Source organism: Scyliorhinus torazame, chromosome 17 (genome assembly GCF_047496885.1).
Source record: "Scyliorhinus torazame isolate Kashiwa2021f chromosome 17, sScyTor2.1, whole genome shotgun sequence".
NCBI classification, from domain to species: Eukaryota; Metazoa; Chordata; class Chondrichthyes; order Carcharhiniformes; family Scyliorhinidae; genus Scyliorhinus; species Scyliorhinus torazame.
In genome coordinates this window covers 21976602-22120780 of record NC_092723.1, presented here as the reverse complement: position 1 = coordinate 22120780, position 144179 = coordinate 21976602, and the positions used below count along the sequence as shown (strand labels likewise).

Here is a 144179-nt window from a genome sequence, read left to right as displayed (position 1 = left end):
AGGCATTGTAAAGGCAGTGCAGCGATCTAAAAGCAGAGTTAAGAGCACTTCATGCTGCTACCACGGAGCACAGACAAAACTCAGTGGATCATGCGAAATGCCGGAACTGCAGTCTTTGCTTTCAGTGCAAAATGGGTTTCAAAGTACCTTTGGATCCCAATTAGATGAAGAAGACGGCCCTGATTGGCAAGAACTAAACAAAACCGCGCATAGATATGTACAGGGAACATGTGCGCAAGGAAAGCCCCAAAGGAGAAAAGCACCCCAACCCCCCACAGAGCAGATAGATCAGGCACCCATGAATCCAGTAACTACACACCGCACAGTCACATCGGAAGGAGACGCGGAATTCCTTTACACTACACCCTTAACCGTGACCCAATTACGGGACGCGTGCAAAAAGATCACACCGTTCCTCCCCACCTCAGACCCCCACCACTTCTTTGCTAGAGTGAAGCAGCAGGCGACCATGTACGGCCTGGATGAGCGTGAGCAAGTGAAGCTCACAGTTTTAAGCTTAGACCCTTCGGTTGTAGCAGCCCTTCCCGACCCACAGAATGTAGGAGGAGGCACCCTTGCAGAGATGCACACGGCGATCCTAGACGCGATCAGTTATAACAGAGGTGACCCAGTAGAAGGCCTGAATAAGTGTAGGCAGAAGAAATCCGAACACCCCACAGCGTTTGCTGGACGCCTGTGGATTTTACAGCCATTTGACAACATGGCCAAATGGACCCGCACCCTTATCTCCCATGCCACAGAGGCAGGACAAAAAGCTTGTACCAATTATGACCCCTCGGAAGAAGCGCACAACGAAAAGTGGGTTTTCATACAAGAACCGCTCATGTCAAAAAGGTTTTTCTCACCTCTGTTATGGGCCAGGGTTTAGAGAACCCCAAAGTGTGTCATGGAGTTCACCTGACCCACAACTTTTAATAGATTGTGGTAAGGGTGCACACGGCTCACTCTACAGGTATGGTACAGCAGAAAATGGACCAGTGGTTTTTAAAACAAACAATGTTTATTCTATGAACTCAAGTTAACCTTTTTAAAACAAACAGTGAATATCTTAGCAACCAGTAAACCAAATACACCTCCAAAGAATACAACACTAAGTAACCTGTATGCTGTCCTTTTAACATCCAAAAGACTTAACAAACCTTCAAACAGGAGTACATTAGGTTTACACTTAATACTGAGACCTTTTTACAATTCTGAGTTCACCAAATGATCCATAGATAGTCTTTGGATGACAGAGATCAAAAGCAGTGCAGGTCACTGAAAAACACAGACACACCCAAGCTTTTTCTCAAACTGAAGCTAAAAAGCAGAAGTAGAGCTCAGCTCCACCCACATTCTGACATCACTCAAGTAACATGAGCAGCCAAACATTTCTTAAAGGTACACTTCTTAAACACCCATTTCTTAAAGGGTACCCTCACATGACACCTCCCCCCCAAGAAAAAAAAAGCCATCAACTTCAAGATGGTTTCATTTTTCACCTTTTCACCATCCTTTAAGAAATGCACACAGTAAATGTACTTTATCGTTTCAAAAGACAACACGCAAACAGGTGTAATAATATAGTCCATTTTATTTCCTTCTTTTTCCTCCAACTGAAATTGCTTTCGTTCATTACATTCGTGACAAAGAATCAGCTATCACATTTCATGTCCTGCCACATGTACTATTTTAAAATGAAATGGCTGTAACAATAAACTCCAGTGAAACAGCCTTGCATTGTAATTCTGGAATCGCTCCAAAAATGTCAATGGATTATGATCCGTATATATAATGGTGTCAGACGGATTGCTGGTTACATAAATGTGAAAATGTTGCAAAGCCAGCACCAAACTCAAAGTCTCCTTCTCAATCGTCGAATACTTTTTCCGGTGAGAATTCAATTTCTTTGAAAAATAACCAAAAGGCCGCACTAGCCCTTCGTCGTCGTCTTGTAGAAGCACCGCACCTACGCCCACATCACTCGCATCAACCGCCACTTTGAATGGTTTGGTATAATTTGGGATGGCTAACACAGGAGCAGTGGTTAACACAGCCTTCAGGCCGTCAAATGCCTGTTGACACTTCGCTGTCCACTGGAATTTGTTACGCGTCTTGAGCAAGTCCGTCAGTGGAGCGACCACACTGCTAAAATTGAGTACAGATTTCCGGTAAAATCCACTCATTCCAAGAAATCGCATTATTCCCCGTTGGGTCAAGGGTATCGGAAACTCCCCAATAACTTTTGTTTTCACATCCCGTGGGACCATTCGACCCTGTCCGATTGTATGGCCAAGGAAAGTGACTTGGGCCTTTCCAAATTCACTTTTGGCTAGGTTTATCACCAAACCCGCCTCCTGAAGTCGATCAAATAACGCCATCAGATGTTTTAAATGGTTTTTCCATGTCTGGCTGAAAATTACCAGATCGTCGATGTATACAATTGGGTAATCCTGAAACGACTTTGTTAGTTAACGGTTGAAATGTGGCTGGGGCGTTTTTCATGGCAAATGGCATAACTTTGAATTGGTATTTACCATCTGGAGTCACAAAAGCTGAAATCTCCCTCGCCCTTTCGGATAAAGGTGCCTGCCAGTAACCTTTAAGTAAATCCAATTTGGAAATAAAAACTGATTGTCCCACTTTCTCAATGCAATCGTCCAAACGTGGGATAGGATAAGAGTCCGTTCTTGTAACTGCATTAACCTTTCTATAGACCACACACATCCGTTAGGTACCGTCTGGATTTGGTACCATCACTATGGGTGAGCTCCATTGGCTGCAACCCACTTCAATTATGCCATTTTAAAGCATACTCTGAATCTCTTTGTTAACCTGTGCCAATTTTAAAGGGTTAAGTCTGTATGGACGTTGTTTGATTGGAACAGCATTTCCCACATCTACATCATGTATAGCCATTTTAGTACTTCCCAATTTATCTCCACAAACTTGTCCATGTGATATCAATAACTCTTTCAGGTCAGTTTGTTTTTCTTCTGGAAGGTAACTCACCAATTTATCCCAATTTTTAAGAACATCCTCATTTTCCAATTTAATTTGAGGTATGTCGAAATCACAGTCATCTGGATTTAGTTCGTCACTTTGAGTTAGGATCATTAAAACCCCCTCCTTTTTCTCTCCTTCCCTTTCAAAGTACCTTTTAAGCATATTCACATGACACACTCGGTGATTCTTCCTTCTATCTGGTGTTTTTACCACATAATTCACCTCAATTAATTTCCTTTCAATCTGATAAGGTCCACAAAACCTAGCTTTTAAAGGTTCACCTACCACTGGTAACAACACTAAAACTTTATCTCCACTGGCAAAACTACGAACTTTGGATTTCTTGTCCGCTACCCGTTTCATCACATTTTGTGCAACTTTTAAATGTTGTCTAGCCAATTCACCTGCTCTGTTTAATCGTTCCCTAAAATTTGACACGTAATTAAATGATGTAATTTCTGATTTCTCACTCACCAATTTTTCCTTAATCAATTTAAGTGGTCCTCTTGCCTCATGACCAAAAATTAGTTCAAAAGGACTAAATTTGGTTGACTCATTAGGAGCATCCCAAATTGCAAATAGTACGAATGGAATTCCTTTATCCCAATCCTCTGGATAATCTTGACAATACGCCCTCAACATTGTTTTTAATGTCTGCTGCCACCTTTCTAACGCTCCCTGCGATTCTGGATGGTACGCAGTTGATTTAAATTGTTTTATTCCTAAACTATCCATTACTTCTTTGAATAACCTTGAGGCAAAATTTGATCCTTGATCTGATTGTATTTCTGTGGGTAGTCCATATCTCGGAAAGAATTTAAGTAACTCCTCCACAATCTTTTTAGCTGTAATATTATGTACTGGAATGGCCTCTGGAAACCTACTGGACACATCCATTATAGTCAAAAGATATTGATTCCCACTTTTTGTTTTATGAAGCGGTCCTACGCAATCAATTAGGACCCTTGTAAAAGGTTCCTCAAATGATGGAATGGGTATTAAAGGCGCTGGATTTAACACTGCCTGAGGTTTCCCTATCACTTGACATGTGTGACATGATTGACAAAATTTAACTACATCTTTATGTAGTCCAGGCCAATAAAAATGTTTTTGGACTTTAGCTTGAGTTTTCCTTATTCCCAAATGACCTCCCACTGGTACCTCATGTGCAACTCGCAACCCCTCCTTTCTATACCCTACTGGCAATACTACTTGATGAACTTCTGCCCACTTTTCATCCGCCTGCATATGTAAAAGTCTCCATTTTCTCATCAAGACATTACTTTTACGGTAATAACACTCTGGTATACACTCAGATTCCTCTTCCGTGCATGCTTTCTGATACATCCATTTTATTTCTAGATCTTTTTGTTGTAACTCCGCCAATTTTCCTGAACTAAAAATATCCGCCTCATCATCCACCTGTTCTTGTTCTTTTTCAACCATCTGATCAAAAATCGTTTCTGATAATTGCACTTCAACTTCATCTTCACTCTTTGATTTCTCCTCTTGTCTTAACCTGTGACTTTGCGACCTTGTTACTACACAATCTGGAAAAATCCCAGGATACTCGTCCTTCAACACTTCAGTTGTCTGATTTTCCACTGGCTTATCAACCACAGTAGGCATCACTCCCACTTGCGATCCAGCTATATCATTACCCAAGATAAACTGTATTCCTGGACAAGATAGTTTCTCTATTACTCCTACTACCACTTCACCAGTCTTCACTGGACTTAGCAACCTTACCTTATATAATGGAACACTACTCCTCTCACCCTGAATTCCACATAATACCACCTTTTCTGGCAACATTCTTCCCAAACTACATAACTCCTCATCTCTTACCATTAAAGATTGACTAGCTCCCATATCTCTTAAAATTGTGACTTCTTTACTTACTCCTCCTGATACACATGAGTAAACTTTACCCACACAAGTAAATTCTTTAAAGACATCTGGCACCTTCTTATCAATCACCTCTTGATCAGGCTGTACAATCTTTTGCACGTCCTTCGCTTCACTTGGGCTTTCCTTTTCCACTTTAACAAACACTACTGTCTTATCTTGTTTTACCACATCAGCCTTCCCAGTGCTTTTCTTCAACCACCAACACTGTGACTTTACATGGCCTAGTTATTACAGTGAAAACATTTGAAACTTTTCATTTCTTTTTCACCCTCCTGGATCTCCTTTTTAATCTGAGGTACACTCTCTGTATTATCTCCCATCAGATCACCTTTACTTTTACCACTTGAGTATTTCTCATATCCCCAGTTTCTATCCCTCACAGGCTGAAACTGATGTCGGAAACCAAGCTTTGATTTATGAACTAATTCATAATCATCTGCCATTTCTGCTGTTAATCTCACAGTTTTAACCCTCTGCTCTTCCACATGAGTTCTCACTACATCAGGAATTGAATTTTTAAACTCCTCCAAAAGTATAATTTCTCTGAGAGCTTCATACATTTGGTCTATTTTCAAAGCCCTTATCCACCCATCAAAATTACTCTGTTTGAGCCTTTCAAACTCCATGTATGTTTGACCAAATTCTTTCCTTAAATTTCGAAACCTTTGTCTGTAAGCTTCAGGCACTAGTTCATATGCACCTAAGATGGATTTTTTCACCTCCTCATACGTCCCAGATACCTCCTCTGGTAGTGACGCAAACACTTCACGAGCTCTACCTACCAGCTTTGTCTGAATCAGTAATACCCACATGTCCTGTGGCCATTTAATTTGTTTAGCTACCTTCTCAAATGAAATGAAAAGGCTTCCACTTCCTCCTCGTCAAACCTTGGCAATGCTTGGACATATTTGAATAGATCCACACCAAGCCTTCGACGTTGACGCTCTTTCTCACTATCCTCATCAGTATCATCCAACTGTATGTTTCCCTTTACGTCTGCCAATTCTAACTGACTGTTATGTTTCATAGCCATTTTCTGAAGTTCAAACTCTCTCTCTTTCTTTTTCTCTCATTGCATATTCAAGCTGCTTTAATTCTTTTTCATGTTCAAGTTGCTTAATCTGCAACTGGATCTTTGCCATTTCTAATGAGTCAGACTGTATCTCAGGCAACTTTAAATGCTTAGCCACCGCCATAATTACCTCACCTTTTCGCATTTTGTCAGGTAATGTTAACTGCAATGTTTTTGCCAAATCTAAAAGTCTGCTTTTAGTCTCTGTCCGTAAGGTACTGCGTGTGACCGTCTCCACCCCCCAAAAACCTCTGCGCCTCTGAAAGAGCCATTGTCCACAACACACTCCCCACTTAAACTAAAATACCACACCTGAAAAGCAACCACAATATGCTCACCCCTCACTGTCTTGAAGTTCACTAAGCCAATCCAATAGATAAACTTTTATCCCCCTCGAGCCCCCAAATGTTATGGGCCAAGATTTAGAGAATCCCAAAGTGTATCATGGAGTTCACCTGACCCACAACTTTTAATAGATTGTGGTATAGGGAGAACATGGCTCACTCTACAGGTGTGGTACAGCAGAAAATGGACCAGTGGTTTTTAAAACAAAACAATGTTTATTCTATGAACTCAAGTTAACCTTTTTAAAACAGCAGTGAATATCTTAGCAACCAGTAATTCAAATACATCCCCCAGAGAATACAACACTAAGTAACCTGTATGCTGTCCTTTTAATATCCAAAAGACTTAACAAACCTTCAATCAGGAGCTAGGGGCTGTTTAGCACAGGGCTAAATCGCTGGCTATGAAAGCAGACCAAGGCAGGCCAGCAGCATGGTTCAATTCCCATAACAGCCTCCCCGAACAGGCGCCAGGATGTGGTGACTAGGGGCTTTTCAAAGTAACTTCATTTGAAGCCTACTTGTGACAATAAGCGATTTTCATTTCATTCATTTCATTAGGTTTACATTACTGAGACTTTTTTACAATTCTGAGTTCACCAAATAATCTTGGTCTTTGGGTGGCAGAGATCAACAGCAGTGCAGCTCACAGACACACCCAAGCTTTTTCTCAAACTGAAACTAAAAATCAAAAGTAGAGCACAACTCCACCCACACTCTGACATCACTCCAGTAACATGAGCAGCCAAACATTTCTTAAAGGTACACGTCTTAAACACCCATTTCTTAAAGGGTACTCTCACATGACAATCTGAAGAAGGATCATGTGGACTCGAAATGTTTTTTAAAAAATATTTTTATTCTCCTTTTTCACATTTTCTCCCAAATTTACACCCACCAACAATAAACATTAATCAGCAACAAATATGTCAATCCCCATAACAATAACAACGATCCCATCCTCCCACCAAACCCCAAACATTAGCCCGCATGTTTACATAAACAAATGACAAAAAGGAATCAGGAAACACCCATAGTCACCATTAACACACACAGCCCCTCCCCCCAACCCTCCCACCCATCCCCCCCCAACTAATGTTCGATGTTATCCAGTTCTTGAAAGTGCATAATGAATAATGCCCATGAATTGTAGAACCCCTCCGTCCTTCCCCCAGTTCAAACGTAACCTTCTCAAGAGTCAGAATTCCAACAGGTCCCCCCGCCACACCAGGGCACAGGGTGGAGAGGCTGCTCTCCATCCCAACAGGATCCGCCTTTGGGCGATCAATGAGGCGAATGCTACGATATCTGCCTCCGCCCCCGATTCCAACCCTGGCTGGTCCGACACCCGAATATGGCCTCCTGGGGACCCAGGTCCAGTTTCACGTGCACCACTTTGGAAATTACCCTAAAAACCTCCTTCCACTAATCCTCTAGCTTTGGACAGGACCAAAACATACGAACGTGATTAGCCACCCCCCCCCCCCCCCGCAACGCTCGCACACATCTTCTACTCCTTCAAAGAATCGGCTCATCCTCGCCCTCGTGAGGTGTGCTCTGTGTACCACCTTCAGCTGTATCAGCCCCAACCTTGCACATGAGGTGGAGGCATTTACTCTCCAGAGCACCTCACACCAGAATCCCTGACACTACCCCCTTCTTCAGTCCCCCTGTCGTCAGCATCTCCTTCAGCAATGTGGAGACCGGTTCCTCCGGGAAGCTCTGTATCTCCTTTCTGGCAAAATCTCGAACCTGCATGTATCTAAACATTTCTCCCTGCTCCAGCCCATACTTCGCTTCCAGCTCCTTCAATCCTGCAAACCGACCCCTAAGAAACAAATCTTTTAGCGTCTTAATCCCCTTCTCTTCCCATTTCCGAAATTTCCATCCCACCTCCCTGGCTCAAATATGTGGTTCCCCCGAATCAGCATTTTCCTTGACCCTGCACCCAACCTGAAGGGTTGGCGAAACTGCCTCCAAATTCTCAATGAGGCTATTATTACTGGACTCCCTGAGTATTTCCCCTGGGTGATCGGGAGCGGCGCTGTTGCTCGTGCTTTCAGTCCCGGCCCCCTGCACAAACTCTCCTCCATTCTGACCCACTGGGAATCAACTCTTCTGACCCAGCTCCGCACCTTCTCCACATTCGCCGCCCAGTAGTAGTACATCAGGTTCGGAAGACCCAAGCCCCCTCTCTGCCTTCCCCTCTGTAGCAGCACCTTTCTCACTCTGGCCACCTTATCTCCCCATATGAATGAGGTAATTCTTCCCTCAATCTCCCTGAAAAAAGCACTGGTAATGTCCTCAAAAAATTCCACTAAATTAGTTAGGCACGACCTCCCCTTTATGAACCCATGCTGCGTCTGCCCAATGGGACAATTTCCATCCAGATGTCTCACTATTTCTTCCTTGATGATAGATTCCAGCATCTTCCCTACTACCGAAGTTAAGCTCACTGGCCTATAATTACCCGCTTTCTGCCTACCTCCTTTTTTAAACAGTGGTGTCACGTTTGCTCATTTCCAGTCCGCCGGAGCCACCCCAGAGTCTAGTTAATTTTGGTAAATTATCACTAGTGCATTTGCAATTTCCCTAGCCTTCTCTTTTAGCACTCTGGGATGCATTCCATCAGGGCCAGGAGACTTGTCTACCTTTAGCCCAATTAGCTTGCCCATCACTACCTCCTTAGTGATAACAATCCTCTCAAGGTCCTCACCTGTCATAGCCTCATTTCTATCAGTCACTGGCATGTTATTTGTGTCTTCCACTGTGAAGACCGACCCAAAAAACCTGTTCAGGTCCTCAGCCATTTCCTCATCTCCCATTATTAAATCTCCCTTCTCATCCTCTAAAGGACTAATATTTACCTTAGCCACTCTTTTTTGTTTTATATATTTGCAGAAACGTTTACTATCTGTTTTTATATTCTGAGCAAGTTTACTCTCATAATCTATCTTACTCTTCTTTATAGCTTTTTTAAGTAGCTTTCTGTTGCTCCCTAAAGATTTCCCAGTCCTCTAGTCTCCCACTAATCTTTGCCACTTTGAATGCTTTTTCCTTCAATTTGATACTCTCCCTTATTTCCTTAGATATCCACGGTCGATTTTCCCTCTTTCTACCGTCCTTCCTTTTTGTTGGTATAAACCTTTGCTGGGCACTGTGAAAAATCGCTTGGAAGGTTCTCCACTGTTACTCAACAGTTTCACCATAAAGTCTTTGCTCCCATTTTACCGTAGCTAGTTCTTCTCTCATCCCATTGTAATCTCCTTTGTTTAAGCACAAAACACTAGTGTTTGATTTTACCTTCTCACCCTCCATCTGTATTTTAAATTCCACCATATTGTGATCGCTCCTTCCGAGAGGATCCCTAACTATGAGATCATGAATCAATCCTGTCACATTACACAGGACCAGATCTAGGACTGCTTGTTCCCTCGTAGGTTCCATTACATACTGTTCTAGGAAACTATCGCGGATACATTCTATAAACTCCTCCTCAAGGCTGCCTTGACCGACCTGGTTAAACCAATCGACATGTAGATTAAAATCCCCCATGATAACTGCTGTACCATTTCTACATGCATCCGTTATTTCGTTGTTTATTGCCTGCCTCACCATAATGCTACTATTTGGTGGCCTATAGACTACTCCCATCAGTTACTTTTTCACCTTATTATTCCTGATTTCCACCCAAATGGATTAAACCTTATCCTCTATAGCACCGATGTCATCCCTTACTATTGCCCAGATGTCATCCTTAAATATAAGAGCTACACCACCTCCCTTACCATCCACTCTGTCCTTCCGAATAGTTTGATACCCTTGGATATTTAACTCCCAGTCGTGACCATCCTTTAACCATGTTTCAGTAATGGCCACTAAATCATAGTCATTCACGACGATTTGCGATATCATCTCATTTACCTTATTCCGAATACTACAAGCATTCAGGTAAAGTACACTTATGTTGGCTTTTTTTTTACCTCTGTTCTGAATCTTAACACCTCGATCAGTAACCTCTCCTAAGTTATATTTCCTCTTAACTTTTCTCCTAATTTTTCTTGTCATTGAACCCATATCTTCATGTAACAACGTGCCGCGTTGCTTACCATTAATGTTTTTACTTCCCGTTTTATCCCTTTTAGTATAGCATCTGCCTTTTAACAAAAGAGTCCACATCTCTCGGCACGTGGCAAAATAGTCTTTTTCCTCAAACGTGACTCTTACGATGAGCTCGACAGACCACCCCAAACTTGACTCCACTGTTGTACAGGACATGGGTGGGGAATGAAGGCCTATTAAACGTGGCTTTTTTTCGCTAACTCCGCACCCGTGCCCTGATACAGCCTAAAGAAGTGGCCTTCGCACTTGAAATTGCGATGTTCCCTTGCCCATTGCAGAACCCTCTCTTTTTCTTTAAATATTTCCAGCACTGTACGCGGTGGATCTTCAGAATAAGGCTTTGGTCGAAGTGAGCGATGGGCCTGGTCTAAGTCAGGCGGGGGCGCGAATCAACCTTCACCCACCATTTTTAAGAACATGCCCTAGAAATATTCCATGCAGGTGTGCCCCTCGATCCCCTCGGGCAACCTCACAATCCGGACGTTCTGCCTCCCATGTCTGTTTTCCAGGTCATTCAACTTGGCTCTTAATGACTTATTGGTTCAGCCACCGTAGTCAGATCGGACTCGTGCGCGGCAATCCGATCGCTGTGATCCGATAATGCAGCCTCCATGCTCTTAATCATGACTCCAAGGACTTTGACGGTCTTACCAGTTTTTACCGGAACCACACGACTGGGGGCCAAAGCCTCTTCGATTGAACTTTTAAGATCCTCCGACACAATTTGTCGGTGTTTCTCAAATTCTTTCACCAAAATACTAGTGAGAGTGTTGGCCGTTAATGGAGTGGACGGAGAGAAAGAATTAATTCTGCCATCTTACTTCCCGTTGAGCCCTGAGAGGCTTCAGAATTTGTCAACGGGTTTCTGCTCAAAATGTCCTTAGCTTTGTTTTTTTCTGGGCATCTCAGAAAAGAGAGAACTCTACCCCAATAACTTTCATGAGTTTCCAAAGGATAAACGACCAGTGGCGCCGAGAAAAAGATCCGTTCTCTAGAGGGAGCCACCTCATGCGCATCCTCCCCTTATATCTTGCCACCGGAAGTCCCCTCCAGTTATATGTTGTGCTCCCGCCACAGCCCTCAAGCAGCCTTTATCAGAGCCACCAAAAGGAAGACTCATAAACCTCTTCAACTTCCCACCTCTCTCTCGTGCTTCTCTTTGAGGATTCTCCTCCAAACTCATCTCTTCAGCTGTGCTTTTTGTCAACATTAATTTTTTCTCACATCAGTCAAACATTGTTTGAAAAGTATCCTGTGGACCATGGGTCTTTTTCTTTTTTAAAGTTGCTATATATATGCAAGCTGTTGTTGTACGCTCCAGAGACCAGGCTGAGAAGAGGGGAGTGGAGCCACCTACTGCTGTGGGATGGATTGCTACCTACATTCTTCCTCCTCCTCCTACCTGCTCTCCCATTCCCCTCTCCTCGTATCCTCCACTTTCTCCTCCTCAATCTGTCCTCCCTCCCCAACCTCATCTACTTACTCTCTCAATCCAACTTTCATTAGTTCCTTTGTTACTCTGATGCATTTACTGAGGTACATGTTTACTGATCTGTTGTTTGTTAATTTGTGACTACAGTCGGGGCCATACACATATATATAAACACGCAAATAGACATACACATTCTCTTTTTTTTAAATATATTTTATTGAAAATTTTTCAATCACAATTTTTTTCCCCTTACACATCAAACATAAAAAAAAGAAAATTTAACAGTGAACAAATGGCTAACCAACATGGTAAACTAATCATTTAACATAAAATAAAACTTTCCACCCCCCCCCTCCCCCCTGGGTTGCTGCTGCTGGTCATCTGTCTTCCCTCTAGCGTTCCCCTAGGTAGTCGAGAAATGGCTGCCACCGTCTGGTGAACCCTTGAGCCGATCCCCTCAGCGCAAACTTCATCTGCTCCAGTTTTATGAACCCCGCCATATCGTTTATCCAGGCCTCCAGTCCGGGGGGTTTCGCTTCCTTCCACATGAGTAAAATCCTACGCCGGGCTACTAGGGACGCAAAGGCCACAACATCGGCCTCTTTCGCCTCCTGCACTCCCGGCTCATCCGCAACTCCAAATAAAGCTAGCCCCCAGCCTGGTTTGACCCGGACCTTCACCACCTTCGAAATCACTCCCGTCACTCCCTTCCAATACCCCTCCAGTGCCGGGCACGACCAAAACATATGTGCGTGGTTTGCCGGGCTTCCGCCGCACCTCCCACACTTGTCCTCCACTCCAAAGAACCTGCTCAATCTTTCTCCCATTATGTGTGCTCTATGTAGCACCTTGAATTGAATCAGGCTAAGCCTGGCGCACGAGGAAGAGGAATTTACCCTGCTTAGGGCATCAGCCCACATACCCTCCTCTATCTCCTCCCCGAGCTCTTCTTCCCACTTTCCTTTTGGTTCGCCCACCAGCTCCTCCCCCTCTTCCCTCATCTCTCGGTATATCTCTGACACCTTGCCCTCCCCGACCCACACCCCCGAAAGCACTCTGTCCTGGATCCCCTGTGTCGGGAGCAGCGGAAATTCCCTCACCTGTTGTCTTGTGAACGCCCTCACCTGCATATACCTAAGGAAGTTTCCCCGGGGCAACTTATACTTTTCCTCCAATGCTCCCAAACGTCCCATCTATAAATAAATCTCCCACCCTCCTAATTCCAAACTGGTGCCAGCTCTGGAATCCTCCATCCATCCTTCCTGGGGCAAACCTGTGGTTGTTCCTGATTGGGGACCCCACCAGGGCTCCCCGCGCACCTCTCTGTCGCCTCCATTGTCCCCAGATATTCAATGTTGCCACCACCACAGGGTTCGTGGTAAACTTTTTTGGTGAGAGCGGTAGCGGCGCCGTCACCAGCGCCTCTAGGCTCGTCCCTTTACAGGACTTTCTCTCCAGTCTTTTCCATGCCGCTCCCTCTCCCTCCATCATCCATTTACGAATCATCGCCACATTGGCGGCCCAATAGTAGTCGCCCAAATTCGGTAGCGCCAATCCTCCTCTGTCTCTGCTACGTTGTAGGAACCCCCTCCTTACCCTCGGGACTTTCCCTGCCCACACGAAGCTCGTGATGCTCCTGTCTATTTTTTAAAAAAAGGTCTTAGTGATTAGTATAGGGAGACATTGAAATACAAATAAGAACCTCGGGAGGACCATCATCTTAATTGCCTGCACTCTGCCCGCCAACGACAGTGGCTGCATGTCCTACCTCTTGAAGTCCTCCTCCATTTGTTCTACCAATCGTGTCAGATTAAGTCTGTGCAAGGTTCCCCAGCTCCTAGCGATCTGAATCCCCAGGTATCGGAAGTTTCTTTCCACTTTCCTTAGAGGCAGGCCTTCTATCTCTCTACTCTGGTCCCCAGGGTGTATCACGAAAAGTTCACTCTTCCCCATGTTAAGCCTATATCCCGAGAAATCTCCGAACTCCCTCAATGTCTGCATGACCTCTGTCATCCCCCCACTGGGTCCGTCACATACAACAGTAGGTCATCTGCGTATAGCGACACTCGGTGTTCTTCTCCCCCTCTAATCACCCCTCTCCATTTCCTGGAGTCTCTCAACGCCATGGCCAGAGGTTCAATTGCCAACACAAACAACAATGGAGATAGCGGGCATCCCTGTCTTGTTCCCCTATATAGTCGGAAATACTCCGATCTTTGCCGACCCGTGACCACACTTGCCGTTGGGGCCCCATAAAAGAGTGTGACCCAGCTAATAAACCCGTTCCCGAACCCAAACCTCCTTAGCACCTCCCATAAGTACTCCCACTCCACCCTGTCAAATGCCTTCACTGCATCCATTGCCGCCACTATCTCTGCCTCCCCCTCTACTGGGGGCATCATTATCACCCCTAATAGTCGTCGCACGTTGACATTCAGTTGTCTCCCCTTTACGAACCCTGTCTGGTCTTCGTGCACCACCCCCGGGACACAGTCCTCTATCCTCGATGCCAGTACCTTTGCCAGCAATTTGGCGTCCACATTCAATAATGAAATAGGTCATCGGACCCGCACTGCAACGGATCTTTATCCCGCTTCAAAATTAGCGATATCGTCGCCTCCGACATTGTCGGGGGTAAAGCCCCTCCTTCCCTGGCCTCATTAAACGTCCTCACCAACAGCGGGGCCAACAAGTCCACGTATTTTCTATAAAATTCCACCGGGAACCCGTCTGGTCCCGGAGCCTTCCCTGCTTCATATTCCCCAGCCCCTTAATAACCTCGTCCACCCCAATCGGTGCCCCCAGGCCTTCCACCTCCTAGACATACACATTCTCACATACTCATATACACAGTGACACACACATCACTCACACAGTGCGCAAATCCCCGGCTCTCACTTGAACGCATTGCGGCCGGAGAATGTCGGGAAAGGCCTCTAGCAAGCCTCCCAATAGCTCCACACCTCCCGGGATTCTCCAGAGCCCCATGAGATGTCGGAGTCGGAACCCCATCCCAAATGGGCGGGACCAAATGACAATCGCAGAAATAGATCGTAAAACTACTTACGACCTACCTGTGCTGGATTCACCAGCCAGGGTGGCACTGTAAGTGTGCCCAAGTGCCAGGGTGGCACTGCCAAGAGCCAGAAAGCAAGAGGGGCCATGCCCATAAAATAAGGGTGGTGGGTGTTTTGAAGGGTGGGGGAGTGCAGGGCAGGTAAATAGGGGCCTCTGGGAGGTTAGCTCCTAGAAGGAAGGGGGTGCTGTAAGGGGGTTGGGGGAGCCTGAAGAGGGGGGACCTCAGGGACCCCACAGCGGGGTGTCCTCACTTGGGGGGTGTGGGTTCGTGTCCATGTGTCTGGGGGCTGACCTTTCCCATGCGTGGGGGTGTGGGGGGATCCAGAAGCTCACTTAGCGATCAGGGCACCCTTTCAAAATGGTGGCCCGATCTCGGAGTTGAACTCCCCAGTGCTAAAAAAAATTGTAAGTGTGGGTTAAACCGGTGAGAAACTCCCCAGGGCCCAAAATAGTGACTAAGTGTCATTGAAAAGCAATGCGGAACTCACTGAAAAACATACCACAAATTAACGTTGAAATGCTTTGGGAGAATCGGGCCCACATAATCATAAACACAGACACACTCACAGAGACGGACACACCATTTGAAAGGGTGCCCCGATCTTTAACACACATGCATACACTATATCACATGTACTCATGTACACAGAGACACACAGACACAATTCACACACACTCATATACACAGTGATACATATACTATTCACACGCAATCATATACACATACGCACAATTCACACACACACATATATGCAGACACACACACCATTCACACACATTCATACACACCAACACTCACACACTCATATACAACTAGACACACACATACACCATTCACACACATTCATATACACAGAGACACTGTAGCCTGATGGGAAATGTGGCCAAATAAGAACATACACCCATTCACACACATTCATATACACAGAGACATATATACACCATTCACACACCTCATGTACACAGAAACACACACAGACTATTCAAACACAATCATGTAAATAGAGCTAGACGCACACTCACATACACAGAGGCACACACATACCAATCACACAAACTCATATACACATAGATACACCATTCACACACGCTCATATACACAGAGCCACAAATATGCCATTCACACACACTCACATACAGAGAGACACATACACCATTCACACACACTCATATACACAGACAAACACACACATGCACAGAGATTTAAAATTATCGAAGATAAGAATATAGGGCTGTTCTGTTTGATCAGATAGGATGGTTGAAGGTGGTTGAAGGACATACTTACTCCCTTCTCCCTACATTCCAGCATGGGTGGTCATGTCTTCGGCTATCTATGCCCCATCAGGAATTCCCATCCTAAATCTTTTCATCTCTCTCTTCCTTTAAGAAGCTCCTTAAAATCTACTTCTTTGAGCAAGTTTTTACCACTTGTCCTAATTGGATGGGAACAAGTAGGGTGAGGGTGGGGGGCACATGTGAAGCATAGGCCAGTTGAGCTGGACAGTTACTGCACTGTATGCCTGATGTAACATTTTTGTTTTATAAATTTAGAGTACCCAATTCATTTTTTCCAATTTAGCGTGGCCAATCCACCTAGCTTGCACATTTTTGGATTGTGGGGGCGAAACCCACGCAAACATGGGGAGAATGTGCAAACTCCAGAGCCGGGATCAAACCTGGGACCTTGGCGCCGTGAGGCCGAAGAGCTAACCCGCTGCGCCACCGTGCTGCCCGGTGCCTGATGTAACATGATGTCAGTCTCATTGACTCAGTATCAATTTGGCCTGTTTTACGATCCTGTTAAGTGTCCGGGGGGCATATTTCCACATTAAATGTCACTGCCTAAAAACAAATTATTGTAATTATAGTCAGATAAATCCTTTCCACTGCCCTAACTGGTTCTCCTCTCCCAATCGCACGAATGCTTTCGAGGAGAATTTGGAAAAGCACATTAGGAAGCAGCATATGCCGATTGGGTGAGATGGAGAGGACTGGAAGGAGGTTTGTGCAGAGTGCTAACACTGGCACAGTGGTGGCACGGTGGTGCAGTGGTTAGCAACGCATGGGAATTCAGATGCTTGAGCACCAACCTTTAAACATATTTTTGCATAAGTAACACTGTTACGGATTGTTTTATTTCCACCTGAGAGAGCAGGGGGGGTATGATGCACGATCAATTGCACAAAGATGTGCAGTGTGTTGTGTTATGCTACTTCGGGTAACATAAGCTGCTACTTGATGTAGGCTTTGTTGAAGGATGCTCCAGACTCTGAGATAAGTTCAACGTATCTATTGAACGATTAACAATGCTCCTAAATGAGTTCACCACTCTGGTAATCTGACTCTGGTAACTCAGTCTACTCTGCTAACTATACAAGCTTGCTCTAGGCCACATGCTAGGGTGTGATGTTGCTGTGAATCAACATGGGTGTCCTGATTACCCATTGGTGTGTCCTGTTCTGACGACCCATTGGTTGCGTGTCTGCATATCATGACACAGGGTAGGACTGGCCACGCTAAATTGCCCCTTAATTGAAAAAAAAATGAATTGGGTACTTTAAATTTATTTTAAAAATAACACTGGCACAGAGCAGCTGCCGAATGGTCTCTTTCTGTGTTGTCGATTTGGTGCCATGCACTGATTAAAAGTAAAAGCAAACAGTTGCATTGGTAATTCTAGCTTCCTTGGCTGCAGCCACTCCTGTGTATGAACTTGTTGAGCATTGCACCTTCCCTTCAATAGAGCAGCTCCATCAAGCCCAGATTAGGAAGATCCAACATCAGAAACACTGAGGGAAGCTGTGGCTGCAGAGAAACACAGAGCAGCTGGAACCAGTCAGCAAGCGCATTTGAATGCTGAGCTCCTGTGTAAATGACTGCAACAGACAGGAACCGAAATACAGTGAGGCGAGGGTTAAGTTTTCTATTCTTGCCTTCCCTTCAGTTAATTGCTGCACACATCTTTGTCGAGCAGAGTCTGCGTTGATCGGAAATCACTTTGGGTGAGAAAACTGCCCGTACTGCACACATCTGTGAACATGCAATTGTATGATTTTTTTTTAGAGAGGGTGTGTTAGCGGGGGAGCCAATGAGAATGCCTGTCAAATAGTTCAACCCACAGGCATGCCACAGGGCTCTTGAGGGGTAGACTCTTCACTTCCTTTGTGGTTAGAAGTTTCCCTGACTGAGCGACTTCATATCTACGAGTGGCTGCAATCAAGAAAGCTGAAATTATAAATGCAACTGTTTGTTTTAACTTTTAATCTCCTTTGTGAGCTTGATTGGATCAGTCACAAACCCAGCCTTGTGTTCATTGCAAACAGATGTCATTGGAGCACTGTGTATATCTGAAGATTCCTTTGTGTTCTATCTGAGTTGCCGTAAAGAGAAAAGGTTTGGAGGTGCCACACACGTGGATTTCTCCCAAGCATGATGAGTGGTTTATTAGATGTTGCTCATACAGGGTTAAGATGTCGAACCGAACCCCGCGCAAACACTCTATTGACGTCACGACAAACCACATGATGTTCCACCGACAGGGATGTATCTAATTTTTTTAATATAAATTTAGAGCACCCAATTCATTTTTTCCCAATTAAGGGGCAATTTAGCGTGGCCAATCCACCTACCCTGCAGATATTTGGGTTGGGGAGCAAAACCCACACGAACATGGGGTGAATGTGCAAACTCCACATGGTCAGTGACCCAGAGCCAGGATCGAACCTGGGACCTCGGTGCCATGAGGCAGCAATGCTAACCACAGGGCAGCACGGTGGTGCAGTGGTTAGCATTGCTGCCTCACGGCACCAAGGTCCCAGGTTCAATCCTGGCTCTGGGTCACTGTTCGTGTTGAGTTTGCACATTCTCCCCGTTTTTGCGTGGGTTTCGCCCCCACAGCCCAAAGATGTGCAGGTTAGGTGGATTGGACACGCTAAATTGTCCCTTAATTTGAAAAAATGAATTGGGTACTCTAAATTTTTTTAAAAAGCAATAATAACCACTGTGCCACTGTGCTGCCCTGGGATGTATACATAATACTTTGCCTGACGTCTTGATTTCTAAGGGTCACCAACACAATCCACATCCCCCCCCCCCACCATCCGCCCACGACTCAGCCATCTTTTCTGAGTTGCATTGTGAGTCCAAGTTCCACTCCAGGGGCAGGACTTTCTGCACCCCCTGTGGTGTGTTTTGTGGTGGCTGAGGTGGCCTGTCATTGGCTGGCCCCGTTCTATGTACCCCCTCCTGCCAGGAAACCCGGGTCGTCAGTTCGGCGCCGGTAGAACTGGAAGATCCTGGAACGTTCCTGCCCATGTGTCCAGGCTGACACGCTCGCTGCAGTATTAAGGGAGTGCTGTACAGTTGGAGGTTCTGTCTTTTGGGATGAGACCCCTCCTGCTCTCACAGGTGTAAATAAAACAATCCGTGGCCTCTATTTTGAAAAAAGGTAGGAGAGTTCTCCACAGTGCCCTGCCCTCAACCAACCTCACTAAAAACACTGTCATTGATCACGTGTCTCATTGCTATTTGTGGTATCTTGCTGTACTCAAACTGCTGAAAATCATGACCTATAGTTAGCTAGAATTCCCCGTTGCTTTCTCCACAGCAACAGCTCAACCAGTCAGAGTCGACGGGGCAGCCAATCAGCACCCTTTTCTCTTGTGGTATAAACTGTTGGAAATCGTTTGAAATTTGGCATTCTTATGTTTGTCCTGATGAGTGTGCGATGAAAAGTTTTGACATCGTGTCTCTCAGTTCAGTAAACATTCAAGTTCTGTACCACCAAGTGACTGTGCTTCATTGCTTGCAAGGCCAACCCTGGATGTAACGAAAGAGAAAATGCTGGAAAGTCTCAGCAGCTCTGGCAGCATCTGTAGGGAGAGAAAAGAGCTAACGTTTCGAGTCCGATGACTCTTTGTCAAAGCTGGATGTAACCACTGGTCACATGGTATTGCGCACCGGTCCACAGGAGGTGTGACCATTCCCCCTTTTTATGCCAGCTAGTGACTCCCAGGTATAATAGTCGATGTCCAGGCCTCCATGTCATGCTGATGAGCATCCTTGAAGTGGAACGTTGGATGTCCCATTGATCATCTGGCTCTGCCTGCCTCACCACAGAAGATCCTTGGGTATGTGACCAAATTTCATCCGCTTCCTGATCCACTGGAGCCACCTCTGTCTGATTATGCTTTCTTATTGTTGACCCCATTGTGTTGACAGAGGTAAGGATCATGTTAACGTTGCTGGAAGACGCCAGTGACTTTCTTGTCATGAGGCAAGTGAGAGGAAGAGCATGAGACATTGCATCACTTCCTGTGATAAAGTAGACAGTGACCAATTTGCATATCACGCAGCTAGAATTCACTCCGGCAGCACGGTGGCGCAGTGGGTTAGCCCTGCTGCCTCACGGCGCCGAGGTCCCAGGTTCAATCCCGGCTCTGGGTCACTGTCCGTATGGAGTTTGCACATTCTCCCCGTGTCTGCGTGGGTTTCACCCCCACAACTCAAAGATGTGCAGGCTAGGTGAATTGACCACGCTAAATTGCCCCTTAATTGGAAAAAATTAATTGGGTATTCTAAATGTTAAAAAAAAAAGAATTAACCTCTGATACTACGATCTCTTGGGAGCCCTGGCTTCGAATGGATTGCCAAGTTTGTGATTCTGGCCCAACAGGATTTATCCGCCACGCACTGCACACAATGAAAGTGAGAATTATTTTCTGGGGAAGTGTGACAAATTGTGTGGTGTAAGGTTACTCATTTGTGCAGTGACATTCCTTCCTGAAGCAGTTTGAAACACCAGATGCAAAGTGGTTCATTTGAATCTCATTCTGCATCAACAGATCCTTTTTGTCAAATTAATTCTAGGTACGTGGGCGTTGCACACAACAGCGGCCCATCCCTACTTGCTGTATTTTCTTGAGTTTACAAGGTTGAGTGGTGGTCTAACTGCAGAGTTTATAATGATAAAGGGTGGTCTGTGAGGGCCATCCAGATGAACCGTGGGCTAAACCATGGAATCATATAGAATCATAGATTTACAGTGCAGAAGGAGGCCATTCGGCCCATCAAGTCCGCACCGGCCCTCTTGGAAAGAGCACCCTACTTCAGCCCACACCTCCATCCTATCCCCAGTAACCCAGTAACTCCACCTAAACTTTTTGGACACTAAGGGCAATTTTAGCATGGCCGATCCACCTAACCTGCACATCTTTGGACTGTGGGAGGAAACCGGAGCACCCGGAGGAAACCCACGCAGACACGGGGAGAACGTGAAGACTCCGCACAGACATGCACCCAAGCTGGGAATCAAACCTGGGACCCTGGAGCTGTGAAGCAACTGTGCTAACCACTGTGCTACCATGCCGCCCATGCTAAATACCAGGCTATAGGAGAGAACAGCTTGGAACCCTCACTTATACCAACGTATGAATTAGGAGCAGGAGTAGGCCACTTGGTCCCTCAAAATTACTGCAACATTGAATTAGTTCATAGATGGTCTGATTATAACCTCAACTCCACACTCCCACCTATCCCCGATAACCTTTCATCATCTTTTAATCAAAAATCTATCAAGCTTTGTCTTAAAAATATTCAAGGACTCTGCTTCCACCGCTTTTGAGCTGGAGATTGACAAAGACTCACAATCCAATGAGAGAGAGAAACAAACTCTGCTCATCTCTGTTTTAAATGAGCGACCACTTACTTTTAAACAGTGACCCCGAGTTCTCCATTCTTGCACACGGGGAAACATTCATTCCACATCCACGCCAAGGCTCCTCAGGATCTTAAAGGTTTCAATCAAGTCGCCTCTTAACGCTTCTAAATTCCAGTGAATGCAAACCTAACCTGCCCAACATTTCCTCATAAGAAAACCCACCCATTCCAGGTACTACTCTCGTAAACCTTCTCTGAACTGCTTCCGATGCATCATGTGAAGTCATACAACACGACACATGTGCATGTGTGGTCATAAGTGGGAGAAACAACAATGCAGTTTTATTAGCAAGATTTATGGAACTGTTAATTTTGTTTTGTTAATATCGATCTAAGATAAGTATTAGCTTCTCCGAAGAAGGTAACTGTGTTCATTTTATTTGAATGTTTCAAATAAACATATTGCCGTATTAATGTTTCTTATATGAAAATGCCTATACTTTGGTTTCTGGCAGGAATTAATTATTTACTTATGATATTTGTGGAGGTCAATAATCTCAATTCCAGCACATCGCTGCAGGAATTCTTCAGGGTAGTGTCCTAGGCTCAATCATCTTCGGCTGCTTCATCAATGACCTTCTGCATCATTAGGGCAGAAGTGGGGATGTTTGCTGATGACTGCACAATGTTCAGCACCATTCGTGACTCCCCTTCTGCACTGTAGGGACTCTATGGAGTCCATGGGCAATGGTTAGGTCCTCTCTTGTTGGAGAAGGTCATTCCTGGCACTTGTGTGGCACAAATGTTACTTGCCACTTGTCAGTCCCAAGTCTGGATATTGTCCAGGTCTTGCTGCATTTGGACATAGAATCATATGAAATGAAATGAAATGAAAATCGCTTATTGTCACAAGTAGGCTTCAAATGAAGTTACTGTGAAAAGCCTCTAGACGCCACATTCCGGCGCCTGTTCGGGAAGGCTGGTACGGGAATTGAACTGTGCTGCTGGCCTGCCTTCAAAGCCAGCTCTTTAGCCCTGTGCTAAACAGCCCCTATTGTATCCCTGGAATCCCTACAATGCAGAAGGAGGCCTTTTGGCCCATCAAGACTGCACCGTCCCTCGAAACAGCACCCTACCTAAGCCCACTCCCCTGCACTATCCCTGTAATCCCACCTACCCTTTGGACACTAAGGTGCAATTTGGCATGGCCAATCCACCTAACCTGCACATCTTTGGACTGTGGGAGGAGGCCGGAGCACCCGGAGGAAACCCACGCAGACACGGGGAGAACGTGCAAACGCCCCACAGTCACCTAAGGCCGAAATGAACCCGGATCTCTGATACTGTGATGCTCTGATGCAGTGCCGTCCCTTGACATTCAATGGCATTGCTGAACCCCCACTATCAACATCCTTGGGTGGTTACCATCAACCAGACATTGAACTGGACTAGCTATATAAATACTGTGGTTACAAGGGCAGATCAGGTGCTGGGAATCCTGTGGCGGGTAACTCACCTCCTGACTCCCCAAAGCTTGTCCACAATCTACAAGGCACAAGTCAGGAATGTGATGGAATATTCTCCCCTTGCTTGGATGAGTGCAGCTCCAACAACGCTCAACAAGCTGCAGCCCACTTGCTTGGCACCTCTTCCACAAACATTCACTCCCTCCACCACCGATGCACAGTGGTGCATCACTGCACGACAGGAACTCATCAAGGCTCCTTAGGCAGCACCTTGCAAACCCATGTCCTCTGCCATCTAGAAGGGCAAGGGCAACAGACAAAGGGGCACACCACCACCTGGAAGTTCCCCTCCAAGCCACACACCATCCTGACTTGGAATTGTATCATCGTTCCTTTGCTGTTGCTGGGTCAAAATCCTGGAACTCCCTCCCTAACAGCACTGTGGGTGTACCTACACCACATGGATTGCAGCGGCTCAAGTAAGCAGCTCACTGCTACCTTCTGAAGGACAAATAGGGACAATGAAGGCTGGCATAGATAGCAAGGCCGACATCTCTTGAATGAATTTTAAAAAATCATGCACAAAAAGATAATACATCTAGAAGCAGAAAAAGCAGCAAAAGGTATAGTGCGCGATTGAACTAATAATTTCCAAGTGTGATAGCAAGCATGAAATGCCACGAGTTTGGCCTGGCGAGGCCGTCACCCTATATCAGTACAGTGGGTCATGTGCTGCTGGCAAATGAGCCAGTGGCCTCCAGCCTCAGAACCTCCAGAGGCCACCTGCATGGGCATCAAGCACCACAGGCTGCCTCCACCTCTGATGTGTATCCTGGGAACACACCTAGATGCAGCGGTAAAGCACAGAAGGTTTATCTGGTGGAGGATCACTGATGGACGCATGGTTAGGGATATGGGCGTGTGTGGGGGGAAGGGGGGAGGATCTGGGAGGGGTGGAGTGAGTGGGGCGGCACCATTGAGAGAGTGGGGCAATTGGGGTCACTTTAGTAAACCATTAAAATCTGATGGCCTCGATCAGAATGACGCCTCTGGCACTTTCCTCCGCAATGCAGGCCAAGCACCAGTCCCATGCCCCACCTCTCCAGTCATGGCATCCTGGTCTCCTCCCTCCCGGCACACCACGTGTAGGTGATGGGTGTGAGCGAGCACTCAGCAGATAGGCAGGGGTCAGACCATGGCATTGAATGAGGAGCTCCAGCACTCTGCACTCTACGGGTTATCATCACTCCCCTGCCCTTGACTGTGGCCCGCTGACAGTGCCGACACAGCCCCATCGCCCTGGAGTGGTGTCACACAGACCCTGGGGGGGTGGGAATTGGAGGTGGGGGGGGCGAGAGGATGGTGAACGAGGGAAGTGGGGGGGGGGGGGTGGGAAGGAGGGGGTGGGGGGAGGGGGAGTCACAGATGGGGTCATATCCTATGTGAAGCGGGTGAGGATGAGGGGCTTCCTGCCCCTCTGGGCTTGCTGGACCCTCGCTGCTCCAACCTGTACTCCATCTTCCGGCTGGTCCAGGGGGTCTTCCCTGGGTGCGGCCCATAGGTTCCCCCCTAGTCCGATGCTTCCTTGGGAGGTGGCCACATACCCTCCACCCCCAGCACGTCGCCCGTTGCTGTGCAGGTTGTGTAGGGCACAGCAGATCTCCACAAAGTGGGCGGCCCTCCGGGGGTTGTGCTGCAGTGCACCACCAGAGCGGTCAAGGCATCGGAACCACATTTTGAGGAGTCCGATGCACTGCTCAATGACAGCCCGGGTGGCCGCATGGGCCTCGTTGTACCGGGTCTCTGTACTGCCGGCATCAGCCAGGTCCTCAGCAGGCACCAATTATCCCCCAAGAGCCAATCGGCCGTCCTGGGGTGCTCCTCAAAGAAGCCGAGATGTCTGACTGCCCCAGGATGTAGCTGTCGTGCACACTCCCTGGGAGGCGTACACACAAGTGCATGACCTTCATGTGGTGGTCCCACAAGACCCGGTGATCACAAGACAACATGCCATCCACTATTCCCTGGACCTGGGGCAGCCAGGCGATGATGGGAAATCCTGCTGCCCGGGCATCTTGTTGGGCTTGGTCCATGTCAAAGTTTATATAGTTTTCTGCCCGGGCAAACAGGGCATCCAGGACCTCGCGGATTGTGGGCTATGACCTGTGAGATGCCACACAAGTCCCCGCTTGAGCTCTGGAATGATACCGAGGCATAGAGGTTCAGAGCTGCGGTGACCTTGACAGGGATTGGGACTGGGTATCCTCTTCCTCCTCCATGTGTGCCAAGTCCGTAAGGCACAAGTTCTGCGGTGCCCCCTTGTTGAGGCGGAGCCTCCTGCGGCACATGCTATCTGTCATCTGTTCGAAAGACCAGCGCCGTCTGTACACCCTGGGCCGTCGTGGGCCTCCCTGGCCTGATGGGTGACCGGGTCCTGAAAGGCGGGACCCTGCACATCGGCCGCCTCCCCGAGTCTCTGTCGACGCTACTGCCACCACCGCCTACTCCGGCATCTGGTTGCCTTGCCTGCAAGCAGCACGACTAGGGCAAGTTATGTGGGGTCCAAGATATCATCCATCCCATGTAATATCTGTAAGGGATGAGGGTGGGAGACTCACAACAAGTGGTGCCTTCCACCCGGGACACACCATTCCCCCATTGCTCCCCCCTCTCCCCGATTGCTCTTCCCCTTCGACAAACCTTGCCCATGTACCCACGGCCGCAACGTGGCCCCTGATCACCAGACCCAGATCCTGTACCCTGGACACCTTCACATGAAGTTAGCTGGACTGGGCGCTGGTCCCCTCCCTGGTGCACACACCCACTCTTTGGTCGCTGGAATATCCCCGGTGCTGGAGCCCAGCCCCTGGATGTTGGCCGCTGTGTCCTAGGTGTTGCCTCTCGCAGTGTCCAGGCATCACCGTCTGATTGGGATGCTGGGCAATAACTCCCACTTGCTACATGGCACACCTACCCACGAGGATCCACCTGGGATGTGTGAAGTGCTCATTTAACTACCATTGCCAATTCCCAATTAACTAAAGCCTTCAGCCACATGGCCAGAGGCCTCCATGATCGGTGGGAATTATGGGTGGTCGGTGGGGCAGGTGGGCTTGGGCTGGGCTTGTCCAAGGAATGGCTCACACGGACCAGCGGCTGGCATGGTGTACCCATGGGCGCTGCCACACCCATCTCCCCACCCCCGCTTCAAGACAAGCCCAGGCCATGGGAGGCTACCTCCCCTGCTCCAGAAGCCCCCCCCCCCCCCCCCCCACTCCGTGACGGCAGCTCACCCCGACCGAGGCTGATCCCCAGTGGCTCCCCCACCCCAGTCTGAGAACCGGGGCAGCAACCCCAGTGCCCCGTGAGTGAAAATGGCTACTCACCTCCTCGGGTGAGCAGCAGCCCTTCTTCTGCCAGCTTCACGTGTTTAAAAAGGAGTACGAATCGGCACTCGCGTGACTACTTGCTGGGGAGGCGGTTCGATCATGGGAGGCCGTTAATTGTATGGAGATTGGGCTTCAGTGGTGATTATTGGTTTCTCGCCATGCGCAGGCGGGATCCTGATTACGCCAACGGGAGTGGGCCGGCTCGATCGCAACCAGATCGGCGCCCGGCGCGGTTCTCGCCTCTGGCCTCTCCCGCGATTTAACGGCCTGGTCGCGCTCTCTCTTAAGCGCACCGCGGCCATTAAATCGCCCCCACAATTTCTGCAGGGTCCCATTAATCCTGGTCAGTTTCTATGTGGTGGGAAGTATGAATGGCCGGACTGGGATCTGTGGGCGGTCCAGGAGGAAAGTGTTTGTGAGCCCGCCACTTCGGATTGTGGGACTGAGAGTCACACAGATTCCCCTGAAAGCGAACCATTTGGAGTTTCAGCCGCCATCCATTAGCTGGGTGCGCGCTGCTCTGGACACCCGGGCTTTCCCTTCTGTAGTTAGTGGGGTGTGTGTGAGAGACCGCAGCTCTGATTCCAGTGTGTTGGAGGGAGTGTCAGTTTCCTGCCAGTGTGCGCGCTGGAGGAACAGAAGGGTGCAATGGTCTGCTTGGCCAGATCACTATGGCAATGTGTGTGAGCCGAGGGGGAGGAGTGGGGCTCCGAGCACCACTTCATGTCATCGCTTTAACAATGCACCGCTCCCAGAATGGAGCCAGGGAGGCAGCGTTAGAGCGCTCGGCAAGCTCGACACAGGGAAAGGGTTCGTGAAGTGTACACCCTGCCCTGAAATTCACTGTGAGCAAACCTTCAATGATTTCCCGTCTCTCCACCTCTGCCTTGAGCGCGAGTTTCTCGTCTCGCCGCGTGCTTTTTTTTATTGCTGGATTTATTTCACTGTCTGCTCTCTCTCTCACTCACTCACTCTGGCCCAGCAGAGTTGGAAAAGTTTTGTCCCCGCTGTGTGGGGCTGATCGTTTTGCAGGAACAGTTCCTGGGCGCTCACTCCTGTTGGTCGCTGCGAAGTTTGATCAGTTTGGTAGTTGGGTTGAGTTGGGGAGGGGAGAGGGTCAGGCAGCCTGTTTGGTGTTGGAGAATTGCCCCCCGAGACCCAGAGCAGAGCTGCTTGTGTGGTGTGGGGGACAATCCCCCATATGGTCCACATATTCCGGATGCCTTGGTGGAGGCTGCTGTGTTGGGGACTCTGGGCTGCCTGGTTCAGCCCGGCATTTCTGGCTGCTCCGGAACTCCGTGTGAGCCGAGCCGCCGGTGCTTCATGCGGGCCACGTGTACAGTTGTACAAAGGAGAGTGAGAGAGACTCTCAGTCCGCAGCGATGTCAGCAACTGGGGACCAGCCGGTGCTGGTTGGAGGGTCTGGAGTGAATATATTGGGGGGCAGTCGGTGGGTCTCGTGAACCTGTCACAGGGGATGGGGGAAAGGAGGGAATTTTGTTTTGGGGGGGGAGGGCAGGGATATTTGCAGCCTTGACAAAGAGCCAGCCACACACTTCTCTCGCCAGGAAGGCGGTCAGATCTGCGGAGATCATAGATTATCATAGAATTTACAGTGCAGAAGGAGGCCATTCGGCCCATCGAGTCTGCACTGGCTCTTGGAAAGAGCACCCTACCCAAGGTCAACACCTCCACCCTATCCCCATAACCCCAGTCCAACACTAAGGGCAATTTTGGACACTAAGGGCAATTTATCATGGCCAATCCACCTAACCTGCACATCTTTGGACTGTGGGAGGAAACAGGAATACCCGGAGGAAACCCGCGCACACACGGGGAGAACGTGCAGAGTCCACACAGACAGTGACCCAAGCCGGAATCGAACCTGGGACCCTGGAGCTGTGAAGCAATTGTGCTATCCACAATGCTACCGTGCTGCCCGTATTGTCCAGTATTTGTTTCAGATTCCAGCATCAGTCATTTGTTTTTACCATTATGTAGTGTGTATGTGTGTGTGGGTGGGTGGGGGGGTGTTGGATGAGGGGATGAATCTCTTGAAGGAGGGGGATCATTTGGGTTTGATGATTTATGTTCAGGAGATGAATATTTGGGGGCTGTTAAGGGGTTAAGGTTAATTGTTAAGGGGCTTGTTGAAGGAGAGGGAGTGAATGTTTGATGTTTGAAGGGGTAATTGTTTATGGGGGTGTTGAAGGAGAGGGGTGAATGTTTATTTGAGATGGCAATTGTTTATGGGGGTGTTGAAGGAGAGAGGTGACTGCTTAGTTGAGGGGGTAATTGTTTTTGGGGGTGTTGAAGGAGAGGGGGTGAATGTTTGGGCTGAGGGGGGTAATTGTTTATGGGGCTGTTGAAGGAAAGTGGTGAATGTTTGAGGTGATAATTGTTTATGGGAGTGTTGAAGGAGAGGGGGTGAATGTTTGGGCTGAGGGGGTAATTGCTTATGGGGGTGCTGGGGGGGAGTGAATGTTTGGTTGAGGGGATAATTGTTTTTGGGGGTGTTGAATGAGAGGGGTGAATGTTAAGGGCTTGTTGAAGGAGAGGGGGTAAATGTCTTTAAATTTAGAGCACGTGATTATTTTATCCAATTAAAGGGGCAATTTAACGGGGCCAATTCACCTACCCTGCACATTTTTAGGTCGTGTGGGGTAAGATCCACCTAGTCATGGGGAGAATGTGCAAACTCCACACGGTCAGTGACCCAGGGCTGGGATTGACCATGGGTCCTCCGTGTAGTGAGACAGCAATGCTAACCACTGTGTCATCATGCTGCCCTGGGTGAATGTTTGGTTAAGGGGTAATTGTTTACAGTGGTATTGAAGGAGAGGGTGTGAAGGTTTGTTTTGGGAGGCTCATGCATTTCTGTTTTACATCATTATGATTTCCTCTGTATGTGATGGTGTCTGTGGTGATCTTTGTCTATTTTGACATGTGGCAAGATTGTCGGTCCACATTTTTCCTAAACTGAGCATTCAGTGACCAATAAAGTGTTAGCTTGTCAGCTTTCCCTATTCAGTGAGTGGTTGAAAAGTAGAGCAAGATCTCCACATAGGAAGGAACATAAATTGGCCATTCAGCCATTTATACCTGTTCCCCACAGTAGGTCTGACCCATGGCCCCACCACAGGTAGGTTTAGGAGGCAGGTTACAAATCCACCTTGGCCAGAAAATTAATCATACGCTGTGCTGTTGACATCAACCTGATCCACACTGGCTACCCAGGAATCCAAGTTCCTGTGGCAACTTTCCCTTTGCCATGCAGATTGCAGTCTGGAGCTATGGTCAGTGATGGTGGAGGCTCTAATTTCCTTCCATCACATATCTGGCCAGGAGTGTCCCCCACTCGGCATTGGAGTGTGTTGGGACAATTTACAGGCTGATACTCAACCTGTTTGGCCACGTTATGAACCTGTTTGGCCACGTTATGAATGTATCTTCCTTGGTCATAAGAGTCCTGGAGTGGGACTTGAACCCAGAGGAAGGGAAATTAACCATTGCAGCACAAGGCCTCCCCATACTCTTATCAAATAAACCAAATAAAAATATAACAGTCTCCATTTCAATTGAGAGTTTCACTTCGCTCTGTGTGAGGAAGTGCTTTTTGACATCAGGTTCCATCTCTGGTCTATGCTGAGAGTGTCGATACAACAATTTGTCAAGTTCTCCTATAGCAGGGTTTCCGTGTGACTTTTTAAGTTATACTTTCATGAATGTTGTCATCAGTGGCTAAGCCAGCATTTGTTGCTCTTCATTAGTTGTCCTTGAGAAGATGGAGGTCAGCTGCCTTCTTGAACCATTGCAGCTCATGTGGTGTAGGTACACACACCCTGCTGTTAGGGAGGGCGTTCCAGGATTTTGACCCAACGATAGTGAAGGAACGGCGATATATTCCCAAGTCAGCATGGTGAGTGGCTTGGAAAGGAACTTGCAAGTGGTGGTGTTTCCATGTGTCTGCTGATCTCATCCTTCTAGGTGGTAGAGGCTGTGGGTTTGGAAGGTGCTGTTGAAGGAGGCTTGGTGAGTTTCTGCTGTGCATCTTGTAGATGGTACACACTGCTGCCACTGTATGCCAATGTACCAATCAAATGGCCTTCTATGTCTTGGATAGTGTTCAGCTCCTTGAGTATTGTTGGGGGTGCACTCATCCAGACAAGTGGAGAGTGTTGCATCACACTTGTGCATTATAGATAGAATCCCAACAGTGCAGAAGGAGGCCATTCAGCGCATCGAGCCTCACCCTCCGAAAGAGCACTGTACCCTTGTCCGCTCCCCCGCTCTGTCCCCATAAACTAACCTGCATAACCCTGGACACTAAGTGGCAACTTACCATGACCAATCCACCTGACCTGCACATCTTGGGACTGTGGTAGGAAACCAGAGCACCCGGAGGGAACCCACGCAGACATGGGGAGAACCTACAAAACCACACACAGACAGTAACCCAAGGCTGGAATTGAACCCACAGTGCTAACCACTGTGCCACCATGCCGCTCCCCAACAGTCGTTGAGAAATCAGGAATTACTTGCCGTAGAATTCCCAGCCTCTTATCTTTTGCTGTAATTTTCCCACACGTAGCTCTACAGGAACCATTTCACTTTAATGAAGGTACCAGAGGACAGTAAAAGTCCACGGCACAGAAAGGAAAGCTGAGGGATGTTGCATTTTGTGCATTATATAAAATTAACAGTATAAATTAACAGTAATATAAAGGGCTACAGACCAAAAGCTGTGAGGAGGAATTAGGCAGGGTGACTCTATATGGCTAGCATAGGCATAATGGGCCAAAAGGCCCTGTCGTTGACATCAATCTTCCACTGCTTACAAAGAACAAAGAAATGTACAGCACAGGAACAGGCCCTTCGGCCCTCCAAGCCCGTGCCGACCATACTGCCCGACTAAACTACAATCTTCTACACTTCCTGGGTCCGTATCCTTCTATTCCCATCCTAGTCATATATTTGTCAAGATGCCCCTTAAATGTCCCTATCGTCCCTGCTTCCACTACCTCCTCCGGTAGCGAGTTCCAGGCACCCACTACCCTCTGCGTAAAAAACTTGCCTCGTACATCTACTCTAAACCTTGCCCCTCTCACCTTAAACCTATGCCCCCTAGTAATTGACCCCTCTACCCTGGGGAAAAGCCTCTGACTATCCACTCTGTCTATGCCCCTCATAATTTTGTATACCTCTATCAGGTCGCCCCTCAACCTCCTTCGTTCCAGTGAGAACAAACCGAGTTTATTCAACCTCTCCTCATAGCTTATGCCCTCCATACCAGGCAACATTCTGGTAAATCTCTTCTGCACCCCCTCTAAAGCCTCCACATCCTTCTGGTAGTGTGGCGACCAGAATTGAACACTATACGCCAAGTGTGGCCTAACTAAGGTTCTATACAGCTGCAACATGACTTGCCAATTCTTATACTCAATGCCCCGGCCAATGAAGGCAAGCATGCCGTATGCCTTCTTGACTACCTTCTCCACCTGTGTTGCCCCTTTCAATGACCTGTGGACCTGTACTCCTAGATCTCTTTGACTGTCAATACTCTGGAGGGTTCTACCATTCACTGTATATTCCCTAACTGCATTAGACCTTCCAAAATGCATTACCTCACATTTGTCCGGATTAAACTCCATCTGCCATCTCTCCGCCCAAGTCTCCAGACAATCTAAATCCTGCTGTATCCTCAGACAGTCCTCATCGCTATCCGCAATTCCACCAACCTTTGTGTCATCTGCAAACTTACTAATCAGACCAGTTACATTTTCCTCCAAATCATTTATATATACTACAAACAGCAAAGGTCCCAACACTGATCCCTGTGGAACACCACTGGTCACAGCCCTCCAATTAGAAAAGCATCCCTCCATTGCTACCCTCTGCCTTCTATGGCCTAGCCAGTTCTGTATCCACCTTGCCAGTTCACCCCTGATCCCGTGTGACTTCACCTTTTGTACTAGTCTACCATGAGGGACCTTGTCAAAGGCCTTACTGAAGTCCATATAGACAACATCTACTGCCCTACCTGCATCAATCATCTTAGTGACCTCCTCGAAAAACATCAAGTTAGTGAGACACGACCTCCCCTTCACAAAACCGTGCTGCCTCTCACTAATACGTCCATTTGCTTCCAAATGGGAGTAGATCCTGTCTCGAAGAATTCTCTCCAGTAATTTCCCTACCACTGAAGTAAGGCTCACCGGCCTGTAGTTCCCGGGATTATCCTTGCTACCCTTCTTAAACAGAGGAACAACATTGGCTATTCTCCAGTCCTCCGGGACATCCCCTGAAGACAGCGAGGATCCAAAGATTTCTGTCAAGGCCACAGCAATTTCCTCTCCAGCCTCCTTCAGTATTCTGGGGTAGATCCCATCAGGCCCTGGGGACTTATCTACCTTAATATTTTTTAAGACACCCAACACCTCGTCTTTTTGGATCACAATGTGACCCAGGCTATCTACACCCCCTTCTCCAGACTCAACATCTACCAATTCCTTCTCTTTGGTGAATACTGATGCAAAGTATTCATTTAGTACCTCGCCCATTTCCTCTGACTCCGCACATAGATTCCCTTGCCTATCCTTCAGTGGGCCAACCCTTTCCCTGGCTACCCTCTTGCTTTTTATGTACGTGTAAAAAGCCTTGGGATTTTCCTTAACCCTATTTGCCAATGACTTTTCATGACCCCTTCTAGCCCTCCTGACTCCTTGCTTAAGTTCCTTCCTACTTTCCTTATATGCCACACAGGCTTTGTCTGTTCCCAGCCTTTTAGCCCTGACAAATGCCTCCTTTTTCTTTTTGACGAGGCCTACAATATCACTCGTCATCCAAGGTTCCCGAAAATTGCCGTATTTATCTTTCTTCCTCACAGGAACATGCCTGTCCTGTATTCCTTTCAGCTGACACTTGAAAGTCTCCCACATGTCAGATGTTGATTTGCCCTCAAACATCCGCCCCCAATCTATGTTCTTCAGTTCTCGCCTAATATTGTTATAATTAGCCTTCCCCCAATTTAGCACATTCATCCTCGGACCACTCTTATCCTTGTCCACCAGTACTTTAAAACTTACTGAATTGTGGTCACTGTTACCAAAATGCTTCCCTACTGAAACATCTACCACCTGGCCGGGCTCATTCCCCAATACCAGGTCCAGTACCGCCCCTTCCCTAGTTGGACTGTTTACATATTGTTTTAAGAAGCCCTCCTGGATGCTCCTTACAAACTCCGCCCCGTCTAAGCCCCTGGCACTAAGTGAGTCCCAGTCAATATTGGGGAAGTTGAAGTCTCCCATCACCACAACCCTGTTGTTTTTACTCTTTTCCAAAATCTGTCTACCTATCTGCTCCTCTATCTCCCGCTGGCTGTTGGGAGGCCTGTAGTATACCCCCAACATTGTGACTGCACCCTTTTTATTCCTGATCTCTACCCATATAGCCTCACTGCCCTCTGAGGTGTCCTCTCGCAGTATAGCTGTGATATTCTCCCGAACAAGTAGCGCAACTCCGCCTCCCCTTTTACATCCCCCTCTATCCCGCCTGAAACATCTAAATCCTGGAACGTTTAGCTGCCAATCCTGCCCTTCCCTCAACCAGGTCTCTGTAATGGCAACAACATCATAGTTCCAAGTAGTAATCCAAGCTCTAAGTTCATCTGCCTTACCCGTAATGCTCCTTGCATTAAAACATATGCACTTCAGGCCACCAGACCCGCTGTGTTCAGCAACTTCTCCCTGTCTGCTCTGCCTCAGAGCCACACTGTCCCTATTCCCTAGTTCTCCCTCAATGCTCTCACCTTCTGACCTATTGCTCCCATGCCCACCCCCCTGCCATACTAGTTTAAACCCTCCCGTGTGACACTAGCAAACCTCGCGGCCAGGATATTTATGCCTCTCCGGTTTAGATGCAACCCGTCCATCTTATACAGGTCACACCTGCCCCGGAAGAGCTCCCAGTTGTCCAGATAACGGAAACCCTCCCTCCTACACCAGCTGTTTAGCCACGTGTTTGTCTGCTCTATCTTCCTATTTCTAGCCTCACTGGCACGTGGCACAGGGAGTAATCCCGAGATTACAACCCTCGAGGTCCTGTCTTTTAACTTTCTGCCTAGCTCCCTGAACTCCTGCTGCAGGACCTCATGCCCCTTCCTGCCTATGTCGTTAGTACCAATATGTACAACGACCTCTGCCTGTTTGCCCTCCCCCTTGAGGATTCCCTCTACCCGTTCGGAGACATCCTGGACCCTGGCACCAGGGAGGCAACATACCATCCTGGAGTCTCTTTCACGTCCACAGAAGCGCCTATCTGTGCCCCTGACTATAGAGTCCCCTATTACTATTACTCTTCTGCGCTTTGACCCTCCCTTCTGAACATCAGAGCCAGCCGTGGTGCCACTGCTCTGGCTGCTGCTGTTTTCCCCTGATAGGCTATCCCCCCCGACAGTATCCACAGGGGTATATCTGTTCGAGAGGGGGACAACCACAGGGGATTCCTGCACTGACTGCCTGCCCTTTCTGGTGGTCACCCATTTCTCTGCCTGCACCTTGGGTGTGACCACATTTACATAACTGCGATCTATGATGCTTTCCGCCACCTGCATGCTCCTAAGTGCATCCAATTGCTGCTCCAACCGAACCATGCGGTCTGTGAGGAGCTGCAGTTGGGTACACTTTCTGCAGATGAAGCCATCCGGGACGCTGGAAGCCTCCCGGACCTGCCACATCTCACAGTCAGAGCACAGCACCCCTCTAACTGACATTGCGTCAATTAATTAAAATTTGTCTTTTTTTTTTATAAATACTTTTTTTTTTTAAATTGCAAAGTTACTGTCAACTATCTGTTTCCTAGCACTAGATTTCTGATAGAAATGCGATAGCTAACTATAATACTCTCCGATCTCTGGCTTAGATATCCTCTAAATTATAATTAAGTTATTATGTTTAATTAGTTCCCAAATACTCAAATTTTTTTTTTTTTTTTTAATTTAGGTTAGAATCCCAACCAGCCACTCAGGTCACAGCTTTTCTGTGATGTAAATTTTTAACCTCTGGGTAACATTATAGAGTAATGAATGGTGGTTGTGGGGTCATGAGCTGGAGTATGGGCCACTCGGAGGATTGGGCTAGGGGTCAAGGTGAGCATTGGGCTATGAATCATTTGGAGGGCTTAGCCAGGGGTCAAAGTGAGATCCAGGTTAGGGGTCACAGTGGTGACTAGGTTAGAGGTCACAGGGATTTACCGTGACAATTGGGACCGTTTATAATCTGCTGTTTAATGCTGATAAGCGGGTTGCCAACAGAATGGGGAAGTGGAGCAATGATAATAAAATCAGCCATGATCTTCTTGAACAGTGGAGTCAACTTGAGGGTCTTTGTAGCCAACTCTTGCTCCTAATTCTGACGTTCTTATAAGTATTCCCAGCAAAACTTAAAAATGCTTGGCTCCAAAACACAGATAAAAGCAAAAAAATCAGCCTGTGGCTAAATATTTCCTTTGCTCCCATTGGTTAATTTGGGAGTACGCAATTGGGAAAATGCACTGGGAAATTTACTCCCGAGAAATCTCAGATGCTTTGTGCCAAAACGGTGCTACAACGTTCTTAAACTGGGAACCTCCTCATTAAGGAAGTGTTCCCAGTGTGTGTGGGAATAATTTTCTAATGTGTAATTTTGGTGGATATTTCTCAATGTCCTGGGCACACCCTTCACTCCTACACTGACACAGTTTTAATTTCCAGATGGCTTCATCAGATTAAGTCTTAATGCCTACTCACTGTGCCTAACCAAATGCACACTCATTGTGCCTAGCCAAACCTGTTTAATGTGTGTCTCACTCGCTGGCTGTGTAAAAATAAACCATTGTGGTGTTTTAGAACATACAGTGCAGAAGGAGGCCATTCGGCCCATCGAGTCTGCACCGACCCACTTAAGCCCTCACATCCACCCTATCCCCGTAACCCAATAACCCCATCTAACCTTTTTGGTCACTAAGGGCAATTTATCATGGCCAATCCACTTAACCTGCACGTCTTTGGACTGTGGGAGGAAACCGGAGCACCCAGAGGAAACCCATACAGACACGGGGAGAACGTGCAGACTCCACACAGGCGGGGAATCGAACCTGGGACCCTGGCGCTGTGAAGGCACAGTGCTATCCACTTATGCTACCGTGCTGCCCTAACGTTTTAGTGAGGGCTGTTCAATTTTAAGTTTCATAGAATTTACAGTGCAGAAGGAGGCCATTCGGCCCATCGAGTCTGCACCGGCTCTTGGAAAGAGCACCCTACCCAAGGTCAACACCTCCACCCTATCCCCTTAACCCAGTAACCCCACCCAACACTAAGGGCAATTTTGGACACTAAGGGCAATTTATCATAGCCAATCCACCTAACCTGCACATCTTTGGACTGTGGGAGGAAACCGGAGCACCCGGAGGAAACCCACGCACACACGGGGAGGATGTGCAGACTCCGCACAGACAGTGACCCAAGCCGGAATCGAACCTGGGACCCTGGAGCTGTGAAGCAATTGTGCTATCCACAATGCTACCGTGCTGCCCCTCAGTTACCACAGAAGGAGTGAAGGTGAGAGCTTAGGAGAACGTGGGGTGGTGTATGAGAGCCTGCAATATTTTATCCCAGGAACGTGTTGTGACAGAGACCATTGGATCCTTTGCAGAAAATTATAAATTTAATTTGAAGCAGAGAAAGATACAAAGTGAGAGGGAGAGGAGGAGTGAAATGAGCTCAGCCTTGCTTCAGCAAAGAGTTAGCACAAATAGGGTGGGCCAAATGACCTAATTTAGCACTGGAAATTCTTTTGGTTGTTCTAAACATAGTCATTGCCCCCCAGCACTACTTCTGCCCTGGGTAGCATGTGAAGGGAGTTCCTACAACATTTCTGCTGCCCAGAATTCGAGAGAGAGGCAGGGACAGAGTGAATAATGTGGGCAACAGAGACAAAGGCAAGGAGAAAGACGCGGACAGAGGGCAGAATTTTAGGGCTGGCCCAGCAGGGTTTGGCTGATCATGGCCTCGATGCGAGTGCTCTTGGCTCCTTTAAGGGCACTGTTGTCAGTGCGCCTGTCCTCCCAGCTGATGCGGAGAATCCTTCTCGGGCGGAATTGATGGTGCCTCTCCAGGGTCTTGAGGTGGCATCTGTACGTAGTCCCAGCTTTCTGAGCCATATAGAAGAGTTGGGAGGACAACTGCCTTGCACACGAGGTTCATACACACAGGTAGAGGGAACGAGACGGAGAGAGATAGTGAGAGATGCACACTATGGAGTGTGGAATTGACTATGGCATTGGAGAGCGTGCAGAAAGGATTCCCGGAGATGAGGAACTTCAGTTATGAAGATAGGTTGGAGAAAGTACGACTGTTTCCCTTGGAGGGAAGAAGGCTGAGAGGAGATCTGATTGAGGTGTTCAAAATCATGAGGGGTCTGGACAGAATAGATCATTGGGAGAAACTGTTCCTGCTCGTGAAAGGATTGCGAACGAGAGGGCAAAAGAAGCAAAAGCAAATTGAAAAATGTTTTCATTTAGTAGTTAAAGTCAGGAACGCACTGTGAAGGAATAAGGATCAAATTATATGGAATTAATACAGGAATTTTAGGTTAAAAGTTACTGTGAGTAAATGTCCAGTAAAAAAGCTAGTTTTGAAATAAACATGGTTAACTCCTTTAACAGTAATGAATTCATTGACTACATATACATAGACTTAAAAAACAGTATTCTATGGTTCTGGCTATTACACTAGCACATAAGAATATAGTGCTGGCCCTGATAATTAAAACCACAATCAGATAAGAGAATGTTGAGCCTTGAATCTTATTATCTTGTTGGACACTGTACTCTGAGCAAATCTGATCAACGTACCATTGCCTTTGATCCAGTTTTCAAGACTATGGGCGACACGGTAGCACAGTGGTTAGCACTGTTTCTTCACAGTGCCAGGGACCCGGGTTCGATTCCTGGCTTGGGTCACTGTCTGTGGAGTCTGCACTTTCTCCCCGTGTCTGCGTGGGTTTCCATCGGGTGCTCCGGTTTCCTCCCACAAGTCCCGAAAGACGTGCTTGTTAGGTAATTTGGACATTCTGAATTCTCCCTCCGTGACCCCAACAGGGACCGGAATGTGGCGTCTGGGGGATTTTCACAGTAACTTCATTGCAGTGTTAATGTAAGCCTACTTGTGACAATAATAAAAGATTATTCATAAAGAACAAATTCAAAGAAAATTCCTTATAAATTGGATGGGGACCCTCATTATAATAGATGGTCCATTCACCAAATATGAAATATCGTTGATCAAATGGATATCTTCTACTTTACTATTCCATTCCGATTCTCTTCCCACACCTATTGGTGCTCTGAGGCAAAACTTTTGTCTGTTTCCGTTGCTAGTGATTCCTGGAATAGGTCGCTAGTCTGTTGCCAGGGGCTTAGAGCAGTGTTTTTCAAACTTTTTTCCGGGGACCCATTTTTACCAACCGGCCGACCTTCGCGGCCCACCCCGGCCGACCTTCGCGGCCCACCATTTTCTCTTTCTTTGTTTGCTGCTGACAAAATGGAGGAAATGGTTTTGGGTCCCTTTGGCCCTCGTACACGCTCCTCCAATGGAACCTGTTGGATGAAGGTGAAGCCTTCTGGTGTCGGAAAGTATGGCGTCTCCATCTGTCTAAAGCTAAGCTCCACAGCACAATTGTGGCACAGAACATGCGGAACTAAGGCTCTGTCAGCGAGACTGTCTTTCCCAATCTTAAATGTGACACCCAGATCCTGACCATTCTTGGAGTCAGTCAGAGCTTCTACTTCATCAGCATCAAAGTTCAGAAAGCAACCAATCACATCATTCTCCCTGAACTTTTTGCTGCCAGCATTTAACAATGCCGGCTGCAAGCGGCCTTCAAAAAGGCTGCGACCATATTAAAAAGCATGCGGCCGCACAGCGCATGCGCACCGATGAGCAGGTACGCATGCGCAGTGCGGCCGCGTTTTTGTTTGTATGGTCGCAGCCTTTTTGAAGGCCGCCCGCAGCCGGCATTGTTAAAAGCCGGTTGCTGTGGCTGTCGTGTGTGAATTTGCGCAATCCGGGAGCGCCGCGACACCCGACACCCGTCCGCAACCCACCGGTGGGTCGCGCCCCCGGACTTTGAAAATGCTTGGTTTAAAACTTGAGGCGCGCCACTTCACAGCCAAGTGTGGCTGACCAAGAGACTCTCCCACTCTCACTGCCAACCATTGCCGTGTTTTGAGGGATTTACAGGTTGACGCACTCAACCGCTTTGACCGCGTTATGAATGCGCCTTCCAGGGCAGCACCGTGGCGCAGTGGGTTAGCCCTGCTGCCTCACGGCACCAAGGTCCCAGGTTCGATCCCGGCTCTGGGTCACTGCCCGTGTGGAGTTTGCACATTCTCTCCGTGTTTGAGTGGGTTTTGCCCCACACAACCCAAAGATGTGCAGGCTAGGTGGATTGGCCACGCTGAATTGCCCCTTAATTGGAAAAAATGAATTGGGTACTCTAAATTTTAAAAACATGAATGCGCCTTCCAAGGCCGACGGTGGGCTTTGAACCCGCAGCTTCTGTCTCAGAGGCAGGGATGCTACCTTCTGCATCTCAAGACCTAACCCTTAATTATACAATCCCAAACGGTAATTATTAATAGCTCAACCCGAATCGGAATAAGTTCAGACCTGTTAGACTCCAATCTGTTCTAACTCGTCTCACACACTCAGGGATTCGGGTAATTTTACTTAATATTTGATGGCTACACTTACTTTCATTTTGTAGAAATAAGAGTTAGCTTTCTGTTTCTTTTTGGGATTTGTCGAACGTTGTGATTTATATCACATATAACCACCTGATTGCTTCCTTATCACAATGGATTTGTGCGCGCTTAAAATTGTTTCATTGAGCCTTCTGTATCGAAGACTAATTAATTCAACTCTGTTCCCTCACCTTAGGTGTATTTGAGTCTGGCTCCCTCCAGCTTGGGGTTGAGGGGGATTCATTAGGAGGTATAGCGGATATTGAAATATCCTCAAGTAAATAATGGGATATTGCAGCATGTCACACTCGAGGTTCACTCGAGAATTGAACCGTGATTTGAAAGGGAGCAACATTGCGGGGAGGAGACAGGAGAGTGGCACTAAGGGAAATACTCGTTTGGAAAGCCAGTGCAGACATGATGGGCCGAATGGTGCTATTAGTTTTGTGAGTCTGCGATCACCTATTGTACAGATGTTGCCGGTCACTAAGGTATGACCCCTGATGGTGTACATTTACCAGATTGCGCTGAGTTAACCCAGTCTTTACTTTAGAAAGTGTTGGGGTGCCACAATGAGCCTCAGTACCCTTGTTCTGGGATCTGCTGCTGTGTTGTGTTGACTGTGGCATCAGAGTAGGCCAAGGTTAGGCTGAGTCTAATCTGTGTGTGTGTCTCTCCCTCTCTCTCTCACTCACATTCTCTCTCTCTCGCCTTCTGCCATTCGCTCCCCTCTTCCTCTCTCTCTCGCCTTCTGCCTCTTACTCTCTCTCTTGCTTTCTGTTACTCTCGCGCTTGCCTTCTGGATCTCTCGCTCACGCTCTCTCGCCTTCTGTTACACTCTTTGTCTCTCTCTCTCTCTCTCCTCTCGCCTTCTGTCACACTCTCTCGCCTTCTGTCACTCTCTCTCTCGCCTTCTGTCACACTCACTCTCACCTCTGTCTCTCTCTCTCGCCCTCTCTCTCTCTCTCTCTCTCTCTTTCTCCCTCTCCATCTCTGCCCTCTTTCTCTTGCCCACTGTCACTCTCTCCCTCTCTCTCACTTGGTCACTCTCTCCTCGGTCACCCTCTCTCGCCCTCGGTCTCTCTCTCTCTCTCTCTCTCTCTCTCATTCTCTCTCTCACCTTCTGTCACTTTTTCTCTCTCCCTCTCTCTCTCTCGCCCTATGCCGTCTCTCTCTCTCTCTCCCTCCCTCACCCTCTGTCACTCTCTCTCTTGCCCTCTGTTACTGTCTCGTTTTCGCCTTCTGAGCAGTAATTCCACCTCCTGCCCACCTTGCTCCTGTGGCCAAAAAGCCACGTGACATCCACTGTCTAGACCAGCGGTCTCGAGTGATGTCTGACTGTCTCTGAAATTATTCTGGCCCCTCAATAACCATGAGGCAGGGAAGACATGGCCCAGAGCTGCCTTTGGTAATTATGCTGATTTGAGGTGTACTTGACACATTCCGCATGGTTATGCAATGATTAACTTTACAGAATATTGGAATTACATCCTTTTAACGACTTAATGATTGACACAGCACTCCTACAACTGTAATTAGTGTTTAGTTTGCCTGAGGCAATGGTTCCACGACAACAGCGTCCTCCACAAGCTCTGACCTCTTGTACTGCTGGCTCAGTTTGCACGTATTTAGAAATCACACAACTAATATGCATCAGAACAACTGCTGATAGCATGTTCCTGTTGGAATGATCCCTGCCTCTATCCCTTCCAACAATTACCCCCTGCGATATCACTAGGTTCCTCTCCATGTATATTTGTGTCTACCTCATTGTTGCTGCATTATTGTTTATCTGTCTTTGTAACTGGTATTGGCTGTCTGCCATTCTCTCTCTCACCTTCTGTCACACTCCTCACCTTCTGTCTCTCTCTCTCACCTTCTGTCACTCTCTCACCTTCTGTCACTCTCTCACCTTCTGTCACTCTCTCTCACCTTCTGTCACTCTCTCTCACCTTCTGTCACTCTCGCCTTCTGTCACTCTCTCTCGCCTTCTGTCACTCTCTCTCGCCTTCTGTCACTCTCTCTCGCCTTCTGTCACTCTCTCTCGCCTTCTGTCACTCTCTCTCGCCTTCTGTCACTCTCTCACCTTCTGTCACTCTCTCTCACCTTCTGTCACTCTGTCTCACCTTCTGTCACACTCCTCACCTTCTGTCTCTCTCGCTCACCTTCTGTCTCTCTCTCTCACCTTCTGTCACTCTGTCTCACCTTCTGTCACTCTCTCTCGCCTTCTGTCACTCTCTCTCGCCTTCTGCCACTCTCTCTCGCCTTCTGTCACTCTCTCGCCTTCTGTCACTCTCTCTCGCCTTCTGTCACTCTCTCTCGCCTTCTGTCACTCTCTCTCGCCTTCTGTCACTCTCTCTCGCCTTCTGTCACTCTCTCTCGCCTTCTGTCACTCTCTCACCTTCTGTCACTCTCTCTCACCTTCTGCCACTCTCTCTCGCCTTCTGTCACTCTCTCTCGCCTTCTGTCACTCTCTCTCGCCTTCTGTCACTCTCTCTCGCCTTCTGTCACTCTCTCTCGTCTTCTGTCACTCTCTCTCGCCTTCTGTCACTCTCTCTCACCTTCTGTCACTCTCTCTCACCTTCTGTCACTCTCTCTCACCTTCTGTCACTCTCTCTCGCCTTCTGTCACTCTCTCTCGCCTTCTGTCACTCTCTCTCGCCTTCTGTCACTCTCTCTCGCCTTCTGTCACTCTCTCTCGCCTTCTGTCACTCTCTCTCACCTTCTGTCACTCTCTCTCACCTTCTGTCACTCTCTCTCACCTTCTGACACTCTCTCTCACCTTCTGTCACACTCTCTCACCTTCTGTAACTGTCTCACCTTCTGTAACTGTCTCTCACCTTCTGTCACTCTCTCTCACCTGTCACTCTCTCTCATCTTCTGTCACTCTCTCACCTTCTGTCACTCTCTCTCTCACCTTCTGTCACTCTCTCTCTCACCTTCTGTCACTCTCTCTCTCACCTTCTGTCACTCTCTCTCTCACCTTCTGTCACTCTCTCTCTCACCTTCTGTCACTCTCTCTCTCACCTTCTGTCTCTCTCACCTTCTGTCACTCTCTCTCACCTTCTGTCACTCTCTCACCTTCTGTCACTCTCTCTCTCACCTTCTGTCCTCTCTCTCTCACCTTCTGTCCACTCTGGCTCACCTTCTGTCACACTCTAACCTTCTGTCACACTCTCACCTTCTGTCACTCTCTCTCACCTTCTGTCACTCTCTCTCACCTTCTGTCACTCTCTCTCACCTTCTGTCACTCTCTCTCTCACCTTCTGTCACTCTCTCTCTCACCTTCTGTCACACTCTCTCACCTTCTGTCACACTCTCTCACCTTCTGTCACACTCTCTCACCTTCTGTCACTCTCTCTCACCTTCTGTCACACTCCTCACCTTCTGTCACTCTCTCTCTCCTTCTGTCACTCTCTCTCACCTTCTGTCACTCTCTCTCACCTTCTGTCACACTCCTCACCTTCTGTCACCCTCTCTCTCTCACCTTCTGTCCCTCTGTCTCACCTTCTGTCACACTCTCACCTTCTGTCACACTCTCACCTTCTGTCACACTCTCTCTCACCTTCTGTCACTCTCTCTCACCTTCTGTCACTCTGGCTCACCTTCTGTCACTCTGGCTCACCTTCTGTCACACTCTCTCACCTTCTGTCACTCTCTCTCACCTTCTGTCACTCTCTCTCACCTTCTGTCACTCTCTCTCGCCTTCTGTCACTCTCTCTCGCCTTCTGTCACTCTCTCGCCTTCTGTCACTCTCTCGCCTTCTGTCACTCTCTCGCCTTCTGTCACTCTCTCGCCTTCTGTCACTCTCTCGCCTTCTGTCACTCTCTCGCCTTCTGTCACACTCTCGCCTTCTGTCACACTCTCGCCTTCTGTCACTCTCTCTCTCACCTTCTGTCACTCTCTCTCACCTTCTGTCACACTCACCTTCTGTCACTCTCTCTCACCTTCTGTCACTCTCTCTCACCTTCTGTCACTGTCTCACCTTCTGTAACTCTCTCTCACCTGTCACACTCTCTCCCCTTCTGTCACAGTCTCACCTTCTGTCACTCTCTCTCACCTTCTGTCACTGTCTCACCTTCTGTAACTCTCTCACCTTCTGTCACTCTCTGTCTCACCTTCTGTAACTGTCTCACCTTCTGTAACTGTCTCACCTTCTGTCACTCTCTCGCCTTCTGTCACACTCTCGCGCCTTCTGTCACACTCTCGCGCCTTCTGTCACACTCTCGCGCCTTCTGTCACACTCTCGCGCCTTCTGTCACACTCTCGCGCCTTCTGTCACACTCTCGCGCCTTCTGTCACACTCTCGCGCCTTCTGTCACACTCTCGCGCCTTCTGTCACACTCTCGCGCCTTCTGTCACACTGTCGCGCCTTCAGTCACACTGTCGCGCCTTCTGTCACACTGTCGCGCCTTCTGTCACACTGTCGCGCCTTCTGTCACACTCTCTCGCCTTCTGTCACTTACTCTCTCTCGCCTCCTGTCACTCTTTTTCTCTTGCCTTCTGTCACTCTCTTTCTCTCTTGCCCTCTGTCACTCTCTCTCTCACCCTGGGTGAGGTAAGTCCTGGGTTTTTAGGGCTGGAAGACGCTGGGCAAACCAGGGGAGAGAGGGAAGTGGGGAAGTGTTTTTTTGGAAGCCGGGTGGGAGGTTGGTATCATCTTGGGAGCAGCCCCCCCCCCCCCAAAGGATGTGTGTTTAAAAAGTCGTCCTAACTGCTCCCGCCAGCCTCTCCGTGTCAACTATTAGCTGGGTGAACAGGCTTGTTGACAAAACCAGATGCGTATTAATGATTTCTTTAAATATGGCGAAAAACTGCCAATTTGAGTGCCCGTCCTCCTACCCAGGGTATGGGGGATAGCGCTGGGGTTGGGGCAAAGCTGTTGGGCGAGCCTCCCTTTAGATTTTACACCAAAAATATGCCAGTGAGGGGGGCGGGGGGGGGGGGGGGGGGGGAGGGGGAGGGGGAGGGGGAGAGGGGGGAGAAAGTGCAGTAAAATCCAGCCCAATGTTTGAATAAGATCACCTCTCATTCTTTTAAATCCAACGAAGAATACGCCCAAACAATCTTTCTCGTCCCGTCTCTCCCACTTCCTCTGGCTGCGGGATTGAACCCGGTGGATCTGGGTGTGGGTTGGAATCTTCATGTCGTTCCTGTGTCGGAGGCAATTGTGAGCCAACCACCTCCCTCCTGAACAGGGGTGGGATTTTCCAATTGGCCGCTCCCCACATTTTCCCATCCCGCCTGCAATGATGCCTGCCACTGGCTGGACTGGAAAACCCTGCCCAGGTTCTCCACAAACCTCATTGTTGGGTTTCAGGAAACACAAGCTCATCCAAAGCTCTGCTACCGGTTCTCACTGACCTACGATAGCTCTTAAGAGCCATAAGATAGCGGAACAGTATTAGGCCATTCGGCCCATCGGGTCTGCTCCACCATTCAATCATGGCTGGTATGTTTCTCATCCCCATTCTTCTGCCTTCTCCCCATAACCTCTGATCACCTTATTAATCAAGAACCTCCTATCTATCTCGGTCTTAAAGACACTCAGTGATTTGGTCTCCACAGCCTTCTGCGGCAATGAATTCCACAGATTCACCACCCTCTGGTTGAAGTAATTCCGCCTTATTTTTGTTTTAAAGGATCATCCCTTCAGTCTGAGGTTGTGCCCTTAGGTTCCAGTTTCTTCTACTCGTGGCAAAATCCTCCCTGCGTTCACTCTATCTAGGTCTCTCCGTATTCTGTGAATTTCCAATGAAATCCCCCCCCTCATCCTTCTAAGGTCCACGAAGTACAGAGCCAGCAGAGCCCTTGTCCCCTCCTCACATGACAAGTCCTTCATTCTGGGGATCATTCTTGTCAACCTCCTCTGCACCCTTCGTCTTACCCTTAGTCCAGCAGTGCCTCAATTTAAAAGTTCCAATCCTGGTTTTCAAATCCCTCCATGGCCTTACCATTCCTTACCTCTGATCTCCTCCAGTCCCACAACCCTCCGAGATCTCTGCACACTTCAAATTCGGGTCTCTTGCGCATCCCGATTTTAATGGCTCTGCCATTGGCGGCCTGGACCCCAAGCTCTGGAATTCTGTCCTAAACCTCTCCACCTGTCGACCTCACTTTGCTCCTTTAAGACGCTCCTTAAATCCTAGATCTTTGGCCTAACTTTTGATCAACTGTCCTAATATCGCATTGTTTTTCAGTGTCAAATGGTTTGATTGTGCTCATGTGAGGCACCTTGGGGAAATTTTACGATGTTAAAGGTGCTATAAAGGTGGGAAGGGAAAGTCAGGGAACCAAGAGGCGAAGTAATCAGCGGGGAGCGTAGCTGCTTAGGAATTAAAAAAAACACGAACAGACAAAACTCAAGAGTGGTTACGATTGTCCCCATCCCACAAAATATGACACAGTGTATGGAAAGGCTCAGTAAACCAAGGTCCACCCCACTAAGAAAACAAAAAGGGACGGTCAACAGAGAATTAAAGGTGCTATATTTAAATGCGCGCATTATACGGAACAAGGTAGATGAGCTTGTGGCCCAGATTGTGACTGGCAGGTATGATGTGGTAGGCATCACAGAGACATGGTTGCAGGGGGTTCAGGACTGGCATTTAAACATCCAGGGATTCACAACCTATCGAAAAGACAGAGAGGTGGGCAGAGGGGGCGGGGTTGCCTTGTTAATTGGGAATGAAATTAAATCAATAGCACTAAACGACATAGGGTCGGATGATGTAGAGTCTGTGTGGGTAGAGTTGAGGAACCACAAAGGCAAAAAAAAAACATAATGAGAGTTATGTACAGGCCTCCTAACAGTGGTCAGGACCAGGGACACAAAATGCACCACGAAATAGAAAGTGCATGTCAGAAAGGCAAGGTCACAGTGATCATGGGGGACTTTAATATGCAGGTGGACTGGGTAAATAATACTGCCAGTGGACCCAAGGAAAGGGAATTCATTGAATGTTTACAGGAGGGCTTTTTGGAACAACTTGTGATGGAGCCCACGAGGGAACAGGCCATTCTGGACTTAGTGTTATGTAATGAGCCAGACTTGATTAAAGATCTTAAAGTAAGGGAGCACTTAGGAGGCAGTGATCATAATATGGTCGAATTCAATCTCCAATTTGAAAGAAAGAAGGTAGAATCAGATGTAAAGGTGTTACAGTTAAATAAAGGTAACTACAGGGGCATGAGGGAGGAACTGACGAAAATCGACTGGGAGCAGACCCTAGTGGGAAAGACAGTAGAACAGCAATGGCAGGAGTTTCTGGGAGTAATTGAGGACACAGTACAGAGGTTCATCCCAAAGAAAAGAAAGGTTATCAGAGGGGGGATTAGGCAGCCATGGCTGACAAAGGAAGTTAGGGAATGCATCAAAGCAAAAGAGAAAGCCTATAATGTGACAAAGAGTAGTGGGAAGTCAGAAGATTGGGAAGGCTACAAAAACAAACAGAGGATAACAAAGAGAGAGATAAGGAAAGAGAGGATCAAATTTGAAGGTAGGCTAGCCAGTAACATTAGGAATGATAGTAAAAGTTTCTTTAAATACATTAAAAACAAACGGGAGGCAAAAGTTAACATTGGGCCGCTCCAAAATGACGCTGGTAATTTTGTGATGGGAGACAAGGAAATAGCTGAGGAACTGAATAAGTACTTTGCGTCAGTCTTCACAGTAGAAGACATGAGTAATATCCCAACAATTCCGGAGAGTCAGGGGACAGAGTTGAATATGGTAGCCATCACAAAGGAGAAAGTGCTAGAGAAACTAAGAGGTCTAAAAATTGATAAATCTCCGGGCCCAGATGGGCTACATCCTAGAGTTCTAAAGGAGATAGCTGAAGAAATAGTGGAGGCGTTGGTTATGATCTTTCAAAAGTCACTGGAGTCAGGGAAAGTCCCAGAGGATTGGAAAATCGCTGTTGTAACCCCCCTGTTCAAGAAGGGAACAAGGAAAAAGATGGAAAATTATAGGCCAATTAGCCTAACCTCGGTTGTTGGCAAGATTCTAGAATCCATTGTTAAGGATGAGATTTCTAAATTCTTGGAAGTGCAAGGTCGGATTAGGACAAGTCAGCATGGATTTAGTAAGGGGAGGTCGTGCCTGACAAACCTGTTCGAGTTCTTTGAAGAGATGACAAATAAGTTAGACCAAGGAGAGCCAATGGATGTTATCTATCTTGACTTCCAAAAGGCCTTTGATAAGGTGCCTCATGGGAGACTGCTGAGTAAAATAAGGGCCCATGGTATTCGAGGCAAGGTACTAACATGGATTGACGATTGGCTGTCAGGCAGAAGGCAGAGAGTTGGGATAAAAGGTTCTTTTTCGGAATGGCAACCGGTGACGAGTGGTGTCCCGCAGGGTTCACTGTTGGGGCCACAGCTGTTCTCGTTATATATTAACAATCTAGATGACGGGACTGAGGGCATTCTGGCTAAGTTTGCCTATGATACAAAGATAGGTGGAGGGGCAGGTAGTATGGAGGAGGTGGGGAGGCTGCAGAAAGATTTAGACAGTTTAGGAGAGTGGTCCAAGAAATGGCTGATGAAATTCAACGTGGGCAAGTGCGAGGTCTTGCACTTTGGAAAAAAGAATAGAGGCGTGGACTATTTTCTAAACGGTGACAAAATTCATAATGCTGAAGTGCAAAGGGACTTGGGAGTCCTAGTCCGGGTTTCTCTAAAGGTAAACTTGCAGGTTGAGTCCGTAATTAAGAAAGCAAATGCAATGTTGTCATTCATCTCAAGAGGCTTGGAATATAAAAGCAGGGATGTACTTCTGAAGCTTTATAAAGCATTAGTTAGGCCCCATTTAGAATACTGTGAGCAATTTTGGGCCCCACACCTCAGGAAGGACATACTGGCACTGGAGCGGGTCCAGCGGAGATTCACACGGATGATCCCAGGAATGGTAGGCCTAACATACGATGAACGTCTGAGGATCCTGGGATTATATTCATTGGAGTTTAGGAGGTTGAGGGGAGATCTAATAGAAACTTACAAGATAATGAATGGCTTAGATAGGGTGGATGTAGGGAAGTTGTTTCCATTAGCAGGGGAGACTAGGACCCGGGGGCACAGCCTGAGAATAAAAGGGAGTCACTTTAGAACAGAGATGAGGAGAAATTTCTTCAGCCAGAGAGTGGTGGGCCTGTGGAATTCATTGCCACAGAGGGCGGTGGAGGCCGGGACGTTGAGTGCCTTTAAGACAGAAGTTGATAAATTCTTGGTTTCTCGAGGAATTAAGGGCTATGGAGAGAGAGCGGGTAAATGGAGTTGAAATCAGCCATGATTGAATGGTGGAGTGGACTCGATGGGCCGAATGGCCTTACTTCCGCTCCTATGTCTTATGGTCTTATATGCTGAGGAAACAAGTTCGATCCCGGCCCAGGGTTCACTGTCCATGTGGACTTTGCATATTCTCCCCTTGCCTGCGTGGGTTTTACCCCATAACCCAAAGATCTGCAGGTGAGGTGCATTGACCACACTAAATTAGCCATTAATTAGAAAAAAAATAATTGGGTATTCTAAATTTTTTTTTAAAAGGTGCTATATAAATTCAGATTGTTGTCACTGCCAATACTGACTGCCCGTATCTGTTAGGTGCACTGGTCCAAGCCCCCTTGGGACCCTCGGAGTCACAGATCTGGTCGCTTGTGCCTTTTATTAAGACACTGGGTGGAATCGTCCAGCCTTAAGCCAGGAGTATGAATTGGGGCCATTTCCTGGCCTCGACCTCGCTTTGGCTCTCAGGATGTCAGCCTGGGAAATCCTCCTGAGGGCAGCTAAGATGCTGCCTCCATGTCTGCCATCCAGTTAAGGATGGTGGGCACATCCTTGAAGCTGCAGGTCCAACCAGAGGGTCAGCAGTCCCAGTGGGTGAAGTAGGCGCTGCCACTACTGGAGAAGGAAGGCAAGGCCGCCTCTATCTTGAGGAACCCTCTGAAGAAGCATGAACTCTATAAAATAAAACAACTGTGAGGTGACCCCTATGGTCCATTGATGGCAGTGGTTCTGGGGGTGGTGGGGGGGGGGGGGGGGGGGGGTGCTCAAAACAGAAGGTTTGCGGAGGTTGCCAGCAAGCTGCCACCAGGCACCTGGCAGGTTTGACCCTAAGCAGGGACCTTCTCAGTGGTGTTCCCAATCAGCCCAGAAACGTACAGATAATTGTGCAGATTGGCTAATTCTCTAGGCCAGTGCTAACCCAGGAATGCCCACTCCTAATGGTCCTTGAGAAGGTGATGGTGAGGCACCATCTTGAATACAATTGTGCAGCTATTAAGAGTCAACCACATTGCTGTGGGTCCAGAGTCTGGGGCAAGGGGACTCACCTGAGTCAACAACCTGACATGTGGCAGTGCTGTCAGAGTCTGCATTTCTGCTGCCAATTATCGTGCACATTCTGCTGTGCTGACTATTATTTATATAACGCAGTGGTCAGAGTGAGGAATTGCAACCAGTGTACTGGGTTCAGCCTAGTCCGATTCGAAAAGGGGGATAAATATTTGTGGATGGTTGTACTTCAGCTTCTGGGAAAGGAGTCAATATTTGAGTTTTGTATGACCCAGGAGTGCAACAGACTGTTGATTCTGGTATCAGTGGAAAGAAAACTGTGAGACACAACTGGGCCTGCAGAATGTGACTTCCTTCTGAATCACAGGCAATCTTCTTGGAAGGAATGAATTTCTGTCAGGGTCAGCATCACAGATTCCGTGGAGAGTAAAGCTTCCCATCAAACACACCCAGGACAGGAACATCACGGGTACAGGGTTAGATACAGAGTAAAACTCCCTCTACACTGTCCCCAGCAAACCCTCCCAGGATGGGTACAAGGTTAGATACAGAGTAATGCTCCCTCTACATTGTCCCCATTAAACACTCCCAGATCAGGTACAGCAGGGGTTAGATACAAAGTAAAGCTCCCCATTAAACATCCCAGGACATGTATAACACAGGGTTAGATTCAGAGTAATTCTCCCTCTACATTCCCCATTAAACACTCCCAGGACAGGAATAGTACCAGGTTAGATACAGAATAAGTCTCCGTCTATGCTGTCCCGATTAAACATTCCCAGTACAGGTTCAGCACAAGGTTAGATACAGAGTAAAGCTCCCTCTACACTGTCCCCATTAAACATCTCCAGGACAGATACAGCAGGTGTTAGATTCAGACTAAAGCTCCCTCTACACTCCCTGTTAAACATTCCCAGTTCAGGAACAGTACTGGATTAGATACAGAGTAAAGCTCCCCTACAAGTGCATAAAGCAACATAACATTACTGCGACCAGGTATCCACAGACCTGCAACAATGATCTGGAGACATGTGCTCAAATCCCAGTTGAGGTGTTTAAATTCAATTAATTAAATAAGTTTGGAACAAAAAGCAACCTCCAAAAATGGTGGGCATGAAAGCCCAACTGGTTCATTCATGACCTTGGGGAAGGAAATCTGCCGTCCTTACCTGGGACTCCAGACACAAAGTAATGTGGTTGACTCTTAATGGCTGCACAATTATATTCAAGATGGTGGCTCTTCATCACCTTCTTGAGGTCAATTAGGGATACGTTCTGTCCTAGCCAGTGATGGCCACACCCCATGAATCAATTAAAAGAAACACTATCCCATCAAACATTCCCAAATCAGCTTTTATGGCACCCATGCTGTGTCGGTCTTGGGTGTTTTGTTCCATTTCAAGTAAGATGTTCTCCCTTGTCTGAGTCTGGATTCCATGCTTTTTTAACCTTTTATTAATGTTTCCCTCACTTTTTCTTTCAGTAACTCTCTGCTCCAGTGGCTGGTGAAGTACCAGGATGCCTTCAGCTGTGGGTGGACCCCAGCGGTACACCCCCCCAGATGGTGGATGGGGCTGGGCTGTGGTGCTGGCATGTTTCATTTCCATCGGATTCTCTTACGCTTTCCCCAAAGCCATCACTGTTTTCTTCAAGGAAATCAAGGAGATCTTCAATTCCACCGACAGCCAGGTGTCCTGGATTTCCTCCATAATGTTGGCGGTGATGTATGCTGGAGGTGAGTGGGATTGAATGTGGGAAGCAGGTTCGGTCTGGTTCAGTGGGAAGCAAGAACCATTGCTTATGTGGAGCCTTTCACTACCTCGGGATGTCTTAAAGCTCTAACCAGCCAGTCTAGCGCTGATCGTTTTTTTGCAGCGTAGTCACGATTGTAATTTAGGAAACGGCAGCCTATTTGTGCATAGCAAGCTCCAGCAAAGAGCAATGGGGTAAACAACCCAGATAATCTGCTTCTTTCAAGTGTTGCCACTTCAGAGACACATATTGGCCCTGGGCACTGTGGAGAACTCCAACTTGCTCTTCATTGAATGAGCTCTCAGGACCCCAGCTTCACACATCATCCCAAAACACAGCACCTCCAACAATGCAGGGCTCACTCAGCATGGCCCTCCGACGGCGCTCCCTCTGCGCTGTGGCCCCCCTCCCCGACGGCGCGGCGCTCCCTTACCACAGTGGGCATGACAGCCTCAGTGTCTGTGTCCAATTCCTGCAGTGGGACTCTGAGATGAGAATGCAACTTACCGAACCACCACTGACAGCTGTTGTGTGTTAACAGAAGACGGGGACTTTTGTCCATGTGGTAAAACTGATTTGCATAAAATTTCAAACATTTGCCTGCAAAGCAGAGAACTGCTTGTTTTGGAAGCCAAATTTAACTGCTTTTTGTAATCGTTAAGAACATGAGATTGATCCTAACCCATCAAAGGCATTCACTCAGCTCATTGACCAGCTGCCAGAAAGATCCCATTCGGTTAACTATTACTCTTCTCAATTCCTGTCACCCTAATAGCATTTCCTTTTCTAGTGTTTGTTCATTTTATTCTTGGAAGTTACTATTGAATCAGTTTCCACTGTCCTTTCAGGCAGCATCTTCCAGATCGCAACAACTTGCTGTAATTTCAAAAAAATCCTCGTCTTCTCCCAGGTTTTTTTCTGGCCATTGACTCTCCAGCCAATGGACGCAGCTCCTCTTCATTTCCAAAACCAACCATGATTCTGAACGTTTTTATCAGATCTTCTTTTGGAGCAGAGAAGGACGAGAGGGGACCTGATTGACGTGTATAAGATTACGGTGGGCCTGGATAGGGTGGATAGAAAGCAACCTGTTGCCTTTAGTTGAATGAAATGAATGAACGAAAATCACTTATTGTCACAAGTCGGCTTCAAATGAAGTTACTGTGAAAAGCCCCCAAGTCGCCACATTCCGGCGCCTGTTTGGGGAGGCTGGTACGGGAGGTGAAGGTGCAAGGCAGGAGGTTTAGAGGGGATTTGAGGAATTTTCTTTTCACCCAGAGGGTGGGGGGAATCTGGAATGTACCACCTGGGAGGGGAGATGAGGCAGGAAACCTCATAATCTTTAAAAAGTACTTGGATGAGCACTTGAAATGTCATAACGTTCAAGGCTATGGGCCGGGGCTGGGAAGTGGGATTAGTGTAGGTTAGAGTAGTGTTTTTTTTTTTGTCGGTGCAGGGTTGATGGGCTGAAGGTCCTCACCTCGACTTTATGATTCTATGATTTTGCTGCTCTAAGGAGAAAAATCTCAGCATCTCCTGTCTCTCCACATTAGCTGGAAACCCTCGTCCCTGGTATATTTCCAGAATTCCATTGAGTTTACTGGTTTATAGCAATGGTTTTGCTGCACTTGAGCCTCCCCTACTGTACCTCATCCTAACCCATTGACGAACAGTAGGTCTTCTCTGCACCTACTTCAGTGTCCTGACATTCTCTCGAAAGTGTGATGCCTAGGAGACCCAATCATCCAGCTGAAGCCCAAACAGTGACTTTTTAAAAAACATTCAGAGTACCCAATTCTATTTTTTTTCCAATTCAGGGGCAATTCAACATGGCCAATCCACCCACCCTGCGCATCTTTGAGTTGTGGGAATGAGATCCACGCAGACACAGGGAGAATGTGCAAACTCCACACGGACAGTGACCCGGGGCCGGGATCGAACCCGGATCCTCGGCACCGTGAGGCAGCAGTGCTAACCACTGCGCCGCCAAGCAATCGGCGACTTCTAAATGTTAGCCCAGTTTCCTTGCTTTTGAACTCTAAAGGAATGCCAGTACCCTTTCAAATTGAAACGGGGAAGATAGCGGTGCTGGAGACCTTGGCTTGACATCGGAGTAATTCTGGCGGGGAGGGGAGTGGGCAGCCCTGCCCTGCCATGCGATTAGAGCCGAAGGATCCTCTCCTGTTCCAAGTGGCAAGCCGGGGAGTTGACTGAGCTGTCAACGCAGTCAAACAAGCTTCAACAATGATGCAAAGCGATAGGCCAAAGCCCCAAGCTGCTTAAAACAATTAGAATTATTTCAAGCTGATTCTAGATCCCGCCAGCTCTGGACGGAATTCCATCCCAGCAGGCGCTGTCTTCTTAATGAAATTGGAGCAGGGGGAGGGGTTGCTGTAACAGGTTCACCGTCACACTTGAGTCCCCAGACAACACATGCTTGCTGGCTGAAAACAGTTTTTTTCAAATCTTGAATTATATTTAACAATGTTCTTGTTCTATTTTGCTCTGGGAATGGTGTTTTTCAATGACCTACAGGTTCTAGTCACTGCTGTGATTGGCAGCTTGCCAGTATGCTAAAGTTCCACAGTGCACGCTTCTTTTTTAAAATAAATGTAGAGAACCCAATTATTATTTTTTTCAATTAAGGGGCAATTTAGCGAGGCCAATCCACCTAACCTGCACATCTTTGGGTTGTGGGGGTGAAACCCACGCAGACACGGGGAGAAAGTGCAAACTCCACACGGACAGTGACCCAGGGCCGGGATTCGAACCCGGGTCCTCAGCGCCGTAGGCAGCATGGCTGACCATTGTAGTGCACGTTTCTTAACATAGAATTATCCAAATGCAGAATGGTCACATTACAAATGGAAGCCATTTGGCCCATCAACCTGTGCTGGCTCTCTGGAAGAATAAGGTCTCAGTGTTACACTGTGCGCAAGAGCAAGTCCCGAGATGAGCACTCGCATCTCTGTGACCTCGATGAAATGCTCACTCAAAATCACTTTTTTAAAGAAAATCTTTTTATTGGCATTTCTCATATTTATAAACAGTTGTGTGTATATATACACATCATATTTTTCTTGCCCGCGCTAATTTACTTTATAGTACAGAGAGGTTTCTTTTGTCCTTTGTTTAACTGACCCTATGTACACTTTGCCCTCTGGACGGTCTATAGTTCCTCCCCATTCCCCGATGTCTTTCCCCCTCCCTTCCTCCCCGCTCCCATCCTCCCTCCTCCTCCTCTCCCCCCCCCCCCTTCTCTTGTGGTTTCCCCCAAATCACTTTTAACATATTAACGCCAATTCTCCGATCACTGCACATGTGCACTCACACGCATGTGTGTGTTTGCACGAGGGTACGTCTGCCTGTGTGTCCCCTGCACGCATGTGCTTCTTTTTGTTTTCGTGCATTGGATTGGATTGGATTTGTTTATTGTCACGTGTACCGAGGCACAGTGAAAAGTATTTTTCTGCGAGCAGCTCAACAGATCATTAAATACATGAGAAGAAAAGGGAATAAAAGAAAATACATAATAGGGCAACACAAGGTATACAATGTAACTACATCAGCACCGGCATTGGATGAAGCATACAGGGTGTAGTGTTCATGAAGTCAGTCCATAAGAGGGTCATTTAGGAGTCTGGTGACAGTGGGGAAGAAGCTGTTTTTGAGTCTGTTCGTGCGTGTTCTCAGACTTCTGTATCTCCTGCCCGATGGAAGAAGTTGGAAGAGTGAGTAAGCCGGGTGGGAGGGATCTTTGATTATACTGCCCGCTTTCCCCAGGCAGCGGGAGGTGTAGATGGAGTCAATGGATGGGAGGCAGGTTCGTGTGATGGACTGGACAGTGTTCACGACTCTCTGAAGTTTCTTGTGGTCCTGGGCCGAGCATCTGCGTGCATGCGTCTGCGTGTCTGCTTGTGTGCGTGTGTCTCCGTGTGTGTGTGTGTGTGTGTGTGTGCGTACATTTGCACAAAGCAGTTTCCACAGTAATTTGGATACGGAGCTAAAAAATAAACATTTTCAGAGCTAGGGGAGAAAGAGGTGGGGAGGAAATGGGATTAATTGTTTTTTTTAAGTAAATTCAGAGTACCCAATTCTTTTTTTATTTTCCAATTAAGGGGCAATTTAGCGTGGCCAATCCACCTACCCTGCACATCTTTACATTGTGGAGGGCGAAACCCACGCAAACACGGGGAGAATGTGCAAACTCCACACGGCCAGTGACCCAGAGCCGGGATCGAACCTGGGACCTTGGTGCCATGAGGCAACAGGGCTAACCACTGTGCCACCGTGCTGCCCCAAGGGCAGTGATACTTAATGTTGGGAGAGACCCCTCCAATGGCAGACATTGTGAGTTAATTTGTCCAGGAAGGAGGTAACGGGAAGATGGGAAATGTCAGAGGCCATTTGGCCCCTTGAGGTTGTTCTGCCATTTAGTTACGCCATGGTTGGATCTGTATGTTTACTCTCTTTACCCGCTTTGAAACTTTTAATATCCTTACCCAACAAAGCTATTAACCTCAGATGTGGAAGATTCAATTGATCCACATCATCCAGCATTTTGAGGGAGAGTGTTCCAGATTTCCACTACCCAATCAGTGAATAAAGTGTTTCCAGATTTTGCTCCTGAATGCTTCTCTCTCAGTCCAGATGATCCAGGAGGGTCCAGGAATGTTAATGATAGAAGTGTAATGAAGCATAAGTATATAATAGAAGTACAATAAATAAATTAAATATTTGATAACCGTATTGATAAGACACACTGTGAAGTTATTATTTGATTATTGTGCTGTAACTCTTCGTGAAGATAAGCTGGGCACACATTGGGTGACGGGGGTTTATCAGATCTCAACAGGCCGGTTTTGAAATCGTGCCTTTTTAACATTGCCCAGCTGTAGAATCGCTCAGTGTTTCAAAGACGGTTTCATATTCTTCATAACTTTGAACCAAATGAGGTCAACACATCATCACTGGTGGTTTTGAGGGATTGGCATCGTTGAGCTTCAAACACATGAGACGTACAAACAGCCAGCGAACCCGATATAGACACAAATGCACATAGAATGGATACAGCTGAGGAAACCATCCAGCCAGTCATACTGTGCCAAACATGCTAAACACATACACACAAGTATTTCTCTCGCATCTATTATTACAGCCAATGACGTAATGTTGGAAGTGTAATGTAGGAGACCTGGCAGCAAATGTATGCACAGCAAGCTCCCACAAACATCAATATGATAATGACCAGATAATCTGTTTTTGTGATGTTGGTTCAGGGGTAAATATTGGCCAGGACATGGAGGTGAACTCCTCTATTCTTTGAAGCGGTGCCATGGGATCTTTTATATCCATCTAAGAGGTCAGTTAAATGTCGAGCCGAAAGGACAGCACCTCCAACAGTGCAGCACTCTGGTCAAAACTGCACCTGAGTGTCAGCCTGAAGTGAACCCACCAACGGTTGGACTCTGGGGCGAGAGTGCTAGCCACTGAGCCATGGCTGAGACACGCACACATCCCCACACATTACCCGGCCCCTCTCTAGCTCGGCCCCCTGACGCACACATTCACACGCTACCCACAAATCGGCACAAGGCCACTCTCTCTCTCTCTCTCTCTCTCTCTCTCTCTCTCTCTCTCTCTCTCTCTCTCTCTCTCTCTCTCTCTCTTCCCCCCCCCCCCCCCCCCCTCCCCCGCCCATGTCCAGGCACACACTATGGAAGAAAGTGCCATTTTCTGCTTTCTCCACTTTGTTTTACCCCCATGGACACACACAAACATTCTGCACATTTGGTTCAACAACAAAAGTCAATGCCCGTAATCACATTGTCTCATGATCTTGTCACATGAAGGCAGCGTGACCACATTGAGTGCAGCAATGGGGGCTGGTGACATTTAACATGATTGGGTTATTGCCAGTTAGGATCGGAGATAAGCAAATTTTTTCCAAAAACAGAGAAGGTCAGATGAGAGAAGGTCGTGACGAGGGTTGGTTGGGGGGGGGGGGGGGTGTTGCAACATTCGCCTCGTTGTGTGACTGCAGCAGAAGCTTTTTCTTGGCAAAAACTGGATTCACTTGATGAGAACATGGTGTCAGTTCCAGACTGCGTTATGGTCACAAACAGACTCTCTGCTGCACTGATGGACTCACACTGGGGGAAGGTGCTGGCAGAGGCGATTGCCCTCTCTGCTTATAGACCGATTGACATTTCCAGTGGTTCAAGGTGATGAATTAAACGGAACAGACCAGGGGTTACGGGGAGAAGGCAGGAGAATGGGGATGAGAAACATATCAGCCATGATTGAATGGCGGAGCAGACTCGATGGGCCGAATGGGCTAATTCTGCTCCTATATCTTATGGTCTAATGAGCATTTATACAGCCCCTTGCATGACTTCAGGATATCCCAAACCACTTTACAGCCAATTAAGTCAGTTGGAGGTGTATTTCACTGCTGTAATTATGAGACATTACACTTCAAGAAAATGACACCTGCCATTTAGTGTGCCTGCACGTGGGCATATTGGGGGGTGGGGGGGGGGGGATGGCTTCCTTGTGTCAGTTTGTGGGTAGCTGTAGCTGTGTGAAATGTGTCATTGGAGGAGTGGGTGCTGGGCTAGGGGAGGGGCTGTGTATAGGGGGGAGATGGGGGTATGTGCGCGTGTGTCAGCCGTTGGAAAAAATGCCTTTCCAGGACATTGCCAGGTATCAGGAACTTCAGTTACACAGGGTAGGAAAGCTGGAAGTGTTTTCCTTTGAAGAGAGGGGGTTAACAGCTGATCTATTAGTGGTTCAGGATGTCTTTGGACTGGAACTTGAACACAGTCTTCTGCCTCGGAGGTGAGTGTGTGATACCCACGTGCGCATGGTTGACATTTAACACCTTGGTAGCTTAGGACACACTGAGAAGCAAAGTTCACTGTCTCTGACCTGTACTGTGGCATGGACTGATGGCCAACCTTAAGGTTCAGCTGGCTGGCACTGAGAAAGGCCCCAAATGCCATTTTTAAAAAAAAATTAAAAATTAAACAAGCCATATTTCCATTTTATGCCAATTGGATGATGTGGGAGTTAAGATGCAGCAGAAGTGTTTATAGACTTCATACTCTCGCAGAGCAGTCAGGACATCAAATTAGAAACACGTGAAAATCTGCAATGTTCTAAGCTTGGACAAGAGGATCCGGAGACCTGGTGCCAGAAATCTGGAAGTCTGCTGGAACTGGAAAGTACTCGATGCTATATAGAAGGTGCTTTACTCTATACCTAACCTTGTGCTGTACCTGCTCTGGGAGGTTTTGATGGGGACAGTGTAGAGGGAGCATTAGAGACCAAGTTTACAGCACGGAAAGAGACCTTCGGCCCATCATGACTGTGCTGATGATCAAGCACCTAACTATTCGAATCCTACTTTCCACCACTTGCACATCTCCTCTTAAACCTCCTGCCCATTATCTTAAACCTATACCCTCTGGTTATTGATCACTCCCCTAAGTGGAAAATTACCTTCCTATCCATCCTATCTATGTCCCTTATAATTTTATACACCTCAGTCAGGTCCCCCTCAGCCTCTTCTGCTCCAGGGAAAACAACTCCAGCCTATCCTGCCTCTCTTCCTAGCTGAAGCGCTCCCGCCCAGGCAACATCCTGGTGAATCTCCTCTGCACCCTCTCCAGTGCAATCACTTCCTCCTTATAGTGTGCTGACCAGAACTGCATACAGTCCACAAGCAGGGGCCTAACCAGCGTTTTATACAACTCCAGCATAACCTCCCTGCTCTTATATTCAATGCCTTGGTTAATAAAGGGAAAAATCCCATGGGCCTTCTAAACCACCTTATCTACCTGTCCTGTTGTCTTTAGAGATATGTGAACCTGCACACCAAGGCCCCTTTGATCTTCTGTACTTCTGAGGGTCTGACCACTTATTATACATTCCCTTGCCTTGTTAGTCCTTCCAAACTGCATTCCCTCACACTTTTCATGGTTAAATTCTATTTGCCACTCTTCTGCCCATCTAACCAGCCTGTCTATATTGTCCTGTAATCTAAGGCCTTGTTCCTCACTATTTACCACACCACCAATTTTTGTGTCATCTGTGACCTTACTTATCATGCATTCACATTCAGATAATTAATGTGTACTACAACTGACAAGGGACCCACTGGACACAGGCTTCCAGTCACAAAAACAACCTAACCCTGCCGTAGGAGAGTCCCCAATTCATTTTTTCCAATTAAGGGGCAATTTAGCGTGGCCAATCCACCTACCCTGCACATCTTTGGGTTGTGGGGGCGAAGCCTGCTGTGGCGGAGGTGTAGAGGGGACTTTACTCTGCATCTAACCTGTGATGTTCCTGCCTGGGGAGTGTATAGTCCTCACTCAGTACTGCAGTTAAAGGGCAGGATTCTCCGACCCCCCACGGGGCCGGAGAATCGCCGGGGGTGGGGGGGGCGGCATGAATCCCACCCTCCAGCGCCGGTTTTTCGGCGGGGGCGGGAATCGCGTTGCGCCGGTCTGGGGCTGTTGGCAGTGATCCTCCGCTCCGCGATGAGCCGAGTGGCCGCTCGTTTTCGGCCAGTCCCGCCGGTGTAAATCAAACAAGGTCCTTACCAGCGGGACCTGGCTCTGCGGGCGGCCTGCGGAGTCCTCTGGGGGGGGGGGGGCTGCGATCGGGGCCCACTAATCCGTGGGTTGGCCTGTGCAGTGGGGTCACTCTTTCCCTCCCCGCCGGCCGCTGTAACAGTCCGCCATGGCCGGCGTGGAGAAGAACCCCCCCCCCTGCGCATGCGCTGGGATCACGCTGGCACTCCCGTGCATGCGGCAACTCGCGCCGGCCGGCGGAGGCCCTTCGCCGCCGGTTGGCGCGGCGCCATCCCCGCCGGCGCCGACTTAGCCCCTGAAGGTGCGGAGGATTCTGCACCTTCGGGGCGGCCTGACGCCGGAGTGGTTCACGGCACTCCTCGGCGCCGGTACAGCCCACCCCGCCGGTCGGGAGAATCCCGCCCCAGGTGAAAGCCAAAGCCATGTGCTCAAGTCTCTGGAGTGAGATTTGAACCTACAACCCTCTGATTCGTGAGGACAGCCGGCTGAAAGACAGCTGGTAGTTTTGGTGCTGTTCTGCCATTGCACTGGGGGACACTGAGACACTGACTGTTTAACTGTACAGAAGGTTACTGGTTGGAGAATAAATGAGCAGCCAAGGGTATTGGGATGAGGCCAATTCAGTCCCATGATATGGATGTGGGAGGGCGGGATGACTAATCATGGCTGTGTGATGACAGGGTGCAGGTACCTGGCCTCCCAGCTAAGTGTGAAACCAGTTTCCCTTGAAACTTCAGCTCAGCTTGTGAGCAGGGTTTGTATACACCACTGGTCGTACGTCATGGAAACACGCGACACATTTGCATGAAGTGTAATTCCCTCCCTCACCCCCTCCCCCTCTCTCTCCTCCTTTTCAGACGTGCCTACTAATCTATCTCCTTACTTGACTCAGTATCAAAATTTGTCTGATAGTCGCCCCGTGAAGAGCCATTGTGTTACTCTGCCGAAGGTGCTATATAAATGCGAGTTAATGTTGTTAAAGCGTAGTCACTGTTGCTTTTCAGCCAAGTCTGGCAGTCATTTCAGCAAGGATCAACAGATGACGAATTAGAGTACAGTGTTCAATTCTGGTCGCCACACTACCAGAAGGATGTGGAGGCTTTAGGGAGGGTGCAGAAGAGATTTACCAGGATGTTGCCTGGTATGGAGGGCATTAGCTATGAGGAGCGGTTGAATAAACTCAGATTGTTCTCACTGGAATGATGGAGGTTGAGGGGAGATCTGATAGAGGTCTTTAAAATTATGAGGGGCATAGACAGAGTGAATAGTCAGAGGCTTTTTCCCCAGGGTCGTGGGGTCAATTACTAGGAGGCATAGGTTTAGAGGAGATGTACGAGGCAAGTTTTTTTACGCAGAGGGTAGTGGGTGCCTGGAACTCGCTACCGGAGGAGGTGGTGGAAGAAGAAACGATAGTGACATTTAAGGGGCATCTTGACAAATACATGAATAGGATGGGAATAGAGGGATACGGACCCAGGAAGTGTAGAAGATTTTAGTTTAGACGGGCAGCACGGTGGCACAGGGTTGGAGGGCCGAAGGGCCTGTTCCTGTGCTGTACTTTTCTTTGTTTGTTCTTTGTTCTAGAACAACAGGCATTCATTGAAATTTTTTTTTTAGAGCACCCGATTACTTTTTCCAATTAAGGGGCAATAGTGTGGCCAATTCACCTACCCTGCACATCTTTGGGTTGTGTGGGGGGTGGGGGGTGGGGGGGGGGGGGGGGGGGGGGTGGGGGTGGCGGTGCCCAACGCAGACACGGGGAGAATGTGCAAACTCCACACGGACAGTGACCCGGGGCTGGGATCGAAACCAGGTTCGTGCCGCCCCCACCAGTTTGCATTTTGTTGAGGATTTCATTGCTGTAAACTTCAATGGGAGGTTGAAGAAACCTGCCGTAAACTGATGTAAATTGGAAAAGAAAGTTTTTTTTTTTCTGTACCTGTCACACCCTCAGGTCGTCAAAAAGGGCTTTCCAGCCAATTAACTACTTTTGAAGTGGCCAATTTTGTAATGTAGGAGACACGGCAAGACAATGTGCGCAAAGCAATGTGATTTATTTTTTTAAATTCCTTTGCGGGATGTGGGCATATCTGACTCCACCAGCCCATCCCTAATTGTCCTCCAGAGGTCACCTGAGACTCAACCACATTGCTGTGGATCTGTGTAAGGGGGGCAGATTTTTTTCCTGAAAAGGACATCAGAGAACCAGATGGGTTTTAAAAACAATCAACAATGGTTGTTTCATGTTCGTCATTAGACTTTTTGATCCCAGGTTTTTAATGATTTCAAATTGAAACGATCTGCCGTGCTGGGATTTGAACCTGTATTCCCAGATCTTGCTCTGGCTCGCTAGTCCAGTGACAATACCACTGCATCACTGCCTCCCCTAAACCCAAGAACATGTTTTAAAGATGTGGATTTAGGGGTAATGGCTCGAAGGGGAACTCTACTGCTGTGCCTTGACATAATTCCATGAGGTATTTTCCTCCTTCAGAAAAAGCCAAAAGAAGTTTGGTTTAATGTTTAATCAGACAAGCAGCAACCCTGACAGTACCACACTCGCTCAATACTGGATTGGGAGTGTTGGCCTGTTTGTGCACGAGAATCCAGTGTGGGGCCTGGATCAGAAGGTTCGGATTCCAACGTGAGGGTGCTGCACACTGACCCATGACTAACACATGCTCAAGGTACTGGAGATCTGATTCCTGAATGAAGGGAGTGTGAGATTATGGAGAGTGAACCAGAGCTGCTCTAACTGTGTGAGGGGCCCCTTGTTTTTAAAATTTATTCGCCAGACGTGTGCAGTGACTCTCTTCTCCACGCCGGCCCCGACGCAACATGGCGCAGGGCTACAGGGGCCGGCGTGGAAGAAAGGGGGCCCTCAGCCAGAGAGGCCGACCCGCCGATCGGTGGGCCCCAATCGCGGGTCAGGCCACATCGGAGGACCCCCCCCCCCCCCGGGTCGATCCCCCCCCCCCGGGTCAACCCCCCCCCGGGTCGATCCCCCCCCCGGGTCAACCCCCCCCCACCCCCGGGTCGATCCCCCCCCCCCCCCCGGGTCGATCCCCCCCGGCCCAGAGGCTGCCCCGGACCCTTCCACGCCGAGGTCCCGCCGGCTGAGAGCACATGTCAATGACGGCGGCGGGACTCGGGTTTTTTGCGACAGCCGCGTGGCCCATCCCTGGCCGAGAATCGGCAGGGACCGGCGCCGCGCCGACCCCGCTGGTGCAGATGACACGGATTCTCCGCTCTGCGGAGAATTGCATCGGGGCGGCGTGGCGCGATTAGCGCCGGTCGTGGGGATTCTCCAACCCGGCCCCAGGCTGAGAGAATCCCGCCCAGGGTACTTCGCTCCTGGAGTGATTGCATGCACAAATAGGCATATGGTATATTTCAACAAACGTTATTACTCTCACAGTATTACCAACTTTAGCATCATAAAGAAAAATAGCTTACAATTACCCATTAAACAATGCTTAACAATTCAATGACACAATAACCCTTTACTGCTATCTTTATCTCCACGCAAACAAAGGTCATCTCTGGTCAAAATCCACTTTAAATACAGCTAGCACACCCCGGCATACTTGCTTTGAAAAAGAGAAGCCCTTCAGGAACCAACTACAGATTCTTGCCTGCCTCAAACTGCTGTTTAAACTGCCAACCTCAAACACTGCTCCTGTCCAGTACACAGGCAAATCTTTAACCTACTGTCTGAGAACAGCTGCTTGTCTGGTCTTGCCTTAGTTAAATCTTTAACTTAATTGTTTTTCCCAGAAACTGCTGGTCTGTGCACAGCCAGGTCTAATTGTATTGAGATAAATAGCTTCTCGAGTCACACCCTAATCTAAAACTGAATTTTGTAAAACTGCAACTTCCAAACCTGACTGCTTCAGCCCCTGCCTCCTCCCATTAACTACATCATCCTACTAATACAAAACATGTCTCTAATCACCTACTCCCCAGGGAACCCTCTTAATATAAACAAAATTCCATTAGCCCAACTTCAGCAAACAATATCCATGGCTGGAATGAATTATGATCTTACTTTTATGATGCTTTAATTGAAAGTATGTTTGTCTCCAAAAGTCTAGCTGCCTTTCAAACCAGAACTTCTAAAAACATGACTGCAGCAGTCACACATTATCCCAGGTGCTTGACCCTTACTGCACCAAATACATATAATACGATACACCTGAAATTCATATATTCATCACACCATGGCTGAGTAGGTAGATTGCTCATTTACAAGTCCATAGACTTGAGTTCACAGTCAAGACTGACACTCCCACTGAAGTAAACGGGGTGCACCACTGGTGGAGATTCTGTCTTTAGTTGAGCTGTTAAATTTGATGTCTGTCTACCCTCCAGGTGGGTCCTGTCTACCCTCTCAGGTGGGTGTAAAAGATCCCATGGCCAATTAAGAATGATTAGCAGATAAGGCCAGATATTTCAAAAATGGCAAAAAGACAGAGTTAAAGGCTCTGTATCTCAATGCATGAAGCACTCATACAAAACAGATGAGCCGACAGCTCAAATAGAAATAAATAAGTATGATCTGATAACCATTACAGAGACATTCAGATCGGCAAAGTAGCCTGGAGGATGAGCTCATAAAGAGTGTTTTCAGGCTCGTTTCTTAGAGCAGCATATGCTAGAGCCAACCAGTGAGCAGGCTATTCTAGATTTGGCATTGTGCAAAATCGCAGGATTAATTCCTAACCTCAGTGTAAAGGCACCCCTGGACAGCAGCAGTGATCACAACATGATTGAATTTTGCCTCCAGTTCGAGGGAGAGAAGGGTGGGTCTAAGACTAGTGTTTTGAACTTAAATAAGGGCAAATGTGAGGGTATGACGACAGAGCTGGCCAAAGTGTAGTGGGAAATCAGGTTATGGGATAGTTCTGTAAAGATGCAGTGGCAGACATTTAAGGAGATATATTCTGGAATGGTCCCATCAGATTGGAAAACTGCAAATGTAACTCCTCTATTAAAGAGATAATACTTAGCAAAGATAAATTCCAGTGCGAAAGGAGGACTAGAGGAAGGACGTACCATTTGTGGCTAACTAAGGAAGTTAAAGATAGTATCAAATTGAATTAAAAATCATATAATTCCACAAAGATGAATGGCAGGATAGAAAACTGGACAGAATATTTTTTTTTAAAAAGCAAAGATTCGCTGACAAAAAATGAAGAGGGAAAAAGTGGAGGATGAGAGAAAGCTAACTAGAAATATAAAATCTGAGAGTAAGAATTTCTACAGACATTTAAAAAAGGGAAGGAGTAAATAAACTCAATTTTGACCTTGAGTCTAGGTAACCAGTGATAATAAGGAAATGGCAGGTAAATTAAACAGATATTTTATGACCGATTTCACAGTGGAAATACAAATAATTGTGCATCAAGAAGTGAAAGGCAGGGCGGAGCTTAAAACAATTCCAATCAATCACCAGCGAAAAGGGTACTGTGAAAATTATTCGAACTAAAAGCGGACGAGTCCCCAGGTCCTGATAGACTTCATCCTAGGGTCTTAAAAGAAGTAGCTGCTGCAATAGTCGGCATGATCTACCGGCTGTTCACACCGGCAGGGTATTTCGGTCCCACGCTGGCGCATCGAGTTCCCAGCGACGAGGAGTACAGTCACCGGAAAATTCCGTTGACAACGGCAGGGTCAGTAAATTCTGCTGGTGGGATACCACTGCCGCCGATAACACGCGGCGGATTGCTCGGTACATCCCGCATAGTGGATGCATTGTTTAGCACTGGGCTAAATCGCTGGCTTTGAAAGCAGACCCAAGTCAGGCCAGCAGCACGGTTCAATTCCCGTAACAGCCTCCCCGAACAGGCGCCGGAATGTGGCGACTAGGGGCTTTTCACAGTAACTTCATTTGAAGCATACTTGTGACAATAAGCGATTTTCATTTCATTTTCCAAAATTCCCCAGATCCTGGAAAGGTCCTTGGAATATAGCAAATGTAACTCCTCTATTCAAGAAGGCAGGAAACTACAGTCCTGTTAGCTTAGATGTTAGCTTAACATCTGTTGTAAGGAAATTGCTGGAATCTGTTATTAAGGGGAATTATAGCTGGGCACTTGGAGAATTTCAGTGCATTTAAGCAGAGTAAGAAAATCTCAGAGTCAACATGGTTTTGTGAAAGTGAAATCATGTTTGACTAATAATATTTGAGTTCTTTGAAGAAGTAACAAGCAACACACTGTTACAACACTCTGGGTAAGTGAACTCCAGCCCCACGGCGGCAAGGTGGCGCAATGGTCAGTATTGCTGCCTCACGGCATTGAGGACCTGGGTTCGATCCCGGCCCCAGGTCATTGTCCATGTGGAGTTTGCACATTCTCCCTGTGCCTGCGAGGATCTCCCCCACTACCCAAAGATGTGCAGAGTAGGTGGATACGCAACGCTAATTGCTCCTTAATTGGAAAAAGTAGAAAAACAAATTCCAGCCCCATTCGACCCGGAATCGCAACACATAATTAACAAATAATTCTTATAAAAATTCCTGAAGTCTTTGGCCCTTGGCTGCCCAATAATTACAGTCACCAGGTTTGTAAGTTGAAACACAATTTCAGTTTATTTATACCAAGAACTATCAGGAAATATGCAGTAAATACAATTGGATAACAGCTAGCTAATACCTACTACCTACTTTAACTGTTCCACCCTCTACCCACACACAAAAGACAGACAAGCACAAGGTGGGGGAGGGGAATAATAAGGATGAAGGTCAATATATAAGTGTCTTTGCTCAAATAGTGCTTCTTTCGCACACTTTCCTCACTGCAAGCCCGCTGATTAAAGTCTCTGGTTTACAGCTGGTAATGGTCTTCTCTGCAGTCATTCCTTCAGTATCCTTGTAGTTTAGAAAAATGCAGTACTCACAGGCAGTCGGCTTTCTGGAGAGTCACTTTAGTTCACATCAAACCTTGCTTCCAGCTCGTGGTTTGACTTCAGGCAACTGCAGTCACAAGAGAATGACACCCAGACTTCCTTGGAGCGAGTCAGCCCTCACAGTGGCCTTCTGAAGAGAATTACTTAAATCTTTCTGGAGAGAGTTGCTTAGATTTCTCCATCCAGGCTCCCAGAATCAAAACTGAAGCCAACCTGGAATCTCCTGACTCTGAAAACACTCCAGTGGGAGCAGATCCAATCACCAGCTGTTACCGGGCAGAGCACAGCCTTTTGGGCCAATTCACTGACTACCAGTCAAATTAATCAACCGAGTCCCAGCCAATCTCTATCATTGGTGCCGAACATTCCACAGTTCCAGTTTGAACCAGCACAGGCTAACAGTGGTCTCTACTGCTGCTGAAATCCTTTGCTTGAATTAAAGGCACAGGCCACTACTTTCTTCTGGTTGAATTACAGCTACAGGTTGCCTTCAAGATACATGTCCAGAAATTATCCATAGATCAAAAAATGTAACAGCAAAAATAAAAGAAAGGGGAAATAAGGGAATAAACAAGAACAAACAGGAAGGACCCTTACAATAGGTAAAGGGGAATCTGTGAATGTGCTACACTTAGATTTCCAGACGACATTTGATAAGGTGCCCCATCAATGGTTACAGCACAAAATAAGAGCTCATGGTGTAGGGGGTGGGATGGGGGTAACGTAATAGCAGGGACAGAGGATTAGCCACCCAGAAAACGAGAGTAAGCATAAATGGGTTATTTTGGTTGCCAAGATGTGAAGAATGGAGTATCAGTGCTAAGGTCTCATCTATTTACAATCTGGATTAATGACTTGGCTGAAGCGATCAAATATATGGGTGCTAGATTTGCAGATGACACAACGATGGGTAGGAAAATAAGTTGTGACGAGGATCTTTTTGTGACTGGGCAAAAATTGGCAAATGAAATGGAACGTGGGAAAATATGAAATTGTTCACTGGCAGAAATTTTTTTTTGAAGCAGCATATTGTCTAAATGGAGAGTGTTGTAGAACTGTGGACAGAGTGAATCACGAAAGGTTAATATGCAGGTACAGAAGGCAAATTAAGGTTTATTGCAAGGGGAATGGAATAAAAAGTGGGGATGTTTTGCGAGAGCTATATAGGACATTGTGAGACCACACAGAGAGCACATTGTACAGTTTCGCTCTTCTTATTTATGAAAGGACACACTCGCGTTGCAAGCAGTTCAGAGAAGGTTCACTCGACTGATTTCCTGGGATGAAGGGGGTTATCCTATGAGGATAAGTTGGACAGGCTGAGCCTGTATCCACTGGAGTTTAGAAGAATGCGAGGTGGTATTATTGAAACATATACGAATCTGAGAGGCCTTGACAGGGTGGTTGATGAAAGGACCTTTCCCCCTGTGGGAGGGACTAGAACTCAGGGGACACAGTTTAAGACCGAGATGAGGAGAAATATTTTTCTGTTAGAGGGTCAAGAGTCTTTGGAATTCTCTTTCCCAGAGAGCAGTGAAGGCAAGGTCAATTAATAATTTCAAGGCAGAGTTAAGTAGATTCTTGATTGACAAGAGACTCAGCGGGTATAGGGGATAGACAGGAAAGTGGAGATGTGACTCCAGTCAAATCATCTTATTGAATGGTATAGCAGGCTCACTGGGCAATAAAGCTTATCCGTGCTCCAAACGGCCTCCATCTGTGCTGTAGGGATTCGATGGAAAAGTGCTTTACAGCCAATGAGGAATGTCGTCATATAGGAAATACAGTAGCATTGAATGGTATAGCAGGCTCACTGGGCAATAAGGCTTATCCTTGCTCCTTATCCATATGTTCATACTCCGCGAAGAGCATGGGCATTTTACCAACTTCTTGTCCAATATTTATCTCTTAAGCCCAAATAATGATTTGGTCATTGAGGTTTGGGGGATCTTGCTGTGTGCCAATATGCTACTGTATTTCCTATATGACGACATTCCTCATTGGCTGTAAAGCACTTTTCCATCGAATCCCTACAGCACAGATGGAGGCCGTTTGGAGCACGGATAAGCTTTATTGCCCAGTGAGCCTGCTCAACCATTCAATAAGATCATGGCTGATTTAACTGTAGTCTCATCTCCACTTTCCTGTCTATCCCTATACCCGCTGAGTCCCTTGTCAATCAGGGGAAATATCGAGTCTGCACCAGCCCCGTGAAAGAGCACCCCTACCGAGGCCCATTCCCCCGCCCTGTGCCCGTAACCCCGCCTCACCTGCATATCTTTGGCCACGAAAGGGAAAGCGTGGACCCCTCGAGGTTGTTTAACACAAGGTTTTTATTTATAAAAGCAAAATACTGCAGTTGCTGGAAATATGAAATACAAACAAAATTCTGAAAATGCTCAGCAGGGCTGACAGCATCTGTGGAGAGAGAAACAGAGTTAATATTTTGAGTCTGTATGAAGAGTCACAAGGCCCAATTTTGTCAACATATGAATTTCCACTCACAACTTTGGCAAAAGGTACAGAGAAATAGCATTTAAGGAATTTCGGCGGTATTTCCTCCGCTGTTTCAGTGGGTCAATGGATACATAGCCTGCAGAAATGAATCACCTGCACAGTAGGACCCTCTGTCAATCCATGTCCATAATGTTCATCCCGTACCAGCCTCCCCGAACAGGCGCCGGAATGTGGCGACTAGGGGCTTTTCACAGTAACTTCATTGAAGCCGACTTGTGACAATAAGCGATTTTCATTTCATTTCATTTCCAGCACGAATGTACATTGGACTACTTGCTCTCATGGAGCGTAAGCAGCAATTTGGGCAGAATGGCTTTCTTCCATGGTGCAATCTCGTATCTTTTTACCCCCCCCCCCCCCCCCCCCTTCAAAACCTCTATGTCCATGATATAGGTAGCTATTAGTAACTGGTTAATGTTCCAGGGATACCCAGAGGCATTGATCAATTCTCATTTCCCCTCGCTGGATTTTGTGTTCCCCGTGATATTCAGGAAATGTAACTGTCTCGGGACATTTTATTCATGCCATTTACCCGCTTCCATGCTGCACGGCTGGGATCTCCTCGGGATTGCTGTCTATTCTTACCGACCCTTGCGCATCTCGAGTAGGGTAGATGCATTTAATTCTTCTGAGTGGTGACAGGACGGCTCTGGATCAATGAGCTCAGTTTGGTTGATGCTGTAAAGAGAGGGAGGAAGCTGTTTTTAGCTGTTGCTGTTCAGTCCGAGTATAAAAGGTTGTGGGACCAAGGTGGATGGATGGAGAGCAGCCATGGTCTCATTAAATGGTTGAAAAGGGTTGAATAGCCAAATGGCTTCCTACCTTTCGAGGGGAGGGGAGTGGGTGAGGCTCTTGTCTTAGTGAGCTTGTGATCAGATGCTGTGGAAGAACTGAAGCACAGAAGAGCGCCTCTTGTACAAGCTTGGCCGAATCATTTCCAACTTCCCCATCGCTGCAGTATCTGACAGAATGAGAGCTCCGTAGGTGAGAGCTTGGAACCATCTCAGCACCACACAACCTTCCAGCTGACTTCAGTGAGAGAGAGGGAGAGAGACTTCCATCCCATTACACTGACAAACGCAGAATGTATGATCCCCTCGGGCTCCCATATTTACCAATCCATCTTCTATTCCCCTTCAGGTCCCATCAGCAGTATCCTGGTGAACAGATATGGAAGTCGGCCTGTGGTGCTAATGGGCGGGATGTTGGCGAGCTCGGGAATGATCATGGCTTCATTCTGCAGAAACATTGTGCAGCTTTACTTCTGTATAGGAGTGGTTGGGGGTAAGTGTCAAACCATTCTTCGCTATTTGGCTTTGGTGCTGTTTTCCGTTTAATTAATGAGTTAATGATCTGTGAGTATTAACACACTAATTTTGTCACCTGGCGACCAACGATGGACTGCGGTTGAGAGTCTGCAGCAGATTTTAATACCCATTTGTCACATTTGCTCCCTCTCTGTTGTATCACTAGAAACCCCTCACCAAACCAAGAGATTACTATCCTCGGTGACATTGTTAGGAGTTAGGAACTCAGCCGTGAGCAGCTCTTCGTATTGGTGGGTGTGGAGAGAGGATTGTTTGGAGTTCTGCACTCAGTGACTCTCTCCAACACTTACTTCCTGTATTCTGAATGAGCTCCCTTTGTCTGGTATCCCCCTCACTCTCTGCCCAGTTTTGAACAGGATGTAGTCCACAGATTAGAGGCGCTTCTCACACCAACCCCTTCCGCTGACAGTTTATAAAAAAGACCTGTGCCGCAGTAACCTGCGGGGGCTAAACAGCTGGCTCCTAAAGCGGAACAAGACCAGCAGCACGGGTACGGCCTCCCCGAACAGGTGCCGGAATATGGTGACTAGGGGCTTTTCACAGTAACTTCATTGAAGCCTACTTGTGACAATAAGTGATTATTATTAACCTCCGGTGATGACCAGCATTCAGATCTCACCGTGCGACAACTCTCACAACTGCCCAAGCCTCAACACTCTTGTTAACTAAAATTTTCATTAAAATCCGAGCAGCATAATTGTCTAAAATAAAAACATATTCTGGTTTCCCTTTCGGGATAGGCATCTTTCATATATTTCACTCTCAGCCACTTTCGACCTCGAAAGGTTTCAACTTTTATTGGAGCATCGAATTAAGGAGTAGGAGATAGCCAGTCGGCTCTTTGATCCTGCTCCACCATTCTATACGATCGTGGCTGATTTGATCATGGTCGCTGCTCCACTTTCCTGTCTGCCCCCCCGTAACCCTTGACTACCTTGTCTATGAAAAATTTGCCCACCTCTGCTTTGAATATATTCAGTGACCCAGTCCCCACTGCTCCCTGTGAAAGAGAATTCCACCAACTAATGACGCTCAGAAAGAAAACAATTCTCCTCGTCCCCATTCCAAAGGGTTATTCTTAAACTGTGTCCCCTCGTTCTATACTCTACCACAGGGGGAAGCATCCTTTCAGTGTTCACCCTGTCAAGTCTCCTCAGAGCCTCACATCACCTCTCGTTCTTCTAAACTCCAATAGGTATTGTTGTGTTATGTACTCTGGGATAACACAGGCTGCAGCTGGATACAGCTTTAACCAAAAGATACTCCAGACCTTGAAGTTAGTTCAATCTGATTTATTGAACCAGTAGCACAGTGTGGTATTATAGGTATTACGGTACCTGATAGGCTAAAGCACCATTGGTGGAACTGTATGCTTTCTGTTGGCTAGAGTGTATAATAGCTCCGTCCTGATAGGCGGGGTATAAGAACCCGTGCCGCCCCAGCAGCCCTCATTCTGTACCTGAGCTGCTGGGGGAAATATCTAGCTTATTAAAGCCTTCAGTTGGACTACAACCTCGCTTTAGTGGTCATTGATCGTGCATCAATTTAATAAGCTAGATGTTTCCCCCAGCAGCTCAGGTACAGATCGTGCATCTCACAGTTCTCGATGAGTTCGACTCTCTGCTAACCTAAGTGTGGTTGCTCTGTCTGACTGAACCAGACTAGCTCTTAGCCACATGCTGGAGGTGCGATACTGTACATACACCCTGACTCACTCTGTAGATGTTCATCAGTGGAAAGAGGCGGAGTGTGACTGCCTAGTCCCTTTTCTAGTGAGATACCACCCCTGAGTGTCCTGCCTGCTTATTGGTCGTGTCCTGTTCTCTGTGTTCATTAGCTGCCTGTCTGTATATTATTATCTGCATGTCTGCATATCATGACAGGTATCGAATCAAACCACTCAACCCTTCTTCCCATTAACCAATGTACCCGACCTTCCGGTCGCTTCATACTCACTGCAGCCACTCCATGTAGAGCTGAACTCTCTTCACTGAATTCCAGGCCCTTACTGGAGTTCTGCGTTGAGGTTGATGCCGTCCTTTTGAGTGCTGACAGCACTTTACAACAGCTTCATTAAGCTCTGGGTTAAGACTCGGGATCACACTCCTGATTATACGGGAGTAAATACCTGATTCACATCAGTGCTAGGAAAGGACTTACATTCATACAACATCTTTCACCGTGTTGGGATGTCCCAAAATGCTTTACAGCTAATGGAAGTACTTTCTGAAAAGGTCACGGTGGTAGAAAGCACAACAGCCAATTTGTACACAGCAAGCTCCCACAAACAGCAACGTGACGATAATCAGACAATCTCTTTAGTGATGTTGATAAGTGTTGGCCACTTCACCAGGGAGAACTCCCGGCGAATCAGGATTACATAACTCAGAGGGCCCCCCCCCGTATTAGAGACACATTACAACAACAGCTTACATTTTTATAGAACCATTATATGGAGTAATATTCCCCAAGTGAATTTGCAGGGGCGTAGCTAAACAAGATTTGAGCCACATAAGGAGGGCCGGTGAACTGAATCCTGGTCAAAGAGGTAAGAGCGTCTTAAAAGGAGAGAGAGAATTTAGGGCGGGAATTCCAGATGTTAGGACACAGGCAATCGATGGCCCAGCTACCGATTGTGGAGAGACTAAAATTGAGAATGTGCACAAAGAGTGTAAATGGTGGAGTGTAGAGAAGACAGAGGGTTGAAGGGCTAGAGGAAATTAGATTTGGATGAGTGCAGAGAGAGAGTTTTGAAGATAAAGCTGAGAATCGGCAATGGCCAAATGGCCGGAATTGGACTGTCAGTATTGTGTCGTTTGAATTAACACGCATCCCCTTAAAACATCCACCCCTCATTTTAAAACCAAGTGTGAATTTACACGGAGGAACGTTTAGCAGCAGCCGATTGACCTTTTAAAAATAATTTCTCTCCAGGGCTCGGACTCGCCTTCAACTTGCAACCAGCGCTGACTATGATTGGCAAATACTTCTACAAGAAACGCCCCTTGGCTAATGGGCTAGCGATGGCCGGAAGCCCAGTGGTTCTCAGCACTCTGGCTCCTCTTAACCAGTATCTCTTTGACAACTACTCATGGAGAGGGGGCTTCCTGATCCTGGGGGGAATCCTGCTCAACTGCTGTGTGGCCGGGTCCCTCATGCGCCCTATACGTCCTCAGCAGACCACTGCATCCAAATCACCAGTGGACCCCAAGCATGAGGCTGATGCAAAATCTGACCTTCTGACCAGTGAAACCAAACCAAAGCTCACCATTCTCCAAACCATCAGTAACTACATGGACCTCTCACTCTTCAAGCACAGAGGCTTTCTGATCTACCTGTCTGGCAATGTCATCATGTTCTTCGGTCTATTTGCACCCCTGGTCTTCTTGTCCTCTTATGCTAAGAATATGGGCATTGATGAGTACAAAGCAGCTTTCCTCCTCTCCATCCTGGCCTTTGTGGACATGTTTGCCCGGCCATCCATGGGACTCCTCGCCAACACCAAATGGGTGAGGCCTAAGATCCAATACTTTTTCTCCTTCTCCATCTTCTACAACGGGGTCTGCCACATCATGATGCCCTTGGCAAAGGACTATATTGGTCTGGTGATCTACACCATCTTCTTCGGGTTTGCCTTTGGCATGCTGAGCTCCGTACTATTCGAGACCTTGATGGACATTGTGGGGGCACAGAGGTTCTCCAGCGCTGTGGGACTGGTGACCATAGTGGAGTGTTGTCCCGTATTACTGGGACCTCCTCTCCTAGGTAAACTGGGTTTTGTGTGGTGTCTTGGGAAAACTGGGGAGTGGGGTGGAATGGGTGTTGGAAGGCATAGTCATGGAACAACTAGTCCAATTTAATTTAATTAGTGACACTGTCTGTGCTCTTTATCATAGTTCTATGAATGTTTTGTTTTCTATTATTGATCCAATTCCATGTGAAAGTTATTATTGAATCTGCTTCTACCCCTCTTTCAGGCAGTGCATTCTAAATCATAATAACACTTGTAAAGACATTTTTTTCTCATTCCCCTTTCCCCCCATATTTGTTGCCAATCATCTTAAATCTGTGCCCCCTGGCGATTGATCTTCCTGCCGCTGAAAACAATTTCTCCTTACTAATCACTGCCCTTCATGATTTTGAACACCGCTATTAAATCCGCCCTTAGTAACTCTACTCAAAGCAGGACAACCCCTGTCTCTCCAGTTTCTCCATGAAACTGAAGATTCTTCCTGGAATCGGGAAAGGAAAGAATTCCTCGGCCGCTGCGACAGAACTGGACTGAGGAGAGCTAGAAGGGGGCATGAAAAAGCCCTGGCGGGAAGGGTTAGGGAAAACCCCAAGACGTTCTACACTTATGTGAGAAATAAGAGGATGATCAGAGTGAGAGTAGGGCCGATCAGGGATAGTGGAGGGAACTTGTGCCTAGAGTCTGAAGAGGTGAAGGAGGCCCTAAATGAATTCTTTGCTTCGATATTCACTAGAGAGAGGGATCTTGTTGCTCATGAAAACAGCATGAACCAGGTTAATAGACTCAAACAGGTTGATATTAAGAAGGAGGATGTACTGGAAATTTTGAAAAGCATCAGGATAGATAAGTCCCCTGGGCCTGACTGGATATACCCAAGGTTACTACGGGAAGTGACCGAGGAGATTGCTGCGCCGTTGGCGATGATCTTTGCGTCCTCACTCTCCACTGGAGTAGTACCGGATGATTGGAAGGAACCAAATGTTGTTCCCCTATTCAAGAAAGGGAATAGGGAAATCCCTGGGAATTACAGACCTATCATTCTTACGTCTGTAGTGAGCAAAATATTGGAAAGGATTCTGAGAGAGAGGATTTTAAATTTTTTTTAAAAATAAATAAATTTAGAGTACCCAATTAATTTATTTTCCAATTAAGGGACAATTTAGCATGGCCAATCCATCTAACCTGCACATCTTTGGGTTGTGGGGGTGAAACCCACACAGACATGGGGGGAATGTGCAAACTCCACACGGACAGTGACCCAGGGCCGGGATTTGAACCCGGGTCCTCCGTGCCGCAGTCCCAGTGCTAACCACCGCGCCACATGCCGCCCTCGAGATAGGATTTATGATTATTTAGAAAAACATAGTTTGATTAAAGATAGTCAGCATGGCTTTGTGAGGGGCAGGTCGTGCCTCACAAGCCTCATTGAATTCTTTGAGGATGTGACGGGACACACTGATGAAGGTCGGGCAGTGGATGTGGTGTATATGGATTTCAGTAAGGCATTTGATAAGGTTCCCCATGGTAGGCTCATTCAGAAAGTTAGGGGGCATGGGATACAGGGAAATTTGGCTGTCTGGATACAGAATTGGCTGGCCGAAAGAAGACAGCTAGTGGTAGTGGATGGAAAGTATTCCGCCTGGAGGTCGGTGACCAGTGGTGTCCCGTAGGGATCTGTTCTGGGACCCCTGCTCTTTGTGGTTTTTATAAATGACTTGGATGAGTAAGTGGAAAGTGGGTTAGTAAGTTTGCCGATGACACAAAGGTTGGTGGAGTTGTAGATAGTGTAGAGGGTTGTTGCAGGTTACAACAGGACATTGACAGGATGCAGAGCTGGGCTGAGAAGTGGCAAATGGAGTTCAACCATGATAAATGTGAAGTGATTCATTTTGGAAGGTCGAATTTGAATGCTGAATACAGGGTTAAAGGCAGGATTCTTGGAAGTGTGGAGGAACAGAGGGATCTTGGGGTCCACGTACATAGATCCCTCAAAGTTGCCACCCAGGTTGATAGGGTTGTTAAGAAGGTGTATGGTGTGTTGGCTTTCATTAACAGGGGGATTGAGTTTAAGAGCCGCGAGGTTTTGCTGCAGCTTTATAAAACTCTTGTTAGACCACACTTGGAATATTGTGTCTAGTTCTGGTTGCCTCATTATAGGAAGGATGTGGATGCTTTGGAGAGGGTGCAGAGGAGATTTACCAGGATTCTGCCTGGACTGGAGGGCATGTCTTATGAAGAAAGGTTGAGGAAGCTAGGGCTTTTCTCACTGGAGCGAAGAAAGCAGAGAGGTGGCTTGATAGAGGTGTACCAGGTGATGAGAGGCATGGATAGAGTGTATAGCCAGAGACTTTCCCCCAGGGTGGAAATGGCTGTCACGAGGGGACATAATTTTAAGGTGATTGGAGGAAGGTATAGGGGTGATGTCAGAGGTAGGTTCTTTACACAGAGAGTGGTGGGTATGTGGAATGCACTGCCAGCAGAGGTGGTGGAGTCAGAGTCATTAGGGACATTTAAGCGACTCTTAGACAGGCCCATGGACAACAGTAAATTGAAGGGGTGTAGGTTAGGTTGATCTTAGATTAGGATAAATGGTCGGCACAACATCGTGGGCTGAAGGGTCTGTACTGTGCTGTCTATGTTCTATGTACTAACCGGAGAACTAGGCCTCTTGGTCAGTCAATTTCCAATTGCCATAAAGTCGTCATGACACAGAAAGAGGTCATTTGGTCCATCAAGTCCAGGCTGGCTCTCCAGAGAAACCCAATCCACTCCCATTCCTTCCCGCTCTATCCCTTTCGCCCTTCAATGTTATTTCCGTTAAGTTCCCATCCAACTTATTTTTGAAATCATTCTTCATCTCCATTTCCGGCACACGAGCACGGAGTGAGTTTCAGGTCATTCCCCCTCTCTGTCCATAAAGGCTCTGCCTCGCAACCCCCTGTATCTTTTACCCAAACCCTTAAACCAATGGGGGTAGGGGTGGGTGGGTGAGGAAATAGGGTTGGGGACAGCAAACGGCTATGCATTGGGAGAGGGGGTAGTAATTTCTCAGTGGGAAGTGGGGAGTTGAGGGGGGGAGGAGAGGGGGAGGGGTTGGATTCCTAAAATGTTTGCCTGTTAACTTGATGTTAAATCGCAGGAATGCCTCACGGTGATCACAGAGCTGTCTTTTCGTTGCAGGCCTGCTGAAGGACGCATACAATAACTTTGGCTATGTGTACTTCGCGTGCGGAGCGGTTTTGATCGTCGCAAGTATCTACTTGTTCATCGGCAATGCGATAAACTACCATCTCCTCGAGAAGGAGAGGCGAGCGGAAGAGCAGAATTCGAAACACGAAGCGACGATTGACTTGAACGAGACCAAACCAGACATTTCATCCACGGGGCAAGAAAAGCAAGATGGAAGCGCGGAGCAGGACACATCTATTTGAGGGCGGGAGGGGCTCTGGTTTATTCAATACATTTGGTTTCACTGAGGTTCTCTCCCATGTTCGTATTTCTGGAGAGGTGCCGTGAGCGATTGATGGGAGTGTTGGTGTTGGGGAATATTTATCAAGGGGCCATAATCAATGTAGTTGCTGCTCCCTCCCACCCCCAGTCAGCTTCCACCCCACTCGCCCTCCTCGTTGGCCATTGCTTCCATTGTCCCTTGGGTTACCAACAATCAAGAGTTGTCCTGGACATTCCAGGAACTGATCTCCTGGACCCTGCTGTGAGCAGTCAAAGAAAGAAAGAAAAAAAATCACAGAGGCATTAAAATGATTCTACGTTTTTATCCTTTTCTTTGCATGTTTTTATTCTATCAATGCTTAAAATTATTGGAGATGGAGATAAATGGCTGTTTGAGCAGGTGGGGCATGTTTAATTATGTTGAAACCTCCAGGAATATGTCCAAACAGAATTGTCAACACTAATTAATCCTCATTCTGATTGGGGGTGAGACAGAAACTCTTCTCATTTTAGGTGGGCACTGTGAATGGGCTTTAGACCCTCTGGCCCATCCAGGTGGTCCCACACATCTGAGATGTGTATCACAATGAGGCGAATTCATTTTCACTCACCCAGAGGGTTGTGGATGCTTCCTCGATGAATCCACTGAAGGCTGAGGTAGACAAATGTTTGGTTTCTCGGGGAATCAAGGGATCAGGTGGCAAAATGGAGTTGCTGCAGAAGATTAGCCATGATCGCATTGAGTGGCGGAACAGACTCGATGGGCTGAATGGTCAGCACCTATTTGTTAAGTTCTTAGTCTGTCGACACCTCACCCCAAAACTGTTGATCTCACGAGAGGTGCAAAACCAGTCTTAAAAAACCCTCCAACCGATTTCGGGGCAAAATAAATCAGGGAAAATCCCACTCTGACCCCATTGCGCAGATCCTAAAGTACTCTAGGAGATCCTTTGGAATCAGATCATTCCACACAGTGCCTATCTTGTGTACAAGGTGATCTTCAGCCCAGCTAGAAAAGGCTCCAGCTCTCGCTTGATGGGGTACAACAAAGTCAGTGTCCTTCACACTGGCCAGTCCGCATTAGAAAAGGAACCACCTCCTGGGATTTTGCACCTTAAAATTGTGAATCCCCACCCCCCAGATGTCCCATCACTTCTGTCCATCCCTCACATCGACCATGTTATGATACGCTTCACACCGAGAGCCTTTTGCAACCCCGCCACCTTGGGTGAAAATAGAATCTGCTCGCCTCACAGTTCAATAACATAACAATAATTAATATAACTACCCATCTAGTACCAGGGATTCTCCATATTAATGATGGTGTCAAGTGGATCTCACCCTCAGAGAGTTGAACCTTGCCAGTTCAGGCCTTTGTGCACAACCAAATAAATGTTGCTTTGTTTGTTCGTGGGCAGTGGGCGTCGCTGGCCACATCAGCATTTATCGTCCATCCCTAATTGCCCTTGTTCAGAGGACATTTTAAGAGTCAACCACATTTCTGTAGATCTGGAATCACATGTAGGCCAGACCATGTAAGGACAGCAGATTTCCTTCCTTAAAGGACGTTAGTGAACCACATGGGTTTTTACGATAACTGGAAATTGTTCCATGGTCATCATTAGATTTTTTTTGTAATTCCAGATTTTTACTGAATTTTATATTCCGATTTCACCATCTGCCGTCTTTGGAATACTAGCCCTGTGACGATACCAGTAATGCCGCCACTTTCCCGTGACGACTGAAAGTGACAATTTAGAAGTGTGAATAGTTTTTCAGCCACGCTCCACATCAAAACCGCCCCCATCCCCCGCCACTCCGGGTGAATTTCTGTTTGGTGTATAGAGCGGGGGAAGGGCAGTTGCTGATGAGTCGGGTAATCAGGATCGGTCACCTAGACAGAGCAACGAGGCCTGTTGCACCATCTGATTGAGAGGTTAGAATGAAGTGCAGTCATGGAATTATTTCCAATTAACCAGACACCTGGGCCTTGCTTTTTTAAAAATAAATTTAGAGTACCCAATTCATTTTTTCCAATTAAGGGGCAATTTAGTGTGGCCAATCCACCTAGCTTGCACATCTTTGGGTTGTGGAGGCGAAACCCACGCAAACACGGGGGGGAATGTGCAAACTCCACACGGACAGTGACCCAGAGCCGGGATCGAATCTGGGACCTCAGCGCCGTGAAGCCGCAGGGCTAACCCACTGTGCCAACGTGCTGCCCCACCTGGGCCTTGTTAACTAGTCGGCCTGAGGGTCAGGTTGAGATTCAGTCACTTGGTTCTACACTGGAGTCACAGACATATTAATGAGCTAAGTGGGTTTCTCGTCCTTTATGTTCCTGATGCTCTCCCACCGATTATTAGCTGCTGGAATTCATGCCTTGTTGTGGTGGGTCTTTAACTTAAAAATTTACCATTGCTAGACCACTACCAGAATCAGTAGGTTGCGCGGAATTTACAGCACAGCAACAGGCCATTCGGCCTAAGTGGACCCTGCTGGTGCTTATGCTCCACACAAACCCCCTTTCACTCTGCATCTCACCCTATCAACACCTCCTATTCCTTTCCCCCACTCACAGTTTTATCCAGCTTCTTCTTAAAGGACGGCACAGGGCACAGTTGCTTCACAGTGCCCTGGGTTCGAATCTCGGCTTAGGTCACTGTCTGTGCGGAGTCTGCATGTTCTCCCCGTGTCTGCGTGGGTTTCCTCCGGGTGCTCCGGTTTCCTCCCACAAGTCCCGAAAGACGTGCTGTTAGGCGAATTGGGCATTCTGAATTCTCCCTCTGTACCCGAACAGGCGTCGTAGTGTGGTGACGAGGGGCTTTTCACAGTAACTTCATTACAGTGTTAATGTAAGCCCACTTGTAACACTAATAAAGATTATTATTATTATTATAAATGGATTGACACTATTCTCCACAATGACTCCCTTTGGAACTGAGTACCCCATTCTCACCACTGAGTGCTTTCTCCTAAACTTCCTATTGGATTTAGAAGTGACTATCTTATACTTGGGATGGCACGGTAGTGCAGAGGTTAGCACTGCTGCCTCATGACACTGAGGACCTGGGTTTGATTCTGGCCCCGGGTCACTGTGTTGGTCTCAGAACCCAAAGATGTGCAGAGTACATGGATTGGACGTGAGAAATTGTCCCTTAATTGGAAGGAAAAAAGAATTGGGTACTATAAATGTGTGAAAAAAAGACTATCTTATACTTACGGCCCTTAATTTTGATCGCCCCTCCCCTGACCCCCACAAGTGGGCAGCATGGTAGCACAAACGGATAGCACTGTGGCTGCACAGCACAGGGTCCCAGGTTCGATTCCCGGCTTGGGTCACTGTCTGCGGAGTCTGCACGTTCTCCCCGTGTCTGCGTGGGTTTCCTCCGGATGCTCCTGTTTCCTCCCACAGTCCAAAGATGTGCAGGTTGGGTGGATTGGCCATGCTAAATTTCCCTTAGTGACCAAAAAAGGTTAGGAGGGGTTATCGGGTTACGGGGATAGGGTGGAAGTGAGGGCTTAAGTGGATCGGTGCAGACTTGATGGGCCGAATGGCCTCCTGCTGCACTGTATGTTCAAATGGAAACCTATTCTATACTTTTCTATTCTATTTAAAGACCTTGATTGGGCTCTTTATGAGATAGAAGGGTCTCAAACTGTTCAGCCTTTCCTGATAGTTATAACCTCCCCTGATCTAGTGTCATTCTTCCAAATCTTGTTTTACCTTCTCCAGTGCCTCTATATACCTTTGGCAATATGGAGATCAGAACTGTTCAGTTTTTCAAGTGTGGCCTAACCAAAGTTTAACAGAACTTCTCTGTGTTTTATATAAAAACATAAGAACAATGCTGTCTCTCTGGAAATGAAACTAGAGCTTGTTTTTAAAAATATTTTATGGCCTTGTTATTGTGGTGTTGAGGAGTTTGAAAATTCAGTTTTAAACAGAATTTATAAATGATTAACAGTGGTCATGAATCTGTTAGGTTGTCATAAATAATGTTCCTTTCGGGAAGGAATCCTGCCTTCCTTACTGGGTCCAGGCCTTTGCGTGACTCCAATCTCATACCAGTGTGATTAACTCTTGGCTGTCTGCTGAGTAATGTCTCTGTTGTGTCAAATTGCTTTGGTGATTTGAGAGGAAGATCCACAGCCACCTTCTCAGGATAACTCGGGATGGGTAATAAATGACAGTGACACAGATCCCCAGAATAAAAATGCAGTTAATGATTACAACATTGTGAGGAAGGGCAGAAGATTAATGCAGTGGCACAGAGTCATTTCACCAGAGATGGATGTATCTGGGATTTATCTCCATGCACTGCAGCTGGCCACAATGTTATGTCCCTCAATTGGATCTAAGGGGATTACAATATTTCCCTCTTCCCTACTCCACTCTTTCATTTATTGAACCCAAGCAGGCTTGAGGGATCAGGAACTGGTGGAGTCGGGCTTTGTCACCCCTGGATTTTATCTTTCAACTCCAGCCAAAACGAACTAATGGAGAACTAGGCACCAGCTACAATGGAGACAATGGGAACAGTACGGGCCTCTTGAGATCCCCATTTCTAGCATGTGCCTGGGATTTCCCCATTCCCAGAGTGCGCCTGGAATTTCCCCATTCCCAGAGTGCGCCTAGGATTTCCCCGTTTCCAGAGTCCGCCTGGGATTTCCCCGTTCCCAGAGTCCATCCGGGATTTCCCTGTTCCCAGAGTCCGTCTGGGATTTTCTCATTCCCAGAGTCCGTCTGGGATTTCCCCATTCCCAGAGTGCATTAGGGATTTCTCCATTCCCACAGTCCATCTGGGATTTCCCCATTCCCAGAGTGCATCCGGTATTTTCCCATTCCCACAGTCCATCTGGGATTTCCCCATTCCCACAGTGCGTCTGGGATTTCTCAGTGGGTGCTGAGGAGGGGGTGCGTGCTGTTGATAAACTGGAATCCCATTTGCTTTGATGGGCTAGAACAGTGAATCTCTTGAGAATCAACTGCCTTGCCCAATATGCACCCTTCTATCCCCAGCAACACACCATATTTATACCTATCCTCCAAAGCCCCTCAGTACTTAGGCCAGCCTCTAAGACCCCTCATCTGCCCTGTGCAGTGTTTGGTGCAGTGCTGTGGATGGTGTAAGCCCGTGATGGTTTGATGCTCTGTGTTGTCTCAATACTCATGAGGGATGTACAATCACTACCTCATTTTCTCAGAACCAAGATCAGAATCCACTCAGTTCCTCATGTGGATGTGGATTTAATATTCAACATTGTAATATCCGTCCAACATTTCCATCCGTGACAATCAATGTAAATATTTTTTTGTTCTCTCCGTTATTTACCAGAAATTGAATATAAAATATATGAAAATAATGTTGCATTTGTATAAGATATTTGTCACCTGCAGATTACTGTAAAAGAAATGAGATTCATGAAATTCTTATAAATGAGAACACCTGCAGATATTTGTTAGGTCACGTGGGATTGCCGTGTGCAATTCTGGGCATTCTGTGATCAGAAGGTTACAGAACCGTTTGCCCATTGGAGATTTGTGAGGATCCATTGAAATTGGGCTTTGGCAAAGTGGCACCTGGAATGTTGTGGGCTATTTGGTCCCCTTACCCAAGGGAGAACACACCTGTCGTAGGAGGAGCGCAGTGAAAGTTCACGAGACCGGTTCTTGGGATGGTGGCACAGTCCTATGAGGAGAGACTGGGGCCAGGGTATTCTAGCGATGGTGGCAGCTCCCCATTGGCTGGTGGCGGGAAGTCAATGGCTGTTGGCGTTGCTCGCCGACTGGGGGGCCGGGGAAGCCGTCGGCCAATGGCGTCCTGTCTCTGCTGCCAGAAAACCCGCCATGGGGGAGGGACTGGAAAATCCCAGCCCAGCTCTGTATTCGCTTGGAGTTTAAAAGAATGAGAAGTTATCTATTTGAAATATATGAAATTGTTGAGGGACTTGACGAGGTAGCCGCTGAGGAAATGTTTCCCCTGCTGAGAGACTCTTGAACATAGGGTCAGAATAAGCATTGGCCATTTGGGACTGAGATGAAGGGACATCACGGTTGTGATTTATTTGGAATTGTCTATCCCAGAGAGATGTGGATGCTCAGTCATTGACTATATTCAAGGCAGAGGTTGGTAGACTTTTTGTTGCCGAGGGAATGAAACAATTTGGGGTTTTAGCGCTGAAAGGTGAAGTTACGGTAGAAAATCAGCCATGGGCTGGAACTTTCCAGCCATTCTCGCAGATGACTCACCCCCTGCCGTGGGTTTCCCGGTGGCAAGGGGTGCATTCAATGGGAAATCCCGTTAACAACGGAGGGACCAGAAGATCCCACCGTCGGCTATTGGCGGGCTTCCTCCTGTTGCCCAGGAAACGCGTGTGGTTTCCAGTGCAGGAGGATGACTTGTAGATCGGGAGCCACCCCAACGCGGCCTCAGGGCACCCCCCCCCTCCCACTGCATTCAACATACCTCTTCCAGGGTCCTTGAACCATCCTCCCTCACCCCAACTCTTAAGGGTAAGGCATCCCCGGCCCTTTCCCTGGCATGGGCAAGCTGGCACCTTGGCACGGGCACCCTGGCAGTGGTACCCGGACACCCTTTCAGTGCCACCCAGACATGCTGGCAGTGACAGGGTGGCACTGGAAGTGCCAAGATGCCAGGGTACCACCTTGCCCAGTGCCCGACCACCCGGTAGTCTCTTAATGGCCTGGGAGACGCCCCCAGGTGCCATTACACCTGGTCCACATTTGTGGAAGCCGGTGCTAAAGGGCGCCTGGTGAGGTTTCGCAGGTCAGGCGGTAGCTCCCCGTTGCCGGGGGAATCGGAGTCAGACATATTTAAATGAGCCTAATGGCCTGGAGAGGGCAAGATCCAAGTCACGGCATCTCGTGAGATTCTGTTGAGTCTCACGAGACGTCTCGAGCGCCGTGAATCTTGTGAGAGACCTCTCGCATGATTCGACGGTCTCTTCGCGTCACTAAGGCGGGTGCGGCCGTTAAATCACACCCCACAACTGCACTCATCTGGAGGAGGTGACACACGCAACACCCACCCAGATGGTACATGTGATAAAAACACATCGGGATCAAACACCTGACTGCAACAACAACACCTTACATTAATATAACACCTTTAATGTAATAAAAGGTACCTACCAGGAGCAACAAAATTTGGCATTGAGCAAAGAGATATCAGGAGCAAGTCAGCAAAGCTTGATCAGAGAGACAGGTTTTGAGGAGCATCTTAAAGGAGGAGAAAGATGAGAGATTTCGGCAGGGAAATCCAAAGATTAGGGTCGAAGGAGGTCCAAGGCATGTCTGCCAAGTGAGAAAGTAGGGGGATAAAGACCAGAAATGGAGAAAAACTGAGATTGTAGGGTTTGCAAGTTACAGAGGAACAGTGGAGCAGGACAACGGTGCGGGGCGGGGTGGGGGATAAAGTGGATCTCAAATGTTGTGACTTGTCACGATAGGGAGGTATTAGGAACGTGGGTCCAGATGTAGCAGACAACTTTGGGGTTAAACAGGGGCTAAACTAAATGAACCTGGTATTGCCACGAACGAGATTAAGTCTGAATGGGGCAAGGTAACTCAGTGGACGTATCGCTCTGACTCAGCTGCTAGCAGTCTTTTCCCTCAGTCTGTTTAACCTCTAAATTGCCTGCTACGTCTTGGACCCCGGGTCGGGATTCTCCGACCCCCCCCGGAGAATCCCCGGGGGGGTAGAGCGAATCCCGCCCCGACGCCGGCTGCTGTATTCTCCGGCGCCATTTTTCGGGCGGGGGCAGGATTCCCGCCATGCCGGTTGAGGGCCATTGGCAGCGATTATCCTGGCCCCGATGGACCGAGCGGCCGTCCATTTTTGGCTATTCCCGCCGGCGTGAATCACTCAACTCACGTACCAGTGGGACCTGGGAGGTAAGTTGGCGGGGACGGTCCTCGGGGGGTGGGGGGTGGGGGGTGCGTGGGGGGGGATCCATCCCGGGGGGGGGGTCCCACGGTGGCCTGGCCCGTGATCGGGGCCCACCGATCTGCGGGCGGGCTTGTTCCATGGGGGCACTTCTCTCTTAGTCCCCAGAAGGGAGAATCCCGGCCCCCATTTCTGGACCCATGTTCCTAATATCTCCTAATCATGACAGCAGTAGGAACAGCGCCTGTCGGTGGACAATGAACTTTCACCGTGTCTCCCTCAATGGTTTTGAGAAATCTCTGTGAACTTTACATGTTCAACTTGAAGGTTGACGGCCAATAAAGTTGAATATGTAGGTCTGGTGCCAGTCTCCATCGTGGCAGCCTGTGTGAGCCATATCTCTCTCAGCCAAATTTGCAACAGTCACTTTATTGGTTAATGCACCGCGAGAAGCTTCCAGTGCTCGAGGCAGAAACTGATGTGAGGCCCTTTGTGTCACCAATAAAGAGTCTAATGTCTGCCTGAGGCTCTGTTTAACAAACTGGTTGGCACTTTGTGCGGAAGAGGCTTTTTCCTGAACAGGATACAGGCCCACAGACCTGAACTGAGGCTCCAGAGCTGCTGCCGGCTGCTCACTACACAATACCACTGCAATTTGGAGTCAAGATGTGCAGGAATCCCGACAACATTTAAAATCACAGACTTCTAAAAACCACTACTCCCTCCTCCATCCCTCTCTCTCTGCCCCTCTCCCAGTCTGCCAATCTTCCAGTCTCGCCTTCTCCCTGTCTTGCCTTCTCCCAGTCTTGCCTTTTCCCAGTCTGCCCCTCTCCCATTCTGTCCCTCTCCCAACCTCCCCATCTCCCAACCTCCCCATCTCCCAGTCTGCCCCTCTCTCAGTCCGTCCCTCTCCCAGCCTCCCCATCTTCTAGTCTGCCCGTCTCCCAGTCTGCCAATCTCCCAGTCCGTCCCTCTCCCAGCCTCCCCATCTCCCAGTCTCTCCATCGCCCAGTCTCTCACTTCCCTATTCCCCTCTTCCAAAACCATGCTCCCTGCTTCTTTGTTTCCCCCATTCCAGCCTCACCCCCTCCACTCTTGCTCCTGAAAGTCTCCCCTCCTCTTCCAGACTCTTCCCCCGCCTCTCCCAGTGCAACCCCCCCCCCTCACCCCACCGCCCCGCTTTCCTAGGTAAGACCAATCGACCAATCTGAGGTTTCTGGTGATGCAAGATCCTGAATTTCAAATTTTGCTGGTGAGCTGTCGGATGAGGTCCAGCTGTTGGCCGTAGCTCTCTTCTTCAGTGCACAGCGAATCTGGAAAATATTACATACATCTGTTACTATTTTAGTGTTCAATCCGGCAAACACTTTAAAGTCTGTTCCCTGTGCCAAATAGCTCCATGCGAATCAGGAGCTAAGCACAGAAAACAATTGGCACCAGACTCTCTCTTGCTCTCAGTCATTGGGCCGGCATCACCTTCAAACTCTGAAGCTCCCCAACTGTGAGAGATTTCCCGTCTTCTATTATCATGGGAAAGTGAATTGATGAAGAAAAAGAGTGGGATGCCTTCATGGGGCATCTTCCACAATCTCAGGACACCCCAAAGTGCTTCACTGAAGGACCTTTGAAGATGAGTCACTGTTGCAAATGAGGGAAGCAGCAAGGGAAACGCTGGCAAGCAATTTGCACACAGTAAGATCCCATGATCAGTTATGAGGTAAATGAATTGCTAATCTGTTTTAGTGAAGTTGTTTGATGGATAGATTTTGAGGGGATGGATCTCCGCAGGAATCCTGTTGGCCATTAGAAGGTGCTTCACCTGGTGACCTGATGCTCAGTATGAGAATGACCAACTCTCCGGGGTCGAGAGTTGTCAGACAATTGACAACATCGGAGTCAGGATTGGGTGGGCAGCAGTTTGAGCTACATCACTATTGTTGACCCTAGTTAATCACAGGCTGTACATGGAGGTCCAAATCCATCAATGCAAATTCTCATTGCTATGAGAGCTCATTAATGGCATTGCCCATGGTGGAGAGTAAGCTTAATGGTTGAGTTTCCCATTGGTTAAACTCAATAACGGTATTGTCCACTGGAGGAGCTAGATTTTGGAATTGTCCATGGGGGGGGGGGGGGGGGGGGGGGGAGGTGGTGGATAGACTTTGGTATTGTCCATTAGGAGGAACAAGGTTTTGGTAATGTCCATTGGGGGAAGTTCAATGGTGGTATTACCCATTTTGGAGGAGCTCAATACTGGTATTTCCCATTGGGTGATGGTGGTATTGCTGACTGGGGGTGCATGATGGTGGTATTGTCCATTAGAGGGTGAGTAATAGTGATATGCTCATTGGGGAGTACGCAAAGGGATCTTATTCTTTGCCTCACTGGGACTTGCTGCGGAAATGTCGATTGGGGGCAATTCTCCTTTGGGATGAGAGAGCCATCAGTGAGAATTCCAAAAATGGAATCCCTTGGCTCCAGTTAGCTCCTTTGACAGCACCTTGCAAATCTACAACCACTACCACCTAGAAGGACAAGGGCAACAGATACATGGGAACACCACCACCTGCAAATTCACCTCCGAGCCACTCACCATCCTGACTTGGAAATATATCACCACTCCTTCACTGTCACTGGGTCAAAATACTGGAACTTCCTCCCTAACCGCACTGTGGGTGTACCCACCCCACATGGACTGCAGCATGAGTAATAGTGATGTGCTCATTGGGGAGTGCGCGAATGGGATCCTATCCCTTGCCTCTCTGGGACTGGCTGCGGAAATGCCGATTGAGGGAATTCTGCACTTTTTCAAGGGCAATTAGGGAGGGGCAATAAATGCTAGCCGAGCCAGCGATATCCGCATCCCACAAATGAATAATAATAAACATTTCGATGAGAACTAATTTTTCAGACTCGGCATTTTCACAGTGCACCACAACATGCTAATAAATGAAACACACAGAATGGTTTATAATTCCATAATGTTGTTTTTTAACCTTTGTCTTTCTTGCTCTGGCAATTTAAGATTTGCAAAGTATAACTGGAAGTGGAATGCAATGGTAAACACCCTTGAGTACAGAATATTTATAGGGCCAACACTTCTGCTATTTCTTTCATGAGGTTTTGAAAGTATTATCTCCTGTGCTTTTAACTTGATTATTTCAGAGCTTTTGAAATGTTCCAGCAAATTCACATCAAGCATGTGCTGTGCACATGGATAACTGAATGACACTGGACAATCTAAGCTAATAGTTGGTACAGCGCCCATAGTTTGAGCTGGTAGTGAGGTGAGTATGGACTGTGGAAGAGCAGAGAGGCTTTTTGGAAGTCTGTTGAACACTTAAATGTAGCAAAGGTGGGTGAAAGGTGCTGCGTTACAGATAAGTCATGATCTGACTGAATAGTGGAACAGTCTCGAGGGTTTGAACGATCTTTGTCCCTATACGAATGGTAGAAGATTCAAGCTTCATTTACATAAGGTTTAAGAGATGAATGCTTCAGGTGCCATGGCGCATTTGAACCTCAGTGCATTGTTTTCATAATCACTTATTGGCACGAGTAGGCTTCAATGAAGTTACTGTGTAAAGCCCCTAGTCGCCACATTCCGGTGCCTGTTCGGGGAGGCCGGTACAGGAAGGGTACAAAATGGGAACAAACCTTTACGGGACCAAAGTTCCACACCCCAAGGGTGGTGGAAAGATCTCCAAAACCTCAATTTTCAGGCATCCTCGGTTGCTACCTAAAACAGATTTAAGCCCCAACACTGTCTTGTGGCCTTATCTCGTCTCTTTAGATTTATAACTCAACTTTCACCTGAACCCTGCCCCTCCGCCTTTTTAGTTTAAAGCACTACCTACAATCCTAGTTATTTGATAAGCGAGGACTGGTTTGCGTGGCGTCTGTGTCAGCGCCCGTTTCCTCAGTGTTGTTGCCAGTGTCCCATGAACCGAACTCTCCCACTCCCTCCCTCCCCGGTCCGCCCTCACCCGCCGCTGGAATTGTCCGACCCTGCCGAAAGTCAATGGACTTTTGGCAGAGCTGCCGAATCTCCCACAATGAGTCCCATCACAGTGAGACCTGAAAATCCCAGCCTGGGTTTCTTTCTTTTTTTAAATATTTTTTTATTCTCCTCCTTTTTCACATTTTCTCCCAAATTTACACCCAGCAATAAACAATAATCAGTAACGAATGTAATGTCAATCCCAATATCAATAACAATGATCCCATCCTCCCACCAAACCCCAGACATTGGTCCGCATGTTAACATAAACAAATGACAAAAAGGAATCACCCATAGTCACCATTAACACAGATAGTCCCCCACCCCCCAACCCTCCCAATCCCCAACCCCCCTAATGTTCGATGTGATCCAATTCTCGAAAATGCATAATGAATAATGCCCATGAATTTTAGAACCCCTCCATCCTTCCCCTCAGTTCAAATTTGACCTTTTCAAGCGTCAAGAATTCCAGCAGGTCCCCCCCGCCATGCCAGGGCACAGGGTGGAGAGGTTGATCTCCACCCTAATAGGATCCGCCTTCGGGCGATCAACGAGGCGAAGGCTAAAACATCTGCCTCCGCGCCCGTTTCCAACCCGGCTGACCCGACACCCCGAATATGGCCTCCCGAGGGCCCGGGTCCAGTTTCACGTGCACCACTTTAGAGCTTACCCTAAACACCTCCTTCCAGTAATCCTCCAGCTTTGGACAGGACCAAAACATATGAACGTGGTTTGTCGGCCCCACCCCCCCCCCCCGTAACATTCACACACATCTTCTACCCCCTCAAAGAGCCGGCTTATCCTCGCCCTTGTAAGGTGCGAACTGTACACCACCTTCAGCTGTATCAGCCCCAACCTCGCACACAAGGTGGAGGCGTTCACCCTCCGGAGCACCTCACACCAGAACCCCTCCTCCATACCCTCTCCCAACTCTTCCTCCCACTTTGCCTTGATCCCTTCCAGTGGCACCTTCTCCTCCTCCAAAATAGTCCCATAAACCGCCGATACTACCCCCTTCTCCAGTCCCCCTGTCGTCAGCACCTCCTCCAGCAATGTGGAAGCCGGCTCCACCGGGAAGCTCTGTATCTCCTTTCTGGCAAAGTCTCGAACCTGCATGTATCTAAATACTTCCCCCTGCTCCAGCCCATACTTCGCTCCCAGCTCCTTCAATCCCGCAAAACGACCCCCAAGAAATAAATCTTTTAGTGTATTTCCTTTCTCCTCCCATCTCCGAAAATTTCCATCCCACTTCCCTGGCTCAAATCTATGGTTCCCCCGAATCGGCATTTCCCTAGGCCCTGCCCCCAACCCGAAGAGCTGTCGAAACTGCCTCCGAATTCTCAATGAAGCTATTACTACCGGACTCCCTGAGTATTTCCCCGGGCAGTCGGGAGTGGCGCTGTCGCTAGTGCCTTCAATCCCGACCCCCTACACATACTCTCCTCCATTCTGACCCATTGGGTTTCAACCCCTCTGACCCAGCTCCGTACCTTCTCCACATTCGCCACCCAGTAATAATACATCAGGTTCGGGAGACCCAAACCCCCTGCCTGCCTTCCCCTCTGTAGTAGCACCTTTTTAATTCTGGCCACCTTCCCTCCCCATATGAACGAGGTCATCATCCATTCAATCTCTCTAAAAAATGCCTTGGCAGGAAAATCGGCAGGCATTGAAAAATAAACAGAAATCGCGGCAACGCATTCTTTTTAATCGCCTGTACCCGACCCGCCAGTGACAGAGGGGGACCATCCCACCTTGCCAGATCAGCTTTCACTCTCCCCACGAAACTAGAAATGTTGTACCTATGGAGCAGCCTGGGTTTCTTACACTCTCCCAGCAGAATCTCATTCCTAGTTTTACACATGTCGTCAGTTCCCACATGGGCCAAGCAAACAGGGTCGTCCCCTCCCACTCCAGGTTGGTCTCCTGCTGTGACACAAGGTCTTAATCCCTGGCACCAGGGAGGCAAACACAAACTTCCGAGCGTCAGCTGCAGAGAACAGTATGTAGTCCCCCCTCCCCCACCGTTCCCGCCCCCCCCCCCCCCCCCCCCACCCACCCACCTCCACCCCACCCCATGTCTTCTATTACCATCACATTCCTTTCAAGTGCTCCATTTGAATGGCCTCCTGTAACACAGTGTGTGTGGCCACTGTTTTCATCCACCCTGTAGACTTTGCCCTCAACCACATAGGAACTTCGTACCTGTTGATCTGAGCAGGCTGGCACTGGTCCTGGTTTCCATTTACATAAGAACTTTTATTGAGGCAGACGAGTAATGAATCTTTCACTCCAGCTCTGTCACAATGAACTTGCCTCTGAGTCAGAATGTACCCAAGCTTTGCCCCCGTTATCTAGGCCAGTAAAGTACAAAGGAACCTCTGCGCCTGTTGAAGGTGCTGAAGCGGCACATAAAGCATCAAAGCACATCTACCTTCTCGAAACAACTCACAGCCCGACCTGAAGGAGGGTCGGGAAGTCCATGACGGCGTCCTGCCTGATGTTTATACCTCAACCAACACATATATAAAAACAAAGTCTGCTGCTCCTTTCATGGGAGCTTGCTGTGCACAGGTCGGCTGTCACATCGCCTACATTACAACAGTGACTACATTCAAGTGGTACTTCATCAGCTGTAAAACAAACCGGGGCATCCCAAGGTTGTGAAAGGCGCTACAGAAATGCAAGTCCTCTCTCCCTCTAGTTGTGGGTATAACTGTGACTTCTGTCAAAGTCACGATTAAGAGAAGCTTGAATTATAAGAGTTAAAGAGGGGGTAGCTGTCACCTGCATAACCAAAACAGGTTGTCCCAGTTTTAAAATGATAAAGGCACAACAGCAGTTAAGGGAAAGAATATTGGAACTCAGAAAGATATGGGCTGGGATTCTCCCGCAATTGGCGGGATGGCCCGACGCCGGCCCCAATAGCGGCGCGAACCACTCCGGCGTCGGGCCGCCCAGAAGTTGCGGAATCCTCCGGCGGCGGCGGGGTTGGCGCCACGCCAACTGGCGGCGAACGGCCACCGTGGACTGACGCGAGTTGGCACATGCCCAGAACCGCCGGCGTGTTCTGGCGAATGCGCAGGGGGTTTCTTCTCTGCGCCGGCCATGGCGGAGCCTTACAGAGGCCAGCATGGAGGGAAAGAGTGCCCACACGGCACAGGCCCGCCTGCAGATCAGTGGGCCCCGATCGCGGGCCAGGTCACCGTGGGGGACCCCCCCGGGCCGGATCCCTCCGCACCCCCCTGAGGACTCCGCTAGCCGCCGTCCAAGCCAGGTCCCGCCAGGATGGACCATGCCTATTTCACGAGGCGAGACTGGCCGAAAATGGGTGACCGCTCGGCCCATCGGGGCCCGGAGAATTGCCGGGGGGGGGCGCGCTGCCAATGGCCCGTGACCGGCGCGGCGTGATCCCTGACCCCGCCCAAAAACCAGCGCCGGAGAATTCGGCAGCCGGCGTTAGAGCGGCAGTGCGTGATTCACGTCGCACCCCACTCCCACGCCGATTCGCCGACCCGGCGGGGGGTCGGAGAATCCCGCACATGGACTGTGAACTTGGGTCAGCTTGGCTGTCTGCCAATGTATATAAGAGTAAATATGTACATATTACATTGGCTGAAGTCTGATAAGGAACAAAGATAAGCCAAGGTGGAATATAGATAGTTCCATCCAGAAGGAACACCTTAGTGTCCAGGAAATGTAGAGGTTAAGTTACAGGAGTAGGGTGGAGTGGATCAGTGCAGACTGGATGGGCAAATGGCCTCCTTCTGCACTATGGGGCTTCAGAGAATCAAGAATTTACAGTGCAGAAGGAGGCCATTCGGCCCATCGAGTCTGCACCGGCCCTTGGAGAGAGCACCACACTTAAGCCCACACCTCCACCCTATCCTTGTAACCCCACCTAACCTTTTTTTGGACACTAAGGGCAATTTAGCATGGCCAATCCACCTTACCTGCGCAACTTTGGATTGTGGGAGGAAACCGGAGCACCCGGGGGAAACCCACGCAGACACAGGGAGAACGTGCTGACTCCGCACAGACAGTGACCCACGCCGGGAATCGAATCTGGGACCAGGTAGCTGTGAAGCCGCAGTGCTAACCAGTGTGCTACCGTGCCTGCCCTGATTCTATGAGAGACATCAGAACGTTCTTCCATGAGAAACGCAATAGTGCAAGCCCGAGTGGGAAGGAAGCAATGGAGTATCCTGGCAGATTCACTGCTGAGATAAATCAAGCGTGCAGGAACAGACGGTGAATGCACCGGTCTGTGAAAGCAGTGAAGGGAAAGGAGGGCCCACAGCCATGGTGCCTCCATGCACTCACTGCCCTTTATCCTCCTAGTTGTTCAAGGTCCCGGGTTGGGGGATATTGATTATAAATCAGGGACATAAGGTCACAGTCCCAGGATAAGCACGGGACACATCAAAGGGGAGGAGATAAGATAGATATTTGTTTATTGCCTGGTGCAAAATTGGGATGACGATGCAAATAACAAGTAATCATAATTCATAACTTAGCTATAGTTGATCATTAAAATTAAAACGTATGAAATAATAAAATAATTTCCCAATTATAATATAATATTTATTTGTTATTGTCACACGTAGACTTACATTAACACTGCAATGAAGTTACTGAGAAAATCCCCTAGTCGTCACACTCCGGCGCCTGTTCGGATACACAGAGGGAGAATTCAGAATGTCCAGTTCACCTAACAGCACGTCTTTCGGGACTTGTGGGAGGAAACCAGATCACCCGGAGGAAACCCACGCAGACACGGGGAGAACGTGCAAACTCCGCATAGACAGTGATCCAAGCCGGGATTCAAACCTGGGACCCTGGAGCTGTGGAGCAACAGTGCTAACCACTGGCCACCCATTATGAACATTTGGTACCAATAATTAGAATACGCAGCAAAATGCAGGTCTCCTTAATTTACAGAATATAAATGAAAGCTATACTGCGCATTTTGTATTAAAGTCCATAGATCATTGCCAGAATTGCCCAGTCGTTGGGATTCACTTTTCCGGCTGGCAGTGCACTCCTGCCAGTGAGCTTCCCGTGGGAGTGGGGTGGTTTCAATGGGAAATCCCATTGACACGCGACAGGAAGATAGAATCCTGCTGCCAGCGAACGTCGTGTCGCCGAGAAACCCACGGCTGAGGGACGGGAGAATTCCGCCTCCGATGTTGTCAGGTTGAGTTAATTAAATTCTCAATCATTTATTTACTATTCGTGAGTTTTATAAATAATGAAAGGAGCTTTGAATATACAGGCAGTCCCTGGATCTAGGGCACAATTGGTTCCTGAAAGTGCGTCATAAATCTAAACTTTGTCTTTCGGAATCGATTTCCCCGCAGGAACAATAATAATAATCTTTATTAGTGTCACAAGTAGGCTTACATTAACACTGCAATGAAGTTACTGTGAAAAGCCCCTCGTGTTCATACCCAGGTGCCCGTTCGGGTACACAGAAGGAGAACTCAGAATGTCCAATTCACCTAACAAGCTTTCGGGACTTTGACTTTCGGGACTTTGCAGGAGGAAACCGGAGCACGGGGAAAACGCGCAGACCCCGTACCGACGGTGACCCAAGCTGGGAATCGAACCCGGGTCCCTGGCACTGGGAAGTAACAGTGCTAACCACATAATGGTATAATGATGTCATTACCATTTGTCGTAATTCAAATGTTGTAAAGGCGAGGACTGCCTATATTGGATAAAGCAAAAATATGAATATGGCGGGGGGGGGGGGGGGGGGGGGGCGGCAGAGAAGCGTGAGGTCTAAATTCATCATAGCTGCAGATGTAATGGGCTCTCCTTGTGCCATAAATGACTCTACTTCCCTATGGATGAAAGAAGGAAGGAAAGCTGGAGACTGAGGGAGGGTAAAGATTTCTAGTTTGAAGATTCTGGTGAAGAATGGATTCCAGACAATGTGACGGTTACTGATTTCTGACCGGGTGAGCATGCAGTGAAGAGAGAGACTGCATAGGGAGCAAATCCCAGAAGAGAACTGCTCAGAGTATTCAACTCAACAAGCCTGCAATGGTACGTGGCTTCCCATTTACAGGCCTGTCTGAACGTGGCAACATGTGGGCCCTGAGAATCAAGGGGGTGTTGTGATTCTCCAACCACAAAGCCATTTTTTCGGCCCAAAATGGAGTTGAATTTTTCTCCAAAAGAGAAAATGCTGGCAAATCTCAGCAGTCTGGCAGCGTCTGTAGCGAGAGAAAAGAGCTAACGTTTCGAGTCCAGTTGACCCTTTGTCAAAGCTAAAAGGGATAGAATGGTGGAGATATTTATTCTGTAGGGTGAAGGAATGAAAGATGTGTCATAGCCACATAAAGCATGGGGACAGGGTGCTAATGGCCACAGAAACCAAGGGGAAAGATTGCTAATGGCAGTCCCCAGAGAGAATAATAATAATCTTTATTAGTGTCACAAGTAGACTTACATTTACACTGCAATGAGGTAACTGTGAAAAGCCCCTAGTCGCAACATTCCGGCGCCTGTTTGGGGGCAGAGAGGGAGAATTCAGAATATCCAATTCACCTGAAGGTGTGAAAGGCCAAACAGCAGAGAAAGTAAAATCAGATGAGATGTTGCCCAGTTTGCGTTGAGCTTCACTGGAACATTGCAGCAGGCCAAGAACAGACATGTGGGCATGGAAGCAGGGTCTTGTGTTAAAATGGCAAGCAACGGGAAGGTCAGTGTCCCGAATACGCACAGACCGAAGGTGCTCAGCAAAGCGATCACCCAGTCTGTGTTTGGTCTCTCCGATATAGAGGAGACCACATTGGGAGCAGCGAATGCAATAGACCAAATTGGAAGAGATGCAAGTGAAACGCTGCTTAACCTGGAATGAGTGTTTTGAGCCTGGGATATTAAGCATGGAAGAGGTAATGGGGCAGGTGTTACACCTTCTGCGATTCCATGGGAAGGTGCCATGGGTAATGGGAGAAGTGTTGGGTATGGTGGAGGAGTGGACAAGATTATCTCGGAGTGAATGGTCTCTGCGGAATGCTGACAGAGAAAGGGAAGATGTGTTTGGTGGTGTCATCTTCCACGTCACTACTCTCGCCCTCTCCCCTCACTCCCAGAATAAGGATAGAGTCCCCCTCGTTCTCACATTTCACCCCACCGGCCTCCGATGCAAAGCATAATCCTCCTCCATTATTGCCAACTCCAGCGTGACAGTGTAGATGGAGCTGTACTCTGTATCTAACCCAGTGCTGTACTTGTCCTGGGCATGTTTGATGGGGACAGTGTAGAGGGAGCTTTACTCTGTATCTAACCCCGTGTTGTACCTGTCCTGGGAGTGTTTGATGGGGACAGTGTAGAGGGAGCTTTACTCTGTATCTACCCCCGTGCTGTACCTGCCCTGGGAGTGTTTGATGGGGACAGTGTAGAGGGAGCTTTACTCTGTATCTAACCCTGTGCTGTACCTGCCCTGGGAGTGTTTGATGGGGACAGTGTAGAGGGAGCTTTACTCTGTATCTAACCCTGTGCTGTACCTGCCCTGGGAGTGTTTGATGGGGACAGTGTAGAGAAAGCTTTACTCTGTATCTAACCCCGTGCTGTACCTGCCCTGGGAGTGTTTGATGGGGACAGTGTAGAGGGAGCTTTACTCTGTATCTAACACTGTGCTCTCTCCATAGTCTCTGTTTCATTCACTAATTCTAGAAATCCGTAAATAGATACAGGAAGAGCCCATTCAATCAGGTGAGCCTTTCTCACTGTTCAATGAGATAATGGCTGATCTGTATCTTAACTCCCATCAACTCTGCTTGGCTCCATATTCCTTAATAACCTTGGCTAGCAAAAAAGTAGTGATCTCAGTTTTAAAATTCTGACACCTGGTGGTCTTTGTGACAGAGCTCCGTCCCTGTGAAGAACTGTCTGGGACTGAGATAATCGAGGCAGACTAAATCAGGCATTGTCAAACTTGGGGGCACGACCCGCAGGTGGGTCGCGGGCGGGTGTCGGGAGGATCGTGGAGCCGTCCGTCGCAGCGCTCCCGATCGAGCAAATCTGCGCGCAGCAGCCGACTGTTAATAACGCCGGCTGCAAGCGGCCTTCAAAATGGCCGTGAACGTGTATAGAAAATGCGTCCGCACTGCGCATGCGTGCCAGATCTTTTTTTTTTTTTTTTTTAAACGGTCGCAGCGTTTTGTTTTACAAGTTTGGGGGGGGGGGTTTATTCATTTTATTCATTTAATTTATTCATTTAATTTTTTTTTTCATTTATTTATTCTTTTTTTTTACAAGTTGGGGGTTTTATTTGATAAACTTTTACAGAAAAAAAATGCAGAACTTTGGACAGATGGAGACTCCATACTTTCCGATACCGGAAGGCTTCACCTTCATCCAACAGGTTCCATTGGAGGAGCGTGTACGAGGGCCAAAGGGACCCAAAACCATTTCCTCCATTTTTGTCAGCAGCAAACAAGGTAAGAGAAAATGGTGGGTGGCGCAGGACGGCCGGCGTGGGTCGCGAAGGTCGGCCGGCGTGTGTCGCGAAGGTCGGCCGGGTTGGGTCCCGAAGGTTGGCCGGTTGGTAAAAATGGGTCCCCGGAAAAAAAGTTTGAAGAACACTCGACTAAATTATCTGAAACTATCACCGCATCAGTCAGCACATTGAGAAGAGAAGAGGGAAGAAAATAACACACGGCGAAACATTGTTGCACACACTGATGGCCGATACTAAAGGGTGTGGGGAGTGAGGGGGAGAGTGGGATTAGGCTGGGTGGGATATTAAAGGGTGTGGGGAGTGAGGGGGAGAGTGGGATTAGGCTGGGTGGGATATTAAAGGGTGTGGGGAGTGAGGGGGAGAGTGGGGTTAGACTGGGTGGGATATTAAAGGGAGTGGGGAATGAGTGGGAGAGTGGGATTAGACTGGGGGGGATATTAAAGGGTGCGAGGAGTAAGGGGAAAAGTGGGATTAGACTGGGTGGGATATTAAAGGGTGCGCGGAGTGAGGGGGGAGAGTGGGAGTAGACTGGGTGGGATATTAAAGGGTGTGGGGAGTGAGGGGGAGAGTGGGATTCTACTGGGTGGGATATTAAAGGGTGTGGGGAGTGAGGGGGAGAGTGGGATTAGACTGGGTGGGATATTAAAGGGTGTGGGGAGTGAGGGGGAGAGTGGGATTAGGCTGGGTGGGATATTAAAGGGTGTGGGGAGTGAGGGGGAGAGTGGGGTTAGACTGGGTGGGATATTAAAGGGTGTGGGGAATGAGTGGGAGAGTGGGATTAGACTGGGGGGGATATTAAAGGGTGCGAGGAGTAAGGGGAAAAGTGGGATTAGACTGGGTGGGATATTAAAGGGTGCGCGGAGTGAGGGGGGAGAGTGGGAGTAGACTGGGTGGGATATTAAAGGGTGTGGGGAGTGAGTGGGAGAGTGGGATTCTACTGGGTGGGATATTAAAGGGTGTGGGGAGTGAGGGGGAGAGTGGGATTCTACTGGGTGGGATATTAAAGGGTGTGGGGAGTGAGGGGGGAGAGTGGGATTAGACTGGGTGGGATATTAAAGGGTGTGGGGAGTGAGGGGGAGAGTGGGATTCGACTGGGTGGGATATTAAAGGGTGTGGGGAGTGAGGGGGAGAGTGGGATTAGACTGGGTGGGATATTAAAGGGTGTGGGGAGTGAGTGGGATTAGACTGGGTGGGATATTAAAGGGTGTGGGGAGTGAGGGGGAGAGTGGGATTAGACTGGGTGGGATATTAAAGGGTGTGGGGAGTGAGGGGGAGAGTGGGATTAGACTGGGTGGGATATTAAAGGGTGTGGGGAGTGAGGGGGAGAGTGGGGTTAGACTGGGTGGGATATCAAAGGGAATGGGGAGTAAGGGGGGAGAGTGGGATTAGACTGGGTGGGATATTAAAGGATGCGAGGTGGAAGGGGAAAAGTGGGATTAGACTGGGTGGGATATTAAAGGGTGCGCGGAGTGAGGGGGGGGAGAGTGGGATTAGACTGGGTGGGATATTAAAGGGTGCGGGGAGTGAGGGGGAGAGTGGGATTAGACTGGGTGGGATATTAAAGGGTGCGGGGAGTGAGGGGGAGAGTGGGATTAGACTGGGTGGGATATTAAAGGGTGTGGGGAGTGAGGGGGAGAGTGGGATTAGACTGGGGGGGATATTAAAGGGTGTGGGGAGTGAAGGGGAGAGTGGGATTAGACTGGGTGGGAGGTTATAGGGTGTGGGGAGTAAAGAGGAGAGTGGGATTAGACTGGGTGGATATTAAAGGATGTGTGGAGCGAGGACGGGGAGTGGGATTAGACCAGGGGGGATGGGGTGACGTTAAAGGGTGTGGATAAGATATGGTAGGTTTTATGAACCAGAGTACTGCTACAATCAAGATCAGTTTAATGGACTCTTTCTGTGCTGGAATATTCATGATTTTATGGGGGAGAGGGGGAGTTAAATTTTTGAATTATGCTCTAGGATATACTCACTGTTCACTGCCCATCATCTACAAGGCACAAGTTGGGAGTGTGATGGAATACTCTCCACTTGCCTGGATGAGTGCAGCTCCAACATCATTCAAGAAGCTAAACACAATTCAGGACAAAGCAGCCCGCTGATTGCTCCCCCTGCCACAAACATTCAAACCCTCCAGCACCGACGAACAGTGGCAGCCGTGTGTGCCATCTACAAGGGGCACTTGCCAAGGTTCCTCAGACAGCAGCTTCCAAACCCATGACCACTACCATCTGGAAGGACAAGAGCAGCAGATACCTGGGAACCCCATCACCTGGAGGTTCCCCTCCAAGTCACTCACCACCCTGATTTGGAAATATATTGTTGTTCTTCCACTGTCACTGGGATAAAACCCTGGAACTCCCTCCCTAAGAGCACAGTGGGTGTACCTACACCTCAGAGACTGCAACAGTTCAAGAAGGCAGCTCACCACCTCCTTCTGAAGTGCAACTAGGGATGGGCAATAAATGCAGGCCTAACCAGAGATACCCACATCCCGTAAATGAATAAACAAAACATTAATTAGGACTTTAAGTACTTGAGAGATGACTATCTCATCTTTTAAATTGGTGGCTGCAAAATGAGACCTTTGAAACATTGCAATTTGTGTTGTTGACGGAAGTGAAAAGCTCCCAGATCATTCATTGAGTCTCACATTTAACTGGGTAGTTTATTGTTAAATCAACTTGATATGCACATTATAATTGTTTGATTGTAGGGCAATAATCCTGCAATTACTGTGTTATATTGAGATAAACAGAGTCGCCCGCCTCATCAAGGATGGTTTAACTGAGTGTCTTCATAAAACTCTGAATTGCGAACGGCATTTTTATTGGCTGTACTGCGAACGATGAAAAAATGTGCACCTACCATAATAACCTATGTATGTTGCCCAAGGGGACATACATGTACTCCAAAGGTGGGATCAAACCTGCCAAGGAGGGCATTGAAAAGGCCAAATTAGACTTGTCACTCACTAAACAGAAGTGAGACAGCAAACCAAACGGCTGGCATGGGATGTGGAGCCGAACCATTGGAATTTCAAATCCTCGTTATGCAAAGGGATTAAGGATCATGGAACCAGGGCGGGTTATATGGAATTAAGGTTCAGGTCAGCCATTATCTAATTGAATTCTCATGCAGTTTAATATTTGTCATCAGTGAGTGTAATGATGTTGGGCAGAACTTACCAGCGCTTCATGTCGGCCGGATAATCCTGTCCCAGTGATGCCCCCCCCCGGCCGCCTCGGAAAATCCCGGCCCTTGAATATGTTGTCAGCAAAATCAAATATTGGCTTCCTAGTCGGAGCCAGGGGGCGCTCTCTTTACAGGTCCCAAGTACCCTGGAACATCGCTCCCCTCTATTGGTGGTGCCTCTCCACCTATGCTCCCTGTTGGCTTTTCGACTGGGGGAGGCAGTTTCCTCACCAGCCCTGGGGGTGTTTGGGAATCTCTTGGATCTTTCTCCGGATTCGGAGAGGTGGGTTTGGCTCGCCAGACCTGCTGCTCACCCAGCAGGGGTATAGGCTCCTTTTGATTTAAATCTGGCGAAGGTACATTCCTCACCAAAGAAGAGTCCGTTTGGGGATTTTCCAGGCATCTTCCTTTGAAAAGTGAAGAGAAGGTGTCAGACAACCAGACCCTGGCTCCTCCATCGGACTCCCATCATTTTACATGTGTTGGCTGGGTCTGGGGACTTTCTGTGCCTCTTATAAAGTCAAAAAGGAAGGATCCTGTTAGATTAATGACTCGGAGGAGGCTGGCGGTAAGCAAACGTAGATTTATTGACACTATTTACAAAGATCTGCATAACATAACATATCACTCCCAGTACAAGCCTAGCTGAGAGGATTAAACACACCAGGCCCTGTTTTGGGCCTGCTTTTATGTTAGCTCATATCAAGCCCCCAGGTGGTTGGCCATGGCCCCCCCCCTACCTGGGAAGTTTATACTCTACGAGTCCGATGGGGAGATTGTTAATGTTTTCCCTGTGGTCCTTGTGGAAGTTATGACATCCCCTCCCCCCCAAAGTCCGAAAGTCCCCCATCAGCCACCTACGGGAGGGGCATTCTGCACCGCTTCGCCTGCGGAAGCTCTGGGTTGGGCGGTGTGTAGCGATTGGCTGAGTGCCGTTTCCCGGCTGCCCACCGAAGAGTCACTGCCAGGACCTCGGTTCTGGACACCCAATTGTCCGCCAGCACAGACTTCTCTGCGTCCATCTCGGACCCGGAATCATTCTGGATCCTATTGCTGGATTGGGCGTGGCGACTCGGACAGCTGGACCCATCCGGAAGACCTTTTGCCAGTTGAAACAATCCCACCCCAAAAAGCTCTGACCCAGTCCCGGCACCACAACCAGAGGAACGTGGACAGACTGCTGCCCGTAGGTTACCAGAGTCACGGTGGTCCCCAGATCTTCAAAGGGGTTTCCCTGTGTAGGTTTCCAACCTCGCTTTGGTGTCACGCATTGCCAGTGGTATGACCCCTGTACGAAGCCGCACAAATGTGGGGAGACGGGCATTGGAGACGGCAGCCTCAGTGTCCTTTTCCATTGGCACCGGATGCCCATTGACCAGGTGATCTGGATTGGCTCAACTCTCAGAATTGAGAGACTGTTTAATTGCATTAAACAGTCATCCTCATCCAGGGCATCCATGCGCAAGGCCCTGGTTCACGGCGACCTTGGTGGCTGTCGCGGTCGGAATTCCCTGCGCCGAACCTGGTGACCCCGACCCTCACGTGACCTTCACTCACACAGTTAGATTATCGTGCTCCGGTTTCCTCCCACAGTCCAAAGATGTGCATGTTAGGTGGATTGGCCATGATAAATTATCCGTTTGTATCCAAAGATGTGCATGTTAGGTGGATTGGCCAGGCTAAATTATCCGTTTGTATCCAAAGATGTGCAGGTTAGGTGGGGTTCAGGAGATAGGGGAGTGGGAGGGGGGGGGGTAGAGGGGGAGTGCGCCCATGTAGGGTGCTCTTTCAGAGGGTTGGCGCAGACACAATGGGCTAAATGGATTCCTTCTGCACTGTAGGAGTTCTACAGTGTTCTGAAACCAAAGCGACCAGCTCATCAAAAGACTTGCCCTTCGGTGCAGCTGGGTAAGGCATAGAATCATAGAATTTACAGTGCAAATTTACAGTCAAACTGTTTATCATCCCAAACATCTGGGCTCTGCAGGTGGTCAGGAGGAGAACTTTCTGTTGGTCTTCCCCTGTAATCCCATGCACCTGGAAAATAGTACCTAATGCGTTCCGCATATTGGTTCCAATCTTCCAAACATGTGTCAACGGCTTCCAACTTTGCGAATAACAGCACCTTAACTAGCACAACATGACGTCCCCAAACTGCAAACTTCCAGTGGCTAGGCAAATCTCGGAACAAATCTGTAGTTTTTTTTAATCCTCGTCGCCAGTTTAATGACTCAGAGGCGGCTGGTGGTAAACGAGATAGATTTATTTACACTATTTACAAAGGTATGCAAAACCCAGCATATCAATCCCAGTACAATCCTAGCTGGGAGGATTAACCACATCAGGCCTATTTTGGGCCTACCTTTATGTTAGCTCATAATGAGCCCCAGGTGTTTGGCCTCCGCACGCAGCCTGGCAAGCCCGTACTGCACAAGTCCCACAGGGAGTCCAATAATGGTTTCCCGGTTACCCTTGTGGGGGTTATGACAGTTAGCCATAGTTCAGGCACGTCCTTAACTTTTTCCTTTCCAGGCTTAATACCCTGTTTTCTTCCTGGCTCTGTGGCTACTTGGCCATCTGCCTCATTATTTATTTCGCTGTTTGAGGACCTCTCTAGCGGCTATTCAACTTGGGGATATTTGAATCGATGACTGATTCTAGGGGCCTTTTCTTGACCTGGGTTAATTTTACCGGCCTGGTTTGGGCCTTGTCACCTTCCAGTAGCTCTCACCTGAGCTCTGTGCAGACTGTCCCACCCTTTTGGGCCTCTTGACCTTCTCCAGCTTTCTGCCCTTTGGTCAATTTATTCTGCTTGATGTCTTTCGCTGGCTAACAGTTGGCTGTCAGCCAAATCATTCCCAAGGAGGAAATCGACTACTGCTATTGGTAGTTCAGGGACAATTCCCACCGTAACAGGGCCAGAAACAAGGTCACAATCTAGGCAGGCCTTTCGGAGGGCTGAAAACACAGATCCCCCTCCCACTCCACTGATCAGGGCTTTGGCCTTCAGGGAGGACTCATCGGGGTGTGCAGCGCTGGGGGTGCGGGGAGGGAAGTGTGTTGGTTTAGGTTTCCCTCTAACATTGAGGAATAGGTTGCCAGGGTGTCCTGGAGCAGTACCACGGGCTTCCACACCTTTCCAGGTGGGTCGATGGATACAGTTTCTGACAGGACAAAACTCCGGAAGATTCCTGGGGTTTGTACAGCTCCTCGTATGCTTCCAGAGAAGGACAGGTCCTGCGCAGAGGAGCGATCTAATGGAGTGGAGGGCGTCGGGAAGGACCTCCTGCCAGCGGGTGATCGGGAGACTTCTAGACCAAAGTGCAAGAAGGATGGCCTTCCATATTGTCGCGTTCTCCCACTCCACCTACCCGTTTCCCTGCGGGCTGTAGCTCGTAGTCCTGCTCGAGGCGATACCCTTACTGAGCAAGTACTGATGCAGTTCCTCGCTCATTAATGAGGTGCCCCGGTCACTGTGGACATATGCAGGGAAACCGAACAGGGTGAAGATACTGTGCAGTGCCTTTATAACAGTGACCAAGGTCATGTCGGGACATGGGATAGCGAAGGGGAAGCGGGAGTATTCGTCAATGACGGTCAGGAAGTATATATTACGGTTGGTGGACGGGAGAGGCCCTTTGAAGTGGATGCTGAGGCGCTCAAAGGGCCGGGAGGACTTTACCAGGTGGGCCTTGTCTGGCCGGTAGAAGTGCGGCTTGCACTCCGCGCAGACTTGGCAATCCCTGGTCATGGCCCTGATCTCCTCGGTGGAGTAGGGCAGGTTGCGGGCTTTAATAAAGTGTATAAGCCGAGTGACCCCCGGGTGACAGAGGTCAATGTGGATAGCCCAAAGTCAGTCGTCTTGCGCGCTGGCGCATGTGCCGCGGGACAGGGCATCTGGGGGCTCATTGAGCACCCCAGGACGATACTTAATATCGTAAGTATAGGTGGAGAGTTTGATTCTCCACCTCAAGATTTTGTAGTTTTTTATTTTGCCCCCTTGTGCGTTGTCGAACATAAAGGCAACCGACCGTTGGTCGGTGATGAGGGTGAACCTCCTACCGGCTAGGTAGTGCCTCCAATGCCGCACAGCTTTCACAATGGCTTGCGTTTCCTTCTCGACAGGGGAGTGTTGAATCTCGGAGGCGTGGAGGGTCCTAGAGAAGAAGCCTACTGGCCTGCCCGCCTGGTTGAGGATGGTGGCTAGGGCGACATCTGACGCATCGCTCTCTACCTGGAAAGGGATGGACTCGTCCACCACGCGCATTGCGGCTTTGGCAATATCTGCCTTGATGCGGTTGAAGGCCGCGCTGGCCTCAGCCGTCAGGGGAAATATAGTGGCTTTGATAAGTGGGTGGGCTTTGTCCGCATAGTTGGGGACCCACTGGGCGTAGTATGAAAAGAGCCCCAGGCAGCGTTTGAGGGCCTTGAGGCTGTGGCGAAAGGGAAATTCTATGAGGGGGCGCATGCGGTCGGGGTTGGGCCTTAGGACCTCGTCTTCCACGACATAGCCGAGGATGGCTAGCCGGCTTGTGTGGAAAACGCACTTCTCTTTGTTATATGTGAGGTTGAGGGATTGGGCGGCCTGGAGGTACCTCTGGAGGTTGGCGTCGTGGTCCTGCTGATCATGGCTGCAGATGGTAACATTGTCGAAGTACGGGTATGTAGCCCACAACCCGTACTGGTCCACCATTCGGTCCATCATTCTCTGGAAAACCGAGACCCCATTAGTGACGCCGAACGGGACCCTGAGGAAGTGGAAGAGTCGGCCGGCTGCTTCGAAGACAGTGTAGTGGCAATCTTCAGGGCAGATCGGACGCTGGTGGTAGGCAGACTTCAGATCTACCGTGGAGAACACCCGGTACTGTGCGATCGGGTTGACCATCTCCGCTATGCGGGGGAGGGGGTACGAATCATGTTGCGTGAACCGATTAATGGTCTGGCTATAGTCCACTACCATCCGATTCTTCTCCCCGGTCCTGACAACCACCACTTGTGCTCTCCAGGGGCTGTTGCTGACCTCGATGACCCCCTCCCTCAAGAGTCGCTGGACCTCCAACTTGATAAACATCATGTCTTGTGCACTGTACCGCCTGCTTCTGGTGGCAATGGGCTTACAGTCGGGGGTGAGGTTTGCGAAGAGCGAAGGGGGGGGGTGACCTTAAGGGTCGCAAGGCTACATACAGTGAGGGGGGGGGTAGGGGTCCGCCGAATTTTAGGGTCAAGCTTCGGTGACTGCATTGGAAGTCGAGTCCAAGCAGTAGGGGGGGCGCAGAGGTGAGGGAGGACATACAGTTTAAAATGGGCGTACTCAGCGCCCTGTATCGCGAGGTTCGCAACACAGTACCCCCGGATCTGTACCGAATGGGATCCGGAGGCGAGGGAGATTGTCTGGGACGCAGGGTAGATGTGGAGGGAGCAGTGCCTTACCGTGTCAGGGTGGACAAAACTCTCTGTGCTTCCGGAGTCGAAAAGACAGGGGGTCTCGTGCCCATTGACCCGGATGGCCATCATCGATTTCTTCAGGTGTTTTGCCGCGACTGGTCGAGGGTGACTACACCGAGCTGCGGGTAGTCTGCGTGGTTGGAGGTATCGGGGTCGCAAGATGGCGGCCCCCATGGGGTCGCACGTGTCGGTTGGTGCTGAAGATGGCTGCCAATATGGCCTACCCCACAGGTCGCACGTGTTGGACTGAGGTGAAGATGACGGCCCCCACGAACTGCATGAGGCGGATGGCGCGTCTGAAGGGGCCGGTGCCGGCAGGCACGCAGCCACATTGTGGGGTCCGCGGGCCTGTGAGTCCGTGGGTCGGGCCTGGTACGCTTTCGACTTTGGGGCTTTGGATCGGCCCAGACAGACTCTGGCGAAATGTCCCTTTTTGCCGCAGTCGCTGCATGTCGCGGTGTGGGCTGGGCAATGCTGCCGGGGGTGTTGGCCCTGACCGCAGAAGTAGCAAGGCGGCCCCCCGGGCTGAACGGGCAGCCGCATGGCACAGGCCTGGGACGTAGTCGGGTCTGGTGAAGGCCGCGTCTGTGGTGCCCACGAGGGGTTCGCTGGGTCTGCCGGGATTGTGCTGAGGATCTGGTAGGCCACCTCTAACGAGGAGGCTAGCTTTATCATGTCCTGTAGGTCAGTGGCCCCGTTTTCCAACAGCCGCTGCTGGTTGTAGTTAGACCGGACCCCAGCCACGTAGGTGTCCCGGATCGTCAGCTTCATGTGCTCGTCGGCCTTCACATCCTTGCAGTTGCAGTTGCGGGCAAGTAGGGTCAGGTGCTCCAGGTACTCGTCCAGCGATTCCCCGCTGCGTTGTCGGCGGGTAGTGAGGAGGTGCCGCGCGAATACTTCATTCACAGGCTTCACGAACTGTCTTTTTAGAATCGCAACCGCCACATTGTATGTGGCTGCGTCCTGGATTGTACCCGAGATTCGGTGGCTCACCCGGGCGTGGAGGAGGCGCAGCTTGCGAGCGTCGGAGGGAAGCGTTGCAGAGGAGTCGAGGTAGGCCTCAAAACAGTGGAGCCAGTGGGAGAAGATTTCATTAGCTTCCACTGCTCATGCGTCGAGTTCCAATTTATCAGACTTCCATAGTGATGTCTTTGTGTAATAAATTGATGTACCATTAATCCACTGCTAGACGATGAGAGCGAGAGAACATAGTCTTTATTACACAAGAACTTGCCTGCCTGAGATCGCTGTAAGAACTGAGCGCCGCCCACAGGCGGCCGGTCTACATACCGTCCGGGGGGCGGAGCCAGAGGCAGAGCCCGGCAGGGTTCCAGTACACTACATGGAAGAGGGATCATATTACAGTACTCTACAGACAACCTATTCTGGTGAATACATTCACCACAGCCTGAAAGTTAGAGGTGCGGGACTTTACGACACCTGCCTCATTGTTGTTGGCGGTGGTGCTATCAGCTGGTTTATGGGAGGAGTTTGGAGGAGGATGGGGTGTCCATGGAGGGGGCTGAGGCAAAGTGGGAGGAAGAGTTGGAGGCGGCGCTAGAGGAGGGGTTGTGGTAGAGGTGCTGTGGAGGGTAAACGCCTCGACCTTGTGTGTGAGGCTGGGCTGATACAGCTGAAGGTGTCATACAAGGCACACCTTACAAAGTCTAGGATGAGCGAGCTGTTTGAAGGGGTGGAGAATGTCTGAGCAATGTGGGAGGGTCCCTGTGAACCATGTGCATATGTTTTGGGCATGCCCGAGATGGGAAAGGTTTTGGAGGATGGTATTCAGCATCATTTCGGGGATTGTACATGTGGAGGTGCAGCCCAGGCCTCTGGAAGCCATATTCGGGTGTCGGACCGGCCAGGGTTACAGGCAGATGTGGGGGCAGACGTTTTAGCCTTCGCCTCACTGATTGCTCGCAAGCGAGTCTTGTTGGGGTGGAGGTCAGCTTCTCCACCCTGTGCCTCGGAGTGGCCGAGTTTTGGGCCCTGGAAAAAGTGGCGGGTTCTAAAACAGTTGGGGTATGTTTATTTTGCATTTTGGGGAGTTGGTTACTGTTGACTGCTGAAGGAGGGGGTGGGGGAAGGGGTTGGGGGCCTAATGGGTTGAGGGGGTTTATGGGTTTGCTGTAAATTGTAAAATTGTTGAAAATTTCTGAAATAAAAATATTTTTCACAAAACAAAAGAGAAGGCATTCCAGAGCTTGAGGCTCTGGCAACTGAAGGAATGGTCGCTCACGGTGGAACGATGAAATTTGGGGGATTCGCAAAAGGCCAGAATTCGAGGAGTGTAGAGATCTGGGAGGGTTGGAAGAGAGGAGCCATGTATTAAAAATCAGTAATACTCACCTCACTGATTCATAACCTCCACGCATTCCAGCTATGCTGCTTTCTGGATCATTTGTTAAGCTTCAATGTGTCTTGTTGGTATCAGTGAATGGGTTCGGACTCACTTAATGCCTGTTGCTTAAATGTTTGACTCAGTCATGTGAATATGCTCACCCCCCCCACCTGCAAATATTGCCTCAAGTCACTTGTAAGGATCTGTTAATTTCTAATGGTCTAAACAGGGGATTCAGTGTCACTGTGTTCAATTTTCCTTGTCTCAACCAATATTTTAATGTGTAACAAAGTGTAATCTTGAAAGCAATCAGTGTTATAAACTCGCTGTCTTTAAACCTGTCAAAAAAAAACGTAACCCACTCACTGCTGCAACTTCCTCGGTCTAAAGACCTGTCAGGGTCAATGTTCAGCTCAGAAGGTTGAGAGGTGTTTGAATGGAGGTGTTGAAAGCCATTAAGAGTTTTGATGTAAGTAATGAGATGTGTTTCCAGTGAGGGGAGGGTCAGCGACCAGAGGGCTCAGATTTAAGGTCATTGGCAAAGGGATCAGAGGTGATATGAGGAGAATATTCTTTCCTGTAAGGAGTTGTTGTGACCTGGAAGGCACTGCCTGAAAGGGCGGTGGAAGCTGATTCATTCGGATCTTTCGAAAGAGCAATGGGATAAATAGTTGAAGATTAATTGTATAGGAACTGGAAGACTGGGACAAGTTGGACTGCTCCTGCAAGGAGTGCTAGCACGGGTTTGATGAGGTGAATGGCCATCTTTCTGTGCTGTATCATTCTATGATTTGCTGATCTACTGACATGTAGATGAAGCATTAAGTGTCGTAAGTCGGTGAGTGATGTAACTTTAGCTTCCCATCATCCTTTGAGTGCTGATTCTCGATCACTGATGCTTCCATTTTTCTCAGGTCTACCAGAGCTGTTGTGAAGGCCAGTATCTAGAAGAGCAGGTTACTAGTTGACATGGACATCTAGGGATTTGTAATAATTGATTGTCATAGTTTATTGAAGGGCTGGAACAGATTGTTCAAAGATCAACTCAGAGCCAACACTGCGAAGCGAGCTAAACTTCAACCTTTTACCTCTCGGGGCAAATTTGCATGAAGGAAGAAAAAGAAAGAATTACATTTATATTGCATCTTTCATGGCCTCAGGATATTACAAAGCACTTCACAGAGAATGAAGTGCTGGTGAAATATAGTCAATGTTGTTCAGCAGGAAACACAGCAGCCAATTTACCTGCAGCAAGCTCCCACAGACAGCAATGTGATAATAGCCAGGAAATCTGTTATTTTTACCAATGTTGCGATAGTGCGGCCCCTTTAAGGGGCGTGTCCTCACGATCCACGTGATTGGCTTGGGGCCTATCATGCGGGAGAGTGTCTGGCCAATGAGGAATCAGCGTGGATCCCATGGAGCCTGGTTCTGGTCAGAGTGTCAACACCTATATTATAGACTCAGTGCCTGGACATATGTTAACCTTGTTAGTTGCCCATAAACACTTTGCTCTTCATTATTACTGCCTATGTGGTATTGCCTCAAGCGACCACATTGGTGACAAGTATCAACCTGATTGATCACAGGCTGCAGCCATTGAATTCAAGGGGGAAGAAATGCCTTCAAGATGAACACAGCCGTAAAGCGTCGGCGATACTAGAGAACAGTGAGTAAAATGCCCATGATTGGGAAGTTAGACCCATTCAATCAGAGGGCCGAAAATTGGAGCCAAATATACTGAACGGCTCCATAACTGCTTCACGGCAAATTAAATAATGGGGGAGGATAACTAGAAAGTTATCCTTCAGCTACCCCCGGAAGCTCCTGACACAAAGTAATTTGACCAGTTGATGAAGCTGGTTCGGGAGCATTTCAACCCTGGACTCTCGATCATACTACAGCAATACAAGTTCAAAATGGCTATCAGGGACTCAGGAGGGACGATTCACGCTTTTGTTGCCAGACTCAGGTAAATGGCCGAGCACTGTGAGCTCGGTGTAGCACTGGGTGACATGCTGCGTGATCGTTTAGTATGCGGTATTAACAACATAAGTGTGCAAAATAAACTTCTGGCTGAAATGAAAATGACGCGAGACAGAGCGATTGAGATTGCCCCGGTGACCGAGTGCACTGAGAGGGGCATATCAGAGCTTCAAAGCGTGCAAGAGGTGAACCAATTGTGGGGTGGTACGGTCGCAAGGCGGCAACCAGACGGGCACAGAGGAAGCTCAGCCACGGTCCCAGGAACAAGATCGTAGTCAATGGCCAGGAAAAAGATTGGACCATCAACCCAGGAGTCAGGAGGAATGTAATGGTGCAGGTGTGATCACCCCTAGGAGTCCTGCCGCTGCAGAGAGTTTATTTATTTTTGGTGCAATAGAAAAGGCCATATCCAGGCACCTTGCTGTGCCAGGCGGAGTGCGCCAATTCAAAAAGAAAAGCAACAAACCATAGCACCAGTGAACAAAGTGGAGAAGAATTCAGGTGAAGAGCCTGAAAGGTACAGATTAAACATGGTGCGAGGGAGCAAAACAGCCCCAATTGAGATAGTCCTCGTAGTAAATGGAAGACCATTAAAGATGGAAGGTGACACTGGGGCACCGGCCACAGTTGTGGGTGAATAAAGGTTCAAATAACTTTGAGGAGGTGTTCAGTCTTTGGACTTGAGTGAGACAATAGCCATGTTGGTGGCATAAACGGGGTAAACCCTAAATGTTTTGGGAACAACAGTGACTCCAGAGTCATATCAGCAACAAGATGCCCAGTTACCTATGATCATTGCTGAGGGACATCGACTGAGCCTGATGGGGCAGGAATGGTCTCGCCAAAGCAAGTTTTTTGGAGCACGGCTGGTCCCCTGCGCCCTGCACCAAAAAGTGGAAGCCGAACTTGAATGCCTAGAAGAATTGGAAATCATTATACCTATGCCGTTTACAGAATGGGCAGCCCCTGTCGATTGTCGGAAAAACTCATCTGGTTCACTAATGTCCTTTAGGGAAGGAAATTTGCTGTCCTTACCTGGTCTGGCTGACATGTGACTCCAGACCCACAGCAATGTGGTTGAATCTTAACTGCCCCCTCAAGGGCAATTAGGGATGGGCAATAAAGAGGGCAGCACGGTGGCGCAGTGGTTAGCACTGCTGCCTCACGATGCCGAGGTCCCAGGTTTGATCCCGGCTCTGGGTCACTGTCCGTGCGGCGTTTGCACATTCTCCCCGTGTTTGCGTGGGTTTCGCCCCCACACCCCAAAGATGTGGAGGGGAGGTGGATTGGTCACGCTAAATTGCCCCTTAATTGGAAAACAAAATAATTGGGTACTCTAAATTTATTTTTAAAAAGGGTGAGGCAATAAATGCTGGCACAGCCTGTGTCACCACATCCCATGAACGAATAAAAACAAGAGTAGGGTTGCCAAGTAGGATTAAATTAATTCCAGGAAATGTCATCATATGACTTGCTCCAGCACGCCAGCCATTAGTCGGCTAATACACCGATTCTTTTGACAGACGTACTGTCTTCCTACACCAATTGGAAAGCAAAAAGGCTCATGGCCTAATTTTCCAACAGCCAAACAGCCTTTACTCCCCCCAATTTTCAACAGTTTTATATCCGGTAAAGTGAAATGTTCAAAGGAAATTGGAAAAAAATAGTTTTGAATGACCTGATCTTTCTCCAGGATTGCACCCAGCAGTGTCCTGGAGATTGATTTTCAATTCCTGGAGACTCTCGAGCTAACCCGGAAGAGTTGGCAACCCTAAGAGAGATGGCAGACTTGGCAACGTGAGAGGTATGTTGCCAAGGGTCGTCTACCTCCACATAGCTGGGAGTTCAGAGAGAGACCCAAAATGAATCGGTCTTGCCTCTTCCAGATGCTGGCTGACCTGTTATGCACCTTGTAGGAGCTCGCCCCTTTTTAGTGGGTGTGCATCGGAAGGGTCATGTGACCCAATCGGCCAATGGAGAACAAGCATGGGATCCCTTGGCAGAACGTGGGCTTTGCAGCCAGTTGTGATCTTCGTGCTGAGAGTGACGATATCGTTGATCGTGCTCTGTATATGAACCCTTCTTTGTTCGTTGGCCATCTGGTGGTCACCAATTATTGCATTTACTACATTGGCAATAAGGAAAAACAACAGCAACTCAAATTGCACCGGAGAAAAGAGTTTGGAAGGCAAGTCCGACTGTAAGATGCAAGTCCAATCGGGTCCAGCCTGAAAAAGGAGCAAAGCAGTCGTGCCCCTCTTCGGAAAATTAGAAGCATTTGACGCTGCTACAGAGCAATGGGTACAGTATGAGAAGCATTTGAATATTTTTTTCCGGGCTATGAAATAGTGGGGGAGGCTAGGAGGAAAGTCATGCAACTTGATCCGGAGTTTAACATCCCCAGATGCTTCCGACAAAAAACATTTGCAGAGTTCATTGAGCTAGCAAAAAGGCATTACCACCCAAAGTCCTCAATATTACAACAGTACAAATGTAACTTCACCGGGAGAAGTCCGGGGGAGACCATCGCTGTCTTTGATTTGATTTGATTTGATTTGATTTATTATTGTCACATGTATTAGTATACAGTGAAACGTATTGTTTCTTGCCTGCTGTACAAACAATGCATACCGTACATAGGGAAGGAAGGAGAGATTGCAGAACATAATGTCATAGTTATAGCAAGGTGTAGAGAAAAGATCAACTCAATACGAGGTAGGTCCATTCAAAAGTCTGATGGCAGTAGGGAAGAAGCTGTTCTTGAGTCGGTTGGTATGTGACTTCAAACTTTGGTATCTTTTTCCTGACAGAAGATGGTGGAAGAGAGTATGTCCGGGGTGCGTGGGGTCCTTAATTATGCTGGCTGCCTTTCCGAGGCAGCGGGAATTATAGATAGAGTCAATGGATGGGAGTCTGGTTTGCGTGATGGATTGGGCTACATTCACAACCTTTTGTAATTTGCTGCGGTCTTGGGCAGAGCAGGATCCATACCAAGCTGTGATACAACCAGAAAGAATGCTTTCTATGGTGCATCTGTAGAAGTTGGTGAGAGTCGTAGCTGGCATGCCAAATTTCCTTAGTCTTCTGAGAAAGTAGAGTCGTTGATGGGCTTTCTTAACTATAGTGTCGGCATGGGGGGACCAGGACAGGCTGTTGGTGATCTGGACACCTAAAAACTTGAAGCTCTCGACCCTTTCTACTTCATTCCCATTGCTGTAGACAGGGGCATGTTCTCCACCACTCTTCCTGAAGTCAATGACAATCTCCTTCATTTTGTTGACATTGAGGGAGAGATTATTGTCGTTGCACCAGTTCACCAGATTTTGCCATTTTAACACTTAGCTTTGTAGCAAAGCTAAGACAAGTCGCGGAGCATTGTGGTTCTGGACCAGCATTGAATGACATGTTAAGGGTTCGATTGGTATGTGATGCAAATCATGCAGCTGTACAAAAAAAAATATTTGCTGAATCAGAGTTAACCTTTAAGAAACCAAAGAGAAAATGCTGGAAAATCTCAGCAGGTCTGGCAGCATTTATAGGGAGAGAAACGAGCTAATGTTTTGGGTCCAGATGAACCTTTGTCAAAGCTAAAAGACATAGAAAGTGGGAAATATACTGTGGAGTGAGCGAATAAAAGATGAGTCATAGCCACAGAAACCAAGGGAACAGAGTGCTAATAGCTACAGAAACCAAGGGGAAGAGTGCTAATGGCAGTCCCCAGAGAGAACAAAAGGTGTGAAAGGCCAAACAGCAGTGAAACTAACATCAGAGGGTAATCTGTGACAGATGTAGATGTGGGAGGGAGGGGGAGGGGGAAGCAAAGGGGAGAAAAGGTAAGGCATTCACTGCTCCCAATGTGGTCTCCTCTATATCGGAGAGACCAAACGCAGACTGGGTGATCGCTTTGCTGAGCACCTTCGGTCTATGCGCATTCAGGACCCTGACCTTCCCGTTGCTTGCCATTTTAACACAAGACCCTGCTCCCATGCCCACATGTCTGTCCTTGGCCTGCTGCAATGTTTCCAGTCTAGCTCAACGCAAACTGAAGACACAACATCTCATCTTCCTATTAGGTATGCTACAGCCTTCCGGTCTCGACATCGAATTCAACAACTTCAGATGATCAGCTCTACCCCACCTCAACCCCTTTGTTTTCATTCCATTTCATTTTAACTGTCTTTTACCATTTCTTTCTCTCTTGTCTTTCTTTATATATATTTACCACCCCTCCCCTATCTTATCCCCCTTTCCTTACCTTTTCTCTCCTTTGCTTCCCACTTCCCCGAAAGCTAGTGATTCGAAACAAACCTGTTGGACTTTAATCTGGTGTTGTAAAACTTCTTACAGAAACATGTAGATTCAGAGAAGCAGAGTGCTTCACGTGTGGAATTAAAGGACATCTGAGGCATAGGCTCCAAAACAAGCAGGGCCTGCCCAGTACCAGCAGAGTGAATAATCCAGCCCCAGCGCACAGTCTGGAGGATTGCCCAGCCGAGGAACGGAATGTTTGGTCCCTGAACAATGTGAGAGTGGGAAAGGTAGCCCCCATCACAGTGCTGTTGCTAGTTAACGGCCAGCCACTGAAGATGGAAGTGGATATGAGGGCATCAGCTAGTGTAGTGAGAGAACAGACGTACCGGTTTCTCCAAGAAGGAGTTCAACCCCTGGGGGGTCATCAACCATGGATGGCAGAATGGGAAAACCTCGGAGAAAATGAAGCCCAATCAGCTCAGGAAAGATGAGCTTAGTTACGAGGATGGTGTCATCCTTTGCGAAATGACAGCGGGGGTCCCCATACCAGGAGGAGAATCACTGCTTGATGAATTACATGGCGCCCATTCGGTTGTCTCCAAGACTAAAATGCTGATGAGACACCACGTGTGCTGGCTTTGAATCGATGCGGATATAGAAAGGTTTGTGAAACAATGTGACCCATGCCAGTTACAGCAGACGTTCCCTGCTGCAGTTCCACTGCCGCCCTGGGAATGGCCGGATTGAACATGGGTGAGAATTCATGTCGATTACGTTGGCCCATTTATGGGCGCTCTGTTCCTTTTGCTTGTGGACACCCATTCAAAATGGATGGAGGTATTTGAAACGAAGTCAATGGCTTCATACGCAGTTAAGAAACCGTGCCGCTGTTTCATCAACCACAGTGTGCCAGAAGTACTTCTTTCAGATATTAGGACTGCGTTCACAAGTGCGGAGTTCCAGCAGTTCATTAACGTTTAACGGAATAAAACATATTCGCACCGCATCATATCACCCCTCGTCGAATGGGTTGGCTGAATGTGCAGTACAGTTGTTCAAGGCTGGTCTCAAGACACAATCACCTGATTTAGTAGGAACCAAGTTAGTGTGGTTCCTGTTAGCCTCCAGAACCACCCCACATACTGCTACAGGCATAGCCCCAGCTGAGTTGCTGATTCTTGAGAAGTAGGTTCAGCCTGGTGGTTCCAAATTTGGAGAGAAGGGTGGGGCCAAGGAAGAGCTGTCAGAAAAGGAACCATGATTCGGCAAATGTGGAAAGAGCATTTGAGGTAGACGACCCAGTTTTTGCAAAGACTTTTCGGAAGTGGACCAAGTTGGTTCCTGGGAGTCGCGGTGGCCAGAATGGGGTCACTGCCCTATGAAGTGAGAGTGCAGGACAAGTTTTTGAAGAAACACATCGATCATTTGCAGAGATGGGAGCTGTCCCAGTGGCACTCAAGCCGTGTTGTTGGGTGTCCAACGAGTGAAGCAGTTGATCATGGGGCTGTTTAGCACAGGGCTAAATCGCTGGCTTTGAAAGCAGACCAAGGCAGGCCAGCAGCACGGTTCGATTCCCGTAACAGCGTCCCCGAACAGGCGCCGGAATGTGGCGACTAGGGGTTTTTCACAGTAACTTCATTTGAAGCCTACTTGTGACAATAACCGATTTTCATTTCATTTCATTTCAGCGGCACGCCAAAGTGTTGCTCCCAGTAGGACTGAGGAAAGAGTGGAAAGTGATGTACTGCAGCCCAGAGAGAGTCCCAGTGAAGCAGGTCCAACTGAAGCTACCTCTACACTGGAAACACAACCAACTGAACTTTGTCGTTCTCCGAGAAAGAGAAGGTCCCCCGACAGACTGGGTTTCTGATAAACTTGTTAAAAATTATTCATTATGGTTAATGCTTTGAAAGTTGTATAAGTTACCAGTGTACTATGTAATAAAGGACTTCAAGGGGGAGGGATGAAGTAGCTCGCCCCTTTAAGGGGACGTGCGTTGGAAGGGTCATGTGACTCGATCAGCCAATGGGGAATGATCGCGGAGAACTCGGTGCGGGCTTTACAGCCAAATCGTGATCGTAGTAGTGGGAATGAAGACATCATTGATTGTGCTCTGTATATAGTCCATTCGTTAATAAACCCTTTGTGGTTCGTTAGACAACCGGTGGTCACCAACTATTGCATTTACTACAAAGTTCCAGCAATTTTTGTTTTAATTTGAATTTTCCAGGATTCATTGGTTACTTGCAAATGTTCAATGAGGTATTAGGCCTCAAAGAAGATTCAGCCAGGGCACCATCAGCCTCAGTTTATTGTTCCCCAGGGAGGGTGGTGGGATGCTTAGCGATGGGACAGCAGGATATTGGGCTTTAGAAGAGTCAGATTACAATGGAATAAAGGGATGATGGGATATTGGGAGTTATAGTGGTTGCAATAGGTGGTCTTGTGGCGTAATGGATAGCATCCCTTCCTCTGAAATAGAAGCTTTGGGTTCAAATCGCACACCAGGACTCGATGACCAAGGAATATGCGTTCATAATGTGGTCAAACAGCTTGAGTATCAGCCTGTAAATCCCCCCAACACACTCCAATAGCAGATGGTAAGAGTGGGAGAGATGCCTGTGATGTTCTCTGTTTTCTTGGTAAGGATGGCTTTGATGTGTACATAGAACATAGAACACAGAATTGTACAACACAGTACAGGCCCTTCAGCCCACGATGTTGTGCCGAACTAGTCTGAAACTAAGATCAAATCAACCTACTCCCAATCATTCTAGTGCACCCCACATGCCTATCCAATAACCGCTTGAAAGTTCCTAAAGTGTCCGACTCCACTACCATAGCTGGGAGTGCGTTCCACACCCCAACCACTCTCTGAGTAAAGAACCTACCTCTGACATCCCTCCTATATCTTCCACCATGAACCTTATAGTTATGCCCCCTTGTAACAGCTACATCCACCCGAGGAAAAATGTCACTGAATGTCCTCTCTATCTATCCCTCTCATCATATTATACACCTCAATTAAGTCACCTCTCATCCTCCTTCGCTCCAATGAGAAAAGCCCGAGCTCCCTCAACCTTTCCTCATAAGACCTACCCTCCAATCCAGGCAGCATCCTGGTAAATCTCCTTTGCACCCTTTCCAATGCTTCCACATCCTTCCTATAATGAGGTGACCAGAGCTGCACACAATACTCCAAATGTGGTCTAACCAAGGTTTTGTACATTTGCGGCATAGCCTCACAGCTCTTAAACTCAATCCCCCTGTTAATAAATGCTAACACACTATAGGCTTTCTTCACGGCTCTATCCACTTGGGTGGCAACTTTCAGAGATCTATGGACATGAATTCCGAGATCTCTCTGCTCCTCCACATTCTTCAGAGCCCTGCCATTAACCCTGTAATCCGCATTCAAATTTGTCCTACCAAAATGAATCACCTCACATTTATCAGGGTTAAACTCCATCTGCCACTTTTCAGCCCAGCTCTGCATCCTATCAATGTCTCCTTGCAGCTTACAACAGCCCTCCACATTATCCACTACTCCACCAACCTTGGTGTCATCAGCAAATTTACTAACCCAACCTTCAACTCCATCATCCAAGTCATTGATAAAAATCACAAATAGCAGAGGACCCAGCACTGATCCCTGTGGTACACCGCTGGTGACTGGGCTCCAGGATGAAAATTTACCATCTACCACCATCCTCTGTCTTCTATGTGATAGCCAGTTACTGATCCAATCGGCCAAATTTCCCTCTATGCCATGCCTCCTTACTTTCTGCATGAGCCAACCATGGGGCACCTTATCAAACGCCTTACTAAAATCCATGTATACGACATCAACTGCTCTACCTTCATCTATGTACTTAGTTACCTCCTCAAAGAATACAGTCAAACTTGTGAGGCAAGACTTACCCCTCGCAAATCCGTACTGACTATCCTGGATTAATCTGTATCTTTCCAAATAATCATAAATCCTATCCCTCAGGACCCTTTCCAATAATTTACCTATGACCGAAGTGAGACTAACCGGCCTATAATTCCCAGGGTTATACCTATTCCCTTTTTTGAACAAGGGGACAACATTCTCCTCTCTCCAGTCTTCTGGCACTATTCCTGTAGACAGTGAGGACATAAAGATCAAAGCCAAAGGCTCTGCAATCTCATCCCTCGCCTCCCAAAGAATCATAGGATATATCCCATCAAGCCCAGGGCACTTATCTATCCTCAGGCTTCTCAAAATTTCTAACACATCTTCCTTCCAAATATCTACCTCCTCCAGCCTACCAGCCTGTATCGCACTATCCTCCTCAACAACATGGCCCCTCTCCTTTGTGAACACTGAAGAAAAGTATTCATTTAGGGCCTCTCCTATATCTTCAGACTCCATGCACACGTTCCTACTACTGTCCTTGACCGGCCCTAACTTCACTTTGGTCATTCTTTTATTCCTCACATCAGTGTAAAACGCCTTGGGGTTTTCCTTGATCCTACCCGCCAAGGACTTCTCATGCCCCCTCCTAGCTCTCCTAAGCCCTTTCTTGAGCTCCTTCCTAGCTATCTTGTATCCCTCAAGTGCCCTAACTGAACTTTGTTCTCTGATCCTTACATAAGCCCCCTTCTTCCTCTTGACAAGACATTCAACCTCTTTTGTAAACCACTCGACCCTCACCCGACCATTTCCTCCCTGCCTGACAGGGACATACATATCAAGGACACACAGTATTTGCTCCTTGAACAAGCTCCACATCTCAATTGTGCCTATCCCTGACAGTTCCTGTTTCCATCTTATGCGCCCCAATTCTTGCCTAATCGCATCGTAATTACCCTTCCCCCAGTTATAAACCTTGCCCTGCCGTATGTTCCTATCCCTCTCCATTGCTATCGTGAAAGTCACCGAATTGTGATCACTATCTCCAAAGTACTCTCCTACAACCAAATCTAACACTTGGCCCAGTTCATTACCCAGTACCAAATCCAATGTGGCCCCGCTTCTTGTTGGTCTATCCACATATTGTGTAAGGAAACCTTCCTGCACACACTGGATAAAAACACCCCCATCCAAACTATTCGAATTATAGTGGTTCCAATCAATATTTGGAAAGTTAAAGTCACCCATGACAACTACCCTGTGACTACCGCACCTATTCAAAATCTGCATTGCAATCTTTTCCTCCACATCTCTGTTACTGTTTGGGGGCCTATAGAAAACTCCTAACAAAGTGACCGCTCCTTTCCTATTTCTAACTTCAGCCCACACTACCTCAGTAGACAGATCCTCCTCAAACTGCCTTTCTGCAGCCATTATACTATCCTTGATTAACAATGCTACTCCTCCACCTCTTTTACCACCTTCCCTAATCTTACTGAAACATCTAAACCCCGGAACCTCCAACAACCATTCCTGCCCCTGTTCTATCCACGTCTCCGTAATGGCCACAACATCGTAGTCCCAGGTACCAATCCATGCTTCAAGCTCACCAACCTTATTCCTGATGCTCCTCGCATTGAAGTAGACACACTTCAAACCACCTTCATGCCTGCAGGTCCACTCTTGTGACCTTGGTACCTTCCTCAGTACTGCACTACCCTCAACTTCCTGAACTCCAGCAACGCTATCTCCTGGACTACAAATCAGTGTAGTGTTCAACAAAGAGCATCACGCTATGTTGATTAACAAAGCTAATTTATCAACACTGCTTATAACTAGATTAAAACGTCTCCCTCAGTAAAAAGGTTGCTCAATAAACTATACCATAACTCTATCTACAGAGCTCCAGAATACACAACTATTCTCTCGCCCGCCGAAACACCTTCTCCCAGAATCAAGGCTGTCACGTGATCTACGTGACTGCTCTCGGTCACCATCTGGTGGTTAGATGTATTTACATAAAATTGTTCACCCTTCATCTCCCGTACAATATCCATTTTGTTACAGTACCTTGTCAGCCGTGTGATGGAAAGAAAGTTAACACGTTTATTAACCTGTTAACAATTCTCCTACTTTGATTCGACTCTCCTGTTAATCCTGCTATAGCTACTCAGACGATCTAACTAGTCTGCTACAATCCACGTAGTGGGAGTGATGTGTTTCAATCAACCCTGTGTCTGTGCTCACTGAGTGTCTCCATTGGAAAGAGGAAGATCATGTGTGCTGTGTCCTTTTATATGGGTTGGTGTAATGCCCTCCTGTGGTAGTGTCACCTCGGTGTGTATCGTGCCTGCCCATTGATCGTGTCCTATCTTACTGACCTATTGGTTGAATATCTGTGTCATGTTGTCTCTGGTGCTCCCTCTAGTGTCTAGCTAGGTGTAGTGTGTGTACATTAACCCCTTGTGTATTTACAGTGATGCATATCACCACAACCTGCACATCTTTGGACTGTGGGAGGAAACTGCAGCACCCGGAGGAAGCCCACGCAGACATGGGGAGAAAGTGCAGGCTCCGCACAGACAGTAACCCAAGCCGGGAATCAAACCTGGGACTCTGGAGCTGTGAAGCTACTGAGTTAACCATTGTGCTACTGTGCTGCCCTGGAAGGAGTGGTACCCAATGGCGCTGAAGTGATGAATATTCGCAGTTTTGCTCAGAGATTGCAATTTGATCTGAAGTTCTGTTCGAGTGTCTCGTGGAGCCGGGAGAGAAACCACTCCTAGGCTGACACCTGCTGGTCGAACAAGTTCACAACAGCTCCATTACTCACTGTGGCGAACATATAGACAAAGGAAATCACAGCGTCACAGGATTGTTACAGCGCAGAAGGAGGCCACTCGGCCCATCGATTTGCACTGGCTCTCAGAATGAGCATTTCATCTCGTGCTATTCTCCCGCCTTCTTCCCGTAACCCTGCAGAACGTTTCTTTTCAGATAATCATCGAATTCCCTCATGAACGTCTCGATTGCATCTGCCTCCACCACTCTCTCAGGCAGCACGTTCCAGACCCTAAACACTGGATGCGTGAATAAGGTTTTCTCGTTTCACTTGTGCTTGAATGCAGAAGCTTTTGTCAATGTTGGTCATTTAGAAGGTGTCACATTAGAGAATAGTAAGGAAGAAGGAAGCTGGCTTTAATGGAGATGTAGTCACACGGATAGAGGGTCGAAAAGTGATGGAGAACATTGGGTAAAATGTTAAGGATAGCGAGCGATTGGCGCTCACAACAACGAGGAGTAGGCTGAGGTGCGAGGGGGAGAGGATGGAATGGGTGGAGGGGGGGGAGGTTCCCCCAACTCTGAGGGGGCCTTCCAAATGAGACGCTCCCCACTTCCCAAGTTTTAATGTCACTTTCCCACCCTCCCCTACCCATTACTGCCAGCCTAAAAATTGAGGCTGGGCACCAAGAGGCCATTTAATGGTCGCTTAAGGACCTTAATAGGTGAATGGGGGGATTATCCGCCCGAGGCCCTGCCTGCCCAAGCTTGAAATTGCGTCTAGGTTTGAATGGGCGGGGGATTCCCCGGGGGGATCCCTGTCCATTCAATTTTACTCTTTACCTTGCCTCAGAACCTGCCTTGGAGGGACAGTGAAATTCTGCCCATTGAGTGAGGTAAACAGGGATTTCTCTGATGGGGGACCTGTGGCTCTTAAAGGTTTGTGCTAGAATCTCTTTTATATTCCATTGACAATAATTATTTCTATGTCAGCACAATTAGGCTTGAGGTAATTTATTATTACAGCATTAAAGGATGAATATAATTGAATATACTGAGTAAGGCCTTAGGGTATAAATATTATGACAAAATTAAGGTATTAAGGTAATGCTTAATGATACATATATATAAGTATTAGGTTATTTAAAGTTCTGGGGTTTTATGTTATTAAAAAATTAAGGTATTCTACCATTTATTAGGATATTTATTAATGTTGTAACGTGAGGTAGTACAATGAGCTGGTGTTAAATTACAATAGTCATTTATTAACAAAGGAAGAACTTTTATTTACTGATCGCCACAACTCCAACACAGGGCTAGTTCACTCGACTCCCAGGCTTACTCTGAAGATCTCCCACTACCCGGCTCCATGCTCTGGCAGCCGATAGGCGCAGCTCGGGTGCTCCGTCCCCATAGGTTCTGGGCGGGTCAGGTGACCCGTGAAGGATTACGCCTTAAAGGGGCTAGGCTACCACAATTAGTTTATGGCGATTATGAAAAGTTTGCATTCATATAGCACCCTCCACAACTTCAGCTTGGTCCATATTTAATATGTAACACTGTGAGGAAAGGATACTTCGCTCCAGGAGTAACTTTATTATGAACACAGTACTAAACTTTTTTTTTTAAACTTAGAGTACCCAATTATTTATTTTCCAATTAAGGGGCAATTTAGCGTGGCCAATCCACCTAACCTGCACATCTTTGGTTGGGGGGGGGGGGTGAAATCCACGCAGACACGGGGAGAATTGTGCAAACTCCACACAGACAGTGACCCAGGGCCAGGATTTGAACCTGGGTCCTCAGCGCTGTGGGCAGCAATGCTAACCACTGTGCCACGTGCCGCTAACACAGTACTAAACTAACTTTAACATATACAAGCAATAGCTTACAATTACTAGTTAAACAATGCTTAACAATAAAATGAAACACCGTAACTCCTAACTGCTACCTTTTTATCTCCAATCAAGCAAACCCCATCTCAGGTCAAAATCCACTTTTAAATAAAGTTAGCAAATACAGGAATACTTTCTGTATAGTGATGTCTTGGAGAGACTGCTTTGACAGAGAGAAATCCTTCAGGAAACAGCTTGCAGGTTCTTGCCTGTGTCAAACTACTTCCCAGCATTTTGCAAATGCTCCTCTCTGTTCACAGCCCCTTGGTGACCACACTCAAAGCCTGAATGCTTCAGTAACTGGCTCTCTCCTTTAATTACATAATCTCATTGCACTAACTGGGTTATGACCATCTTACTAAGGCTACCTACAACCTCTCAATTATCTAAACGTCAGGGAACCTTCTTTCTATAAACAAAATTCCATTAGCCCTATTTGGGTCAACACTATACATGGTTGGAATGAATGATGATCTTATTTTTGCGATGCTTTAATTACCCTTTCTATAGTCAGAGTGTCTACCTGTCTTTTAAACAAGGATTTTTAAAGACCTTACTGCAGTTGATACGTACACAACCTATCCCACCGTGCCACCCCTAACGGTTTACTCCCGCTCCTAATTTGTGTGTTTGTTAGTTTGTACATGTTGTGGGGGGTTAGATATAGTTCAATCGGTCTGAAAAAGTCTTCATCGTTATATGTAGGTTAACAGTAAGGCTTTATTGACTCATTAGAACTATTTGCAAATATGAGAGATGGCGTCCTGTGTGGGCACGAGCCTGAGGGCGCTGGTGATGGCACCGCTGCCGCTCTCGCTGACAAGGTACACCACGAGTCCGGTGAAGATCTGGGGGCAGTGGAGGCGAAACAGGGGCGAGGTGGGAGCCTTGGTTTGGTCCCCGATTCGGGAGGATCATCGGTTTGTCCCGGGAAGGATGGATGGGGGGTTTCGGAGCTGGCATCGGGCAGGGATTAGAGGAATGGGGGACCTGTTCATCGTTGGGACGTTTGCGAGCCTAGGGGCGCTGGAGGAGAAGTTTGGGTTACCCCCGGGAAACGCTTTCAGGTACATGCAAGTGAGGGCGTTTGTGAGGCGGCAGGTAAGGGAATTCCCGCTGCTCCCGGCACCGGGTATTCAGAACAGGGTGATTTCGGGTGTATGGGTTGGAGAAGGCAAAGTTTTGGCGATTTACCAGGAGCTGAAGGAAGAGGAGGAGGCCTCGGTGGAGGAGTTAAAGGGTAAGTGGGAGGAGGAGGTTGGGGAGGAGATAGATGAGGGTCTGTGGGCTGATGCCCTGAGTAGGGTTAATTCTTCCTACTCTTGCGCCAGGCTCAGCCTAATACAGTTCAAAGTTACTCACAGAGCGCATATGACAGGGGCGAGGTTGAGTAGGTTCTTTGGGGTGGAGGACAGATGTGGGAGGTGCTCGGGAAGCCCGGCAAATCACGTCCATATGTTCTGGTCATGCCCGGCACTGGATGGGTTTTGGAGTGGTTTTGCGAGGACTATGTCCAAGGTGGCGAAAGCCCGGGTGAAGCCGAGCTGGGGGTTGGCATTATTTGGGGTAATGGATGAGCCGGGAGTGCAGGAGGCGAAAGAGGCCGGTATTCTGGCCTTTGAGTCCCTGGTAGCCCGGCGGAGGATTTTGTTACTATGGAAGGATGCGAAGCCCCCTAGTGTGGAAGCTTGGATCAATGACATGGCAGGGTTCATTAAGCTGGAGAGGATAAAGTTTGCCTTGCGAGGGTCTGTGCAGGGGTTCCTCAGGCGGTGGCAACCGTTCCTAGACTATCTCGCGGAGCGTTAGGAGGAGGTCAGCAGCAGCAGCAACCCAGGGGCGGGGGGGTGGGGGGGAGGGAGGGGGGGTTCTTTTGGGCGGGGGGGGGGGGGTTTGGGTGGGTGGGGGGGGCTTCCCTATTGGTGCTTTTAAATGTCCTATGGGGGGTTATTGTACATGGGGGAAACCCAATGTATAATTTTTGTATAATTTTTGATTGTTGTATTCTTGTTTCTGTCTTTTTGTTGGGGGGGGGGTTTGTTGAAGATCTGTTGAAAACATTTGAATAAATATATTTATATTTAAAAAAAGAACTATTTGCAAACATGTAGTAAAAGACATAAGTTCGGAGCTGTCTCCATGCTTGCTGGTGCACACTGCTTTGTCCAACATTCAACTGAGGTGGCATGGTGGCACAGTGGTTAGCACTGCTGCCTCACAGCTCCAGGGTCCTGGGTTCATTCCGGCCTTGGGTGACTGTCTGTGTGGTGTTTGCACTTTTGTCCCGTGTCTGCGTGGGCTTTCTCCGGGTGCTCCGGTTTCCTCCCATAGTCCAAACATGTGCAGGTTAGGTGGATTGGCCAGGCTAAATTGCCCTTAGTGTCCAAATGTTAGGTGGGGTCACTGGGTTATGGGGATAGGGTGGAGGCGTGGGCTTATGCAGGGAGCTCTTTCCAGGAGCTGGTGCAGGCTCGATGGGCCGAGTGGCCTCCTTCTGCACTGTAAATTCTATGAGACCCTGGGTGCAGGTCATGTATTCTATTACTTCACTGCGTTGCTGGTACTGTATTCAGTCCCAGATTAATCCTATATGTGCCTATTGTATCTCAGAGTCACCACAAAGAGTAAAGGTATGGAGGTGCCACACATTTTGATTTCTTACAAACCCGATGAGAGGTTTAGTAGGAGATGTTGCTCTTACAGAGTTAAGATGGAGAACTGAAATCCAAGCAAACACTCACTGCTGATGTCACTACAGGTCATGTGACGTTCCACCAGCAGGAATGTATTCTTTGATACATAACAGCACCAGACCCTTATACTAGAATATGTATTTGCACAAAACAAAATCCCATACACACCAATGTGACCATCTGGTTTAACGATGGCGTTGAAGTATTGACGCCAGAGAGACTCCCCTGTAATTCCAAATAGTGCCATGGTAGTGATACCTCTGAGGATGGATTAGGCCTCTGTTAAGCATTTAATCTGAAAGGCGATACCTCTGTTAGTGTAGCACTTTCTCAGTACAGTACCTGGGCTGACAAGTGGCAAGTTACATTCGCGCCACACAAGTGCCAGACAATGACCATCTCCAACAAGAGAGGATCTAACCATCACCCTTTGACATTCAATAGCGTTACCATCGCTGAATTCCCCACAACCAACATCCTGGGGGTTACCTTTGATCAGAAATTAAACTGGACTAGCCACATTAATGCTGTGGCAGGTCAAAGGCTAGGAATCCTACGGTGAGTAACTCACCTCCTGACCACCCCCCCCCCCCCCAAAAGCCATGTCCACCATCTATAATGTTAAGTAATGGGTTAAGAGACGTTCCAATTAGTTGTCTCCTTTATGTTAAGTATCCAATAATTGACACTGATATGTAAAGAGGCTTCTAGTGGCCTTTGTGTCAGGTGAAGTGAAGATAGAGTTTTGTGCAGAATCTGTTAAAGTGAAATAAAGGTGTTGTAAAAAGGAGCAGTATCTTTGACTCTATACAACTGCAGCTAAACGTCTAACAAATGGTAGCAGAGGATGGTTGCTGTGCAAATGTGAAGGGATGAAAGATAGAACTTTTCCAGACCAAACCAAGGAGTGAGTGAGAAGAAAAAAAAAGATATATGGCTGAACCTAGGATAAAGATGGCCGGATATGACTATCCCCCCTTATTTTTTGAAAGGGGATTGTATGACCAATGAAGAAGTGCAGTAGTTGGGAAAGTGAAAACAAGGTATGACATTGGCTCTTTCTCTACATTGACTTGTTAAGTGCATATGGAGCATGGTTGGATTTTGATAGGTTCCGGAAAATAGAGGATTTCTCCATGGAGAACTGTATAATGGAATTTGGCAGACTATATAAAAGGCTGCAGAAACACAACCTGGAATTTCCACAGTCTGTGTTGGCCTTTAAATTACTTGACTGTGCTAGAGTGAGCAACATGGATAGGCTCCTAGTTTTGACAGGTGTTCAGTTTACTGATAAGGATACCTTATTCGATCAGATGACAGAAGCTTTAAAAAAGTTTCTGAGGAAACATTTGATTCCGATAGCTCTGATGGCCCAAATAGGTTAGTCTGCAATAAAGCAGAATATGGAAGATACGCTACTAACAGGATGGCAAAATTGCATGGCTACAAACAGGTTCCAAGACTATAGAAGGAGATTGGGACCCGGAAATTATGAAGACAGGAACCCAGTTAGAACCTACAATAGGAAGATGAACCCCAGAAATGCACGGGGCATGATAAATCAATGTTTTCGATGTGACTCTCAATACCATTGTGCTTTCAACTGTCCAACACGTTATAATAGAGTGTTTGAAGCGACACATGACACGGAAGAGTCAGAAAAGGAAAAAGATAGTGACCAGAAAGAAGGCATTGTCCTATTAACAAGCAGTTTTACGCCGGTAATGAGGGTGTTGGTTGCAGAATCCTTCAACTGTGCTGTATTGGACAGTGGCTGCACATCCACTGTGTGTGGAATTGACTGGTTAAAATGTTATCTGGACTCCTTGAATGCTGAAAATCGTATCAAGGTTAAGGAATTTGAAAGTTCCACAAGTTTCAGGTTTGGTGATGATAATACTCTGAAGTCACTGAAAAGAGAGGTGATCCCCTTGCAATATTGCCGGAGTGAATCATTTCATTAGCACGGATGTTGTATCAAGTGAGATACCTTTGCTTCTGAGCAGACCGTCGATGAAGAAAGCACACATGAAACTGGATATGGAACAGGATAAGGCAACAGTTTTTGGAAAGACAGTGGACTTACAATTTACACAGTCGGGACACTATTCCATTACTGACAAATAATATTTCAAGTAAAGTTGTTAAGGATGTGTTAATGGCAGGTTAAAATGGGATTTTAGGTGATAAAAAGCTTGTTGTATTAAAACTGCATAGGCAATTTGCGCATCCGTGTCCTCAGGCTGAAAAATTTATTAAAGGGTGCAGGGGTAAGGGATGAAGACTATACTAAACTGATAGAACAGGTTAGTGATTGCTGTGAAGTTTGTAGGAAGTATAGAAGGACACTAGCACGACCGATAGTAACCCTACCTTTGGCCAGAGATTTTAACGACATTGTGGCCATGGACCTTAAGATCTGGGATAAAGCCAATAATATATTTATTTTGCATTTTGTAGCTTTAGCAACCAAATTTAGTCAATCAACGATTGTACGAAGTAAAGAAAAGAGAGTAATTCTGGATCAAATCATGGAAAAATGGACAGGGACATGAATGGGCCCACCGGCAAAATTCCTTACGGACAATGGGGGAGAATTTTCTAATGATGAGTTTAGGGATATGTGTGAAAACATGAATATCAGAGTTATGAATACGGCTGCAGAAAGCCCATTTAGTAATGGTGTGTGTGAAAGAAACCATGCTGTTATCGATGACATGCTCCGGAAAATTTTGGCAGATAGACCAAACTGCAAGCTAAATTCAGCTTTAGCATGGGTGGTACATGCAAATAATTCATTGCAGATGGTTGGGGGCTATAGTCCCTATCAATTAGTCTTTGGTAGAAATCCTAAAATTTTGTCTATTTTAGATGACCAGCCTCCAGCTTGGGAAGGGACTACAATTAGCTCTGCCTTTGCTGAGCATTTAAAAGCATTAAATAGCAGTAGAAAAGCTTTTTTGGAAGCAGAAGTCTCTGAAAGAATTACAGAGCTTTAAGACATAACGTACGGCCATCAAATACCGTTTGTCAGCAAGAAGACATAGGATACTATAAGAGAGACAATTTTAATGAATGGAAAGTCCCAGGGAAGATCATAGGCATAGATGGCAAAACAATTATTTTGCAACATGGCAAACAAACTGTTAGGATACATTCATCAAGGATAATGGGTACAGATTACAAATTTTGAAATTTAGACAGAGCAGACAGGCATGACGAGGAACCAGAGTCATCTGGTACGCATGTGTTACAGAACTATGAGGACCAGTTAACTGATATATACAGGGTTTCTGTAGAGGAACACAACACTTCTGATGAATGAGAACAGGCCATTTTTCCGAAAGAACAACTGCCAATAGTTGGTACAAAAGTGACGTACTTGCCTGAAGGGTCTAGTCAATGGAAGGATGCAACTGTTATTAGTAGAGCAGGGAAGGCCACTGGAAAGTATAAACATTGGTTGAATGTACAGCATTTAGGGGAAGGAGTCAAGACAATGGATTGGGAACACAAAGTTCAAAAATGGAGGGCACAGAAATGCAGTGCCAGTTCAGATACTACATCGGATAGTGAACAGGTCTGCAGGAAAAGGTCGAGAACTATTGAAAGGACATCCCACAGCAGAAGGGAAAGATCAAACAACAGCAGTACAGAACGAGATACCAGGCGGGAGAGGGGATGTAGTTTATCAAGATCTCGGAACATGAGTAAGAATACGAATACTAATAGAGTAGAAGCCCACATGCACGTGAGATTTTGGTGGCTTCCAATAAATTAGATGAAAAAGTTATCAAAGATGCCAAACTGCAAGAACTGCATAGTTGGAGTGAATTTGGGGTATACATGGAAGTATCAGATAGGGGACAAAGAGCTCTATCCCACAGATGGATTTGCATAGAAAAGGTTCTTCAGGATGGAACTTATAAGGCAAAGGCCAGGCTTGTGGCAAGGGGATTTGAAGAAAACTTAGAAGATCAGGATTTAAGGGTAGATTCACCTACAGCAGGAAAGGTTATTTTAAAGATCTTCTTGGCTCTATTAGCCACAAAGACATGGGAATGCAAATCTATAGATATAAAAGCTGCCTTTTTACAGGGGCATCAGCTCCAGAGAGACATTTTTCTCCATCCTCCTAAAGAGGCAGCTAACACAGAAGGGGTACTCTGGAAGTTGAACAAATGTGTATATGGATTAAATGATGTGTCTTGAGTCTGGTATTTTTCGGTAAGGTCAGTTTTGTTAAAGTTGGGCTGTTGCCAGTTGAAAGCAGATCCTGCAATGTTTTACTGGCACTATAAAGGAAATCTTTCTGGCATCTTTATGATGCATGTCGATGATTTTTTGTGGGGTGGGACTAGTGATTTCGAAGCTATTGTAATCTCTGGTTTGAGAAAAGAATTCAGGGTTGGAAGTCAGGCTTCCGGTGCATTTAAATATATTGGACTGGAAATCGGACAGAGTAAGTTAGGGGCAACTTTACGTCAGCAATCTTATTTGGAAAGCGTCAGCCCAATAGCAATTAGCCATGGCCGGGTTTCACAAAAAGACGCAATGGTTTCAAAGATGGAAAAAGAGCAACTGCAAAGTTTAATTGGGCAACTGAATTGGTTAAGTAGACAGACTAGGCCGGACGTGAGTTTTGATGTCTTAGAGTTGAGTACAATAATGAATGATCCCAAAGTGGAAGACATAATAAGAGCAAATAAATGATGGGTCGCGCAGGTCGGCCGGCGTGGGTCGTGAAGGTCGGCCGGCGTGGGTCACGAAGGTCAGCCGGGTTGGGTCCCAAAGTTTGGCTGGTTGGTAAAAATGGGTCCCCGGAAAAAAAGTTTGAAGAACACTGGTTTATAGTGATGCGTCCTATGCAAATTTATGTGATGGGGTTTCAAGCACAGGAGGTTTTATAATTTTCCTTTTGGGGAACAATGGTAAATGTTGTCCTCTTGTGTGGGAAACAAAGAAAATAACGAGAATGGTCAAAAGCACTTTGGCTGCGGAGACGTTAAGCCTTGTAAAGGCAGTGGATATGGCCTTTTATATATCTCAGATATTGACAGAAATTTTGGGATTAGGGGATTTGGGTAATATACATATTGAATGTCACATCGACAATAAATCCCTGTGGGAAAATGTGCACTCTACAAAAAGTGTCAATGAAAAAAGGTTAAAGATAGACATTGCAAGTTTGAAGCAGATGTTGGACAGAGTGAGATAGCAAAAATTAAATGGGTCGACAGGAGCTATCAACTGTCAGACTGTTTTACAAAATGAGGGGCTAGTTCACAGAAACTTTGGGATATTGTTAATGAAGGGCGCCTGTTTCTGTGACTGTTTTGTTTTCTTCCAAAAAAAAAGAGAAGGGGGGAAATTGCGTGCGTGTTTTTGAGATTCTTGTAATTTTGTTTTCACCTAATTTTTTTTCTCCAAGGAAGGGGAGACTGTTAAGTAATAGGTTGAGAGACATTCCAATTAGTTGTCTCATTTATGTTAAGTATCCAATAATTGACACTGATATGTAAAGAGGCTTCAGGTGGCCTTTGTGCCAGGTGATGTGAAGATAGAGTTTTGTGCAGAGTCTGTTAAAGTGAAATAAAGGTGTTCGTAAAAAGGAGCAGTACCTTTGACTCTTTGTACAACAGCAGCTAAACGTCTAACATACAATGCACAAGTCAGGAATGTAATGGAATACTCTCCACTTTCCTGGATAAGTGCAGCTCTAACAACACTCAATAAGCTCAACACCATCCAGAACAAAGCAGCCCGCTTGATTGCTCCCCCTTCCACAAACATTCAAACCCCCCACCACTGAAGAACAGTGGCAGCCATGTGTACCATCTACAAGATGCACTGCAGTAACTCACCAAGGTTCCTTAGACAGCACCTTCAAAACCCACATCCACAATCATCTAGAAGGACAAGAACAGCAGATAACTGGGGACCCCACCACCTGGAGGATCCCCTCCAAGTCACTCACCAACCCGACTTGGAAATATATTACTGTTCCTTCAGCATCACTGGGTCAAAACCCTGGAATTCCCTCCCTAACAGCACAATGGGTATAGCACATGGGGTGCAGCGGTTCAAGAAGGAAGTTCACCGCCACCTTCTCAAGGGCAGTTAGGGATGGGAAACAAACGCTGGACTAGCCAGCGAAGCCCACATCCCATAAAAAATGAACAAAAAAAAACTGGAGCTCATCCAAAACTCTGCTGCCCCTATCCTGACTCATACCCATCCCCATTCACCCATCACTCCGTCCGCTCGCTGACCTCCACTGACCATTGTCCCTCCATGACCTTTGTTAGAAAATTCTCATTCTTGTTTTAATTGCAATCATGGCTTCGCCCCACGCTATCTCCTTAACCTCCTACAGCCAACTGAATCTGCCCACAAGAACCCCCTCCTCTGACCATGGAGTTCTATGGACACTAAGAGTTTCTGTGGGCTGGATCTTATGGAGACAAATATTGTAAAATGTGGCGTGATTACATTGGATCTACAATCTGTCATCTCTCCATTCCTCAATAAGAGGGAAAGCAAGGAAGTCGCAAACTCGGAAGCTTTATAACTTTAGGGGCTGGTTTAGCACACTGGGCTAAATTGCTGGCTTTTAAAGCAGACCAAGGCAGGCCAGCAGCATGGTTCAATTCCCGTACCAGCCTCCCCGAACAGGTGCCGGAATGTGGCGACTAGGGGCTTCTCACAGTAACTTCATTTGAAGCCGATTTGTGACAATAAGCGATTTTAATTTCATTTCATTTCACTTTATAACAAGAGCTTTGGGAGTGAGTGGTGCGAGGCATGCGCAGTGAGCGGACAACTCACTTCCCCTTCCATCTCCCTTACCTCGCCATAAATGCAGCCTGGTGTGTCCCAGTCACACATGGCCTCCACCAAATGTAGCAGCGGAAGAGTCGGACATGGGCCTATGACTGGTGTGGATTCAGTTCAGTCTCTTTATCTTGTTACAGTACCGAACCAGACCCCAATTTATGTCGGGAAACCGGATGATAAATCCCAACAATATTTAAATTTGTAAAACTGTGAGGAAAAGATACTTTGCTCCACGAGTGATTCCACTGACAAATAGGAATCTTTTATATCAAAACAAATTTTATTTTTAACACAGGAATAACCACATTAACATCAGAGAAAATAGCTTTTCAATTAACACTTAAACAATTCTTCAAATAAAAGGACACCATTTTAACTACTAACATACCTTTTCTATCTCCAATCAAGCAAAGCCCATTACAGATCAAAAGCTAGATGTAAGTAAAGCTAGCAAACACAGGGATACTTGCTGTAATCTTATGTAGAGCTTTCTTGGAAAGGCTGCTTGGCGAGAGAGAGAGATCTTTCAGGAACAGCTTGCAGATCCTTCTGTCTTTGTCAGATTTAAAAATCCAAAACTGCTTACTACAGACCTGACTTCTCCCATTAACTACATCATTTCTATCCCTCTCAGATGTCCCATGACTAGCTAAACACAATGTCCCAAATCATTAACTCTCCAGGGAATCGCCAGCAATCAAAGCAAAGTTTTATTATGCACCACTTTGTGAACAAATAAATGGTTAAAATTAAGCGTGATCTCACCTTTTATGACCTCTTAATTGCAGCTTTAACAGGCCCAGAATCTGGATACCTGAACCTAGGTTATTTAATAACATTACTGCAACAGATATTTACTACAATCTATATAAACATTTCCTACATTCATCACAGTCTATTAAACATTAGCTTATCTTTAAAACTGCACACATGGATGGCATTGGAAATGGACCACAAATAACAGAATGCAGGCGATTCATTTGGAATAACAGCAATAAATCTGTGTGGATTGGGATTTGATATTATTTTAACAAGTAATATTCATATTTAAGGGCAAGAAAATTAGAAGTGTAATGAATATGGTTATTAATTTTGTTGTATACACTCTGTTATTGAGGCAGATCTACAGATGACTGATTATGATCTTGTAACAAACAAACAACCAATGATTAATTTGTTGCTGCATTTGATTAATATTCAGACTCTGTTGGACTGCAGTGTTTTCATTTAATTTCATTAGTAGTAAGAGCAGAATTAGCTCGATTGATGCGCTGTTGCAATTTGCTTATTAACTCATCCTCAACTCAAACATAAGAGCACAAGGAATAGGAAATAGACCATTCAGTCCCTTGAGCTTGTTCAACTTTCACTAGGCTGGTATAAATGATTAGCAGAAATAAAGGCTGGAAATGGAGTGGGAAGAAAGAGCAGAGTACAGCAGTATTGGCTAATCACAATGATCTGTGATTGGGCGGGCATAGGTGGGTGAGCTCTATGATTGAATCTATGTGTGCAAGATCTGTGATAGGCTCTGTGAGTGTGCAAGATCTGTGGTCGGCTCTGTGAGTGTGCAAGATCTGTGGTGGTAGGCTCTGTGATTGTGCAAGATCTGTGATAGGCTCTGTGAGTGTGCAAGATCTGTGATAGGCTCTGTGAGTGTGCAAGATCTGTGGTAGGCTCTGTGAGTGTGCAAGATCTGTGATAGGCTCTGAGAGTGTGCAAGGTCTATAATAGGCTCTGAGAGTGTGCAAGGTCTGTGGTCGGCTCTGTGAGTGTGCAAGATCTGTGGTGGTAGGCTCTGTGATTGTGCAAGATCTGTGATAGGCTCTGTGAGTGTGCAAGATCTGTGGTGGTAGGCTCTGTGATTGTGCAAGATCTGTGATAGGCTCTGTGAGTGTGCAAGATCTGTGATAGGCTCTGTGAGTGTGCAAGATCTGTGGTAGGGTCTGAGAGTGTGCAAGATCTGTGATAGGCTCTGAGAGTGTGCAAGGTCTGTAATAGGCTCTGAGAGTGTGCAAGGTCTGTAATAGGCTCTGTGAGTTGCAAGATCTGTGGTAAGCTCTGTGAGTGTGCAAGATCTGTGATTGGCTCTGTGAGTGTGTGGGCTCTGTGATTGGGCAAGTATGCAGGCTCTGTGATTGGCTCCGTATGTTTGCAAGATTTATAATAGGCTCTGTATGTGCAAGATGTGTAATAGGCTCTGTGAGTGCGCAAGATCTGTGATTGGCTCTGTGAGTGTGTGGGCTCTGTGATTGGGCAAGTGTGCAGGCTCTGTGATTGGCTCCGTGTGTTTGCGGACTCTGCAATTGGCTCTGTGAGTGTGCGGGCTCTGTGATTGGGCGAGTGTGCAACTCTGTGTATTTAATTGGTGGGGAATTTGACACTTTATAATATGGCATTTTAATTCTCATTTATTCCTCCCATTTTGAGAGAAAATGGAAAGATTTACTGATTCTGATAGTAGATCAGTTTTAGCAGTCAGCTGATTGAAATTCCTAAATTGATTACTTTTGAGTTTGGATGAGACCGATGGAGCAACAGAAAGATTTGCTGAGAGTGGTAATTTCTGACTGGCCAATTTCTGACTGAAGCGTGAATCCGTTTCCTTCTCATGTTATTGTCTCCCATTTGACAAAATCCCAGCTGTAAATGTGTGAGCCACACACTGACAGGTCCAAAGACTGGTGACCAAGTAATTGGAACAAACAATACTTTATTCACCAGCTGAGTAGCTACTCAATGCTTGTACTCTGCCCGGGCTCCCGGGGAGGACTCCTGCACTCTTATCACATGACATTTTAAGTAATCGCATCATCACATGACCACTCGGTCTACATTGGGACAACCGGTGTTATTGACATGTGAGTGTGCGTGAACAGTAACTGTATATGAACCATGTTATAACGTACAGATTGAACAGGCTAACAATACATAACAGTAACAATACATACATGTCTCGGATCGTGTTTTCTGGGTCCTTAGGGGGAGGGGGAGCAGCCCCAAGTCGTGGTCCACATTGGCACTAACGACATAGGTAGGAAAGGGGACAAGGATGTCAGGCAGGCTTTCAGGGAGCTAGGATGGAAGCTCAGAACTAGAACAAACAGAGTTGTTATCTCTGGGTTGTTGCCCGTGCCACGTGATAGTGAGATGAGGAATAGGGAGAGAGAGCAATTAAACACGTGGCTACAGGGATGGTGCAGGCGGGAGGGATTCAGATTTCTGGATAACTGGGGCTCTTTCTGGGGAAGGTGGGACCTCTACAGACAGGATGGTCTACATCTGAACCTGAGGGGCACAAATATCCTGGGGGGGAGATTTGTTAGTGCTCTTTGGGGGGGTTTAAACTAATGCAGCAGGGACATGGGAACCTGGATTGTAGTTTTAGGGTAAGGGAGAATGAGAGTATAGAGGTCATGAGCACAGATTTGACGTCGCAGGAGGGGGCCAGTGTTCAGGTAGGTGGTTTGAAGTGTGTCTACTTCAATGCCAGGAGTATACGAAATAAGGTAGGGGAACTGGCAGCATGGGTTGGTACCTGGGACTTCGATGTTGTGGCCATTTCGGAGACATGGATAGAGCAGGGACAGGAATGGATGTTGCAGGTTCCGGGGTTTAGGTGTTTTAGTAAGCTCAGAGGCAAAAGAGGGGGAGGTGTGGCGCTGCTAGTCAAGAGCAGTATTACGGTGGCGGAGAGGATGCTAGATGGGGACACATCTTCCGAGGTAGTATGGGCTGAGGTTAGAAACATGAAAGGAGAGGTCACACTGTTGGGAGTCTTCTATAGGCCTCCAAATAGTTCTAGGGATGTAGAGGGAAGGATGGCGAGGATGATCCTGGATAAGAGCGAAAGTAACAGGGTAGTTATTATGGGAGACTTTAACTTTCCAAATATTGACTGGAAAAGATATAGTTCAAGTACATTAGATGGGTCGTTTTTTGTACAGTGTGTGCAGGAGGGTTTCCTGACACAATATGTTGACAGGCCAACAAGAGGCGAGGCCACGTTGGATTTGGTTTTGGGTAATGAACCAGGCCAGGTGTTGGATTTGGAGGTAGGAGAGCACTTTGGGGACAGTGACCACAATTCGGTGACGTTTACGTTAATGATGGAAAGAGATAAGTATACACCGCAGGGCAAGAGTTATAGCTGGGGGAAGGGCAATTATGATGCCATTAGACGTGACTTGGGGGGGATAAGGTGGAGAAGTAGGCTGCAAGTGTTGGGCACACTGGATAAGTGGAGCTTGTTCAAGGATCAGCTACTGCGTGTTCTTGATAAGTATGTACCGGTCAGGCAGGGAGGAAGGCGTCGAGCGAGGGAACCGTGGTTTACCAAAGAAGTGGAATCTCTTGTTAAGAGGAAGAAGGAGGCCTATGTGAAGATGAGGTGTGAAGTTTCAGTTGGGGCGATGGATAGTTACAAGGTAGCGAGGAAGGATCTAAAGAGAGAGCTAAGACGAGCAAGGAGGGGACATGAGAAGTATTTGGCAGGTAGGATCAAGGAAAACCCAAAAGCTTTCTATAGGTATGTCAGGAATAAGCGAATGACTAGGGAAAGAGTAGGACCAGTCAAGGACAGGGATGGGAAGTTGTGTGTGGAGTCTGAAGAGATAGGCGAGATACTAAATGAATATTTTTCGTCAGTATTCACTCAGGAAAAAGATAATGTTGTGGAGGAGAATGCTGAGACCCAGGCTAATAGAATAGATGGCATTGAGGTGCGTAGGGAAGAGGTGTTGGCAATTCTGGACAGGCTGAAAATAGATAAGTCCCCGGGTCCTGATGGGATTTATCCTAGGATTCTCTGGGAGGCCTGGGAAGAGATTGCTGGACCTTTGGCTTTGATTTTTATGTCATCATTGGCTACAGGAATAGTGCCAGAGGACTGGAGGATAGCAAATGTGGTCCCTTTGTTCAAAAAGGGGAGCAGAGATAACCCCGGCAACTATAGACCGGTGAGCCTCACGTCTGTAGTGGGTAAAGTCTTGGAGGGGATTATAAGAGACAAGATTTATAATCATCTAGATAGGAATAATATGATCAGGGATAGTCAGCATGGCTTGTGAAGGGTAGGTCATGCCTCACAAACCTTATCGAGTTCTTTGAGAAGGTGACTGAACAGGTAGACGAGGGTAGAGCAGTTGATGTGGTGTATATGGATTTCAGCAAAGCGTTTGATAAGGTTCCCCACGGTAGGCTATTGCAGAAAATACAGAGGCTGGGGATTGAGGGTGATTTAGAGATGTGGATCAGAAATTGGCTAGCTGAAAGAAGACAGAGGGTGGTGGTTGATGGGAAATGTTCAGAATGGAGTTCAGTTACAAGTGGAGTACCACAAGGATCTGTTCTGGGGCCGTTGCTGTTTGTCATTTTTATCAATGACCTAGAGGAAGGCGCAGAAGGGTGGGTGAGTAAATTTGCAGACGATACTAAAGTCGGTGGTGTTGTCGATAGTGTGGAAGGATGTAGCAGGTTACAGAGGGATATAGATAAGCTGCAGAGCTGGGCTGAGAGGTGGCAAATGGAGTTTAATGTAGAGAAGTGTGAGGTGATTCACTTTGGAAGGAATAACAGGAATGCGGAATATTTGGCTAATGGTAAAGTTCTTGGAAGTGTGGATGAGCAGAGGGATCTAGGTGTCCATGTACATAGATCCCTGAAAGTTGCCACCCAGGTTGATAGGGTTGTGAAGAAGGCCTATGGAGTGTTGGCCTTTGTTGGTAGAGGGATTGAGTTCCGGAGTCAGGAGGTCATGTTGCAGCTGTACAGAACTCTGGTACGGCCGCATTTGGAGTATTGCGTACAGTTCTGGTCACCGCATTATAGGAAGGCCGTGGAGGCTTTGGAGCGGGTGCAGAGGAGATTTACCAGGATGTTGCCTGGTATGGAGGAAAAATCTTATGAGGAAAGGCTGATGGACTTGAGGTTGTTTTCATTGGAGAGAAGAAGGTTAAGAGGAGACTTAATAGAGGCATACAAAATGATCAGGGGGTTAGATAGGGTGGACAGTGAGAGCCTTCTCCCACGGATGGAAATGGCTGGCACGAGGGGACATAGCTTTAAACTGAGAGGTAATAGATATAGGACGGAGGTCAGAGGTAGGTTCTTTACGCAAAGAGTGGTGAGGCCGTGGAATGCCCTACCTGCTACAGTAGTGAACTCGCCAACATTGAGGGCATTTAAAAGTTTATTGGATAAACATATGGATGATAATGGCATAGTGTAGGTTAGATGGCTTTTGTTTCGGTGCAACATCGTGGGCCGAAGGGCCTGTACTGCGCTGTATCGTTCTATGTTCTATGTTCTATAACTATTTACATGTGGTGAGACATGAATTGAGCAGTTGCAGCTGGTGTAGGGCCCATCACGTTTCCTGCTTCGTTGTGGAAGAAAGATGAAGGCCAGTTGTAGACCTGTTCGTCACGCAGTCCCGGTACCTGTACTTGGTTTGGTCATACGCTCTGAGCGTGTGATTGTGACAGTTGCCTGTGCTCTAGATGTTCTTGGACTGATGTCCTCTCCATGGATGACCTGGGGTGTTCCTTTGTTGTACCCAACGGATTCAGGGCTTGTTGCATAGGCCTCTGGAGGGGCCTCCATTTCCACTGATGTAGGGGCCTGGGCAGCAGGCTTAATGGCTGGGTAGTAGTGTGTAGTAGTCTGTGTTAGAAGGATTACAGTACCTGGTAATGCCGGAATACCATTGGTGGAGAATGTACTTGTTCCCATTGGTTAAGCCTGTATGTTAGCTCCGCCCTGCAAGGCGGGGTATAAGAGCCCGTGCCGCACCAGCAGCTTTCTTCTGTACCTGCGCTGCTGGGGGAAACATCTAGCATATTAAAGCCTTCAATTGTCTCCAATCTCGTTTCTGGGGTTATTGATCGTGCATCAATTTAATAAGCTAGATTTAAAAGGATGGAGCTCCGAATCAAGCCGGAGTGTCTGCAACTCAGCCCCCACGTGGCAAACTCAGCGGCAACCTTCAAGCACTGGCTGGCGGCTTCAACGGATATCTCGGGACAGCCGAAAACACACCCACGGGAGAACAGAAACTACAAATTCCGAGACGGCCTGGCAACCCCGGGGGGCCCCGCTGCTATTTTTGCGGGCAAGCCAAGCACCCCCGACAGCGCTGTCCGGCCCGTTCATCCATCCGCAAGGGATGCGGCAAAAAGGGCCACTTCGTGGCGGTACGCCAGGCCCGAGCAGTCACTGCGGTCTCCGGAGGCGAATACGGATCGCCACCACAACCCTCTCCTCGGACCCCATGCGGCCAGCGGACGCTGCCATCTTCCTCCTCCAGGGCCACGTGTGGCCTGCGGGTGCCGCCATCTTGTCCCGCAGACGCCACGTGCGATGGATGGGCGCCGCCATTTTGTGCACCCCAAGCCATGTGCGACCAGTGGGCGCCGCCATCTTGGATGGACTCCCAGGACTGCAGTTCGGCTGACCACACACCGCCCGAAGAGAACATCCAACTGCTGCCAGGATTAGCCTCGGTGACCCTGGACCAGTCTCAGCCCCGAACACTATCGATTGCTACGACGACGGTGCTTATCAACAGGCATGAAACGTTCTGTCTAATCGACTCTGGGAGCACGGAGAGCTTCATACACCCCGACACGGTAAGGCGCTGTTCTCTCCCCGTCCACCCCATTAATCAAAATATCTCCCTGGCCTCCGGATCTCACTCAGTAGAGATCAAGGGGTTTAGTGTAGCTAACCTCACGGTCCAGAGAAGGGAGTTCAAACACTACCGACTCTATGTCCTTCCCCACCTCTGCAGCTAAAATGCCTGTCCCGCCGGCATAGATTAAGCCACCTACCTTACCGGCGGGACAAGGCGGCGCGGGCGGGCTCCGGGGTCCTGAGGGGGGTGCGGGGCGATCTGGCCCCGGAGGGTGCCCTCACGGTGGCCTGGCCCACGATCGGGGCCCACCGATCCGCGGGCGGACCTGTGCCGTGGGGGCACTCTTTTCCTTCCGCCTTCGCCACGGTCGCATGCGCTGGAATGCCGTCAGCGGCCGCTAACGCTCCCGCGCATGCGCCGCCCGGAGATGTCATTTCCGCGCCAGCTGGCGGGGCACCAAAGGCCTTTTCCACCAGCTGGCGGGTTGGAAATTCGTCCGGCGCGGGCCTAGCCCCTTAAAGGTTGGGGTTCGGCCCCCAAAGATGCGGAGCATTCTGCACCTTTGGGGCGGCGCGACGCCCGACTGATTTGCGCCGTTTTGGGCGCCAGTCGGCGGACATCGCGCCGATACCAGAGAATTCCGCCCCAGATCTTTATTAGGTCAGAGGTCCAACGGTTACTGAGGGAAGGTGTCATTGAGGCTAGCATATGCCCCTGGAGAGCTCAAGTAGTGGTTGTAAAGACTGGGGAGAAGCATAGGATGGTCATCGACTACAATCAGACCATCAACAGGTTTACGCAGCTTGACACGTACCCTCTCCCCCGCATATCCGACCTGGTCAACAGGATCGCGCAATACAAGGTCTTTTCCACGGTTGATGTTATGTCCGCCTACCTCCAGCTCCACATCCGCACTAGTGACCGAAAATACACTGCTTTCAAAGCAGATGGGCGGCTCTACCACTTCTTAAGGGTTCCCTTCAGTGTCACTAATGGGGTCTCGGTATTCCAACGAGAGATGGACCGAATGGTTGACCAGTACCGTTTACGGGCCACATTCCCGTACCTCGATAATGTGACCATCTGCGGCCACGACCAGCAGGACCACGACACCAACCTCCAAAAATTCCTCCAGACCGCAAAAATCCTTAACCTCACGTATAACAAGGATAAACGCGTGTTCAGCACCGACCGTCTAGCCATCCTCGGCTACGTAGTGCGTAATGGAGTTATAGGCCCCGACCCGGAACACATGCGCCCCCTTATGGAGTTCCCCCTCCCGCACTGCTCCAAGGCCTTGAAGCACTGCCTAGGTTTTTTTTCCTACTATGCTCAGTGGGTACACAACTATCCAATCCACAGGTTTTCCCCTGTCGATAGAGGCCGGCCAGGCCTTCAGCCGCTTCAAAGCAGACATTGCAAAGGTCACGATGCACGCCATCGACGAGTCCCTCCCCTTCCAGGTCGAGAGCGACGCGTCCGACGTAGCTCTGGCGGCCACCCTCAACCAAGCGGGCAGACCCGTGGCCTTCTTCTCACGCACCCTCCACGCCTCCGAAATCCGCCATTCCCCAGTCGAAAAGAAGGCCCAGGCCATAGTAGAAGCTGTGCGACATTGGAGGCATTACCTGGCCGGCAGGAGATTCACTCTCCTCACTGACCAACGGTCGGTTGCGTTCATGTTCGATAATGCACAGTGAGGCAAGATAAAAAACGACAAGATCTTACGGTGGAGGATCAAACTCTCCACCTACAACTATGAGATCTTGTATCGTCCTGGGAACCTGAACGAGCCTCCTGACGCCCTATCCCGTGGCAATGTGCCAACACACAAGTGGACTGCCTCCCAGCCCTCCACGAGGACCTCTGCCACCCGGGGGTCACTCGACTTTTCCACTTCATTAAGACCCGCAACCTGCCCTACTCCATCGAGGAGGTCAGGACAGCCACCAAGAATTGCCAAATCTGCGCAGAGTGCAAGCTGCACTTCTACAGGCCAGA

At 47.9% G+C, this 144179-nt stretch overlaps 1 protein-coding gene and 1 long non-coding RNA gene across 3 annotated transcripts; both read left to right on the top strand.

Moving 5' to 3' along the window:
• The first annotated feature begins 27124 nt into the window (after positions 1–27124).
• LOC140393772 (monocarboxylate transporter 1-like) lies at positions 27125–79177 on the top strand. 2 transcript variants are annotated; one of them, XM_072480173.1, is made up of 6 exons: positions 27125–27322; positions 30248–30396; positions 52029–52280; positions 71464–71607; positions 74586–75416; positions 78583–79177. In XM_072480173.1, the coding sequence occupies exons 3-6, from the start codon at positions 52064–52066 to the stop codon at positions 78831–78833; spliced, it is 1443 nt and encodes a 480-aa protein (XP_072336274.1). In that variant the 5' UTR covers positions 27125–27322; positions 30248–30396; positions 52029–52063; the 3' UTR covers positions 78834–79177. The 2 variants fall into 2 exon arrangements, with proteins under 2 accessions (XP_072336274.1, XP_072336273.1); XM_072480172.1 differs by lacking the exon at positions 30248–30396 and having other exon boundaries at positions 27126–27322.
• Positions 79178–110824: 31647 nt separating this feature from the next.
• On the top strand, positions 110825–118620 carry LOC140393513 (uncharacterized). The gene is made up of 2 exons (XR_011935637.1): positions 110825–111060; positions 118148–118620. It is a non-coding gene; the product is annotated as an uncharacterized lncRNA (long non-coding RNA).
• Positions 118621–144179: the final 25559 nt, after the last annotated feature.

What these genes read in the sequence shown, in the direction of transcription:
- LOC140393772 (XM_072480173.1), top strand. Translation starts at nt 52,064, where the DNA reads ATGCCTTCAGCTGTGGGTGGACCCCAGCGGTACACCCCCCCAGATGGT. An exon ending in CTGTATAGGAGTGGTTGGGG is followed by an intron (nt 71,608 to 74,585) that starts GTAAGTGTCAAA and finishes ATTTCTCTCCAG; the next exon opens with GGCTCGGACTCGCCTTCAAC. An exon ending in ACTGGGACCTCCTCTCCTAG is followed by an intron (nt 75,417 to 78,582) that starts GTAAACTGGGTT and finishes TTTTCGTTGCAG; the next exon opens with GCCTGCTGAAGGACGCATAC.